Source organism: Tetrao urogallus (genome assembly GCF_951394365.1).
Source record: "Tetrao urogallus genome assembly, chromosome: 13".
NCBI classification, from domain to species: domain Eukaryota; kingdom Metazoa; phylum Chordata; class Aves; order Galliformes; family Phasianidae; genus Tetrao; species Tetrao urogallus.
The window spans coordinates 10223788-10345683 of NC_136826.1; the positions used below are offsets into that span (position 1 = coordinate 10223788).

At 40.0% G+C, this 121896-nt stretch overlaps 2 protein-coding genes across 3 annotated transcripts; both read right to left on the reverse strand.

Annotated features, from left to right (window-relative positions):
- Positions 1 to 14345: 14345 nt before the first annotated feature.
- On the reverse strand, positions 14346 to 49256 carry RPS6KA6 (ribosomal protein S6 kinase A6; the record flags this gene model as incomplete). Of its 2 annotated transcripts, XM_079541885.1 has the most annotated exons (22): positions 14346 to 14471; positions 15495 to 15635; positions 17810 to 17927; positions 19572 to 19648; positions 20123 to 20280; positions 20701 to 20863; positions 21458 to 21547; positions 22032 to 22157; positions 22459 to 22583; positions 23077 to 23179; positions 25088 to 25152; positions 25665 to 25753; positions 26769 to 26839; positions 27613 to 27755; positions 28806 to 28843; positions 29103 to 29209; positions 31962 to 32041; positions 32983 to 33063; positions 33717 to 33798; positions 37305 to 37421; positions 40744 to 40803; positions 49176 to 49256. In XM_079541885.1, 22 exons carry the CDS (start codon positions 49254 to 49256, stop codon positions 14346 to 14348), a joined length of 2241 nt encoding a protein of 746 aa, XP_079398011.1. The 2 variants fall into 2 exon arrangements, with proteins under 2 accessions (XP_079398011.1, XP_079398012.1); XM_079541886.1 differs by lacking the exon at positions 49176 to 49256 and having other exon boundaries at positions 22462 to 22583; positions 40744 to 40794.
- Positions 49257 to 72544: 23288 nt separating this feature from the next.
- On the reverse strand, positions 72545 to 108769 carry HDX (highly divergent homeobox; the record flags this gene model as incomplete). The annotated part of the gene is made up of 10 exons (XM_079542001.1): positions 108667 to 108769; positions 104026 to 104172; positions 98744 to 99865; positions 94404 to 94457; positions 86969 to 87115; positions 82475 to 82682; positions 79338 to 79417; positions 76512 to 76595; positions 73690 to 73812; positions 72545 to 72670 (listed from the first exon to the last, which is right to left on the reverse strand). Exons 2-10 carry the CDS (start codon positions 104170 to 104172, stop codon positions 72545 to 72547), a joined length of 2091 nt encoding a protein of 696 aa, XP_079398127.1. The 5' UTR covers positions 108667 to 108769.
- Positions 108770 to 121896: the final 13127 nt, after the last annotated feature.

A 121896-nucleotide genomic window follows, 5' to 3' on the forward strand; every position in this document is an offset into this window, starting at 1 on the left:
GAAAAGCCATTTCTCAGACATCCCGTGGGCAACTGTTCAACCCTTTCCCCAGCTGCAACCTCGCATACAAATCAGGGCAGCCTCAGTGTACAGGATGTTGTCAAAGAGGCTTGGCTGCCTGGCAGCAGCAGCATCTCAGCACCAGGCAATCCAACATCCATCTCCCCTTCATTCATTTCTGTCAACAGAACACAAACACAAATTCATTGGGAAAAAAATGTAAAGTCCATCACTAAATTAAGATGAAGCAAAATACCCATTTTCTCACATTGTCCATATCGATATAAGATAAATAAGTGAATATGTATATATAAATCTCCCCATGCTGAATATTTCACCTGTTAACAAAATACTGTATTATGGAAGAACCTATTTAAATGGTGGTTTGTCTTTAAATTGTTTCACATCCCCTAATAGGCAGCATTTAATAACTATGATGCCCAAGCACTCTGTTCTGCACGTATATTCTCTTTATGATGTCACCTGCCATGACAACACTGTGACATCACAGGCAGGCACCTGCATGTTGAGAAACAACACTGAAAGTGTCCACAGAAGGAGAGTAAGTACTCATGAGCACTCAGTGGTGCCCTGCTTTAGGAGAAAAGGAGAAAGAAACAAGCTGGGGCAAAACAGTAATTACTGAATATTGCAAATGCCAACAGGAATCTTGTTGGCCAAAAATGCACTACTTACTAATCTTAGCACATAGTTCAGTCTATAAGTATCATTTTTTTCCCCTTACAAAAAAACCCAGTTACCACAACTTACTTCTCTACCTTACTGCAAAAGGGAAGATAAATCTGTGTGTACCACAGATCTACTGCAGTAAATCTAGCCTTGTCATGGCTCCATACTGAAGGCTTTCTCCTAGGAAAGCATCTCAAGTACAACCATCTCTTTTCAAAGCATTATCAAACATTTCTATGGCTCCTGACTTACAGTGGTAGAAGGTTATGGGCTCTGCTTTCTCTATTCGGGTTTCTTTACCACAGATGAAAGGTCTCATTGAAACCTCCTCAGCAAAGCTTAGGAACAGTGCTCCACGAAAAGAGTCATGGCTTTCCTGGAAAATAAAGTCTGTCTGAATCATTTGAGTAGGATAATGCTTCCCTCCTACATGGAAAAAGTGCATCTTTCATGGCCCGTCTTAACTTTGTTATGAAAAAAAAAAAAAAAACAAAACAAACCAGAAAAAAACATCCTTTCATTTAGGCTGCAGTACAATGATCTCATCCTACCAGTACTAAACATTTTCTCTCCCTGAACCAATGTTTCCTAGCATTGGATCTCCAACATGACCAATTGCTGTGCACAGACCTGGCATGGGCCGAGTGCAGGTTTTCTTGACATCTCTGCATGAAATATAAACTGCTTCTGATGAGCTTAGAATTTTTCACGTTGTAGGTGGCAGAAGCCACATGGGTATTAAGTTAGCAGCAACTTCCTATCGGTAACACACAATCCCGCAGCAAATCTTACTGCCAGGACTTCTCTGTCCTGTGGCAAAGCTCTGACAAGGGACCCAGCAACTGCCCAACATCTCAGCAACCTCCTGTCTATCTGACCTGCAGCCACTTTTAAGTGCTGGAAAAAACTCAGATGCTGACACAGTGAATCCAGTTGTGTTCACCATCTCCATCCAATTCAATCCCTAAATTCTTCTTCTGTATTCAGTTTTATGTCTCTTCTCCAAGAGTGGCTACAAAAGAAAGCTGTCTTTTGGCAGAGATAGAAAAAGGAGAATGAAAACAGTTGCTTCAGTGTAAAAAGAAAATAAATCACAGGTTTAAGTCATTTTTAACAGATTACAGATGCTGATTTGCTTGACATAGTAAAAATAGATCTAGACATTCGTGTTTCTAAAATTGATGGTAACTTACCTCCTGTGCACCCCTTGTTGGTATTTTGACATTTGGAAGAGCTTCCCACCTGTCAAACAGCAGGCTGTGTGCCATCACAGCAAGCTTCAGGACAGCCCTGTTGTTTCAGAATCATTCTGCAGCACAACAAAATCTGCCTGCCTGCCTAAAACCAACCTCCCTGATGAGCATCTGTCTCTGCTCATGTTTTCAGTCTCTGCAACATATTTAGTTATTTGCTTTGTTTTCATGATATTTAGGATTAAGTTATTACATTTCCAGATATTTCCCCACAGACGTTTTCTTAAAAAGCTTCCATTGAAATAGTAATAATCCTTTGGATGGTCCAGCTGATTGTTCACCTTATTTCTTTTCACTAGGGTAGGTCTGTAAATTAGATCTCTCTTCTCCAAAGTTTTCTTGGATGAATAGTTTCATTAATAAGAAAGGAAACAGAAATCGATTCAAGCATTCAAAAGGCTCTGAAGCAAAATAATTTCAAAGTAAAAAGAATTTAGGAAATTTCAAAACACAGAGTGTAAAAGGACTTTTTAAACTAGGATTTACGGAGAACAGATAAGGTAGGGAAGAAAATACAGCAGATTAAAGAAACTCGCCAAGAAACTTGCCAAGTTAGATATATTGAAATATATTCTTGCACTGGATTTTTATAGTGTACCCTCCCTGATGATGCCTTTTTCTTCTCTCTGACAGCTTTATCCGGCAAGCCATTAAGAAACTGTTTGATCTTCTAAATTAAGTTTCCCTTTCTTAGTTTCATTCAAGTACTAAATTGCAACAGCTTTTTATCTTTGCATCCCTAATAATAATCATCTCCCTCCAATGCTCACACCTTTGGACACCTGCTAGCAAGGATACCTTCAATAGACCTCTTGCCTTGTTGAGCATCTGCATTTCTCATTCTCAAAGTTTTTCCTCTTCTATTAAGTAGAAAGTGTACCTGTAGCGTGTAAACCAATCCTTATTAATGAGGTAACACCTTGTACGAGAGATGCTGAGTTTGTACACGCACATCTGTATTTCTGCACACACAAGCAAGGAAAAATTTGGCAGGAATTTGTTTTCTGGGCCCTGACTAGCAGGATGTTCCTATAACAAGATCCGCAAGGAAACACTGTTGTTGAATGCTCTGCAAAACATCACTGGTATCAAACTGTACAACTCCTTAGCTCCACATAATTCGTAAGGACGTCTGAACGAACATAGTAGGGCACAAATCATTTACAGTACACAATTGATTCATGTGAAATTTAAGTTAGTTCGCTCTGAACTCAAAACAATTACCACTGCAGTGATTTTATAAAACGCTTCTTCCCTTGGAAAGAAAGCATCTAAATCAAGCTTGGTTTCAAGCCACAAAAATTAATGATAGGTATTCTCATCTCAAGATGCAGGAAGCTATGCACATAAATCCACATGTCAAGATGAGGTTCATATAATTCTAAGCATTAAATCATTTATCCCTGAAATTGTACTATTCCAGGAAGTGTTCAGTTATATCAGTTTTGAGTTGAGGTGCTACACTAAAAGCTGTCACCCAAGCAGCCAGCTGGGATTCAGCACAAAATTGTATCAGCCTCTGTATTGCTTTCTTCTGCTTTATCTGAAAGATCTGATGAATGAGCTGGTGGCTAAGAGAAGAGACTAGCATCAGAGGAAGCAACGACACCTGCCTGACGTGGGGCAGAGGAGCATCTCAGCTGGCAGCGTGGCCTCACAGAAGCAGGCAGGATGGATGCGGGCACCCAGACCCAGCCGGCCTCAGCCCAGCAAGGAGGCAGGTTTCTTCCCTCTGCCCGTAAACCACCAGTATAAACATCCACTGCAAAGGCTCCTCATCACACCAGGCTGCGCCCTGGGCACTGCTGTTAAATGGTTTGGAGCAGGACAGGGTGATGGCTTAACCAAAAATGCAATTCTAGGCCAATGGAGCATGTTCAAGGGCTGTTAGATTTGTTCACAATATTACGCATGCATAACTGTCATTAGCAGTACATGACTTGCCACTTGTTAGAGCATATTAGAAAAGTTTAGATCAAATATTGTTTGGTTGTTTTTTGGGTTTTTTTTGTCACTGATTTTAAAAGCGACAAGAAACACCACAGCACCCAAACATACCTAGACCTAATCACTACATGGAAGGTAAGGCTTTCTTCCTCTGTAATTGTCCCTGTCTGAATTTCAGATACCAAAAGTTCTAATGCAACACAACAGATATGGAAGAATTTTTCCCTGAAGTTCCTCAAGCCACGCCGGCCAGGGACAAAGCCCCGATCAAAGCCGTCAGAACTACAGGCAAATAAGCCCAAGGCTCAGAGTCCAATGCCTGCAGAGCCACAGGGAAAGCAGCGGCTCCATGTGTCCACAGGAAGACCAGAGATGATTGGTAACACAATGATTTCCATCTCCCACCACCAGAAACAGGCTGAGCCTTGGGCCAGCAGAGCAGACCCTGCTGCACCAGCATTCCCATCCCAAGCACGGGGCCTCATAGGCCCACATAGGCCTCTGGCAGCGAGTCCACAGCTAGACCATCCTGATGCTGGTGAACAGCAGCCGCTGCTCTTTGTCTTCACGAAGAAAATGGCCCCCCTTGCCATGGCTGCTCGGGGTCCCGCAGAGCTGAATCATTCGGCGTCTTTAGAAATGGAAATAGTGCCACAGGGTACCCAGCCAGCACCTATCTCCATGCAGCTGACCCCACAAGGGAATTTTGTCCAGCAGCGTTCACAGCCTCCAGCTCTGCACAACAAGGGCAAGTCGGCTCCAGTCACCTGCCAGCCCCCGAAGGTCCGGCAAGCACCAGTGGGAACCAGTGTCTCCCCTCCCTGCCTGGAGATCATCTCGCTGAAGGAAGGCTTTGCCATCAAGACCTTTCCCAGGTGCAGCCAAAGCTGTCTGCCTGCAGACCCCAACAGAGCCCACAATGAACCCCTGCCGAGGGCTGCCAAGGCACAGGGCGCTCCTGTGAGAAGCCGAGCACCGAGGTCTGTGCCCCTGGTAAGGAATTGGGGTGGAATGACATCTGGGTTTCCCCAAGGACGACCCTCACCTACTGCAGTGGCACCTGGGTGGGAGGGTGACATGTGCCCCCAGATCCTCTACCCAGGGAACCAAATCCCAGAGACCCCCAAATGCCAGCTCCAAGGTTACCCCATATGATATCTTTAAGTGTCATCAAACGTCTTGAGAGCTGATTCCAAGCTTGGTGAGGTTCAGTTCGTTCTCCTCTCCTTAGCTGGAAGCAAGGGGCAAGACAAGTGGTGACACTGGGCCATCTAGCTGCTTAAAAACCTGAACACGCTTGCCATTTCTCTTCCACAAACTCCAGCAAGCACTAACTATGGTTAATCCCACAGCACATAATCAATTCTTGAAATAATGCATACGTACCAATCCAAATATCAAGATAATTAGAAAAAACTGGCACTTCTTTTACAGCCTGGAGCCAAGTGGGTACACAGAATCCTGTAGTGAGAAATCTTCCCTATGCAGCACCTGGTTCCTGTGAGGATGGCACAGCCTGAAGCACACAGCAGCTCTGCCCCTACGAGTTCACATTTTAAGGATGCTTTCCACTCATTTACACCCTCAAACCACATGCAAGAAATTAATAAACACAATGTTCATTCAGTGTAAAGGCTGAAATGTCTTTCTGTCACCTGCTTAAATCCATTTACCCAGACTGCTAAACAGCATCAGTGTTGATAGTGCTCCTTCCAGTAGAAATGGCCCAGGTAAGCCAGGAGGAAAAGGAAGAAGGAAGAGCTCCAGCTGTCAAGATGCGTGGTTTGCCCACTGGGGATGAAGTTCTGAGAAATCTGGAAAGAAGATTTTGTTTGGTTGGGCTTTTGTTGCTGTTTTTATTTTAGAGCACATGCTGCCTTTCCTCTGGATCACATATTGGTTGTTTTCAAGGATATGGTTATTTTGGCTATATGCTCTCCAACAGTCCATCAGAACTCATCAGAATACACTGCACCAAAGTTTGCTACAGGACAGGATTTTAAAATTCATCCTTAACAATACACCTTAAACTGCGCAGCTCTCATTACAGCTAAAAACCATCTCCTCTAACCTGCTTTCAGTGAGTCTCCTTCAAAAACAGAAGTTTCCTTTCTTGAAAATCTACCAGCACCTAACACAGCATGAATTGTAAAAATGAGACTGGTCATTCAGAGAATAAACGCTAGCATCTTCACATGGCTTGTGCATGGTATTTTGAATACCACATGATGAATATGACATTCTTTATTTGCCTCTCTCCTGACAGCACACAGCACCGGGCAGTTTGGCAGAGGCTCCTGCTTGCTTTCTTTGATGGCTGCTGGTGATGACAGTTAATTCAGGGCTTTGTGAAAAAGAATGGACAGTAAAATACTATTGAAAATGATTGTATTTACTAATAGCAAATGCAAAATGACCGACAGAAATGATTATTTTCATCCAGTTCCACAGCTGCTGCCGCTCCCCTTACTGTCCTGGTTCTGCTGTTGCAAGTGACCATGCTGGGACAGATCCAATAGCTGGTAACATTGCTTCCTTAGAGCTCTACAGCTTTGTTTCCTAGTAATAAAGCTTTCAGTACAGTTTGCTGAAGAGAAGCCTCAGTACCCATAACATGCCCAGAGCATCCAGCAGGGCTGTACAAACCCATGGACTGCTTGTAAACTATGGTTACAAAGACTGATGCTATGGAGGCAACACCTCACATCACTCAAATCCAGCTAGGAACAAGGCAAGTGACTTAAACAACAGAGATGTTTTGCTCAGCTAGCTTCATACTATACCTTATGTATTTAGCATCTGGGATGGGTGTACTGAACATGTACATGTAATTAAAATAAAACCTTAACTTTGATACACTCAGAAAATGAGTCCTGTCTCATCCAGTAGATCTCAAGCCCCTTGCTGTTTAGCTTCTGTTATACCAACAACCGCCTGCAAATACTTCTCAAGAACATGGAAAGAGTTTTAAGGGATACTTGCACTCCTTAAAAACAGAAGACGCACGGAACAACAATTCATAACTCCACTGAACCAGAACCACTCCTTTAAAGTCATCCTAAATCAGCCTTCCCACAGGTCTCGCTTTTAGCTCAGCTTAAACAACTTTGGAGCCAAACAGCAGTTCCCAACAGCAGGCATAAAACACGCTTGAGAACTAGTTACGTATCAAGCTTATAAAATTAGGAAGTAATTTAATACTGCAATTTAGGTCGCGTCCAACTAGTGAGCATTTTACAGTCATTCCTAAAGCAACAGTTCTGAAAATTGAGTGTCCTCCTAAAAGCAGCTGCAGCTGTACTCTCGAGGCTAAGAAATCAGCAACAACAGCCCTTAAAACTCCTTTCTGTTAAGCAACAAACACTGCGCAAAGCCCTGGAGGGCAGACTGTGTGTAGGTGCAGGGGCTGAAAGCTCAGCGCTGTGGCAACGCGGGCAGCCCAGCAAGGGCACAGCAAAGCCATGGAGCACAAAGCGATCGATGGGAGTGCTGGCTGCTTCTTTCCAACAATTTAGGGCCATTCTTTTTAATTAAATACAGATGCCTTTCCACATTTCAGAAAATTAATCACTTTTGGCATTTATTAGTTATTCATTTCTGTTTAAAGCATGTTTTATAATTCATTAAACCACCACAAAAATTAAATTCTTAACAGCCCAAGGCCCAAAATACGCTTAAGTAAGAAAATTAAGCACAGTAATAACTTGCGAAGAATCCTGAAATATTCATTCGGCCCGCAGCACTTCCAATGTTTATCTGTGACGATTAACTTGACACCGCACCCCCGCTGCGCTCAGCAGCCCCGCTCGGCGCGCAGCTCAGGTGGAAATGAGGGCAGCAGCCAAGGGGACGAGCGGCCGCCCCGCCACGCGGCACTGCCGCCATCTCGCGGCCGTCACACACGGCGATTCACACACGGCGATGCGGCGCCTCAGCGCTGCGACCGTAAAGCGGAGCGCTGATGTTGCGCAAGCACAGCGCGTGTGAAGGGGGAAATAGCAAGCTACTTTCTTTGCAGTCGCCTGTACTTCGGACACTTAGGAAAGCGTCTTCCTTAAGACAGCCGTGTGCAGGCAGCGCAGACGCCGCAGACGAGGAGCGGTGCACGACGGCAGCTCTCGGTTCAGCGGAGCCGTGCCTTCCCCGCTTACCTCTGCCCGCACGGTCCGGCACTGAGCTCACAGACACGCATTTCGGTTTTCTCAGCATTCTGGTGCCTCAGTGTCCAGCACCGTGCTAGCAATGACGCCAACTTCCGTGGCCATATAAAGAAACTACTCAGCCAAAGCAAGCTCATATCTTAAGTGCTTCTGAGAGCTTCTTCCCCATCATCTTTCTACCCCATAAGGGAAAGTAGTAGGAAGGTACCTTATACGGTCATAAAGCTTCAGATGGGTCACAGGTAGGACTGAGCTCTTTTCTGAGAACCAGTGCTTGTAAGAAAGCAAAACAATACGCAACGTGCCTATGTAATTGCAACCCTAGATCTCATCAGCAGTCCAGGTTTTTGTCCAGGTTTTTCTTCATACAGGCCTTGTCTCTTTCCCCAGCAGCAGCCAGTGCCCAGTAAGCATGCAAGGAACTCACGGCATGGGGGTTTGGGATCTCTCACTATTGTGCTGTGATGGGGATTATTTGCTGCACAGTGAACTGTTCTACCACGTACAGTGAGGGCATCACTGCTGGGCTATGCAGCGATAGCTCATCTATAGCAGAAAAGAATGTTAGCAGGCAGAGCTTTCTACTACAGCTTTTTATGACCTCACGTGGTAAATGCTGATGCACCTATTTGACTGCCTGTGCAGGTCACTGCTTTTAATTTGACTGCTCTCATTTGCACTCTAAATGCCCGTATCTGGAAAGAAAATGATTTCCTCTTTTGCATATAGTCAAAGCTGAATACCTGAAAAACATGGAAGGTAGATCATCCCACCCTAAATTAATACATCAATCCTATCAATAAATGTATGTTTATTGAAAGTGTGGCATAAAACACTTTACTGTGAATATAAATTTATAAACAGCTCTTGATGTGAGGCTTTTGGCAGGGCTTACCAAATAACACAATTCACAGTACATTTGATTTACTACGTGTGCTCATTAATTTTTTATATCACTTCTTAAAAAAGTTGTTGAACTTTCAAATCATAAGTGATCTTTTTTGTCAATTATAAAAATCATGAATCTGCAACTTTTTCACTCCAGTACTCGAGAAACTGCCAGCTATTTAAAACTGTACCTTTATCATTATTCACAAAGTCTAACAAAAATAAATACAATTTTGAGGTTGTCTTTGGCATGTTGGAATTCAAGGCAATTGTATCTTTTAGCAGCACAGTGCAAAGAAAAACAACATACCATACAATGCACTACTAGATTCAGCCTTACAAAGAGAAGAGAACGTAGTACAATGCAAACTTTAATGTCAATATATACAGAGCTTTAAAGAAAACTTTTAAAATTAAATGAAATAAATACAATATGATACAAAATCCACAATATGCTCAGAGAAAGAAATGACAGTTACAATATCTGATAAGGGGGACCTTTTGTATAGTTTCATCTTTTAAGTACCTCAGAGAGCATGTGATTCATTGCACACCATTTTCAATTAATGCCCTTTCGTATATTGAGATTTATAGCCAGTCACGTGCCAGAATAGTTTTTAGCTCTAATCAGAGTATCAGTGCAAGATGCCAAAGTGCTTGGGATATTATGATAACACAATTACTTCGCCAATGCTGCTTATAAGCTTAATGCAAAACACACAAAATAAGAACATTTTGTCCTGCAAAGGAGATCCACCTTGAGCATTTTTAGTTCTCACACACACACACAAAAAACCCAAACCAGGATCCCATGTTTTTCAAACTCATTACTGGTAGTAAGCTATCTCCCAAATCATAACCATTAAAGACCATTTAAAGCTTTCAAAAAAAAGTTGCTTTCTTTACATAGAAAAATCTCAAGAAAGCCAGTCACTGACTAATTGGAGAAGGGACTTCTAGTTACATAAGTTACTACAATATTCAAGTCAACTACAGCTATACCCTAGGATTTTATTTTCTTTAACTTGCTTTCATTCTTTTATTCCCAAAGGAAAATATAGGCATAATAACAAATTAATTCAGGGGAGTACATTTAAGAAAAGACACTGAGGATATGTAACTAACGAGGCACTGATGCAGAAGGGTGGTACACGGCAGCAGTGTACGTACGTTACCTGCAGGTACCAGTACATACTCAAGAAAACTGAGCGAGCTGTCATGGAGCAGTGTTTAAAAAAAAAAAAAAAAAAAAAAAGCTCTGATAGCATTACATAAGGACTCATAATAACTTAAGAAACCATTTGAAAACTTTGTGAGAAACCTGCTCCTCCCTTCCCTCCCACAAATGTTAGCCAAGTTTTGGACTAGATAGGTCTAAAAAACTTAAGTGCTACACAAAAACATGAACTCCCCTTAATTGCATTGATGTTCTATTCTAATTGCATTGATACAAACCAATATGTTTGCTATATTACTGTCTATTTAACTCAATCCTCACAAGATCCCCAGCTTTTTCAATTGCAATAGTTGAGGGCAGAGAGAGATGTGTCACTGCAAATGACCAGTGCATATTGCAAGTAACTTCCAACTGTTGAAGCGGCTAGATGTAATTTTAATTACTGGACATTTCAGTTAATTTCTCCAATGCATACATGAAAGTTAGCTTTGGAAAGTGAATTAAAATATGGAAGACCACTCAAGCTCTACATGAGTGATGTGTGTGAGGTTTTGGACGCCTTCTCTGAATGCTAGAATAACTTTTAAAACCACAGAACATTGGCCTCAGCTAGATAGTATGCTTAGACCATCTACTTAGGCTTTTTACAGGGTCAGAAACAATTTAGTAGTTTCAGGCATAAGAGGGAAAATATACACCATGCTAACAACAGCATTTAGGCAAGCCACAAAACAGTGGCTTAAATCAATCTGCCCATGCTGATTCTCTCTGGTTTGGGCATTCTTCATTATGCACCACTGGTGGACGTTGATGCCACTGCACAGCTTCTGAACACAATATAGGAATACGACAGAGTTCCTCACTTTTCATCAAAAGGAAAACTGAAGATAACTGCAATATTGAAGGGGTGAGGTGAAGAGAAGCAGGTACATCAGGTACGTGCTCCAGCTACAGTTTATTTCTGAGGGTTATCTACTCCCTTCAGCAAGAACTGTATCAGACTCTGTGCTCTTGAGAGCTAGTACTTAACTGTTATTATCAAAGCCAGAGTAGAAGTTATCTTGCTGGCAGAAAGACACCACACCCAAAATATACGATCACTTGATAGGAATTAGTTCTCCAGAAATTCTTTTAAGTAATATCCTTTTTTTTTTTTTTTTTAATAAAAAATAAAAAATGTCACTCTTTTACAAAGTCTGTATTAGATCATGAAGAGCTTGTAATCTTGAACTGTGCAGAGACCATACAAAACGTTACTGACCTTTCACTCCAAGAGCATGTTCAAGTGTTATTCCATTTCACACTGAACTGACAATGCAGTCTGTTTATGAGCATTAGTAATTGAACCAAAGTCTGAAAAGTATGAAAAATTCCAAAAGAAATATCAAAATTAAAGTAAACTCTCTTGTATCCCTGCATACCTGACATTTCAAAACTGATATGCTAAAATATTCACAGCAAGTTCCCTTCTCCCTCCCCCCAAAAATGATTTAAGGATTAAAATCAGCATACTAGAGCACACAGGTCTCATTAAATACAACAAAGATGTTTCTCCACATGATTCCCTTGTGATAAGACAAATTTGTAATGCTGTAGTCACTACTCCTGGGGCAAAAGCAAGGTTTTACTGTTAGCACTACAGGCTAGTAATGATTTAAAAAAAAAAAAAAAAAACACAAAAAAAACACTAGAAAGGAGAACCTTACAGATGTTTAAAAATCTTTGCTAAGAATCGGAATATCAACCTCATTTGCACATTCTTCCTCTTACCACCTTTGTTTTGCACATTGAGAAGAACTTAAATTATCTTCAGCTGCTTACAACTGCTTTTGTGCAAAATGCTTTTAAGGTGCTTATAATGCGGTGCTTCTAAGCAAGCTAAAAGAAAATGCCAATATAAACACTGTTAAATGATTAATGAATAAAGCCATTAAAGACCAGCTGCTACCTTGCAGGAAAGCTGAAGACGATTCAAATTTGACATTTGTGTTCCATTCCTTGTGTTACCCTCTAGACAAACAGTTTTTACTATTGTGTTTCAACCCATAATATACCTGGACCTCAGCCAAAACAACTTATTTCTACCATTATTCTTCCCCTTCATAGTGTGAACTCAAATTTTTTTCTGGTAGTCATATGTAAATTTGCAGACAAAAATTACAGGCTGTAGATGAGAATTTCACATGTATTCTTTTGGACAAAGGTCTCTAATAGAGAAAAGGATGAGCCAATTGCACAAGGGACAGATCTGGTACTAAGTAATAAACTTTCCAGGGAGCAGTCATGTTCTTTGATAGCTTTCAAGCATTTCAAACAGGCACCTCAAAAATCAGGCACAAATGGCCCCAGTAAGCTTCCAACATCAACCAAACGCTCAAGAAATTTGGTATGGGGTATACTCTGCATGATACAAATAGCACACCTATGTCTGCTATATTCATAAAGTCTCAAATCTATGTATACTCATACCTAACAGTTGGGCCAGAAGATTTCCATCTTCCCTTACCACAGCAGAAGAAAGCAGCTTATCTAATAGTACTTCAATCTCAAGTACTTCACAGGTATAAGCAAAGATCAGTCAGCACCCTTTGCATTTTAAAATCTGAGTTACTATTGTCACTTTTGGAAGTTAGGCCAGAATTTTCCTGAAAGCTTTTTTTCCACCCCCTCCCCCTTTCTGCCATCACAAATGTCTTATAACTGGCTACCAAAGGCATCTGGAACAAGTAAGTCAACGATGGACAGAAGTGCAGTTTTTGGTCACTTGCATTCTCAGATAGTGAATAGTCCAACTGTTGATCAATAATATGCTTCCTAATATTTAAAATTCATACCATCGTACCTCTGTACAATTTTATTGACATAATGTCTACAACATGTGAAAATATTTTAAGCTTATTATCTCTGAATGTATTAATTCCTATTTTACCAACAGATGCAAGCCAGCACTGGTTTTGAGTCAGAAAACTCCAAGACAATTCTGGCCCTGAGATTTGTTTCCTTTCTATCACAACATCTTTTAGAAAGAGCTGAAGTTGTAACATGAAGACAGACAGGAAGAGTGAGTGCTGGCAAAAGGATATTGTCAGTAACTTGCCCATAACTGTGAAATTTCTGGTCACTATTTTCTTATCTGGGTACACCGCAAGGCTTACTTATTTTTCCCAAGCTACCCCTACAGTTAGGCAAATTGAATTTTGTTTCTGTAGTATTTGTACATGCAGCTAGAGATTCAGGTAAAAGCAACATTCTATAAGATAAACAAATAAAAAAATCCACATGCCAAGTTCGATATAACAAAGTGTCAGTTTGTCTTATGTGCCAAACAAACTTAAGGTTAGTTATATTCAGTGGAAACAACTGCTAAGGAAACAGAACAGTTGTGGTACAGACAGATATGCAATAATAAAATGTTTTAACAAAACTGGATGACATGATGTTGTAGTACCAATATTATTTCAGTCCTTATTTTTGACAGTTTGTACATGTATTTACCTTCTCCAGCTCAGCGCCAGACAACGACGTTCATGGCAATAACCAGAAGTGTTCTTTTTCTTATAAGAGGCCATTTTTCATAAGTGAACAAATTAAGTTTCCAGGTAAAGTACAAATCCTTACCCATTCCTCTTGTTTATATTTTCACAAACTTACCAATTACTGGCACCATGCAAACACAGGCCTGCCAAATTAGCACTAATGAATTTAATACTGGCACAATACATTAGTCATTTTTTTAATAAAAAGAATGAACAAGTTAATTGATTCAACTTAATTCATTTAAGTGCCCAATTATAAAATTAAAAATTTGTCCTTCAAAACAGGGTTTAAATGCACAAAGAGAAGGAAAAACGTACACTGACACTTTATGTACAACTTGGTCAGTGGCAACGGTCCCCTAAACCTTTTTTTTTTTTTTTTTTTTTTTTTAAAATGAACCCACCAAACCTATACAGAATGCGAAATATTTGCAACAGATCTCTTAAAGGACAGTGTCAAGAAATTCATCATGGTGCACCTGATGTTTAAATTAACCCTAACAGATACAACCTGTAAAATAACACAGTATGAACCTGTGGCATTTTTTTTTTTTCTTTTTTAAAAAAAGGACTTCTACAGAATTCAAGTAGTGTAGCAGGAAACCATAGATGCCTTTTGATCACAGGTCAGGCAAAGTAAAGCCACTTATTGGATTTTCTCCTTGCTTCTGTTTGCTAAGGTGTCCCAGTGGATCTATAAGTCTGTTGATGTTAGCTTTTTCATGCTCCGTCGCTGAGCTAAACTTGAGGCTGCAACAGGCTCTAACACTGGCTGAAACGTCTTGTGATTCAGTGCAGAATATGTAGCAGCCATGGCTCCCTGGAGAACAGTGAAATAGATAACAAGTTGTAGAAGTTATTTTTAATCACTAAGTAGAATAATTCAATATTAAGTTCATAAAGAGAAAAATAGAATTTATGTCAGATCACATACATTTTCTAAAGTTGTGTTGAATGAAGAAATACATTTACTGCTGATTCCTTCAGCAAGGTACATAACGTTGCTGTTCCTTTGCTGTGTATTTATTTATTTAACATTCCTTAAATATAATGGTTACCTTTTAATGTGAGTCAGACTTGGTACCTTCCAAGCAACAAATAGCATCAGGTTATGAAATACAGCCCCTCAAGTGGCTATTCAGGTCCTGACTTATGAACACAACACCACTAAGACTGGCTTTCACAGCTCCTTATTCGATTTTGTTAGATTAAAAAGCAAGCTATATAAGCTGTTTACAGTAGAACATGCTTGTGTGTTGTAAGTCAGAATCACAGATACAAACTGAACACATAAAACAAGTGCAAAAACTGTAGCTTGATAATTTACTTAGGAAACGTGATCTGGTCACAGAAACAAATCCCAGATGTTGTCACAGAATACCTGTAGCAGGAAGGAACCCACAAGGACTATTGAGTCCAACTCCTGGCTCCACACAGAATTCAAACCCTATGCCTGAGAGCACTGTCCAACTGCTTCCTCAAGCTCCAGCAGCTTGATGCTGTGCCCACTGCCCTGGGAAGCCTGTTCCAAGGCCTAAATTTCTCAGATAAGAATGATAGGAGATCTGTGGAAATTTCAGATAACTGAGATATCTGGTTCTTGTAGGGCCAAAAGCTACCTTTATCTATGGAAGCACAAGAAGAATGAACAAATACTTCTTCCCTCACACACAGGTTAAAAAAAAAAATAGTTTGTTTGCTTAAATAACTTAAATGAAGATGTACATACTGGCAAAGAAAAAAACTAAGTTCAAAATCAGTTCTGTCAGTAAACTCTCAAAGTGATACCAAATCATTGCACATCCATTAATTCAAGCAATATACAGTCCTCTGGTTGTTTTACCTTTACTAGATGTGGTGCATCTTGCCTGTTTAGTTGATAATGGGGCAACTGGTCTCTACAGGCTATCCATGAATGCTTTAATACTTGCTCTGCTGTATATCTCTGATGCGGATCTACATGAAGCATATGTGATAACAAGTCCTAAATAAAAATGAAAAAAGATACATACTATTTAATTAAAACAATTTTAATGTATATTTTAATTATGGCAGTAATAAAAAAAATGTGGCGGGGATTAACACAATACAAACAAAAACATCAGTAGATCATTTTGTGCCCTGACACTACAGAAGTCTGAAAACAATGTGTTGTACTGTAATCAGTTTAACAAAGCAAGCTTTTATTGTAAAGAAACTTGTTTCTGTGCTTTACATTTCAGTTTGTTCATTACTAATATGCTCTATGAAAGACTAGAAATACTGTTAGAATTTAGCAGAAAGATTTTATGGAAGAAAACTATTGGCAGATATCAATCCACATTCACACTACACACCTGGGATCTGCTGACTATGCATTACAGTTGAATTCATATACAGCTACATATTAGCAAGATAATTTTCTTTCAACAAGGTATGTAAAGAGTAAAATCAAATAAGAATGGACATTTTTCTTTGTTTAGAGGCACTGGTAATAAGCTATGAATTCAATGTTGGTCAAAAGGTGAGCTAAATAGGAAAGGCAGAGGAATAAAGACAGGAAGAACTTAAAGAAAACTAAACATGAACAAGCTAACAGGATGTTCCTTTTGTTTAGGCACAAAATATTAAACATTTATGACTATATACAAATTAATTACTTGTGGATAAGAGAATTAGCAAACAAGTATTCTGAATCACTCCTATTGAAATGCACAAGTTATGCAGTTCCAAAAGATCAGGAAGAGACGGTATTAATGCCAAGATTTATAAAAGGTAAAAAAAAAAGGTGACTAAGACACCTACAGAGGCAGGCCAACACTAAACCCCTTGAACACATACTGCAATTGTAATTCAGTCTTCAAATAAGAGGACAACATCATAATCAAGCTGATAAAGATTTGCAAGATATTCAAACATATTGAAGTATTAGTTTAATATTTGAAAGTAAAAACAAAAGCAGTAAAGACCTGACAAATTCAATGCTGAACAAGTTAGAAGTGTGAACTGAACCCATACTATAGCAATAAACATATCAATGCAGATTAAGTTGCTACTAGAACAAAGATAAATGGAAGAATTACTTTACCATTAAAATACAATTAAAATAAAAAATTGAAATAAAATACAAGCAATGCCATATACATCTGGTTTTGGTCCAATAAAAACGATGACTAAAAAGATTAGGAAAGTCTAAATTAGATTAAGAAAGATAGATCCCAAGTTAGTGACCTGCAGGAAGTAACAGTGCATAACTCTCAGGCTTTTACTGTATACTTCTAGTTCAGTTCTCACTAAAAGCTGGTAAATTGAAGGGCTGGCAGCTATCCAATGGGATCCAGGCAGGATAGAATTATGAGCCAGCCAGAACCTTACAAAATTCAACAAAAACAAATTCAGAGTCCTCTACCTGGGATGGAAGAAATCCTTGCCAAGGACAAGCTGGGGATTGACTATCTGGGGAACTGCTTTGCTGAAGACGACATGGAGGTCTAAATAGGACAGCAAGCTGAACTACAAGCATGACTCAACATCCAAGAAGTCCGACAGCATCTTGGGTTGAAGCATAAGTAGGTTGAGGGAGGTAACAGAACTCCTTTACTGAGGCCAAAAGAATTAAGGCTGAGAAAAACTAGAGGATGTTCCACAAAAGATGTTACTTGAAACCAAGAGGAGATTTTTCCTCATTTACACAGTAAAAGCTGCCTGGCCAGGTTGTACAAAAACCTTGGAGGTTTTCAAGATCAGATTTAAGCCCCGAGCTACCTAGTCTAAGATGATACTGCTTTTGAACACAGAATCACAGAATTCCTTAGGTTGGAAAAAACCTTCAGAATCATCAAGTCCAACCAGAACCTAACCATACTGCCCTAATTTTAAGAAATCACACCCCTGAGCACCACATCCAAACTGTTTTTAAACACATTCAGGGATGGTGACTCAACCACCTTCCTGAAGAGCCCATTCCAGTGCTTAACACCCTTCTTTACAGAAAGTTTTTCCTGATATCTAAACTTAACCTCCCCTGGCACAACTAGATACCTGCAGACTTTACTGTAATACTGCTGTTAAGAATAGCAAACTACTGCGTTAGCCTAATACATTTTAGTAAGATCAACAGCTATTCTTTTAAATACCACAAAGTTACAAAGGGGAAAAAAAGCATTAAAAAATTTATACCTTTGCTGCATCAGAAACAGTGTCCCAGTTGCCTCCACTTAATGAGAATTTTCCACTGCCTATCCGTACCAGGATCTCCTCAGGAGTATCATTAGGACCATTTGCGAATGGAGTATAGCTATTGAAAGGAAGAAACAAAAAACCTCATAGGTAAGAAACTAAGAAATTGATAAAACCTCATAAACCATCCTGAGTAAATATTCCACTGACAGAGATATTACATTCTATCAATACTTAGTTTCAAAGATGAAATGCTACCACATTTTCTTTTGCTCATAATTATAGTTACATTGAATAAATGAGAAATGCAGATTGAAAAGATGCTTTAACTTCTTAACAATGAATTGTAACTGGTGAAGACTTAGAAATTAAACAGAAAGGATTCATAAAAACAAAAACTATGGTACGCAGTAAGCATTCAAAGCAATTGAAACCCACTAACAGAAAGACTAGTAAGGCTAGAGTAATAGTGTTGGGAATGTATGTACATTTAGACACAGAGCAAAACATGCACGTATCTCCATGGCAAAACTGCAAGAATATTTTTGATTAAAAAAACAAAAAGCACCAACACTAAGAGTTAGTAAGGCTTACACTACAAGATCATTGGGTTTTGATTTTTTTTTTTTTTTTTTTTAATAACTTACTGGATTTCTGTAAATTCAGGTTATTTTCCTAAAATTCCTACTGTGAAGAATTCAAAAAATACCTGAATGACTTAAATACACACCTTATGCAAATATCAGAAGTATTATAATGCTTTGGCATCTTCTATGATCACAGGCTAATATGAAGTTAGTTTTAATAATAACAGTCAAATGTTACTCAGATTAATTATATTTTAATACCTCTTAGATTTCAAATCAGCAAGATGAAGTAATAAAACTTAATGCATCACATCTTAGCACTTTGAAAGCTCTACATAGAAGAAAGGTCAACCAGCATCATCAGCAAATGTTTAGGAAGACTCCCAGCCGGGTTAATTCTGGTACTTCAAATGATATGATTAAGGGGAACAAGAAAGAAAGCTAGGAAATCACGCTGGACTGTTCTTCTCCTGTTCTTGTTACCTGCCATATCTTCCTGTTCAGACAATGTTTCTTAACTTCACAGGCAGCATACTGCCCAAGATCTGCATGGTTGCACATCAGTCATGCAGTGAGCTGAGCTTGATGACAAAAACCATAGTGGTAGCAGTGATTTTACACAGAAAAGCACAATATGATGAAGAACAGTTCCCAGCAGATATTTATCTGTATAACAAAACTTATTTTTATACCTATCAGAAGAGAATTCCTTAGCAAGTTTATAAAAGTTATTCGTGTAAGTGCTTTATAGTGCTTAATGAATGTTTAGAGTTCAAAGTTTACAAGTCAGAGAATTCTGTAAAAAGGTCGTGAGCCAAGCTTGCAGAAGATGACACATGAGTTGACTACAAGGGCACTAGGGGGGGCAAAAGAAGGGACAGAAGGATTAAAAAGCAGAAACTAGACATACTTTTACAGACTAAATTATCTCTCATAAACTAGAGCAAGTCTTTGGCATCCTCTGGCCATGTACTAGGAAAGAAAGAAGTCCTGAAACTAACTATAAGATAAACCTAGTTTCTGTATGCCTTTAACTCACAGCTTCCAGTTCCACTTGAGTGTTTTTCGTTCTGCATTCAAATCAGCGAAGCAATCTCTTAAAATTTCAATAGAAGCAGGGATTTGTGCAGCATGCTGAAGTTGTAGGTAAGAAAAAAACCCTAATATTTCCTCACCCTGCCAACATTGTGTAAAGGAGAACACCCAAGCTCCATATGTCACAAGCAGCATCATATCCCTGCCGCATGAGAACCTTGGGGGAAAAAAAGAAGTGTTGAGACTTTCCATTTATGAAAAATAACAAGAAAAAGCCCCCACATGCAACCCCAAACCACTACCACTACACACACAAGCTATGGATGGATAAGTCAGTCCCAGTATAGGTTGAAGTTTCATCATTAGTTGTTCTACATGCAAGTTACAGTTACTATCTACAATATTTCTTGTTTCCAGAAAATTATCTTAAGATTCAAATCCATCCTTATTTCCTGAAGGTAAATCCTTTTAAAGTTAACCTTTTTAAAGCAGGCTTATTGTAAACATATAAGTACTTAAAGTCTGGTGCATAACTATATGTAAGGAAAACTAGCAGTTTTTTGTGGGTTTTTTTTTTTTTTTGTAACTACTTATAAGTGTTGTTTTTTTTTTTAAATTATTATTATTATTTTTTTTAAAGTAAGTTGATGCATCAAAAACAGCACAGAAGACACATGGCAGTTTAAGATACCTCTGGTGCCACAAAGTTTGCAGTATAGCACGGAGTTAGAAGTAGCCCATTTTCTCCTCGAAGTTGTTTTGCAAATCCAAAATCACAAATCCTGATAGAATCAGCATTATTTGAATCATCCATATATAAAATATTACTAGGTTTAAGGTCTCGATGCACTACCTTTAAACAAGAAATTTTAAAAGCCATCATTTAGATGACAAACAAACACATGGACGTGCAGTTTTGTTATTTATAAAATACTCTACATTAGCACACCTATTAACACTTCTACACTATTATCCAAGTTTCAAGTAACAAAAATTTTGTTTAAATTAAACTGAAAGCCTACTGGCTCATAATGCAAATGGAATTAACAGAACCAACTTGCAAACAAGCATAAGTGAACAACTATTGTCTGTTTCATTATCTGTACAAGTTAAAAAGGCTTGCAGAATAATAATAGGTAGGATGGGTTGCTAATTATTTCTTTTTAAAAAAAATAAAACACAAGTCTTCCTTTCTGCCATAAGAAAAGCACATAAGATATGTTTATTAATTCAAAGCAACGTGAATGAAGCTGTGACAAAAGAGATCACTCACTCCTTGGCAGTGCAGGTAGTCCACAGTCTTAGTGATAGTATATAATACAGCGCTAGCTTCTCGTTCTGAGAAGAACTTTTGTCTAAGAATTCGATCAAGCAGCTCTCCTCCCTTCATCAGCTCAGTGACGAGGTATATGAACCTACCATCATCATACACCTGAAGTTGAACAAGCACATATATACACACACATTCAACTACGTCATCCATAATTACAGATCCTGAAAAATCTGGAAATCATAGACTATACTGCGCAAACAGCAGGGACTGTCAAATTTAAATCCATAATTCAAAAGCTTTAAAGTCTGAAGAATAAAGCAATCCTATATTATGTGAGAAGTTGAGATAATAAATCATTAAATCATGACTTAGAATAATACTTCCTCAGTTTAGGAACTTCTGTTTGTAAGAGCTCTACTATTCCCTACTCCTTTTCCCCCCTCTCATAGATGGTTTTTTAACTGCTGACACTTTGCATACACGACACATGCAATTGTATTTTCAGATTCAATTACCAAGACATATTTGAAATAAGAAAAATATGACTTTTAACAGGTACATCATTTCTCATTTTAAGTTCATTAAACAGAAAATATCAGTATCCAGACAATTTAGAAAGAAACAATTATTATACAGACAGATCAATACATATATTTTGCTATGTAAAAAAAGTTTATAAGCCCCAATAAACTCCCTATATCTATGTTTATTTATTGTATATTTTGTAACAAAGTAAGAGACAAAGGTACCTACATCCTTTAAAGTTATAATGTTTGGATGCTGTCCATAACGCATGAGAATCTCAATTTCTTCTGAGGGATCCCTCTTGCTTTTATCAATTATCTGAAAAAGTAACAAAAAAAAATCTTGGCAAGTTTCAAAAATTGCAAGAGCTTAATGCTTATTTATAGTGATTAATTTCATCTTCCAGCTTCACATCTCTGTTTACTCAGTTCTTGTTCCATCTCTGCTACCAGTTAAGGTTTGTATCATTGTCTATTCTGCTCCAGTGGGCAAAGAAACTGACTTAACTGTCTGAAGCATCACTTCCCTGCAGCCTAGCCCCAACCTCGTGGATCTCACCTAGTTTACTTCAGATGTGTTCCTCACAATACAATATTCTCAAGCTTCGAAGCTTGAATTTCAAAAGCCAATTCCTCAATGCCACAACTTCACCAACAAAAAGAACTATAGAAGCCTATATATGCAATTTCACTTAATGAAGAACACTCATTGTTCACAGTATACTAACAGCTACAGGAACTGGAGAACCGGCATTTAAATTAATGTTGCTACAAAAGAAGGCAATGAAGTCTATTCAAAATACCTTTACAGCAAACTCCATATTGGTAGCTATGTGTACACATCGCTTGCAAACAGAGTAGGAACCAACACCGATATCCTCCTTCAGTTCATACACGTCAGTAAACTGCGCACTGTTCCCATGAAGTTGCTTTAGAAACAAACACATACAAGCCGTCATCTAGAACTCTTTGTAACAGTACTATTTTCAACAGCAAAGGTTTTTTTGTTTTGTCTTTTTTGTTTTATTTATTTTTAAGCTTGCCAGTGCTTTCTTTTGAATACTCAAACCAGAAAGATTCTCCTCCCCACATCCCCAATTCTGGAGTTAAAATAGGCATTATTAAAATGATTCAACAGAATATTTTATAATAGACTCCACAACATAAAATAACAGACTGCAAATGTTAGGTTCTGGAATTTGAAAAAAGTTTACAAAAAAAAATTTTTACCTGTACTATTGGCAGTATGTTGGTGAGTGGTGATATTTTATGATCTTCTACAGTAGTTGTTGCAACAAAACTAAATCCTTTAAAGAGCTGATGTGCATTCGCACTAGGTGGAACTCCTGGAGAATCTAGTTGCATACACATTTGATTAGCAGGACTAAAAATTAAAGCTACTTTTGACTGTTTGCATGTTAGGAGAAAGATTGAGGAAAGGAAAACAAAAGTAGCACTATGCATTGAATAAGATTCCTATCCTGTTATCTGCCTTGGTTTTTGTCTTTTTTCCTTTCTTTCAGCAAACTAAAGGAAAGGGAAGCCTGGACACATTTAAGATGAAATTAACAGCTATTCTCATTATAACAGAGCTGGTCTTGCCTTCCACCTTCCTTGTCATCACATCTAGAGAAACAGTAATTAAAAGAAAGAACAAAAAAAATACTATGTTAATAATAAATGCTACAGTGACTTAAGAAGGTATTGAGTTTATTTTTATTTTACATCATGAAATTCATCTCACCAGCTCCAATCTCCTAATTTAGAACACACCACATTAAAAAATTTTATTTGACCCCTATAAACCCATAACACTCACCAACTTAAAAACAGCATACGCATATTTACCTTTTGGTGTTTTTGCTGTGAATTCTGGATCAAAACAAAAGGTATCTTCTGGTTTTCCAGAAGCAGGTTTAAACGGGGGTTGAATTTCTCTTCTGAACAGTTTCTGTAGTAGGATGACAAAAGTCATAATTAAGAGTAAATGAAACTTTGGTTGCTGTAATTTCACCAAGCTAAGGCAACTCAAGCATCACCTTGTATTAGAACAGTTTTCTGAAAGAGTGAATAATACAGTAATCAGAAAAAGCACATACACATGCAAAAATGAAGTTAGATTTATAAGTCTTCAATTTGAAACATTATGGAAACGTTACTCAGCAAGTCAAACAATACTTCTTTTCTTGCTCTTCTGAATCTGTTTTGTCTACCAAGTCTGCACTTTTCAAACTAGGGCAGCAGGCTGCCGCTTATCCCCTACTACTTCTCTCGCTTATTCAGATGAACGGTCACAGCGCATCTTCCATCTTCATCTCACATCTAGTTCATTGCCATTTCACACAGTTGCTACCATCCCAAAATATCCAAACTGGAAAGATGTGGGATACAGCCTTTGCTTTTGTCTTGGACCCAGAATAGAAGCAGCTCTGACAAGTGACAGATATATTCCTTTTAGCAAGGTACTGCCAATTCCCAAAGCAACTATTACAGGTTTTTCCTGACCTACTCAACTAAGCCTAAATGAGAGAAAGAAAAGGCTCCTCATTTTCTTCTTGTTCACTCGATAGGCTTTAGAAAAAATTGCTTTGCCAAAGGATAACAAACCAGCAATGTAAGTCTAGTTTATAGTTACAGAAAATTTCACATTAAATGATGTCAAAACCCCATGCTAGGCTCAGGAAGTTCTGAGAACGCTTTTTCTTGGCATTTGTCTTGCACTGTCAGACCTCTCTGCAGGTAATATTTCAGTAACGAACGTACTTCCCCCTAGCCAAAACCAGGAATATACAAGAAAGAAAGACCTGTACTTATCCCAAAGAAAATGAAATAACACACAGAAGTGTTCATCAATACCACCATAGCCAAATAAATACAAGAGTTAGAACGGCAGAGTTTTTGAATTTGCTTGCTTGTGTTTATTTCCAGCTCAGCCCTCTCCAAAAAACACTAGCTAACTTAAGACCATATTAAAACAGCCTTCTCTCACTAAGTACATTCATATACAATACTCCCATTACTTAAAACTCTGCTTGCTAATCTGGACTCTCTATGGAGATGCTGCATAAGCACAGCTAGAAAGCCAACTTCTCAGAAGTAAATAAAAGAGAAGGACAATGACAATAGGCTTTAAAACAGTTAAGCACAGTGTTGACTAGCATTGCAGGTAGCCTAGTCAGCACAGCTACTGTTCCATCCAGCCTTTCAAAGGTATTATAGCAAAGGAGTGTTTACAGAGTATCTTCACTTGTTGCGAATGTTTCTGGGCAACACATCTAAAAAAGGCATCACATCAAGGTGATAAAAACATAAGAAAGCAGCCATGAACTCAGACAGTAATCTGATCAACTCAGAGCACCACAATCAATACTTCAACTGCGTGGAATATGACTAGTCAGACTGCAGTGTGCTACAGCTAACTACAGTCAAGCCAAAGAAAACGACAGTCACAGCGAGGTTTCGTGCCTGGCACAGAAGGCATGAGACGTGCTTCAACTGGATGGACGCTTATTCCAGAGAATGATTCTTGCACACAGTGAATGCCAACACCCTCTCTACCAAGTACAGATGTTGTAAGAGACAGCTTAAAATTCAGAATGTTGCAACTTTAATTACTGAACAATTAAATGCCCACTTTATAATTAATTGCTGTATACCATAAACACTACAGCTCCAGATCCAACCAAGATTACAGCAGAAACCTGAATGTTAACAGTCAGCAGTACTACAGTATTTACTGTATCCTATTCAGATACAAATACCTGTAAGCTGTAACACATACACAAATTGAAAGATAATTTTGTGTTATCTTTTATTCAGATATTTATTATGTCTATAATTCAGATCATTTTGTACTTACATTCCAGTCGACAGTAGAAAAAAAAGGATGCCTCTTGATTTCTTCAACTCCATCTGAACCGGCTCCTGAACAAAGAAAATACTCAATTAAAAAACACTTTTTGGGTGAAGTCTTTGAACAAAATTACATGAAAAGATGCTCAGTTGTTATTTTTTTTTTTTTTTTTTATTTTTTTTTTTAGTCTTGCGTAAGGGGTTTTTTTTTTTTCTTTTTTTTTTTTTTCTTCTTCATAGGAAGAACTGCTAAAAATCAGAAATATTTCAAGGATACAAAATACTTCACTAAGCATATTTGCCTCCCTGATGAGGTACATGAGAATAAACAAAGCCCATAAATACAGAATGTCAATACTCGGTCAGTTTTATTCTCAATGTTAAAAGAGTCACTGGTTCAAGAAAATAATCATTCATTAGCCAGATGCAAGAACTCATGACCTAAGCTGCCAAGAAATGGACCAGAAGTCAAATTTTACTGATCATCAACACCAAAGCTTGAAAAACCCCCAGCAGCTGTTTTCCTTAAGTAACAAACTCAGCCCACTGACTTTCATTTCAATGATCCAAACAAGTTGACCCACCTAATCTATTTGATGGGTTCCTTTTAAATAACATCCTCAGAAGACTTTGTGCTTCAGGGCTGAGGAACTGAGGCATACCGAGTTTTGCTCTAGAGGAAAACATGAAAAGTAAGAAAACAAAATTTATCGTAGTGAGAAGAGTGGATACAGGCTTCACTGCATTATATGATGCATTAAGGATTTATTCTAAATTCTTGCACAGTATACACATTTAACTCATTAGCTTTTCACTTTCACCTTATACATCAATGGTTACCAAAAGCAAACAAAAACACACTAAAAATAAATAATACTCTCTCCGAGCCCCCTAAACAAGTTTTATGCTAGAACTAAGTAAAACAATTGTCTTGGAACATGTAAGCAGTTCAAAAATATCTTCAAGTCACCAGTATGTTGTCACCAAACTAGACATAAGGTTTGAAGAAACTCAAATTCCAAATCACTAGACTAGCTAATAGCCCCTGAAGTGACTGTGAACCTTTCACAGTAAGCAACACTACAAATGCAAACTACCATGTTAACAGAGCTGCTCCTTCATCCCTTTCTTAACTATCACCCCCTCAAAAGGCCCAAGGCTCTGCATGTGGTCCAAAGGAAATTCTTTGTTAACTAAGCACAAACAAAGGTGAGAACGTTTGCCTAACAGCTTCCCTTAGAAGTTACCAGCTTACCCAGTTAGTCCTGTTAGACAACTTAAGTGGCAACTGAGGTAATGTAAAATGAAAATGTGAACGCATAAGTGCCCCGTACATATATATATGTACATAAAGACACACCTGATTAACTGCTGCTTACAAAACAAGGAATTCTGTAACAGTAGCAATATATAAGACCAGAAGTGGCAAGTAATGCTGTTCTAATACACTGTACTATTATTATGTTTCATTACATCCTACAGTGAAAATAAAAGTTCATCCCTATGATTTTAATTCCTGCAGATACTCAGCAGCATTTCCATATCTAGGATCTAAACCTTATTTCCGTGTGCATGAGGGTGCAGGGAGCTTGTGTTTCTGTTCCAGTTTTAATACTCTCAAGCAAGAGCTGTTACATGTGTTTAAATTACTCTTTAGAAATTCAGAAAGTGTAATAAAATATACTTACTTCAGTATCATATTCATAGTTTCATTTCGATCTTTACCTTGAAATGGTAGTGTACCAGTAAGCATTTCAAACTGAAAAGAACAAATGTTAATCTAAATCAACACTTTTTCCCCCCAGATGCTTCAAGTGCTAAGCAGTGTACTCTTCCCATTGCTACATTAGGAAAACTGGCATGAACTTTTAAAGATATTTAAAAAAATCTATAAATCTCAAAATTGCTTTTAATCAGCAGTTTACATGATAGTGGCAAACATGTGGTAATGATAATGTTGGAATATCTTACATAAGCTACTTTAAGTAGAGTAACAAAATGCCTTCTGTAACCTTACTTTAGATGTTGCTGTACCATGAAAGCAGCAAGAAGAACAAGTTCTAAAACAGTACTTTTAATGCCAATGCGTATATTTCACACTGATGCTCTAACACATTACAGCAAACATGTAAGTGCTAGCATTACTGGCTCACTGCTCTGCTGCACTACAATTAGCCTGCTAGGCACTTACAAAAACACAATTAATAATCCATTTTTACTCTATGCTTTTAAGTAGCATGGAGAATAAATACACAAACTGAAGTTTCACACTATGACAACTGTTGAGCAACTAAATGGACCGTGTACATGATTTTTGGTTCCTAGCAAGTACTCCTTACAGTGCTGTGCAGCTATAAAGTTTTATTCAAATTAGTTTCTATTTCAGTAGCTCTTCAGTTGTCAACTTCTCTCTCCCTCACTTAAGCTTCCTTGAATCTGGACAAATCTATTCTAGGCATTATTTCATTCATTTCAAACATCGGCAGCATATTTATGACCCTTAAGCCAGGTAAGCAGCAAAGCATACAGTACCATAAGAACACCAAAGGACCACCAGTCAGCACTCTGGTTGTGCCCACGCCTGTTTACTACTTCCGGTGCCATGTATTCTACAGTACCACAGAAAGAATAGGCCTTCTTCTCTTGATCTACTGATTCTTTGCTGAGTCCAAAATCTACAACAACAGCATTACAAGAACACAGCCAGTAAAGAACTTTAAGAGAAAGCAATACTGTAAATAGCTTATCAAAATAAAAGCGTTGACAGATTTTGTTTGCTTGCTTATAAGAACACTGTGTCATTATCCTAATCCTTCATGAAACAAGACACTGCAGATATCCAGAGACATCAGAAATTTACCAATTTTTTACCATATGCCAGAAACATTCTATAAAGTAGTGATTAGCCATCAGTGTTACCACTCAAAATATTAGTAACTCCGTATTTTAAACATTACATACTCGGAGCCTTACAATAAACAAATTTTCACTTCCTACTTACTACCTGCTTAATTCATACACAAAAATATTACAAATAAATGCATTTTGTAGAAGGTAGACTGTATTACTGAATGATGGAAAAAGTCCCTGATGTTAGTTCAATTCTCAAGACAAGGCTCTCAGCGTTCCCTTCTCTGAAGAGGGAAAGAATTCCTAATGAGTCTTTGCTTTCAAAAGGAAGAATTAAGATTGAATTTAAGTATATTGTGTAGAATTTTTAAAATGTTGCCTTTTATAATTTTCCATCATCATTAAGTCTTTGAGAATTTAAAGTTTTTTTCACTCAGAATCTAACAGCAGTATCTACAGACCAAAACATAAAATGAAATTTATTACATTTAAAGTGAAACAGTATATTTAGAAATGCATAGTCATTTATATTTTCCACATATTCAAATCCTTCAGTTCTAGATAATATATTTCCATTGTTCCTTGTAAAGCACATTACTGCAATTTCTAATTTTTTTTTTTTTTTTTTTTTTTTTTTTTTTTTTTTAAAACGGTGATAAGCCCAAAACATAATAACAATAATAATAATAATAATCTAAAAGCCTTTTTACACCAAGAACACAAAAAGGAAAAGTCTCCACCAGCAACTTTTAACCAGACTGGCCTCATTTATTACTTATACATCTCTTAGGTTCTTAATTAAGCTTACACACACACACACACACACACACACACACACACACGCAGAAAGTGCTGTACTAATAAATGTTACCTACCTGTTAGCTTGATATGTCCTGCTTCATCAAGCAAAATGCTGAAAATTAAAATTCACATTCACCAATAGACATAAACAGAAATATTTCATGTAACATTTAAAATGTAGTAGTTCATAATTTTTATCTCCTCCAACATCCATCATTAAATTAACAAGTCAATATTACATTTAAGTTACAGATGTATTTTATTTTAGAAAAATTACCAAAATATTTTCAAATTTTTACATTACTATAGCAGAAAACGCAAAGCAAACAAGCAAAATACACGTAAGAGTGGTAAAATACATTTTACTTTACTTTTCTGGCTTCAGGTCCCTGTATACAATTCCCAAGCTGTGAAGGTGATCCAAAGCAAGGGCCAGTTCTGCGAGGTAGAATTTCACATCTTCCTCTGTAAACATAACCTAATAAGAACTGTATAGATTTACCTTCTGATCTTGTCTTCAATTTTTAAAACTGTAATCTAAAAAAAAAAAAAATTCTCCTATCTGCCTTAACTTCAAAACAAGCTTTAGCAGTAACTTATAAAATGATAATTCAGAAATTTACCTAACAGATATTATATGATAATACACACTAATCATCATGATAACCATCAAGTAAAAGAACTATCTGCAATATTTAAAAATAACTGCAGTTACCACGGAGCATTGGCTAATTTTCAAGGTAATTAACTTAATTGTTGTATTTGGTGTTACTGACCTCTAGGATTCCTTCAGCCACAATCCTACACAGTTGCCTACCACTGCATCCTAAGTTTTTATATAAGCAGCCATTTTTCTGCCTTTATCACCAGGTGTCTCAACTGCCATTAAAAGCATTCAGAAAAAAATTAGACGTAAAGTAAAACATCTTGTGAAAATAATGGATGAGAAAATTAGCAGTAGGATCTGAAGAGCCTATTCCCCTCTTAAAATTTAAAAGGCCCTACCAAGACACTGAACAACCGACTGAACTTGCATAGCCAGCATTTTATAGAGATGCTTTTTTTCTGTCCAAAACACTCAGCTGGTTGTTACTAATTTTCATATACAATAACTGTGTCTGCTTTGGCTTTTGTCGAGTTCTAGATATTATGAGATAAACTAATAATCTTCAAGCTTAAAACCTCAAATTCAATTCCAAAAATTAAGTCAACTATTCTCTATTTCTCAAAAGAGCTAGCAACAAAAATAGCCATCTCAACTGCACAGTAAGTAATAAGACTTAATGTTACAGTCATTGGACTTACTGATTTAGTAGTACACTGATCAGTACTTTGAATTGCACAATAAATAATCTGTTGCACTAGCAATGTTTCCAATTTCCAGTGTCAGTTACTCATATTGTATGAATTATAAAGTTGTTACATGACAAAAACAGCACACAAGAAATTTCACTTTTTTTTTTTTTTTTTTTTTTTTTAAAAGAGCAATGTTGACTCTTTCATTTGTATCCAAAAAGGAAAGATAACATTATTCTTTGGAACACTCAAAATGCAAATCTCAACATATAACAATGCTAAGTGGTAATCCACAGCCTTGGAATAATAATTTCATTCAAAAACTACTTTGTGTTAAATTAAATATAATGCAAGTCAATGTCATTAAATTTTACCAACGAAAACCTCATTAACTACTCATTTAATTTCCACAGTTGAAACTCCCATACCCGCATTAGAACTTAGAACACCAACAAAAGCATTTTAATAACCTCATACTAAACCCAATTAACTTAAAATAATCCTCATATAGAAAGTATGAAATGCTGTGGGGAATTTACATTCATATGTATCTGTCTTTGCATTACAGGCATTTTTGAAAACATCCTTTCCTCATAACAGAAAACAGGCACCATTTCCTCTAACGCATAGATATAGCAAACATTTAGAAGCTATTTTAACAGGTAACTGAAGTCCTCAAAAAAGCATAAAGTTAGTAAGAATAACCTCACAATCATTAATTCTTTATACCTGAGGGGAGTACACAGCTGATTCAGCCATCTAGTTATCTTTATTACAGATAAACTTGCATCCCTTAATTAAAGTATAGTCAGTAATCCTAGCTGTGTTAGTGCAGAAGAACAGTTCTTCATACTCTACTAGAACATCCTCTATAATCAGACAGTCTATGTCAAAGCAGAGACAGACCCCTTTCCTACCTAGAGTTCCAATAATCCTTTCTACAGTATGTCTATTCCCTTAACAGAGTTTTTAATCTTTATTTTTAGAACTTTAAATTAATAGAGCTCATTTCTTAGAGATGATCAATGTTCTACCAAGGACAATTTTCTTAAAAAAAAAAAATTACATTTAGTAAAACTTGATTTATATTTTTTTTCAAATAGGAAGAGGGTAGAGGAGTTCATGGACTTAGGTACTGAGGATACAACCACCTCCACCTCTATGCCATTAAAGAAAACAAATCAGATAGATACTTTCCTAAATGAGGAAAAAGTGGATAACTTCTTCCGTATTTACATTTTTTAAAAACGCTGGAAAAGCTCTTTAAATGGAAAATTTTCCAACAACTTTGCATTAAAGATTTAGAGCTTTATATATGGTTTGTAGAAAGAAATCTTAAATATGGTAATACAAATACATACAATACAAAAAATACTTGATGACAAATCTAAGGAAGAGGCAGGCTGTGTCACATTTCCTCCTCCGTAACTCTCTCCCAAGAAAGCAACATAAATGAAAAGTTATAGCTCCAGTTATGTGCCAAAGTTAGATGGCAGAGGAGTGCCTTCAAAAATGCTCAAACTTTGAGAGATTAAACACTGGGATTTATTTCACAATGCAGAAGAAATCTCTCAGAGATGCAGGTTTCAAGGAACATCTACACTGACTACAAGCACAAGAACTATATAACTGCTTGTTGAATTTTAACTTACTTCAGTTGGGTTTCCAAGCAACAAAACATTTTTAGACGAAAGAACTGGCCCTTGTAGATACCAGAGAAAAGCTCAGGCTGCTAGCTAATAAACATTTAAGGTTACAGCTTGTTATTCTGCAATATGCAAGGAAAATCCAACGAAGTTCTTCAAAACTTGGCCATGACCAGAATAATGAGGGCAACCAGCAAGGGAAAAAAAAAAAAAAAAAAAAAAAGAACCCTAATACCGTCAAAGGCAACTTCTACAACACTGAATTAAGATAAAATTGTAGGTACTTACCTCTTTGGATAATCGTGTGAATACATCTCCTCCCCTGAGAAAATCCAATATTAAATATAGCTTCCCTTCAGTCTGAAAGGCTTTCAAAAAAATAAAAATCAACAGTTGTGTGTGACGAAGGTGAACTACCAAACATACCTGAATGTTTTTACAACAAGGAGACTTCGATGAAACAATGCTTTCGTTTTGGAACTGACAATTCAGTAGCCAACATGAAATTTACATAAGTTGCTAATCAAGGCTTAATTTTAATCAATGACTCCTTGCTTGCTTCTTCACAAGAACACAATCTTAGTCATAAGAGATTGTTAAAACAATATTGTTTAATTTCTCCTTTGCCAAACAGGGAAACTAAGTACGTTAATGGCTGTTTTGGTCTAACTCAAATGTAGAAGTCTCTGCAGAACTCTTAAGAAGAGTTTTCAAAAGTACCTTATTGAAAATTTAATAAGGCTCTTGTTTCACCTGCGATAGAGTTAATTTTCTTCCTAGTGTCGTGTTGTTGATTTAGGATGAAAATAAAGTTGACAATGCATTTCTGTTTAGCTGTTGCCGAGCAGTGCTTGCACAGGAGAAGGGTGTTTCAGCTTCTCATGTGGCCCTACAGGCAAGGATGCTCTGGGGGCAGAAGGAGCTGGGAGGGCATAGAGCTAGAACAGCTAACCGAAACTGGCCAAAGCGATATTCCATGGCACATGGAGTCATGCTGAATAGTAAGACTGGGGGATTGGCCAAGAGGGGGGCTGCCATTGCTTAGGGACTAGTTGGGCACTAGTCACCAGGTGGTGAGCAATTGATGCACAACCTGATTGCTTTGTTTGTTCTTTTTGCTTTTAAAGTTTTAGTGGTTTGTTTTTTTTTTTTTTTTTTAAGCAATTCACTGGGTTAAACCACAATACATATTCACACACACACACACACACACACACACACACACACACACGCATTCTTTTCTCAGCCTTGCTACTGAAGGTTGCTAAAACCACTTCAAGTAATGAAAAAATTGAAGCAAAATACCAACCATAGTGCAGTTTGACGATAAATGGGTGATTTACTTCTACTAATATATCTCTCTCCATTTTCGTACGAACTCTATCCCGAACTGAGGAAAAAAAAGAGCACCAGTAACAAAATTTAATAGGTGTAATACAAACAGAACAGAAATCTGGAACATCTTTACTGTCCAAAATACTTATACCTTTTTAACAGCACAAAGCATTGTTACCTAGCATATCTAACTTTTAAGTCTTCCATGGAACATGTTTTCAGACATCAAAACTGACTTTTCTTTCTTACCTGTCTCAGCTTCCTGTTTTAACTAAGTTTAACTTCTGAACTATTTGTACTAAATACATATGTTCCACCTGTTAAGATTACTTTATCCCCCTTCAAGTACTAACGCATCCCATTTGTTTGGGATTGCCTCCATTAAAGTACCTTCTGAAAGCCACAAATCTCTAAGTTACCTCACTAGGGCACCTGTGAAAATTAATGACTTGAATTTCAGCCAGAATAGAGTTTAACTTGAATGTTTAAGCTCACATACTCAGTTCACTAATACAAAAAAAAAACCCCAAAACTAAGCAGAATTACATAATACAGTTTGAAAATCTGAAAAAAGGACATTTTACTACATAATTAAGCCATCTGGTCAGATTTGAGCCCACATTTTTGTTCTTAAGTATTTTATCAAAGAACTATTTTTTAAGACACATTTAAAACCGACTTTATGAAGTTTAAGTAAAACAGACTAACCTTTTAAAGAAGCTTTTTTCAATACTTTCATTGCATAAAGTTGTCCAGCATCAGGACCAATTATTTTCCTTACAAGGAAGACCTAGTAATATAAACATTGCCTTTAAAATCACAACTTGAAATATTTTACATGTATATTAAAATCAACCTTTTTTCTCTCTCTCTTTTTTTTTTTTTTAAACACTTACTTTTAACTTCATCAGTACTGACAGAGAACAGAGAACATATCCCTAGCCACCATCCCACTCCTCAAGAACACCACAAAATGAAAAGATGAAACATTTGCAACAAGACCTTTTGCGTAAGCAAGATTGATAAGCAACTAGAAAACTACCACAAAGCATTTGCAGGCCTCTTACTACTTTCAGACAACTTTTGGTATTCTTCCCTAAGCATTCACTTCTAAGGAAAAGACAAAATTGCACTACCTTGGTCAAGTTAAAGGCACATACACTACCAAGTTCTCTTAAGCACACAGACCTTTCTTTAACAGTACATTCTTTCCTATAGCCAGTAGGTGTTTATCAAATAGAATACCTGGACAGCATGAGGTTTTCTTACTTCCTTGAAAACAACTATAGCAGGACTATCTGGTCTGCCACTGCTTAGTCTAAGATTTTTGAGGCTTAAGACTTGAGATCCAAGTACACATCATGTTATGTTAATCAGTTTTGTAAGAATGGTGAGAGAAAGGCAAGGAAACCTTACTATTTGTGATCAAAGCAATCCCTCCCTCTGAAAAAGATACAGCAACAGGTTTTCCCACTCTTACCAAAGGGGTTTTTACACTATATGGTATATAACCTAACACTAAGAAACTTATAATGTTAATTAGAAAATGCAGCACGAATACATGCATCTCCACCAATATTCTAATGACTAGGTCTTTCAGTTTTATAAATTGATTAGTAAGTGCTTCTGTTCTTAATAATTGCTACTATAATAACAATTTAGTTCTGAGCAACTTTCCCCCCCCCTCTTAGTTTATATATTCAAATAACAAGAGAATATGAAGAACTACCTCAAATTGTCTCTGGTATTACTTAGACTCAGATTTTCCTTGATATTTGATTTATTTACACATATGCTTCTTTAGAAGTGATTAAATATCTAGAAATTGTTAAGAGACGCGCTTGTAAGCTCATTCTGGTATCAGAATCTCATACATTGTCTACATAACTGACGAAGTCATGTAGGGCTGGAAGAAATGATTTTTTTCTACTGAGAGCCTGAAATAAGAAGTCATATCATATTTCCTGGTTATCAAGCTTTTATTAATGTTTTGCCTAATGATTGACCTACAGCACTGCTCCATGTTGATGCTCAAATAGTCAAGGCAGTAACTCAAACATCAGATAAGATTACTATACTCACAATACATTACAAATTAAAACATCAATAAGCCTGTACAAATATTCTAATGCTTAATATCTAGCAGTTTCTGATCACGTAAGGAATTCATGTTCTAGTTGCAAATACTAGCTAATAAGGACCTAAAATAGATGCCGCTGTGAAAATTCCTTCAGCACCATTTAATTCACAGACAAATTCACCTAATCCCACATCTCACAGAGGTGCAATGGCTGCCTGTCCAACTGTGAAGTGCAAATTAAAACAGACATGTTGCACAAAGCAATGCGCATAAGCTAATCAAAGACCATCTTCAGCAGACTGGACACTGAAGTCTCAGAACATTATCAGAAGTTGAACTGAGAAGCTCAGTAAGAGACATGATGTTTAATCCTTCATTTCAGATGCTGTAGCAGTACACTGGGCCAGAGGAAACAAGCCTTGTGTTTGCTGAATCCGAAAGAAAAGGCCTGGGAGGTATGAACTGCAGAGAGAAACCACGTATCACCAAGGCAGCAGGCACCTATCTTCATTGGTTTCCCTTCTAAACAGAAAGCAACAAACACTAGATAAAACTAGTCCTGTTCTGAAACATGACAGTAACCACCTGGTTCTTAAAACTGGTTCCTGAACCAACTACTGCCAGGCTTTAAAAAGCTTCCAAACAGACATCTCACCAAGCTCACCAGGTTCTAAGCAAGAGCATTCCTAAAGCTATCAGAACTCTGAGAACTGTAAAATGAGAAACTCCCCGAGTCAGGGATAGGATGTCTGGTACCAAATGTGCTGAACCCTGAGATAGCTTGGATGTCTTAAGTTCAGAGGAATAAGAGCATGGAGCCACAATGACTAAAGAGTCAAAGCACAGAAAGGATTTGAATATACCAACTCTCTCAGGTAAAGAAATGTTTGACAGCTTAAGAAATATTAAGAAACTACTTTAAAGGCTATTTTCTAACCTCTTACTTATTCAAAGGACGGCTTCCTAATTATTTGAATTACTTTTCACCTCTCACGCAACTCAGAGGTTTGTTCTTGCCACAAGACAAAAACAAAAAACAAAACCAGCAAAAGAGCAATCATCTTTATGTATTTTTCCAAAGAAGAAAATACAATTTACAAGCGTTGCAGAAATCTAGTTTAAAAGTCTGGTTTTAAAATAAATTAGCTATTCATATAATAGGATTAATAGTGTAACTAGTGTTTCAAATTAACATGTGAGCCACTTTTAATTTCATGTCTGCAATGTAACAGCAAGAAGTACATTATAAAAAATTACAGTAGGAGAATTGCCACATTTCTTCTATAATCTTTTTAAATAACTTCTCACATAGTGCCTGTAACTGAAGGTCTCTTGACAAATACAGCAAAATAAAGAAAATGAAACACCTCCAAGGTTATTTACTTTATTGTTACTTCAGTTCAAGTTCCAAATTCCCACAATCATTCCTCTGTATCTACATCAATACAGCCTTCTCATTTCTGGAAGAACCAAACATTTACACTTGTACAGAGATGATTTATCTTTTAGTGAAGCTATTTGGTACATGTCCATCAATGCTTCTTGCACCACTAGTGCCTCCCAAGCATCAATTAGAACTACAGAGAACATGAGACCATTGAAGAGATTAAATCCAGTCCACACCACACAAGAGCCCCAAAACAGCTGAAGATAGCATAGCATGATTTTATTTCAAACAACCATGGCACTGGGCAAACAGAATGCCTCAGAGCCGTTGCATAAAAAACACCCTTAAGCCTTCAAACCAAGTGCTAAAATCTTTTGCTATGGTGCCATAGCTTCCATGTAGCTGCAGACATCAATTGAGATGAACAGAGGCATGTCTGTGGCTCAGTCAAAGCAAGCCATAACTTTTCAAGGCAGACTTCCTACGGATTTGCTACTTGTCCTTCTGCCTAGAGACTGATGCTGTTGCCTATCTGGATCTGACAAGATAGGATGTCCTGCTATAAATAGTGCTCCCTTTACACCTTCAGACTGGAAAAATATGCGCTTTGTCAGTTTCTTTTCAAATATTATCAGTGACTCAGCTACAGCACTGTCATTCTTCCTCAAGAACTGTACTTGATCTCATTCTTCCCAGGTTCAAAGTCTGGACAGGTCTGGAGAAAGATTCTTTCTTTTCTAGTAACATACACTCCTACCAGCATTACTACTAACAAGACAAAGCTGGTTTCAAAGTGGGCATCAGATGAGAACAAGATTTGTTGTCTTACCTTTCCAAACGATCCCTGACCAAGGACCTTTAGTAGTTCAAACTGTGCTGGATCTGCTTTCTCACATCCTTCTTTCACATGATGGGTAATGGGAATCTCTTTCACACTTCCTTCATCCTATTATTTCAAAGTAAACAAGACACAACAATGGAAAGTCCTAAATTAATCAACTCTTATTAGAACTGCAAGTAAATGCTTGCTTTTCTTTTATTAAAATATTTGAAGTTGTAATAAGGCCTAAAAGAAAGCCATTCAAATGGGAAGGTTTCCATCTATACTTTCTGAAAAAAATGCAAGTTTAAAATTTCTAAACTGAAATCAAATTCTCACCCAGTTGAATAGCAGCTGAATCCTCTAGTCATAGATGTTACAACTAGAGCAACATGAGTTTTCCTACATGAAAAGAATAAATGCACAGATTTTTAAACTGAGCCCGAGATGATCCTTGTGTGCTTTACCTTTGCTTTAGCTGCCTTTCATTTTCCCAGCGATTGCTCTTCCCATCCTTTCCTTTCCTGAAATAGTCTTAATGAAAGCTAAATTGAATTTCGTCATTTTACATAATTATTGCTTTTTGCTGCAGCAAGTAATAAATATGGTCATCCACTACTCTAGCTAAAGGACTCCATGTTGTTTGAAGAGCATAAATAATACATGAATCATGTATTCTCACGTACAGATGAAAGGATTCTCAACAGATGAAGTGCTCTCTAAGGTACAGGGCTCATGGAAAAGCTTGTGTGTGGCATCCTCCCTCAGAAAGCTGAGGGCAATGCTGAGAGGTAGGGACAGATTTAGCGTTCTGTTGACCTTTTCTCTGCTGCCTTAGTCTTTAGCAAAGTAAGGCATAGCAGCTACAAACATGAAGAGACAATCGCCCAGGATGAAAATAGGTATTGCAGCTCTGTAAAACTTATGGTCTAAGAAGTTTCTGGAAGCCAAACAACTGAGATGTCAAAATAAGCACCCTTCAAATTATATGCCAAAGTCTGCAACAGCAACCTGAGCTTGCAAGCAGAAGGGGCACAAGAGTACCTCTTGGTCCTACAAAAATACCAATATATCTCATGTGCAGCAAATAAAACCCAATTGCAAGAGAAAATCCCACAAACTGAGAAACAGTAGTACTTTCATTTCTTGAAGGTATCCAAGAAATTATTAGTTACCTATCTTTTCTTCACCTTAAAATCTTTTAAGTAAAGGCAGACCAGGGGAGAAAAAAGAAATAAACACCCCCCAGTCTACAGCGCATTGCTTTCCTTCAGTGAGGATGCCACCGGACAGAGAACTTCAAATGACTGCTTTAACAAACAACATCTTTCTACGATTGGCTACAGGAAGGCCTGCAGCTTAAGACCATGCATGAAAGCTTACAATCAACATTATCAGACTGAAACATATCAAGATGCAATTCTCTAGGTCATGTGATACATAAGATCCAGGCAGAAATCTGAACATCCAAATGTGGATGCATTTCCTTCAATGAGAAGAAGTATGGGCAATGTCCTTGTAAATTCACAAACCATAGTGCAGTAGTGGTATTGCTAGAGTCCTTTCCCCTCCCCAGCAGTCCTTGTTTCACTCTATCAGGGAAAAGGCCTGCTTCCCAGGCACAGGTAGGTGTCAGCAGAAGGCACTGCTGCATAACAAAGTGAACTCTCAAATTAACACTCTAAGCTACTTTACTTCCTCTTACTTCACAAAAAAAAAAAACAGCTGACATACACTGATGTTACAGTGCATACATCCCAACTTTATTCTATCCATCCGTCCATCTTGCTGACTGTGCAGATATATATTTACATTAAAGATTTTTTTTTAAATAACCCACAACCTTGGACGTACGGCAGGGAAAAATACTAGCAGTTTGTATCACCTGATGACAGAAAGCAGCAGTTCCTCTGTTATACACCAGGCTGAACAAGAATATTAACTGCTAGTTCTTTCTATGAAGCATGTGAACTCTACTCAGAAGTATTTTTACCTCAACATCTCAATTTGTATTGCTTAATACCATGAACTTCCGCATGAGAAAAGATATTTAAGAGTCCCTCTATTCTTTCATTTATCACCCACCTCCAGTCATTAGCCTGTGATGTCACATTTGGTTGCTGTGGGCACAGTATTTCTAAATGTGACTGAGGAGAAAAATGTTTTCAATGCAAATAAAGACTAACTTGAGATGTATAAGATGATTTTTATAGTAGTTTTGCCTTTACGAAGGATGTCTATACTATTTTAACTATTATACTATTTAGCTATTTATCATTAAATCCCTAGAAATTGACATGACTGAGGTTTAAAAAGATCTCTGCATCATCAATAGCAAATGAGCAGATAAAGAGTTGAACAAATATACAAGCCAGTTTCACTTCCACTTCTAGTTTGGTCTCTGTCAACTGCAAATTCAGTTCTGATGTGCTCTGCTGCTCAAGTAGCAAATCTGCAGTTTCAGGTACCTGTCCTCTGTGAGCTGCCTTGCAAAAGAGGTATCTATTCCCAGCAGCTTACACAGAAGACAAAGCGCTGAAAGAAATGCCACAATCAGTTATGGCTTTCTGCCATCTTATTAGTTACAGCTTGACTGGTATGTAGCTCCAAGCACCTAACAAACAAGCTCAGCAACATCCTTTTGGTTCATGTGCAGTGAAAGACTGACACACAGCCCACTGCTCATCTTTCTCTGCTATGTGAAAGATGATGACCAGGCAGAAGGTTTATTTGCTTACTCCATACCAGAAACGTGATGCTTGTTTGTTTCCTATCTCCAAGTTTATTCCCTAAATCGTGTAATTAAAAATATATTGCTGCAATACAAAGCAACGTGCAAGATTTACTTGATACCTTCTTCGATGATCCTGTTTAAAAATATCAAGGTGAGTATGCTCAAAAATGGCAGACAGTTTTCCCATGCAAAGAACAATGATCCTCAGCATCTCCTGAAAATGCAAGTTACTGAGGCACTGGACAGAAGTCCTGCTAAACAAGGATTAGCCAGTATATTTCTACATAAATGTGAAATGAACATATTGTTACAAAAATGAATTGCTATCTTCAAAATAAACGTTAGCAACCACATTGCAAGAAACACACCATTATCTGTTCTTCCATAGCAAGAGCAGCACTAAACACAGTGTATAAAAGGTTCAAGGTTGGACTGAATATTTCCTGAGCTTGTAAATGCTCTGTAAATGCTCTCTTCAGTACAGAGGAACTGCCTTCCATAAAGCACTGCCTCACATTACCAGCTTTCTCAAACAAGCCATTTAGGCCCCCACACAAATGCTGATTTTCAAAATCTTAGAGACAGAATCTCTTCACACCTGGTCAAATAAAATGACAAGTTCCAAACCCACAGAGCAGACAACATATATGTTTCTCTTCAAAAGAAAGTTATGCTAACAAGTGTTTAAGCTGAACATCTATCAAATATACTTACATGGTAGGAATATGGTTCACCTTCTTCCATAGGCTCGTCTGCCATTTTAAGGCCATTTAGCTGGAGAGGGAAAGGAGAGGGATAGAGGAAGAAGAAGAAAAATACAGCAAGATGAAATACTTTTGGGAAAAAAAAAAAAAATAGTTAATGTGACTAGTTTACATTTTAGAACACGTGAAATTTGCTGGTCTCCGTTCTGTAATTTAAAACTTCAGTTTTAAACAAGAACTACTACTACTTTTTATAGATCCCTTTGTAGGTGTCACTTCAGTGGTATTTAATTTGAATTAGTTTAGAATTCCTTCTCTAAGAACTGCAGATACCATTCATACAAGACGATGCTAACACAAAATTCTTCTATTCTGCACAAAATCTACGTTGCAGATGCTTTTCACATGCATTTCTAAACTCCTGCAGTCTGCTGCTGAAAATTAAGTTCCAGTTTAAACAGAAAAAAAACCACCAGAAGCAATTTTAAGGAGCAAGAACATGCACTAGAGAGGGTGGAACGGAATGAGCACCACAGAATTCTTACTTCGCAGAAAAAATATTTCATTACCTATTTCTGTAATTGAAAAAAAATTGATTCCTCTAAAAACGTAGCAGCAAAGATGATTTAAATACCTAGCAAACAAGGTATTCAAACTCCGGTGGAGTACTTCACAGACTGCAGATCTGTATACTAAAATATTGGTTGATTGATTACCAAAATAATACCTTCAAGAGGCAAAAGGTACAATATGCCTCTGGAGAGAAGCAAATAAGTGGCATGGTCTTAAATGGGAATAATCACAATGCCCCCACTTCAATCACCAATAAAAAAAGTTTAATTTATAAATTGAGTTCTTGAGTTTAAGGTCTTCTTAAGTAATAAAGAATTTGATGGTGTTCAACAACTGAAAAAAATATAAAACTCAAAGGACGTGCTTTGTTCTAGCACCTGAAGTATTAATTATAAACTGGAAATACCTGATAAAAATAGGTGAAGCCAGCTATGGATTTTGCTAGTGATAATTGCTCATTTGTTTATGCTAAATGCTCAGCACAACTACCTTCATGTGGCACAGATCCCACATAACAAAATACTAAATAGAAATCAGACACACAAACTCGAAACTACCTTTTTCTTGACAACAGGAGTTGAAGCAAGTAAGTTCTTGACCAGGTGATGACAGATTTGTCTTGTACTTTTGAATTTATGTAAAATACATGCCTAAGATGCCAAAATACAGTATAACTTCTAATATGTGGATGGGTAAGACACAGAATTGCAAAGAATCTCAAAACACTGTACAGACCATACCTGTTTAAGAACAGAACATAAAACCTGACAGACAAGTCAGGCTGAAAGGACAGGTTTATGCTGCTGTGGTTGTGTCATCTAAGCATATCCTCAACTACTTGCACTGCTCCTCCCAGAAGGGCTCTTCATTTCAAACACGGCTTTGAGAGCCTAAATTTGACCTCAACACCTTTGAGAGCCTTTAGTGTCCTAAATTAATGACTTTGATACACTAGATCTCCAACTTCTGTATCAAGATGCTAGCACTTATTTTTAGACTGTATGCTCACTGACAAAAGTAATCCGAGGTCACAGTATGAGGCTTTGGTTACTCCAGCTCTTCTTTGTATTTCCATTTATTTTAACCATAAATAACACACACTATTCACATTAACTACAAATCCAGATGAGTATATAACAGAAGATCCACCTGCTTAAACAAGAGCTGGCATATTTAGCACTTGTTGGTCATGTATATGCATCATGCATTGCCCCTCGATTCTCCCAGGGGATTCACAAACCTACTACACCTGAAGCAGAAACCTTGCACACACTACAGAAGCCAATGCATTTCTTGTGCTGCATAATTTCTTTTTGCATGCCTTCTTTTGGTTAGATACTTGGAAAGAAAGGAACACCCACTATACTTAGTAATGAATTAATTAATTGCAAGATGCAAAAGTTCAGACACAAATGCCAATCTCATTTCAAATGCCTCAGTGCTATCTCATTTATTTTCACAATTTTCATAGAATAGATTCAAGTGTAAACTAACATGAAGCCCATCAAAGTTGTCCAAAAAACAGCAAGGAAAAGGGACTCCACTCTAGCTATTCAGAAACATGACAACTCCTCACTCAGACCTGCACTTCATTTACTATGCGTTTTGACTCTTTAAATAAGATAAAGATTTTCCAAGTTTTGTTACTTAAATTTAAGCTCTGGAATCAATATTATTGGCCACCAGGACTGCAGATACACAATGGAAACAGAGGCTTAACTCCAGATAATCTCACTATCGCTGCTGGAACAAGCTTATGAATCAAAAACCCGTATGCTATTTGATCTGCTTAGTTTCTGAGCTTGCCATGCAAGCATCCTTTCAACATTACAGCAAATCAAATACAGTAAGTTACTGGATTTTTATGGCAGATAATCAAATGTCAATGTTAATTAATAATTTCCTATCGTACACTTTCCCCTTTCATTGTTGCTTCCCCCTCCCCCCCAGCCAGTCTCTCTACAATTACAAATACTGGGATGCCCGCCAACCTTGAGTCCAAAGAATTTTATGTTCAAGCACAATCAATCTACTTTCACTGCCTGACAGACACACAGACAACTATACTTCTGGCTTATTTGTTTGTGAATCCTGGTCATCATTTAAAGGAGAAAAAACTAAACGTGCCTATCATATCACAACCCAAGGGCTAGTAGTTTAAAGAAATCACAAACTTGCTAGTTGTTCAGTTAAAAAGCATTCGATGACAAAAATCAAAATATTACTACTCTGCCTAATTACTTCTATTGGTCAGATTTCAGTAACTAGAAGATTTCACTGCCTCACATTCTACAAAAAGAAAAAAAGTAATTCACACTCAGTTCCCACCTTTACAGAAAAAAGTGCAAAATTCTGCTTCTTGAGCCAAGTAAGATCCCCTTTAGTGATTTAAACTCAAATATTTATAAACAAACATATAAAGGACAGATCTATTTAAACTTTTAAATGTGTAATTGCTTTCTGAACATCTATGAACACAGAAATTGACTTTATTACTGAGAATTAGAAAACACTCTCTATTCATAGAGACCAGACGAAAGGAAACAAGTACCAGTTTTCTGAAAGACACTTTCATCCTTGAATCGTTTTACTGTTCAGTACTTCTGAACTTCTACAATTAGCCAAGCATTTTGAAGATTAACTTGCACTAAGATACAAACTAAACTCAGACACTGAGGCAAACAACATCAACGCTTTCCAAATAGAAACTTTCAAAACTAAATACTCCACATTGTTGATCAGTATAAAGATTAACAGAAGTCACTACATAAAAAGATGAAAACAAAGCTGAGGTCAGACAAGGTGGCAGGTAAGAAGCTTACCAGAGGTGCAGGCTGAGACCCAATGCTGTAGTGCAGATTTCTCTCTGAGTTAGCTCAGTGTAACCTGCCTTCTAATTTAATGCAATGGGTCTCATGACTTGTTGGAACTACACCATATTACCTCAGGAGAATATCTAAACTTCTGAGGACTAGTAATAGGTTTGCATAGTATTGCACATGCTTTCCCTCAGACAATTGTGGCAGAGCAGAGGAATCTCAGAATTACCAAAGATCTGAACTATCTAACTAAATATAATGCTTTCACACTGAGGACATTTTAACTGTTTACATGCTGAATGTATCATGGTTTGAGACGCCTGTAAATTCAGGCCAGATAAATGGTCACCAAAAGCACCTCACTGCAATGAAAAACAGTATGGCACAGGACACACTTCACCTCCCGAGTCACAGAAGTATTTCCTGAAATGCTTGTGCCAAGACGATAAGAGAGCAAGCTTCATTACAAGCCCCTTATTCTGAAGGCTTTGAAAAAAATGACTTAGGAAAAAAAAGTGTTAAGATGACCGCATTTGTTCTTCTCTTATTTTGAATTACATCTGCAAAGAGTTTGCATTGTTAATTTAATTAGCAGCAAACTGTCATTTCATTAGTCTGAACTAAGAAATTTTGGGCTTTTATGTACACTCAAGCAGATAGATAGTTTTAATACTGATTTTAAGCATTGTCTAAAAACTTTAGGAACTGAAGCTTAAAGGACTTACTATAAGACATCCACAACTTCCCAATGCAATAGATATTATTATTATTATAGGTTTTTGTTTACATTTTAATGCTAGGCATCCTTGCCGTACACGTATGGGTTGCATTCAGGGCTCTTTGTTAGCAGGGCTCACACGCCCTGAGGAGGGACAAGGCACACACCCCAGGTTGTGCACAGGGCCAGGCTGCGCTGGAGGCCAGCAAGTTCCCCTACCCTGCCACAGAGGCCAGATAACTCAGACCCACTTTAAATATATCAGTGGCACAGGGAGACAGAGCCATCCACCATTAAAAAAAGCGTTCCTAATTTCGTAATTCCTAGGCAAAGTTACAGAGCTCTTCTCCGGTGGAGAATGAAGGGTACATTCAGACAGGCTAACAAACCTCCAGCAACATGTAATTACTGATTTTAAGGGAACATTTTGATCCTCTCCATTATCTGATGCAGATCTACGCATGTCTTGTACTTGCTACCGCCACAGCAAGCCAAAACCCCAGCCATGAGCACAGGGACTGCCAAGTTCACCAAGGCCTGCAGCCCCTGACACCGCTGCCTGGCAGGGAGCAGGCTGCAGCTGCACAGCCCAGCGCATAAAGCAACAACTCATTTATAGATAGAGCACTGATGAAAACAATGTATTTCAAGTTTTATTCTTGATGTAATGCAGCACTACGTCCACATACATACTGAACTTCTATACATCAGAAGCTAACAAGTTGCAGAAATCTAGAGGGATGGGAAAGATTGCAGGGACTGAGCTGAGCCACCTCAGCTGAGCCCCAGCCCTTCCGGAGACTCAGAACTCCTCCACAGCTATGTTCCAAAGCAATATACCAAACACTATCGCAGCACTTTCCAGTGCAGAAAGACATTAATTGTTTTCCATTTAGGCGTATTACTGTGCTTACTTCTCTCATCTTCATTTAAGGCCCTTCTTTCTTGTAAATCTTTATGAAGACTGGACACTGCTGCAACGGCTGAAGGCCCTCAATTCACACGTTATGCACAACTACATTTTTTTTCTCCTTAGCATAACACTGCCTAATTGTGGAGATTTCAGAGATACACAGAACTAGGTAGCTGAGTCATCCATGTCACTGCCAGTAATTACTCACAAAGGAGTTATGCAACTCCTAGCACTGACAAAATTCTGTGGCCTTTGACAGACAAGGATCTGAACACGCTTGAAAGGATGAACTAAGAACACGGACACGTCGAAGATATGTTGACTTAAATTGCCATAGACAGACTACATACAACAACAGCAACGCTCAACTCGTGAGCTTGCCTTTAGGAAGGCTGCAGTGCCCAACGCAGCCCAGATTTCTAGCTGAATGCTTTTATTTCTGGTCACTTTGCTGTTTCAGACCTTGCCGTTCTTGTCACTTGCAGACAATTAGGCAATTAACTTCAGAAATATTTGTTTCAAAAACAAATAATTGAATACGAGGTTGCTTTCATGCAGTTCACACTGTCTCTATACTTCTTATTTTAAGTGCATGCAAAACCACTTCTATTAAATAAGCAGAAAATTCAAAAATTACTGTATTCTGCTTAATTCTGACTACTTTGGCATTTCATTGGTTTGACCAATAAGATGTTATCAGATACTTTGTCTCTTTGTAAATTGTGGTTATTTTCATAATCCACTATAGATGTTAATAATCAACATCTCTGTTGTATTTTTTCTTATGACAGTGAAAATACTCAGCAATCCTTTATTGCTGGAAACAATAAGGAAACAAGTTCACTCAATATTTCAAGCTTAAATTGCATGACACTAGCTCTTTTACCTATGCTTAAGGAATCTAGCTATAGAATTGCTTCACCAAGGGGCACTGAGAAACATAAGGAACGTTAGACAAGAACTTCCATGGTGTGCAGTCCCAAAGCTCAGCCTCAGCACTTCAAAGAAGCCTAAGATGAAAAGTACAAAATAATTCAATCCTAAACTTCCTCCAAAAGTTCATGCTGCTTCTACACCTTCAAGCATGAAAGTTGTTTCCTACCTTCAAAACCACATTCTTCCCTTGCCAACTGTTTTTAGCTCATCAAGTTGTCACAAGTGCTTCTTCACTGGAAATGCACTTATTTCTAATAAAGTAAACCTAAATTTAGTCAACAAACATTCCTTGGAGAGCGCTGTTTCTCCAATTTTTCCTCCTATGGTAAAACTAATGGAGGAGAGCTCTGGTAAACAAAAGTAATTTAGTCTTTAAAATATAAAGCAATTTCTCAGTAATACTATTTGACCACAGCCCCAGCAAGCCCAAGGTCACCTGGACCTATCAAATTGCGAACATATGGTTATATGAAGCATTGTAAGCAATAGTTCAATTTTGAAACATGAATCCAAACTAAATCACCTTTGTTAAATCCTCAGAACCAACTAACATAGAAGTCCAGCAAATCAGAAGCACTACCCTGAGATCCACTTGAGATTAAGTGTTATGACAATAGTAATTATTTGCAAAAGTAACTTGGGAACATCCCATGCAACCTGAAGAAACTGTTTTTGTATAAATGAAGTCTTAAACACTGCTAGCCAAATGTATCAAGGACATGATGTCTCACTTTAATCACAAGCACAACTGAAACAGTTTTAGGAAGATACTGTTAGGTAAGCAGTTCGTGTATGGGCTTGAGAAAAGCGCAATTTAAACAGCAACTGTTGCAAACACAAAGCCGTTGGACATCCATCACTCGATGCTCCCCCTGCTAGCTGGGCCCGCCAATCCACCTGTCAGGTGTTCCTGCCACCTTGCCAGCTGCCAACACTGCACCCAAGGCAAATCCTGGGCCTAAGCTGCATGAACACAATGCTCTGAAAGCAGTGCCAATGGTGGTGCAGGGGTATTTGTTCAGCCAAAATATACTCCAAGATGGGCAATACCCATGTTTGAGGTTCCAAGTGTAGCACTTGAACTTCAAGTACTTTAAACCTGAATGTATTGCAGTACTCTTAAAGTGCAGCTAACCGTGCCAAGAAAGTTCTCAGATATGCAGTAAGCCTCATGGCTGAACTGCAGCATACTATTTTTACAAAGCCCTAACAGCAACAAATAAGCTTTAATACTTCTGGTGACTTTTTAATCCCTACCTGTAGCTTCACTAGTACAATTAGGATGTCTCTTTTACTGAGCTACATAGATTGCATTAATTATGAGATCATTAGAATATGTAAATTGCAGCAGCCATAGTGTAGAAATGTGCACCCAGTAATTGCAGTGCTTGAACGTGGCATCCCGTAGACACAGCAGCAGAAAACTAACGAAATAAACCCAGAATCTTGAACTTCCTAGCTTTATTCCCATTGTCAATTATTGTGTTTTCCTTTTCATGCATACACTTTGATACTATCAGATAACCAAATTTCAATGTGATCTTTTAAAGGCAATCATGTCAATTGTCCCAAAAGTGGAACACAGGCCTACTTTGATGGACTGCTGCAGACCTCTCACCCATGAAAAGACAAAGACTCCTGCATCACAGAAAGCAAGTCCGACCAGTTCAGAGCAGCTCTGTTTAGATAACATCTTTCATGAGTCTAGTGCAGCAAGGAGCAACCTTCCACTTGTCATACCTGACAGCACAGCGATGCAATCCCACGCTTCTGATTTACAAGTGCCAAAGTTTCAATACGTGAGCGCTGCTTTCTGCTTGAGGTAACACATGACCGGAGCACGAAAGCCGTGCCAGTTTAAAGACTGCATTTGGCTCTCACTTCTGGGCACACACACTCAGTAGCACCGCAAAGACACCTCTGGATCCGTCCCTATTTATGACCCCTTGCTCTTAGTCGAGCACAAAGAGACACCGGCACGACGTTAGCAGAACCAGATTCAGAGAAGTTGGACCAACTTTCCACGGTCGCTACGACCACAAAACCGAACCGAGCGGATAACAACAAAAGCTCCCGAGCCGCGCTGTACCTGGCACCCTTAACTACGAGGACGCGCAGCACGCCGGCTCCCATCGCAACCCCACGCGTGTGCCCCCTCAGCACTCAGCCCCGGGGGAGCGGAGCTTTGTCATCACTTTCCCAGCCCAGCAGCCGGCGCCGGGCACGGCTCGGGCCGCGAGGAAGTGGCGTCGGCCGCGGGCGCCGGCGGAGGAAGCGGCGGGGCCGTGCCGGGTACGCGGGGGTGAGAGGGGGTACTGGCTGCGGAGGTGCGCCGCGCTCCGCCCGCTCTCCTCCTCCTCCTTCTCCTCCTCTTCCACCCCTTCCTCCACCTCTTCCTCCCACCCCCGGCCCGGCGGCTCCCACGCGGCCGGGCAGAGGCAGGCAGGTGCCCGCGGGGAACCTCCGCCCCGCCCCGCACTGACCTCGCCGCCGCTCACGTACAGCTCCATTTTGCGGCGGGGCTCCGGCTCCTCCACGTCCTCCAGCGGAGCGCACGGCACCATGTCCCGGCTCTCCCTTGCCTGCCGCTCTCCTCCTCAACAGGGGAGCCGCCGCCGCCGCCGCCAGCCGCCTCTGCGCATTACCCCGCGGCTGCCGGAGGGACGGCTAAACGGAGGGGAGACGGGCAGGCGCGGCGGGCCCCCTGCCCACGCGGCGCGGCGGAGCTCGGGCTACTGCTGCTGCCGGCCGGCGGGGGCGGCTCCGCTTTGCGCTCCCCCGCGCACACCCCCCAACATGGCGGGCGCCGGGGGCGGGGCCTGCGCGGCACGGGGGTGACGTCAGCGCGGGACGGAGAATCCCTGCATGGCGAAGGGCGGGGGAGCGGTGACGCGCGGAGCCGCGCTGAGGGAGCGGGGTGGGGGGAGCGTCTGTCAGGGCCGTTGGCGGCTCCCGGGGCTGACGGACGAGGAGCGAAGGCCTCCATGTCGCAGGAGGGCATTTAAAGCGAGCAAAGTAGTGCCGATAAAGGTGTGGAAAAAAGCCGTCGTGTTATCCAGTGAATCGCCCCGGCCGAGAGGCTCGTTGTCCCCTCGGGTTTCTGTCTCCGCCCACGGAACTCCGCGGCACCTGCGAAGCTCGAGGCGCCGCGCTCCCCTCGGGCGGTGCCGCGGAGGGAAGGCGGGCTGTGGGGATGCTCTCGGTCGCACCAGCGCGCAGCCTGAGGGGAGAAAAGTTTTCTGTGGGCCGATTCTTTTTTCTTCTTCATTTTTCTTTCTTTTTTCCTCGTAATGCAGAGATGGCAGGGAATGAAGCGGGCACTGCAGGGCGGGAAGCCGCGGCACGGCCGGTGCCCGAGCAGCAGGACCGCTCGCTGCCCTGCTCACACTGCGGGCGGGCGCCTTCGTCTGCAGGCACGCGTGGGGAGGGGGTAAATAAAAGAGCGTGGATGAAAGACAAAATTTTTCCATCTCTGTTTGATGCTAGGAGCTGGGGAAAGTAAGGTAGCGCTACCAAAAATACCTATCTTTAAGGACTGCAAGCTGCCTCAGTGACACTGAGTGCTTATTGAGGCACTGCGTGGTTTCTCGGTGAGCCCTGCCCTTCTGATACGGCCAGGAAAGAAAGTCACAATTATTTGGCAGTTAAGAGCAGCATGACCGACAAAATGACGGTGCACGTCATAGTCCTGCGTGCTTTCCTTCACTGATCTTCTACTCAGAGGTCAGGCATGGAGCAAACAAGAACAGATGCTGCCCTGCTCCTTGGTAAAACGAGAGCAACCTGCCTCAGCTCACCGCTTCAGCCCCCGCCGCAGCCTGCTGAAGAGTTGCCTATTGTGAGTGTGTCACTGCAGCACCAGCCAGCTGGCACGTCAGCATTTCCATTGCAAACCTATTTTTAAAGGTCTGTAACTCAACCATGGAAGACAAATGTTTTAGACTGAAATAGGGAATGTGTAGTAGGAATGTTCTTCAGAAAATAAAAAGCGTATGGGAAAATGGGGGATCAAAGTTAGCACTACTTTATATTGAGACGATGTTTACGCTCTATAGAACTGCATAGGCTTGGTCACTTGTAAGCATTATATTTGTTTTAGTAGGATAATATATATGTGAAGCTTTCAGGGCAAGTTGCAACTAAGTGATTGCAGAGAAAGGGACAGGCCCAGATTTGGTTCACCTGATGCTCCATACCCCAGTGCCTCTGCGTGTTGGTGTTACTGGTATGCATCCTCAAGAATCCAAATGACCAAATAATTTTTTCTGTGAGATTAGATATGCTTGTACTTGAGCTGTGACTGAGACAAATCTTAATTTAAACATAAATGAATGGAAGAGAGAAGTGACTTTTTTAAAATGCTTGAGTGCTCAGCAAGAACTGTTACCTGAAAGTTGTACTATAGATGTTATTTCTCCGCATCTGACTTTTTTTAATGCCACCAAGGATTTCTTTAGCATCTTGTAGAATGAGAGGCTGCAAACAACTGCTATGCGCCCAAGAAGTCCTTAGTTTGAGAAGTTCAGAAGAAAGCAATGATCAAAGCAATTGAGATTATTATTCACTTACTGTCAAAGACTATACAAAGGGAATTATGATATGTGTAGATATAGTAATGACTGATTCACAAAAAGTAAAGTCAAAATTTCTTTTAGTAGTTCTTCACAACTAAAGAAACAAAAGATACTAATTAAAAAGACAACAATGTATCACTGAAATTCAAAAATTGGTAAGATCCAAAAAGGTTTCAAATGACTATTTAAGTTGTATATGTATTTCTTCTGTTCCTGCGTTGTTGTTGTTGTTTTTCTTTAGATCATTTCATCTCACTCGTGTCCATGACTGCACAAATATCAGATTTCCTTTGGTGTGCAACTTTTGGGTGAGGATATTGGATCTCATTTGGTGTGCAGTTTTCAGCTGAATATTTTTTACATTTCAGAACCTTAATCTGTTCAGCAAGTTCTTTCTGTTGTGTTCCTCAGCATGATGTCATATGATCATCTGGACATTATAACCTTTTTTCCTGTCATTTAGTAGATGAAGGTTTGAAAGTAATTGGTTTCTAAAAATTTATTTACTTTAAAATTAGACAAATTAAAAAGACGAAGTTGCTGAGAACACTCTTCTACATAGAAATTCTAATAATAACAAACAGGATCTGTAGCAAAAATTCAGCTTGTTCAGTGTTAATAATATGAACTCCAGTCGCTCAGTTGTCCTTTTTGTAGACTTCATAACTGTGGCCAACTCACAGCATCATCCGTGTTTAGTTTGCTTATTCAATTTTCCTGAAAGTATCTGTCACACTTTTGAACATAAGAAGAGATTATTTATGAGACGAAAAATCCCTGCATATCAAATTCTCTGTATATCACTCCTAGCAGCGCATCTCTCAGAGAGGTGTATCTCCTGCACTGTGCTGCACTATCTCCCAACTTTAAAGTCAGTCTTTGTCAACCTCGTCCCTAGAGCAGATTTTTTCAGAAGGATCCTACAAACATTGTGTTCCTTCATCCAGCAAGTTTTATAACAAAGAAAAAGTAAGAATATTATGATCAGGCCAGTTTCGTCTGTTCCCCTCCTCCTTCCAGTTAATGATACTGGAATCTGAACCATGCTAACCATGGCAAGTGCAGCACAGCTCCACCCTAGAAAGCAAAGCAGAAAAAGTAGTGTGACTACAGGAATATGTGAAGAGTATCTAGCTCAGCAAGATCTCAGGAAGGAAACTGTATAAAAAGCAAAGTTTAAGGAAACTGCCGAAGCCACGGCTGAAGTTTTTGTTCTGTTCTCACTGCAATGGTAAAGTTTCTGAAAGGGAGCAGATATACATATATATATGTATATATATATATATTTTTTTTTTTGTAGGTTCTGTTTAAGGCAGGATGTGCACTCTATTTTGATTGCAAAGGTGGTTTTGGGGTGGGTACAGTTAATTTTATAGGGCAAGTTTATTCAAATTCATAATTATTTCACCTTTAATCTTTTGTGCAATACAATTCAACAATACTTGCACTGTTTGAGCAGTACAACTCTTTCCTATTGTGTGGATGAATTTACGTGGGTACAAAGCATGCTTCTGTTAACATGACTTGTTCTCTTACAAGTAGGAAAAAGAATTGTCCTGAGACACACAGAATGTTTAGCTGTGTGCTTGCGTCCATTCCAGACCTGTGCTGGAGTAGGAACTGATTTACACAGAGCTCGGTTTCTCTGAGTGTGCTTTACACACTGGTGTAAAGGAGTGCAGTATTTCATTCTCAGTCCATTGTCACAGTTGTAGCTGACTGACCTGTGGAGATCCTTTACACACAGCATAAATTGATCTGGTTCTGATAAGGTAAATGTTACAGCAAGGTTTTCATATTTCTATAAGCTAATATAACAATGCCAAACTTTCTATATATTTTGATAAAGTTATGGAAGAGTATAATCAGAAAATATTAAATCAATACTGAGTTTGTCTGAATATGCAGTATAAATGTGAGTCTATAACCCATTCTATTTATACTGATATTTAAAAAATGCAAATAAAGCCAAGCTCACATATGTACTTACAAAGAAGTGATATAAAATATATTATAAACATCTTGATGTTATTAAACAGTTCATTATGTAGTGTGCCCACCCTTCTGAGGAGAGAGAAGTCAATTACGGGAAAAACAGCAAGAGCCACTTTTCTACTCAGTTATGGTGATGCTTAATGTAAGAAGAACAAGTGAAGAGGCACTTGCTGAATTCCTGCTTCCTCTTTATGATTATATTTTTACAATTACATCTTTCGTACTTTTGTAGCAAGTTTTTAAAAAGCCTGTTTATGCATAAGAATGCAAACCAATTTAAGTGATGACATTCATAGTTCAGCACCCTGAGGCCTTGCTACTTGCTATTTCACTCTCATTTCTCAGGCTATTACATAGGAGTAGCCAGCTAGTCTCACAAGACAAATCTGGTAGCAAATTTTGCCACTTTTATCCAAAATGAGCTAAAGAAAGTTCTCAGAAAACAGTGTATTTCTGCTGGTCACACTGCATCAACAGAAGGGAAAAAGCTATATAGGCACAGCGAGTGAAACTTCCGCTAGACGTTTTATGTCTACGTAAATTTCTTTTTTTCACTTAATACTTTGGAGTTGTTCTTCATTTCAAAATGCATTTTGAATTCAAATATCCTACAGTGTATATATATATATATTTTTTTGCAAACCTGGGTGAGTGCTTCAACCCAGCCAAATGACACATCTCAGAAATTGTATATAGTCGAAGCAAAAGCTGCAGACAGCCACATTAAAGATCCAGCATCCTGCTTCTAACAATGGCCAAGAAAGCAGATGCCAGACAGAAAATATAAACGTAAAATAAAGGGTGAGTAATACCTAACAGTAATTCTCCAGAGTTTCATTTCAACCTCCACCATTTCAGTTTCTTGAGCCCTCGATGTATATTATGCATAATTATTCTTGATTGAGATTTCTTCCATGAATTTACCCAAGCTGCCTTGTATCTCTAAATTTTTAGCAACAATAACTTCTCATCAGTTCCACATCTGTATCTTATCTAAAAAATTCTCAGTTTAAGCCTACTGACGTTTCCCAGCCGTACATTGCAAAGGAGAGGGATTAGCCACTCTCTTCAGTGTTCATGACTGTATGTGTGGTGTATCTCCCACCTTTACCATCCTGCTGTGTTCCTCTCTGTTGCCCAGGCTAAGATTTCTGAGCTGTTCAGTCAGTCATGAATGAAGGTAGGAAGGTAGGAAGAATCCAGTTTCTTAGTGCACATTTTCACTAGTGATCTGGAAGTAAATATAAAATAGCTGTGCACAAATTACAAAGGGAAAGGAAAGTAATGAGCAGTCATTAGCTATCAAAGTCCTCTGGGGAATGACAAACAACTCAAAGCAAATTACAGACTTACCACAAGGATTGGATAGACAAGCAACAATCTGGTGAAGAGGGAGTTTACTTTACTTCCATGAGCACCACTGCAGAGACTGGGACTCAGATTTTGTGTATGGTTTTGGAGTCTGTGCTTGGAAAAGCACAGCAGCAAACCACAGAAATACTCTAACCTCTACTTAAAGACTTACTGTGGAAAAACCAAAAGGACCAGCTTTATCAAACCCATACTCATCAACAAGAATTTATTGGATTGCTCAGTTCCCTTTCCAAGGACTACAGAAGAAAACTAGAGCAACTATACTGTATGAGCACCTAAGCTTAGCTGAGGCAAATGCAGGCCAGAAAAAGTATTTAAATATTAAAATGAATTACGACAACAGTCTGAACACACCAAGAGATGACAGATGCTCTACAAGCAGGTGATGCTGTTTTTTAAAACTTACTCTGACATACTTCAGTCTTTTCCAAAACTTGCTTAATTATTTTTCTTCTAACCAGAAATTATTTTCTTCAGCTTCTTCTTGAAGCTGAAGCCAAACCTGAGAAATCCAGCTTGAATTCACAGCCAATTTTACCTCAGAGCACAGAACAAAACATTACATGACATACCATTAATTACATACCATGAATACATGAGGAATTGATTGTATCTAAAATCATCATGATCTCAATATCCACGCCGGGTTTTGTGATGGCAGAATGTGTTACTTTTAAAATGATCTGGAGCCAAAGCTGTTGCCGGTCCCTAACTTTAGATAGGAACCTACATATCAAACTACAGGCTTCAAACTAGTATCATAATCATCTCAGGTGAGAAAAATGTTCCCATTTTGGAAGGTTATAATTAAAGAACCATGCTTAGAAAAATGTCTCGACCTGAAAAATTAAACAGGGACTGAGTACCTGTCAGCAGTCATTCCGTGGTAGCAGTCTGTGTCTTGAGGCATAAATATACCCATTTAAAATATTAAATTTAGCAATTGTTTTCCCCTTGCTGTGGAACAAAAGGACTTGTCTGCATGAGTAATTGTTGTGTTCCTGGTAATACAGAGTAGGTCGCTGAATACCACTTCAGTCATACCAGTTTAGGTCTTCAGATAGTTGCTGCAACAGTCGTATTTTCAGAATATTCACTCCTGGAGAAAATCACCACACCTCCCAGCCCACTGCCGCTCTCCTGGCTTCTGTTGGTCAGTATAACTTGGATTGATTGCTATTCTTTCTCCACTGTTATCAAGGTTATTTTCAAGCAATCTTGACTTTGCTTCTGTCCCAGTTGGGACACGACTTGACTCATCAGTTCTTTATTTGGAAAACACATCACATTTCTTCACTTCATCACTTCTCCCAGTGAGGTCATTTGTTTGTGGCCATTCAATACTTCATTCAAGCGCCGATTTCTCAATTTGATTCATTTTCATATTATCCTGCACAAAGAGTCTTTCTTAAAGGCACAGTTAAGCCAAGTATCCATTTTGCAGAGGGATGACAGGATATAAACATATGGTGAAAGCCAAGGGCATTCTGAAATGTATTTCAGAACAAGCATCTGAAGCCCAAATTCTTTTTCCAGAAAGAATGGTGAATGTATTCATAATAACATGATCATTCTCTAAGTAATTGCTATCAGGAATTTAATTTAAACCTCATTTGACTGACATTCTTGTTTGCAAGGTATCTATTTTAGGAATAATGTCTTGCTAGTATATCTCTCTTCATCTTAGTCATGACTGATAACAGAATAATCATCTCAACTACTTTCCTTTTCTTTCCCTGCATAATGGCTTTACTGCATTTTTACATACTAAACAGACAAGAATAGAAACAATTTGACAAATAACAGTATTATATGCAGATGAGCAGGTAAGTGAATAGAACTTACCTGAAACTCCATCCTAGCCTCAGGCTGAGACCCCTTTTTAGTCAGATACGGTTTGTTTAACAGAGTAAGGCATATTTTTCTCCTTAGCATGTCTGTAACTCACATTACTCTAAATTGGCATTGTACACTTGTGTTAAATCCAGAACTTCTACGTGCCATAACTCCTAACTGCTCTTTACTTGTCCTTGTGCTTTAGCTCTGCACGAGCTAACTTCAGTCCTGTCAATGCTATCTGCTAACACAACACTACTGGCAAAGTCAGAGCTATTTACCCCACTCACACTGAGCTTTCCCAAGACAAATCTGAAGCAGAAATTACAGCTGTAATTTATTTTTGAGCAGCATCTTTCATACAGGGAAATGCCACAGAATGCTTCACTGTTCATTTTGTTATCTTGTTTCTTCTACCACTTTAATGAAGAACAGTGGTCATAGGGCAGCTGAATGCTCAGTTAAAAAAGGACATTACTTGATACTATTTCCAGTTCTTAGTAATTTTTTCTCATGTGCCATAAATCTGTGAGGACAAGAAATTTTGAGTTTTCAACAAGTTGACTTTGACACTGGAAGAGCTGCTTCTACTTCTAATGACAAGCTGTCACAGGCATTGATCAGTAGCCATGGCAGAACAGATGAAAGCAGTAAAAAATGACAGATGAACAGACTTCTTAATGATAAGGAAAAAATACAGTCCAAACCATCTGAGAGGCAGATTCTCATTGGCTTTAATGGGAGAGGATTTTTTTTAGTAAATGTTGTGTATTGGCTTCAGTGAGAAATGAGAGCACTTAACAAAGGAAGCATCTAATAGAATGAGGTCAGACTTTTAAAGAATGGCTATTACCCAGCAAAGCAGAACATCAGCAGGTCACTACGGAGTAAACAATAAATAACTTTCTGTTAGCAGGAGGAATAATGTTAATAGGAGGCACCCTAAGGCGGCTACAAAAGGCCAGTTCTGGCCTGCTTTAGGTTTACAGCATTCAAGCAGTCAGTGGTTCTTCAATAAGAATAAGCAAATTAGAATTGAGCCCAATAGCTGATATGACAAGACTCAAAAGGAGCTAGATATGGAGTCTTGCTACTAAAACATTGCTATTACACAGACCATATTAAAGGGGTAGGAAGGAGGCAAAGGCTGCATCAGAATTAAATTCTATACAAGGATCTGGCAGTACTATTCAGTGAAACTTCAGTAACTTCACAAACAGGATTGCTCCTACTCTAGCAGTGCAGGCAAGATGTGATTTCATCACTTTCTTGTAAGAGTAGAACCTTTAGTCTGCGTCCCCATGCTGCAGCCAGGGAAGGGCTGGCTTTGCAGCTTTTCCCCTTCCGAGCCAGATGGGTGTACGTGGATGGATGCTTAGTGCTCTACAGAAACATCAGTGTATCTTAGGGCTGGGTAAACAAAATCCTACTTTCATTAAATGCCAGGTTTTTAAACTTGTAATTCTGAGCATCAACATTTATGTAATAGAAGAACAGCTGCTGATATTTTTCTTGCAACCAACACTATTTAGTGCCAATTTTGGAAGGATGACAAAAAGCACCAGAGCTGGACTTTTTAAAAGAGAAGGATCTGATCTCTCAATATAAAAAAAGTAATACTTACTTTTAAAATATGTTAACTGTAATATAAGGAAAAAATAAAGGAAAGAATGCTGGGTTTGTGTGGGAAGGGAGTATATTTAAATCTAGAATGAACGATGTACCTTGTAATTACAGGAACATTTGAAAGAGATAGTCAGAATTAAAATGCTCCAAATATTCGGTTTGAAATATTAATTAAAAAATGTTAAGTAAGTGTAAGTGCACACAAATGTGCACGTCTGCAGTGAGGCAGATGACAAAAGGCTGAAGTTCAAATCACCTCAAAGAAAGAAATCCGCCCCATTAAGTGAAAGCTGAAGTTGCTGAGCTCAGCAGGAAGGGCTGTAGGCAGGATGCGGCCGGGACAGTGGTTCTGGAACTTGAGATTTAATGCTAAATTGGTATCTGTGGAGCACCAGAAGTGCCTCCCAATGATTCCTTTTTAAAGCAATGAACTCTGAGCTCTCTTAAAAATTTAGATCAAAGCACCCTTGTAAAATCTGAATTATCAAACAATGGGTGATTAAGAGTAACTATTAAACTTGCAGCAATGCAAGTAACATATTTCCTCTGTTATGACAAAACCCTCATTGCTTAGTGCATTTTTATAAGACAGTTATAAAGTATTTTATGGTTTTACACACATTTTACATCCATCTATTAATATTGCCTACTTTGCCTGGAAGGTAGATATTTTCCCTAAGAGATTATTCTATGTGTTTTAACTGCTACAGATACACCCGTGTCTCCATTTAACAAAGAGAGATGGCATTTTTCAAGCAAGGAGTATGCTTATCTAAACATAGAACTGGCACAAGACACCTACAGATCCATTACAAAATTAGATAGGATTTCGATGGGGCAAACATTGTATTCTTTTTCTGTAGAGAAGAATATTTTACCATAAAGTTTTTTACGTGAAAGATTTTCCTTCATGAGCCATCACACCGAGTGCTCAGCATCTCCTCCCAGCTCCCTGACAGCCCTGCGTAACCCAGTGACAGACATGAGAACTGTCTCTCCTTGTTTGTTCGCTTGTTCGTTGCACACTAAGCCAGCACTTCTGGCTTTCTGCAAGTTGCTCTGAGACTCCAGGAATGCTTTTTTTATGCTACTGTAAAGGGATATCTATGTTACATTCTACCCTATGTAGCTGGAAAAAGGAGAGGTCACTTATAATGCACTCTGTCTGCTGAACCAGCACTTTACCAAATCCTGCTGCAGAAGAGGGCGATTAACTTGCAGGGATTGGTGGTTCAGTTTGAGAAGCACCTGCTGAAACAGCTGCTAATGCATTTCACTTCAAAGTCCTTTAAACATTTGTGAGAAACAAGAGCTTCTCCATGGCATCAGCTTCTCTGCGCCTTGGAAACCTCCACCTAACAGCAACACAGGAGTGCTGGGCCTGGCCCTGCCTGAACGGGCCGCCAAGTTCACCACCAAAGTAGATGAGTTTGAGAGCTCATTTCATCATCAAACTTTCTCACACTGGGAAGGGTTAATTTGGAGAACATTTCAGCTTCTTGTTCTGTGTGTGGGTGAGTGTGGGTGCTTCTGTTTTGTTTTTGAGCAGGAAGTCATATTTTGAGCTTTTACTGACTGCCTTAACCCCCCAAATAACAAGCACACTGATTGGCCCTAATGCAGTCCCAAGCTCTGCTATGCTTTTATCTTCATCCCACTCCGTATGTAAAGACATCTCCTGCTTTTCTTCTTCACTCCATAGGAGTGCAATGCTTCTCAATTTTTGTTTTAATTTCTTTTCTAGCCTGCTGAAAATTAAGTACAGTGTGTGCTACCGAGTCAGCTGTTTTGCCTCCAGACCGTCCATCTTTCAGCTGGCATTGATTTCACAGAGCTGCTGAAACCTTATTGTGTGATCCTCAAGATTTCCTGAGTGATTCAACTCTTTGGTGACTTCTAGACTCCAGTCTGACACGTGGGTTATTGGAACCCTTGGGCACTGTATCCAGAAAGCTCTCTGACACAGCATCTGGGGACGGCCTTCCCCAGTGAGGGTGTTGGTCAGCTTTGCTTCTGGTGCAGTGCTTTGCACAGCTCCTGGCTGCCTCCGGCAAGACCTCCCCACCCCCCCCCCCCCCCCCAAGCTGTATTTCTTCCTTTTACTACAAATTAAAAATACGTATTTACAAGCTCTAATTATATTTCAATGACTAATCTGTTGAAGAAGCCACAAAAAAAAAAAAAAAAAAAAAAAGTAAATTGAAGTTATCAGAACAGATCTTGGATAGAGGAATTATAACTCGATTTACTTCTAAGCATGAGGTAGATTGGTTCAAGAACTCGTAATTTAGAAATGGACAGTGCTCTGATTTTACTGTCAACAAGCTGCCTTCTCTTCTCTTGCTCTTTCTTTCACATCTGTTTGTGTACTCAAACCCTTCCTGATGCTGCCTTTGCATATCTTACATAATTATCCTCTTTCTCATTTTTGTACAATGACATTTTGTCCATCAGTTAAATCTGGGTTTGTTACTTGCAGTTCCCATCTGTGTTGGTTCTGATTGTTTGAAGTTTCTTGCCCTACTTACACCCCAGCTACAATGAGAATTTGGGTGATCTTGGAACCAGGCTTTAAATTCAAACCTAAATCGTGATGGCCATCACCCTTTGTTTTATCTCCATTCTCCATACATCGTACACCTCATCTTTGCCTCAGAATAAGGCAGTTCTGCATTGCCTGAGATTTGCTCATGCCAGACCTCCAGATTTCAAAAAGGGCAGCTCCTGTATGAGAATCTCCAAGTGGGGAGCACCAAAGATCTCCCTTCCTCAGAACTTTGTCCTAGCTCCTCCAGCGGCAGAGCCAGCCTGAGGAGTGACTGCACCCCCACAACCACATCTAAATCACTTTGGCACACCAGTTGAGGGGGGAGGCCATCCCAGCACCACTGAAAGGCAGTAACCAGCACCAGGAGAGCTGTGGTGGCCAGACAGTGACCCCCAGCTCTGAAGAGGTGCCAGGCGAGGAAGTGATGATGAGAACAGCAATGCTTCCCACAGAAATGGCAAATAACTTTGCCAAGGGGGAGTTGGTCACTGCCCCTTTATTTTTATGAAATATCTGAAATTGCTCTTGAATAACTGCATGTGGTCAGGATGTTAACTTGAGCTATGCACAACAAAGTCAGCCCAGGAGATAAAGCAGCAACTCGAAGGCCGTGCTGCAATGCTGACAGCACAGTGACTCAGAGAGGTGCCACCCACTGAACCTCTTTGGATGCTGGGCTCCACCCAGCAGCCTCCTTGGGTGAGATGCAACAGATGCACATGCTTCCCTTCCCATGTACACATTTCCAATTCACACAGAGACCTATGAGTGTGCATATATATACACACACACATTATACATCGACATTTAAATATAATATACTGCCAGAGTTAACATTTTTTAAATATCTGAAGGATGTGGTATCTTGGAAACCAATTGCTTCAAGTTGCCCAAATCAATTACAAAGTGAATCAACACACTGCTTCAGCGTGGGAGTAGCGAGCAGCTGGTGGTGCTGCTGTCCCCATCCTCGGGGGATGCGGGGCTCTGCCAACCCCCAGCTGCCCACTCTCAGCCATGGCCAGGGCTGCAGCCACAGGGCAATGGGCACGGAGTGAGCAGCTGCAGCGAGTGCTCAGTGTGACGCCATGGCTGGCTTCTTCAGTTGGAAGGAGTAAGAGGTACAAAGAGGAAGAAATTCTTTATTATTTCATTACCTGATTGTTCAGCAATCAAACCAAAGCAAATCACTAAGCATTATTTACTCACATTTTCTCTACTGACGTCATTCAGACAAACAAGAAACACATACTCTGAAAATCAAGTCACGTGTGTTTGTCCTATTTCCCAATGAGGAAACAGCTCATAGCGGGCAGTGAGTGAGCTCATAGCCCACTGACGTCAGCAAGAGATGACATTTTCAGGGCAGCACTGGGAGTTTTATAATATAGATAAATTAACATCTTAACAAAACTGCAATCAGAAAGCCGTAGTTGTGAAGTGTGACTGTGGGGCACAAAACAGCATTTCCGCTCATTTCTTACAGCCCTGAGCTCAGCTGGGAGGCAGAAGGTATACCAGAAGGGAGTCTGCCTCTGATACAGAGATGGTCACCAGCTCCTTACTCTGATTCCCCAACTTCACACAGAGCTGAGTGGAAAAGAGCACACTGAGTTTCTCTACAAATAAAGAAGGGTAAGCAGCGGGTCTGTGCAGCTGGTTGGGGACAGCCGGGACCGGGCTCACTGGGCTGTGAGGAAGGTTAACGGTGTGCACAGGTTTCCTTAGTGCAGGCCCAAACCCTGTGATCTGCTAGTCCAAATTTGGTGTGAGCCGTGAGCAACTTGATGCACAGATAAGAGCTGACCGAGTCTGTTTGTTTTATTCCTCTCAGATCAGTTTTGTTTCTTTGTCCAGCTCTGTGAAAATGCTGATATTTTAAATAACGGTCCAAAAATGGGATTATGTAGCTAGGAGAGTGTGGGTTGTGAGAGAAGAGATTGCTGAGCTAAATATTGGGCAGAATTAAGAAAACCAGGAAAGACATGTGGGCATAAAGAAATAATTCAATATTAAATTTCTGGCAGAATTCATGAAGCGTGTTCATAGTTGAGATCACAGCGAGCCATTTACTCGCTATTATGGGAAATAAGGCCCACCATCTCAGGGAGTTTGTTACGATGGCTTTGCAAATCTGACAGAGCAAGAAGTGGTCGCCTGCTGGGCCTTGCTGCTCTCGTGCCTCTGCGTGCTGTGTGTCCGAGAGCTCCCTGGGTAACTGCTAAGTGGTGAAGGAGCAGCAAGGAGCCAGCAGGCCGGGCAGCAGGATTTACCTCCTGTTTGATTTGCACAGACATGAGAGATGAAATGCAGGGAGCGATGCTGTTTTCTGGGTTAGGGCTTTACGCACAGCTCCTCTCACCCTGAAATAGTGCTTCCCTTCAGGAGGAGGCAGATGATGCGGCTGGCCTCGTGCCCAAATACTAACAGTGCATTTTTGTTTCCAAGGCCTTCCAGGCCAAAAGACAGCACTGCTTCTATCAAGTGCCAGCACAGGATCCCTCCCACTCTCCTGTCCCTGTTCTGAGGCCAGCTGTACCCAAAACACTTGTGAAGGAAGAGATAACAGACCTTCCACTGAATTTCACATTGAACAGAAAGGAGCACAGACTTGCAGGAAGGCAGGGAGCAGGAAAAGCCTTCCTTTTAAAAAAAAATTTCTAATGCGATTTTTTTTTTTTAAGTGAAAAATAGTTGCATATTCCATCCAAGATTGTTCAGATTTCTAGTGAAAAACAGCCAAAAAATTCAGATAAAATGATAAGGTCCAAAATGCTCAGTTCTCTTTGGGAGAAACAACACTGCCTCCCCTTCCCTCATCCTTTCTTCCCTACTAAAATGAAACAAGGAACTGTAAGTAAACACCAGGAAACGGTTTCTTTCTAATGTTTCTTGCCCGCTGCCTGGTGGATGAAGCTCCTACAGGAGGACAAACCAGTATTTAAAAGCCTTCGTGTGTTCTGTTCAGCCACATGAAAAGGAGCAAAGACAGCACAGCCCACGTCCACAGGAGATTCTGCTTAGCAGCAGCACAAAGCAAGAGGCCCATTTGCCAGAGGGTGGCACAAGAGGCCGTGGGGAGGTTTTACCTTCCTGAGCAGCACCTGGCATCACGGCCACAGCTTCAAAGCACCACCTTCTGGAGCAGCTCCCCGGGCACCTACACCTTTCCCTTTCCCTGTGGAAAAGCATCCCTCTGCTGAAGGCCAGCATTTACACAAGTTTTCCAGACCTCTTCCTTGGTTACAGCCAGCTTGTTGTACCCACACAACACACAGAGATTCCTCAGATGGCTGCAGACAATATTGTGCCTTCTTTCTGATCACATTTCCTTTGCAGGTATTTCATGTAGAAACACAATGTTCAGACAGGAAAGAATACAGAATAGCTGGAGGGCTCAGCATCATATTGCAAGTCCCTGGATGCTTCATTTTAATTTCTGAGAACTGTTTCCTTCAGGTTTGAACAGATCCAGGAAATATGGCTCACCCGATACACACAAAAGCTTGTTTCTTGGCTCTGTATAAATATCAGTATCAAGACTCTTTAGACAGTACCCTGAAAATCCTATTTATTGCTATTTCTGCACAGCACTGGATTTCAAAATGTGAAGTAGGGCTGTTCTGGTTACTTTCACACACTGCTGAACAGCTACTGGTGCTTATGAGAAATTAGAAGTAGCAAAACTTGAAGATACAGCGCTGCCCACCAAATCCTTTTCTCTATAATGACACACAGACTTGTATTGCAGAGCAGAACTGCCAGGTGGGAATAGGACAGAGGTAAGGCTGCACGTTGTCTGACCTGTCTCTTGGTTTCTGAAAGCACTATTAACTGTGGAATCAAGCATTTATTTACTGTTTAAACGAAAACATTGCGAAACAAACAGCTGAAGGCATTTTTCCCCAATTACTGGGAGTTTTCTGCCACCAGGTGGCAATACAACCACAGTCAGCATCCCCGGGTCCACTTTTATTTCCCACCTCCTCAAAAAAAAAAAAAGAAAATCCAATGTCAGTGTCGCCCACCCACCGACCCTTCATTGTCAGACATATTTTCCTCCTTTTCATTTGCCTGCTTTTCCGACTTTCAAAATCCGCTCCGCATCCTCCCCACACGACCCATCCCTGCACCCCGCTGACACCGGCGCACACCGGGCCGCGGCTCACAGCGTCCAGAAACGTGTGGCACAGCCCCTCTGCCCCTGCGGCTTTGTTTGCCCTTTCCTATGCGGAGCTGTATCCTTCCAAAGGCTTCTGAGGTCGGACTGGGTCTTAACGCCGCGTTCTGGATGAAGTCAGTCGACTTTAGAAGGTTCCGAATTTTCAGTTTTCATTTACACAGATGTTGCTGGTAATCGCGTTTATACAGAGCTTATACTGAGCTTTAAAGACAGAAAAATGAGGTGAGCACGTGCGCGCCCACACAGCGCAGCGGCCGGAGCTCTGCTGCCACCTGGCAGCACCGCGAGACAAGCCGAGCAGGCTGCTGAGCGCGGCTCCCACCTGCGGGCTGCAGCTGAATGGGTTCTCTCGCTGTCCTGCTTTCTAATCTCTTCTTATAAGACTGTGAAAGCAGCGGAAAACTACTTTAAAATAAACTGTATATAACCTTTTGCCACCTAGCACAGTACGCAGCTACTGATTGCACAGCGCCTGCTGAACTTGCATCTGTCCCAAGTAAGGCTCAGGTCTAAGCAGGAACTGCCAGCGGCTTCAGTCTGCCGAGTTCCTGTCGCCTAAGACGCAGTGAGCTGAGCTACAGAAGTGCACGCGCCTGCTCTGATGCTGTTTGAAAAAAGCAATACAAGCCTCACTAGAGCAACTTTCACTCACTAACAAGTTACTTACGTTCTTACAGCTGACACCTGCAAACAGAATCTTACCACAAAAGTGCGAAATCATTCATTGGTGCCTTTTTGGGTTCTCGCTATCACGACACGGAGCTGCACACACAGGATGTTGGTGAGGGAGGAGGTGCCAGGAATAACAGCGTCCAGGTTTACACACGTGGGTGTTCAGGTGACAAACACACAGAGAACGTCGTGTAGGAAAAGGAGTTAGTTCACCTTTATTTCATTTTGCCATAGTCCCAAACTTGACAGACGTAGAAAAATATCCTTGAGTCTAGTAGACAAAGTTACCAACGCTAAATAGCCCTTTGCTCTGACCGTCTGGGCACTATAGATACATTTGTACAAGCGTTACTTCATTTCTTTCTTTTTCAGTGGAAGGATTTCTAACTAGAAACAATAAGCTACAGAGGAGAAGCTGGCTCTAACCGAAGCATGCACACGGGGTATCTTCCAAATAGAACAAAATCAAAATTAAGAAGAAAAAAAATCTCATTGTACACTTGGAGGAGAAAGCAATTTGGGACAGTTTCAGGAAAAAAAAATAATTAACCAAAGACATTTGAAAGCAAATTCCATAAACTATCTGAGGATAAGTTAAAATATCTATGGCACAACTTTCACAAAAAAATTAAGGCAAAGACCACATTTTATATAAAAATAGCTGAGCAGGCTTCTGAAGAAGGAAATGAGCATCTCTGTTAATACAGAACTATAAATACCCTTATATATACAGAACAACAACATGGAAAAATCAACATAAATGCATGGAATATTTCACTAGGCATCCATCTCTCAAATAAGCCAAGATCAAACGTCCTGGACTGCAGCGGAGGTACATCAGGTCAAGATTTATAGTATTTTCTTTGCTACACATACTGATACAAATAATAGAAATGCAATATAAATACTGACATGTCACAGAGATTCACTGAGCCACTCGGGTTATAAGCCTTGGCAGATCTGCCCAGAAGGAAACCATCCTTGTTTTAAGATTGCTTTCTGTTGGCTAACGAAAACACTGAAGGTATAGATAAACGTTTAAACTTTCCAAAGAAACATTAAATCAAACTAACAGCTCCTGTGAAATTAAAACAGAAATTATCGCGGCAGAAGATTCACTACCTCTTCATAAATACAGCAGTTCATTTATATGCCACGATTACTTACAAGTATCACTACTGAGGACTTTTTAGCTAACTTCCAATCCTAACCGCTACCAGTTTTGCAGCTGGACTGCAATCTGTACTTACACAGATGTACAGAACTATGTAATCAATGCAGTAAGACCGACGCGAATGAGCTCAAGTGAAGTATTTCTACGCGCACTGTAGGCGCTCACGTTGCCGTGCTTGTTCCACCTGCGCACACCGTAACCCTGCACACACACACTCAGCAGTTCTAGAACTCACACACACTGTGCCATGCCCACCAGTGAGCAATGTTTTTCCCACACACAACTCAGCCGATTCTGCCACTTCATACGCTGCACTTCACAAAGTCTGAGACGGGGCAGAAGCTCGGGCTGCCCCAGGTGTGGAACATCTCCCTTTGTTTCAGTCCCTAGGAGCCCCCACGGCCGCCTTGGCGCCCTGCACCTCCCTGCCCACCCACGGCTCCAAGGCGCGTTGGTTCATAGGCACAGGCAGACGTGGGGGAAATGACTGGGACTTGCTGTTTTTTGCTACCCAGAAATGGCCTGCGTTTACATGGGAGCTGTACTTGCCCCCGACTCATTTTAATGTCACACTTGCTTACAAGCAAATCAAAATTGTTCCTATAGGTTTTTATACATATGGTCATTGCAAAAAAATCAACAGAAAATGAAGAGATACCAGAAACTAACACATGAGAGCATTCTTTCAAGATGTCGTACCTCAGAAAAAATAAAATCCTGTCCCTGTTCACCACATTGCTGAGACTCACTATCCGACCGACCCCGCTGATCGATTCACCTATGGTGCATTAAGAAACACCGCATCAGCCATTTGGTACCAGGCTATTTCTAAGTATAATATTCATTTCTTATAATAGCTGTACCAAAAACTGCAAAAATTTACCGTACCATCCTTGAGCATCAATAGAAATATTCACTACCATTAACATACGCTAATCTTTTTTTCCCAAACATCACATCTTCATTATTTCCCTGTCCACAGATTGAGACAAATACATGAAATATTACCAGAACAAAAAACAAACTGAATGTTTCACACAACTAAAAAACAGGCACAGAATTGGAGGATGTGTGTTGGAAATAATTTATTGCCTATAAAACCTTTTTTATTTTATTTTTTAATTCACATTTTCTGTGTGGTTTTAAAGGTGGTGTTACGTTTCAGAGGTAGCGTGTGTAAAATGAAATACAGAACTGGAAAATATTTACTTCATTCAGTAATACAGTAAAATGTTCACCGTAACCAAAGCTCTGACCTGAAACCATTTTCCTCACGGAGACATTCTTAAGCATCTTTTATTGAGAATGAATGCTGCTTTGTCTACAAACAACACCCACCACCACCACTAGCCCGAGCTTCTGATTCTGCCCCTTTTACACCTGCTGTCTTCTGACCACCGTGTCAGCCACCATCTTACAGAGACAAACACTCCTTAGCCAAGAGTAGAACCCTACTCTACCACTGAAAGAGCTCTGTGGTACCACTTGGCCAACGTGCTAATGGGGCAGAAAAGGCGGAGTCCTGAAATGAAGGCTGAATGTCAGGCAGCTGCCAGTCCTCCCATGCATAAAGCAGCCTCGTAGTTCCCAGCTGATCTGAAGGATCTGGGCAGCAGGACTGGAGGTAGTAAATTAAGCTTTTGGTTGCAACATTACAAATTGCTCATTCTTCGTGGTTCAGATATTCTGTGTGCTATTCCATTTATGCATATTATCTTTGTCTTCTGTCACTATCCTGAGACCAACAGTCAGCTACGACTACAGTACCTCTGGAAAAGTTAGTGCTGTGCATTATCATCTTCAACATCACTAACAGGGCAGTGCTACAGAGACCCCAAAGCAGATAGCTGATGAATTCTGAGCAGTAATTTCTACAGTAAAGACGCTATGATACGGTTGATTTGTCCTATCATTTCAACTCTGTATCGACAACAGTAGATATTGCTGCCTCTGTTTGGTGAGCAGACCTGATGACTGCTTCCCGAGTTATAGAAGATGAAGTTGTAAGTTATACATTCCTTTTCTCTTCCTCAGAGACTGCAAAGTCCATGATCTGCTTGCCGTTTTCAGACTTTTTATTGCCTTAGCAAAAAAGAAATACTTGGAAAGATTAAAGTGCAGTGTTGCTTCAAGAACTAAGTACTGAAGAAAATTGACACTTGTATAGTACATCTGTTCACGTAGTTTTAAATCTGCCAAAATTTACCTATTAGAATATTTACTATTACTCACTCCTGCCAGATCTAAAGACTTGACAGAAGCATCATCTGCAGGGAAATGAAAAGAGGCATAGCTTCAGGAAACAGCTTTCTGAAGTATAAGCAAGCTTGCTAGCATCAAAGAATTTCAGTGCTCCCTAAGGAAGGGAGAGCGTCCTGTTTCTAAGTGCCTAAGAACTACCTTCTTCCACTTCGCTTTCTTCAGAAAGACATACTTAATCATTCATATTCCTACAGATGCATTAGGAATAAAGAACACCTGCAAAGTCATCTTCCATGGACAAAGCAAACGAGAGCCTTAGCAGAAAGATGATGAGAACATCAATACCTGGCACGTCTGCTGCTGTCACTATCAGTGAGATAGTAAAGGAAGGCTTATTTCTTTCATCATGACACAACACAATATTAGCTTTCTCTGTCATTACAGTCTATACAGATGTGTTCTGTGGTCATCCACTGATCAGAGGCAGTAAACACAAACCAAAACTCTAAGCAAAGTCCTGGGCACAGACAGCTATCACCTATAATTTTCCATCTTCTAAAGCACCTTCAGAGCAGAAATGAGTATCCTGGTGACCCTGGTGTATTAGAATCTGATGCTTGTCAGCACAACTGCTAAGACAAAGTTGGCCAGGAAAATGGATGGCAAAAATGCCAAACTCCCTCACACTGTTCTAAGGCCCAGTTAGATGCAGGATATCTGGATTTGGACATAATTTGAGCAGAACATTTGTGTAGAAACTTGTCTGTCAGGGACACAGGCAAAGGAAAAAAAACCCTGAATCACAAAGCCATAAAGCATGCGTGCTGCTGGTCTGATCTGCACGACTTAGATACGTACTGCGTGTAATTCTCAGGGATCGTTATGTTTTATGTTGCAGAACCTCCAAGCAAGTGTGCAGCTTTCCAACCACTGCACTGCAAAACTATTCTTGCTGCAATATTAAAAAAACAACAGCAGTAGTAAAATGTCATTCAGATTTTTGTTTTACCTATGACAGGAAATACACACTGATACTGAAAAACAAAACACCTGAACAAGCAGCTGTACATTATTATCCCCTGTATTCTGTTATACAGGAATATCATTTACACACCTTCTTTCTGAATTGCTGTAATATTGCCAAATGTTTCAGGGTATGAAAACAGGACTACTGTGCTATGTTTTGGCTTGTCACCATACAGAAGAAGGGGACCAAAGAACCACATGCCCAGAGGCACAATGTGTGGGTGCTGACTGCAGCCAGAGTTCTAGCTGCACTTCCATAACAGCAGTTCCAGTCCCTTTAGCAAAGGGACTTGCATAAGTGCTTGAATCTGACAGTAGTTCATTCAAAAGTAACTCCTTCCACTTGTTTGGCACATCAAATAAAAGCAAGACAGAGCAAATATGAGATATTATCAATTAAAATTTTCTTGTAGAAAAGTGGATAATTTAACTGACTGTGAAATCAAGTCTATCCTGCCGTTTGCATTGGGAATTCAAGCAAAAGCAGCAGGAAAATAGGGTCCAAACAATGGTAAATCACTTTTTTTTTTTTTCTTTTTAAATTTTAGCAAAGCTCACAGAGGTTTCATTGTCAGTGGCAGAAATTTCTTATCTAGAGAGAACAGTATCAGAGAGTATTGTTAACTAAGTACAGAAAACCCTTTGTAAAAGATTTTTTTTCAGAGTGAGCAGAATTACAGTTGAACTCCTCCTTACATTTGAAGGCTAGCGCTGTGAACTTTGCTAACAAACCTAAATTACTTTTAAACCGGTGGTCATTTCATCAGGCACATGAAATAATGCTCCTCCTTTGAGATATCAGCATTCACCTCCCAGCCAGGGTGTGATACTTCAGTGGAGGCAGTGAGCGTGTGAGCAGCCCACAGCTCACACACAGCTTACACAGTGCCTCCCCTCTCTCTCGGGATACTATTATTGAGTTAAGACATTAACTTAAGTGCAGGCCTAACAGCTTCCATTTGTGGGGTTACTCTGTAAGAGGTTTTTTGAGGACTACATACTAACCTTATTATGTGGTAATCAGAATTTCAGAACCGTGAAACCTTTTTTTTTTTTAAAACCTTTATGCAACTGGCACTTAGCAATACTGTAAAAAATCCCGCATGCCCAAGTACAACACTGGGAAAAAAAGATGGCAGAACAGAGCTCAGCACAGATCCTAAGAATACAAAATCTGCAGGAGTGATGAGGGAGGACCAGACAGAGAAAACCTGAAATCATTAGTGAGTTAATCCCAGTATTAAAGAAAAAAATGTTCTGGGTCATCTCCTACGTGCCACCACTCCTGAATTTTGTGAGCCTCACCTAGGACCTACACTGAAATCAATGGGATTACTTACTGCACTGCACGAACAGAGACTCGCCAGACTGTATTATTACTCAGTGTAAAATTGAAAGATCGGGCTTTTTAACAAAGTGTGAAAGTAGGTTTTGAAAATGCTTGTTGAGGAATACACAGATTAGAAGATACAGAGCATTAATAACATGGGCACGCACTTACAAACCCCATTAAATTCAACCGAATGTGTCTGCACATCCATTTATTCAGATGAGGAAAGGGATTCAATGCGACCAACAGCTGGGAAAGCAGAAACTCATTCCAGCCACTGCCTGCAATCAAGCTCACGGTTTGAAAATGGCAATTGTGACGTGGTAGTGCCAAAAAAACTTGTCAGACAAGGCTACTTCAAAACCAGGTCACATGTAGAAAGTCTGTAACGCTCAATTCTAAACACTTCAATGCCTTTCAGGGCATAACGGATTTAAGAGAGCGTCTTGATAAAAGGGAGTAAAGTTTGTTAAAAGTATATAGGTGGTACTTAAAACAATGAACAGAACTTCAGCACTACACCTCTACAAATAAAAAAAGATAACTACATTCATAGAATCATAAAACTGCATGTGAACCTGTTTAACCCACTGCTGTTGTGAGAGTCTCAGGAAAAGTCACACAGTGCAGCTAACAGGTTTCCCACATGATCTCATGGGCGAACTGCTTACAGACAGATTCTGTACATCAACAGTTCGGTGATGATTTGAATTATTCAGTTAGCCTTTTAAAGTGTTTTCAATTGTTTTGGTCAGAAAATGTTAAGATTAAACAATCTGAAGTCATGTGACGAAACACACTTTAGTTTAATTTCAGATCTGCAAAGAGTTCAAGCACAACTCAAAAAAGCTCATTATTCTATTTGGATTCTCAATTTTTAGTCCACCTACCTGAGTCAAAATTAGGAAAAAATTAAAACCAGGAATAGTGAGCAAGCAACTCTGAAAAACTGGCTGTTTGTGTAACAGGACATTTGTTTTCCACTCTTGGATCCCTGCTCAAAAAGTCTTTGCTACAGAGCAAGTGTTATTCTGGAAAGTCAGAAGTTACCCTAATCAAGGCCAAACTGCTAAAAGTGAAACATTTCCTCGCACAGTTCTTTCATTTAGCAGAAACAACACTCAACATTTCTTGACATTGCAAACTGCAGCCACTATGTACTACAGTCATTCTTCAGGGAGGTCTACTTCACCTTGGGCTTTTCCTTTTTGGGTTGAAGAACACTGTACAGCAAAATGCTGTCCTCTTGAAACCTACACATTATGTGAGGTTTCTTCCTGTCAATTAGAAATAATTAAAAAATGAAGTAAAATCACAAACTGTCTGAGGCATTTTTCTCCGATAAAGACGACAAGCTGAATGAGGTATCATCAGGCTCTGGTGATGTGTGATTGAAATCCATTTCTTCTAATTCAGGAGGTAAGTCTGAGAGCAGTGCCTGTAATTAAAAGAAGTATTACAATGCAGTCTTAGGTTTATCTTTCACAGCAGCAATTAATGTAATTTAAACATACAGTTAAAAAACAAAAAGAACACAACAAAACACCACCACTTTGTCGAGCTTTTTGGTCAGTTTTCACATTGGACAGACTGAAAACAAACAAACCTCCACAGATCGGTACTGATAGATATTGAGAAGAAAAACATTGACCAAGATGATGCAACTTAGACCAACAGTTCCACAGGGTCTTTCAGGTATTCTGGAAGCAACTCAAAACATTCTTCCCCAGACTGGATGAGATCAAATGACCTACATCCATTTCTTTTATTGGTCACCATGAACGCACAAAAGCTTCACTATATCTACAGTTGTGCTACACAGAGAATGTGCATTAGAAAGAACCAGATGCTGCACACAGGATCATTACAGTTATTTACCTCTAAAGATTCGAGTTCACTTTTTTTTTTTTTTAAAGCTTAGTTCACACGGTTTTATGAAAAAATTATGAAAAAACTAGAAGCCAAAATTTGTTTCAGAATTAAAAGTGTTCTAAGTTTTTTTCTTGCAAGTTATAGTTCCTATTTTTACACCCAAAAGACTGCAGACTGTAAAGGTGAAAGGAAAAAGGAGAGGCAACCAAAATCTGTCCAAAAAAACCCAGATACAAGACATGATCTGACAAAGTTCTTAAGGAAGTGCTATGCATTAAATGCAGCGTGGTAAAACTGAAGCCTGGCTTTTTTTCCTATATCCACCTTGGGCCTCACAACAGACAAATCCAACTTGCTCAGTGTTGCACTGCTTGCCTTTTGGTGAAAGGAACAATGTTTAATGTCATTGCTCATCTAAATTGTGAGATCTTTTATTTAACTTCCAACTTTGCTTTGCAAGATGTTCTGCACATTGCTGTCCCTAATCACAGTTTGAGCTTCTGGGCTCTACAGAATAAAAATAAGGAGATGACAGAACACAACAGGACATGTACCCCCATTATTAAAATCTGCTTTGACACTCACCTGCTGCTGTTCCTTATCATCTGATTTAATAGCAAGTATCAAACTCCGTGTAAACGTCTGCAGTTCAAAATACTTCTGTTTGTGATTCTCCAACTCATTTTCAATGAATCTGACTTCTTCATTCTGAGGGGGAAAATTGCATACAGTTTTGCAAGTAATAAACTATAATGCATCACTTTAGTACATACTAGTACTTCAAACTTTTTTGTGTGTAAAGAAGTAAATCAGCATGCTGTGATTCCTGCCAAAACCAGTACTAGAATTCTTGAATGTAGCATGTAGACATTCGATACAAACAGAGGTTCCTGATGGACCACCAGGAGCATCGCCCTAAACATACACACACGTGCCATCTGCTTTCTCATTCTCCTCCAAAAGAGGACTGGAATGGCCAAACAGGTTCCACACAGACAGTCATTAAAGAATGAATGACTTAAGCCTAAGTACATAAACTTAAAGGAAGCACTTCCATTTTAAAATAAAGAAAAATGGAGCCTAGGTCTCTTCCCAGAAGAGATGATCTTGAAAAGGCAGGCTGACCCATGACATGGAGCAACAACTCAGTTCCATCACTACAGCAGGAGGTCTGACACTAAGGCCACGGAAACTAACTTGAGGATTCGTCATTAAAACACAGCATCCCTACAACAGCCAAATTTGCTGTGTGTTGCAGAGCAGAAGCTTATCAACCTCCCCAGGATCTCTGAGGTTAATGGATAAATAAGAATGTATTTATAAGAATAGAGAAATATTAGTAATCTATACAGTGGATAAAGAGACATTTCATAGAGTCATAAAATTGGAGTTGGAAGGCTTTTCCAAGCTTTGTATGTAAACTGATGTCACTGTACCTGCAAATCACTTTCGTAATACAGAAATAACAAACACCTGGATTAAAAAGTTAGACTGATACACACTTCAGCATATTTCAAGTAGCTCTTCTCCCTTAAACTCACCAACTGGTTGGTATGTAAGATCCAAACACTAAACTTATCTATTGAGCAACCAAAATTAATCTTCTCTAGTTATTAAGCCTTGGGAAGATCACATAACCTAAACATGCAGTTCACCTTTAAGGAACAAAATCATTGTGCATTATTGCAAAAAGATATCTGCATAGTGGCACCAAACGCACACCCTCTGTAAGATAATAATGATAAAAATACCCATTAAAATTCTGACTGTATAGAATTAAGATTATACATGATACACACAAAGTGAGCATGGAGGTTCATAGAGATTTCATGGCAAACGCTGCGTTTACCAGGGGATATCTGAGAGAAGAAAATGGAAGATAACAATTTAATACAGGCAACCCTGAGTAAATTCTAAGCTGAAGTTTTATGAAGATTGTTCCATGGCAGAACTGTGTTCTCACATACTGCACATCCTGTTGCACAAGACCTTGCCTGTAATCCACAGTCTAGCTTTCCTGCAAGCTTAAATCCCTGCTATAGAGTACATAGCTGGAAGAAAGAAGGGGAAAAGGGAAAAACTTCCAGTGAATGCCTTAAGAAGTACAATCAAATGTCTTATGGTAATCTAGATATGAGATTCTACTATGAAGCCATTTTATATAGGTCTCATTTTCCAATAAAATAATGAAGAGTTTTTGGACAGAAGGTCAAATAATGTAGCAGAATATTCCCTTTTGAAAATACATGAAAGAGAGAATTAAAAAAAAAAAAAAAAAAAAAAAAGGCACCACCCTTATTAGGCAGCCACATGACCAATTAGGTTGGCAGTGGTGCACATAAAACGTTCCTTGCTGGCTGGTTTTGATGGCAGCAAATAGTTACATAAGCAAACTTCAATTTGGGGGCTTACGTAAGAAAATCAGCTTAATGTATTTCTTCTAGATGGAAACTTACAAGATGCTTCTGTAGCAGTGGATTTTGGCCAGTCAAAGATGGAATTCAGATTTATGCACAAAAGCCAGAAAGACTAATCACTAATGTCAAACAACAAAGCAACAAACAAGACTCTGTAGGGCATGCTGTCACAACAAGCCTTTCAGTTTGGTGACAGGTGACATTATGAAAAGGTCATTCCCTATCCATATTCATTCTGTACTGCCCTTACCAGGAAAATACTGCTTGAGGGAGTAATTTTTGTTCCGAACAGATGATCTATTCATTATTTTGGTAACTGATTATCATTAGAAGAGCATACCTGTTTCTAACTAAAAAAAAATTAGCTACTTACATAAAAATGTGCTCAGTACACAATAAAGAGCCATGGCAACTTGTAAGAGAGTTGTAACAAATATTACCTTTGCCATTTGGGAGAAGACAGCAGCTGTCAGATATCCAACTGATTTTCCTCCAACCCACAGCTACCACTTACAGACAAGTTCTGTGCTGCATTGTTAGAATGATTTATTTCTCAGTTCCTCCATTTTATTAGAAGAGTTCAGCTGTTACATCCCTTTCCAGAGCTGGCAGCATCATGCTGCTTTTTAAATCACGCTGTAGCACTCCAAAGAACAATTTTGGCACAGAACGATGAAGTTTTGTTTTAGATACTACATAAATTTGTCTTGGGACACGTGGTGGGATCTGCAGATGGCTACAGCTAGAGTAACACAGCTCCTCTGTAGAAGTGGAACTTTTCCTGCTTCCCTCTGCACTGAAATATGGGTAAACTGACTTTAAGAGGGATGAGGAGATGTGACTGAAGGGATGACACGTGGCACCCTGACTTTCTGGTAAGAGCAGAGGAGTTCCAGGCTCTCACCTTTGCTGAATTCCTCACAGACAGACCTGTCAGAACGTTCTGTGAAGGACTATCCTGCTAAACATCTCATAGTCTGAATTACTCACCTTGTAATCCAAAAGAGAGCTCATTTGATCCACTTCAGAATTACTTATCATATCACTTTCTTCATCATCTATAATTTCTATTTTCTGAAACAGAAGTAAATGGCTCATTCCAAACATGCAAATGTGTAATCAGACAAACAATCCTATCTCAGACTGACATGATAGGGTGAGGGTAAGAGGACCTGGTGCTTGCTTGTGAACAATTTAGAAGTGTGGAGCACCCATTAGATGGCAATCATGCACCTCAGCCACAGGATCCAGGAGGAAACTGAATGAAACTATGCTCAAGAGCTGCTGCCGTGGTGACTCAGGCTGTTTACATGTCACCATGCTTTTGGCATTAAGTCACACACTGCATCTCATTACAGCTCGCAAAAGCCTGCATTTTATTCCATAAGCTGCTCATTGAAGACTTCCTAGAAAGCAAAGATTATCACAGTTTATTCCTCCGGAACAAAAAAGACATTACAGCAAGTGACAAGCAAGTCCAAACTGACCTACTTCTTGCCTAAGGAACTGAGGAGGTCCTTTGGCCTATTTTGGTCATGGTGCAAGTCAAATGCTCTAAAATGCATATGAAGACAGCTCTAATTTCATACACATTGACTTTTCCCCTTAAATCTTAATAATTCTCGGATTTCTTTTTTTTTTTATATTGAGTTTCATAAGAGATCTAATGTTAAATGTTTAAGGTCAACATTAATGCTGTTCAAGACTTAGAAATACCATATAATCACAAATTTTAACTATATTAACTTCCACGCAGTGTTTTTCTTCCTCACAAAAGCCTTCTTACATGAGAAAATCAACTCAAAACATAGATTCTGTATTTTCTCCTACAGAAATTACATGTCTTTAGTAAACTTACGGCATTTTTTTTTAACTCACATCTAAATCAGATCTCAATCAGCTGGAATGATTTTGAATTAGACAATGATAAGAGATTGGCACTTCTACCCAAGAATTCAGAAGAATAACTCGATAACTTTTGAGAGAGAAGCAGTGGTCAGGTAAGAAAAGGATGTTTTGGCTGTTTTGTTTGGTTGGTTTTACTATTTTTCACTATTTTGGCAGTTGAAAGCGTACAGAGACTGCATATAATAGGTCAAAGTGGTTTCATTCCACTGTTCAGTACGCTATGTGATACAGCGTAGGCAACAACTCACACTGACACAATAGATTCTAATGGTTAGTTCTCAAGCTGTTATATTAGAGGAGGTTTCTTCACTACAGCCTGTGTGTGTGCCTTCTTCCTCCCTCCTACAGAGCAGCCATTGGAAGCTTCCTTCTCATCCCCCGTGAGCTACCCATAAGGACTGGCTATCACTCTCACTACCCCACGGGCATGTGTCGCAGGGAGGGAGGGGAAACCACATTTTCTGTTGTTCAGTGTCTGACAACCCAGCTGAAATGACAGCACTTCAAAAGCTTAATGTCACAAAGATCTGCTGCTGCATCATACACTGAGCAACACTGTGATCTACATATTTTGGGGGTTAGAGGAAATTATTTTTGAGGAAAAAACTTCTAAATAAATGTCAGTTGTTCACTGACTTTCTTATAACTATACATTTTAAGATAGCGGGGGAAGGAATAGACCTGAATTTCAAATAAGAGAAAGTGTTATGCAAAGTCTAAGTGCAACTGCAACAGCACACATTTCAAGAACTGTTACAGTTCTAATAGAACAGAGCGTGAAAAAAAAAAGTCATCTTTGCCTCCCCCCTTCCCTCTTATCAAATTATATAATGCTGGAGTTTAGGTGGAGAACTGAGCCCTTGGACATCCCCTTTGCAAACCTTTTACCTTTGTCATTTTATATTCTGCATCTCCATGGCAAACACGTCAGCCTGAGTGATTATATCTAAGGTCACAGCAGGCTGCTACAGTAAACAGAAAGGAAAAAGGAGCTGCTTCTATTCAGACAAGCCACAGAACATACAGCCTGGGATTTTTTTTATCCAAAAGCTGACCATATACTATCGAAAGACATAAAAAAGGAATAAAATGTTATCTTCTCCACATATATACACCTGTAGAGGAAAAAGAATCTCCTGTTCATCAGCCCATTTCAGCTTTTGTGTGATTAACAAAAAAAACAAATGTAAAATCAGAGCTGTAGCCTCTGGCTGCAACGGCTGTAACTGGGACCTGTTCATTCTCCAAGTAACTTTTTAAGATAAAAATCACCCTACCACTTGGGGTCTTCTCTCTTCTTCCTCCTCTCCTTTCTTCTAATCTGAGAGAAGGCAGGCTAAACAAAGGGACATATCGCATTATTTGCCATGACTCCTCCCTCTGTCTTTCCTTCCTTGTCTCAATGCAGTCAATTAAGAAAAGCAAGAACAACTGTGTTTGACTTAACGTGAATGCAAGTGAGAAAACAACGATCATCTAAATAATGTCCTATTGAGATTAAGGGAACGGACTGATCTCACAGACTGAGGGCTAGGTACAAAGAGCAAGCACTAACAATACCTGACTTCCTTAAAGGTATCAAAATTTTTCACTTTTTTTCTAATTCTTACTGTTTTAATATAGCAGGTACTAACAGAGCACTACCCAAACACTGCACCTTGCACTATAGGAAAAGACACTGGACTGTCACAGTATGGAAAAATGTCCAGTATTCAGTTTCTACTGAATGTGCATAATTGTCTGCTCTAGTACTTTTAGTACAGTTTCTTCCAGCACTCAAACAATATGAAAATACACTCTCAGAACTCAACTGAAGTTTTTATCTAGTGAAAAACATGGTGTTGGACAGCAACTTCAACATTAGACATAAAGGAAGTCACATCAGTGGAAAAGGACAGGTGTACATACCACATTATCAGCAGCTACTGGATTCCGCTCATCATCTTTGTGATGAATTTCTTCATTTTGAAGAGCTTCATTTGTTTCTTCTGCAAAAATAAACGAGTTTTTCAGATTTCATTCAAATTTTATGCTTAAGGAATATTAGTTGCCCCTGTGACCAAATACACCACATCTACTAGATACAAAAAATGAAAATCATTATCAGAAGTTAAGCAAAAAATAATACTCCATGTCTCATTAAAGAAGACATTGTACCACAAGCTTCTCAGGCCAAAGTCATGCCAATTGCTAGTTGAAAAGACAGAAAAAATATCTCTTGCCATGTACCAAAACGTTCCTAGTTCTAGGTTCAGGTTGGAATATTCAAAGATGATGAAGTGTTTCACACGTCAGAGGTGCCCAGAACATTTTTTTAAGGAATTAATGCATGAAAAATCCAGCATGCACTGTAATTATAGGATAGATATCAGAATCCTCCTACTTGCAGGCACTGGCTACTTTTGAACAGAACAGTGATCAAGTAGATTATTTCCTTCTTGTATGGCAAACTATTTATTTCTAATAGACCTAGGCTTGGCCTGCTCTGTGTACAAGCGAAGCACATGCCTGAAAACAGAGCAAGTCTTATCCTTAGATCTCAGCACAAGATGATTCCATTAGCCCTGACTTCTGCTAGAAAAAGATAAGATATTCTCATTGCTGTGATTAAGTGCGTTTCTCAGATTTACTTTAATTCTCCACATTTAACTCAAAGACCTGAAGGAAGCAGTTTAGAGAAACAGCAAATAAATAAGAAACAGAGACGAGAGTGCTCTGGTAAGAAACCTAAGTGAGGGCATGAACAGTGAGGCCAACGCTGATGGGAACACATGGCATCAGGTGCTGTGCAGCGCCCACAGCACGAGAGGGGCAGAGGGGCAGCAGTGGGACAAGGCGTACCTCCTCCAAGCACGCAGAGCTAACAGGACTTAACAACAGGATTTAAATGGAGACCAATGACGCTCACAGAGAATGGATAGCATCCAGGCCAGGCCATGGTGAGACAGTTATTGTTTTCTGCCAGTAAATTTCTCTATACTGAAGAAACGTTAAATTGATTTGAAACAACACAAAATAATCTGCCACCAGCTGCACTGCAGAGGAAAATTTCTGCTAAAACAAAAGCGAGTGGTTCCAAATGGGAAAAGCGTGAGGCAGGGAGCAACCACCACCCACCCTGTGCTGCTCACAGGGACCCCAGCAGCCCACAGCTCCCCTCGCTCTGCAGCCTGCAGCCACCACCTCCTCATTCCACCAGTGAATCCAACTCCCTGCAGCACTTTAAAATCTTTAAGCGTTCATGCTCAGCTAACATAAACTGGCATAGTTCAGTGGCCTCCACGTTGAGTTCATTTACACTAACTTTAAAAAAGGCAAGGCACTGTCTGAATCTTAGTGCTCGATTTTGGAGAGTATAGCCTTCTTTTTTCTTTTATTTTTTAACATTTATGTGGTACTTTTTAAAACCTAATGCCAACACTTTCACTCTAATTTGGCAATTTAAAATATCCTAAGAGTTATGGTTTTTTTTTTTTTTTTTTTTTTTTTTTTTTTTTTGTTGTTGTTGTTGTTGTTAATTAAGACTGAGAGTTATACTGAAACAATCACATCTGTGGTTGAGCAGTGTACATGATGGTCGGTGTGACTACTTTCAGGAAGTTCCCAGTAATCTGAGCAGTGAAATCTACTGGTTTCAACTGTAGAATTCAGCAGAAACAATTCTTGTGGTAGGATGGAAGAGAGACTCCTGGGTGCTATGCAAACCCCACAGATTTCTGGTACTTCCTTACACTTTGACTATACTCATCTGCTCAAAGTCCTGCACTCTGCTTTAGGAAAGCCTCATTCAATACATGCAGTGTTATTTTTCACTTTAAGCTGCAGAAAACTCAAGTTCTTCCCCCATCACCGCTTTCTTTCAAACAGATCTGACTAAATCAGGGCCTTCCACACCTCAGGCAAATCAAGGACTCTGATTCTGCATCTCACTTGGCTTTCAGTCATTTGACCCATTTCTTAATCATCTTATTCTCTTTATAGTAGGTTATGACAAAGCTATCTCAAATTCATTCCCAGCAGTTCTCCATTTCTCTAGTTCTTTCTTTAAACCGTTCAGACAAAATGACAAGATCAAGTCTGGCATATGAAACTGAAATACTGCACGCTTGTTCAGACTTTCTTTCAGCTTAGACAACAAAAGTTTTATTGACCTCTTCTAATCAGAAGCACTGGGAGCAATTAGTCGAGGCTGCAAAGCTGGTGAAAGGAGCAGAGTGGCAATTCGTGCCCTCGGCCCAGAGCATGAGTGTACAGGAGGGGAAGGCAGAGGTTTGTCCCATGTGGTCAGATGGTTCTTTAAGGTGCAGTAAAAGGGAATTAAGTTCAAGACACTTATCACTCCAGAGCATGGAATTCACTGTGAACAAACATGCACCCTGTAGATGCAGTTCTAAGGCTTCCTGAACTGTCTCCAGCTACTGACTTTGATTCTTACTGCAGATCTGTATCTGCCTGTCAAAGCACATACACACACCTGAGGCAGCTTAATGGCACAAGTTCTGCTGTGCTCTGACACAGTCTGAAGCTCTTTTAGTTTAAGACAGAGTTTGAGCTAATTCATTTTCTGAACTTATCATTTTGAGTTTATTGTGGAAATGCTGCATAGCTCTGGTCACCTCAAAGCTAGCAGCTTCACATGCATCGGTGCTTCTTTAGCCACGAATTGCTGATGTGACCCTAACAGAACTGATGTTCAAGTTCGCGGGGTAGAACTGGTGAGTTACCAGAGAGCACCTGTAAAACTCAGCTTCCTGGGGAAAGGAGGCTGATCCACCAGTACTGTTTGCTCACCTCTCAGTTGCACGAGCAAACTGAACTTGTTAATTAACTTCTGAGGAATCTGGCAGAAAAAGAATCTTATGACAGAAAGTTTCGTGATAAAAACATAGGCAGCATTCACAGAGAGAAGTAAGAGACCAAACAGTACTGTCTATAGAAAACGACACTGTTTCAGACATTTCTGAATGTGTACAACAGAAAACCCAAAGCATGCAACAGTACAACATTAAAAACACATGCACAGTGGTAACTGCATTTTCAAATACCTTGTGAGCTTCCTTCAGATAAGCAGATTGATACTTCATCATTCCTATCATTATCATCCCCCACTTCAGTAGCAGTTTCCTCTCCTGGATTAAGTGCTGATTTAGAAACAAATTCAGATTGATCAGAGAAATCAGCAGGACCTCCTCTAGGGGGTGGGACCTCAATCCCCATTAAACGGTACTTCCGTCTTCGATTCCCAATCCATGTCTTGCAAGAGAAATAAACATGAATTATAGCAGAAACTGTAACAAAAGCAATAGACCCACAATCAAGTGAAATTAGCACATCTGTATTCTAAGAACAGGAGTATAGCCAGCAACCCAAAGGAGGTGACTATTCCTCTATATTTGGCCTTCATGAGGCTGCTTCCTGGAGTACTGTGCTCAGTTTTAGACCCCAATGCAAGTGAAAAGGGAAGAAAAGTGCAGAGCAAAAGGAATAAAAGCAACAGCTGCAAGTTACAGCAAGAAAAATTCTGACTAGAACTGAGAAAAAAAGAAAGCAGATGTTTTACAGTGACGGCAGTTAAGCACTGGAATGGTTTGTCCACAGGAGTTTTGGAATCTCCAGCCATGTAGGTAGTCAACATTTCACTGGACAAGGCCCTGACCTAACTGTGAAGCCAGCTCTGCTATGAATAAAGACAAGGACTAAGTGATCTTGTATGCCCATCCCTCCCTAAATTATTATATCAATATATGATCTTGGATTCAAGTTCTCTTGGTTCACAACTTCTAATGTGATCAAACCACCCTGTGACCCAAATGGTCCACCTATTCCAAGATTTCCTACAGCACAGGAAAAAATATTCAAGATGGTAGCTTTACAGTGCTTCACTTTGATATGGAAGCATACTTTGTAAAGTAAGTGAAGTAATTTCAAAACAATATTATCTTTGTGTCATCTTTAGTTGTAGGACGAGCCTTTAGGAAAAGAAATTACAGAGCTTCCTAACTGTTAACTGACTTGCTTTCTCTGATGAGTTCTAAAGAACAAATTATGCTAAAATTTTTAAAGACTCAAAGAAGAGTTCAATGTGATGTAGTAAGACTTGTCGGCAACTCTTTATCTCAACTCTCTTCTTTTCCTTGCATTACCCAAGCTTTTCAGTCTCACCCATTTCAATTCCACTTGTCAGCTCTTGTTCACAGACACTCGGTTCCATCAAAATCAGTTTCTCACTGGTATCCAAAAACCCTGGAATCAGCTTCTTTGCCTGATCATAACTTCTAGTCTTCTTGCCTTGGCCCTCCCCCCTTCCATGCCCTCCATAAGATGACAGGAGCGGTGCTGCCAGCACTGGAAGCACATCCACCACCACCCCAGGACCTGACCACATGCCGGTCCAGGACTGCTGACAAGGGAATTGTGCCACACAAGCTATAATCATACAGAGCATAGTGGATTACTGCAATTATTAGGTATGTACAATACAGTCAGTAGTGGGCTTTGAAGCATGGTCAGTGCTGGAATTTCTGGATTCCAAGAAACAAATATACCTCTAGAAAGCATGTGCATTGCTATTATTGAAAGCATGTTAATGGGGCATGGAAAATGTACATTGCTTCCATAAGGTCGGAGCCCCAACAGATTTTGCCAAACATATTAGAATGTTACAGGATTTTTTTCTTTAAAGATGAAAAAACATTATTATGGCCTTATTTTGGAAATAATTGCAACGTTTCTTCCCAATCCACTCAATTTAACTACTGTTCCAACACGTAGCACAACAAAGATTATTAAAAAACTTATTGCTTATAATACCTTAGTTATCAGAGAGAAAAATTAAGAAACACAAACTACAGTCCCAACTATTATAGTTCCATGCTGTGCCAGCCTTAGGAAAAAGTAAAGTAAGGTACAATAAGCTGCATCTCTAACTAGGTAGAAGATGGCATGGCTAACACCGGTCCTGGCAAATCATTTTTCCTAGGTGCTACTTGCTTTCCCAGCTCTAATTTTCCTCAGTGACAAATGCAAAACAAGTACAAAAAAAGCTAACTAGAGATTGTTGTACAATACATAGCATTTGGGGTAGCAATAAACAGTGTTAACAACTATGCAGTTTAAGAATCAATATGCTTTTTTTTTTTAACTAAAAAATTCTGGAGAAAAAAAAAAAAAAAAAAAAAAGAAAAAGAAAAAAGAAGAGGCTCCTGGACAAGATAGATATGACCAGTCTTTTTATGTGCTTCTCAAAGCAGAAATTCTTTCATTCAACCTACTGAACATATCATGGAAAACAAATGTATTTTTACAGTATATCAAAATGGGAAAGAGAAGTTGTAAGCTTCCACATAGAGTACATGCTATGCTTAAATGTGAATACTGTGGAGCCATACAATGATGAGAGTATGAGCAGAATAGTATTTCCTTGTAGGCAGTGTATTAATGTCAATTATATCCCTAAAATGACACGTCCTTAAAAACTTCAAAACTACCTGTAAAGTACATATGATCAGACTCACTAAGCCCACTTACAACAGCCAATAATAAATTCAGCATCAGCTTCACCCGATGGCAAGGAGGAGGAGGTAAGGAAGAGAGGACAAAGGCTAGGCAGAAGCAGCCGGTGTACGTTTGCTGTGAGTGAGCCTGCAGGTAAGCAGGCTGACAGGGAGCCACCTAAGAAGCGTGATTATAGCTCTGCAGTGATTGAGGTTAGGGTGTCAGCACGCCAGAAAGATTCTAGGTTGGAACCTTCAGAAATCCCACATAATGGAAAAAACACAGACTGAAGATTCCAAGTTGTTTTTTCACATTGTTTCTTGATCATAAACTGGATCTACACTATGCCTAGGCCCCCCAAAAGAAGCTGTTAATCAGATAGGATTAAGCAGCCTTTCTGCTGCATATCTCTGCAGAATTACTAGTAATTCAAGCTGTCAATAGCATAGCATGAAGCAGGACCAACCTAAATCTCACTACAACTGTCAAGTCTGTCAGTATAGAGGAACCTGGGGCAGAGGTTAGTCTGATACTGGTAACAATAACAGTTACCATGAAGAAAAAGAAATTTTTGTTTGCTCATCCATTTGCATATGCACACACACTGAAGAGTTTTAAGAAGCTCATCTGAACCTGGTACAGTGGTCCTGAAGACAAAAGTATTTCAAGAAGACACTATTGAAAGATGTGCACAAAACTTCATACTGCCAATCTCTGTATGCCAAGAAAGGAACAAAGGGAGACTAAGCAAGGGTGTCAGACTGCCTGTTATCCAGGAGACCATTTTTGCTGCTTTCAGTGGAAACAGCTTCAGTTTTCGAAAGTGAACTGAAGATCTTGGAAAACATTCTCTCTCTACAGAGAAAAGAAAAATTCCTTTAAGCCTCCAAAAACGTGCAACTTCATTTTTTCTTAATTCAGATTCAGTCAGGAAAATAAGCAAGTAAATAGCCAAGTTCACTATTTGAAACTAATTTGATACCATACAGATATACCAATCCAACAGAGATCTTCATACGAGTTTCAAATAAAGGCTCTCATCTCTTCTGTTTTGGTAGCATTTCATCTTTTAAGTACAATCATTTTATGTTCCATTAAATAAAAAAATTGTCATGCCTTTTCCTTGTATTTTTCATACACTTTTCAAGAGTTTGATTGCTGTCACCCTCTTTTCCTTTGGTGTCAGGTTTTAAGGGAGAGATGGAAAACGAGCAGTCTGAAGGCTGAAAGGAGCAGTCACAATTGTCATGCCCATTAAGATGGGAAAGGACAGCTCTAATCATATTTTTGTGCTGACTGCAAAGACAGTCAGACTGTTTTCTGAAGAATGGAAGCACTGAGTGAAGAAGAGACCTCTGGTTTTTTAGAGTGATGATACATCTGGTAATTGTGTTTACAGTGGCAACTATATTCAGATGTTTTACCAAACTTCCCCACCTCAGGAACAGACAATACAGAATGACTCTCAGCAAACAGGATATCTACACTAAGCATGTACTTTCTAAAGCAATCCTTCCTCAAAGGCACAGACTATCAAACTGAAAGGACCCAGAATTCTTTACAGTACCCCTTGCCCTCTGTCACAACTCAATCCAGCTTCAAAGCAGCCTTGGAAAATAAATTTTACTTTTGAACGTTTTCTTTTGTATGTTTAAAATTACTTTTTCCTGTAAGTATTGAAAAATATTTTCCCTGTATCTCTAGAAGGTCTTTTTTGTATCTTAATCACAATATAAATGACAACACTTCTCATTCATCTAGGATATCCCTAAAAACATGCAGGGCTTATTCAAAACCTCACTCAAATCTAAAGAGAATGTCCAACTGTTTGGAGTGCTACTTCACTCCTGATCAATAAGACTCTTACCTGAGGGCTTTTTTCTATATATAGACTACAGAAAGAGCAAGAGAACACTTCCTAAAACGGTCATTCATTATGTAATACGTGAAATCTATTTCAAGCTTCCTCATGAAATTTTTAAAAGCTTTCATCTGTCCTATTTTTGCTTCTGCTACAAGATAGGGGAAGGCTCTGGATTTCTTACCCGCACTATTTCACAGTCAACATTTAATTCTGCAGCAACAGCTTCTATTTTCTCTCTGCAGACTGAGCCCAGGCTGGTCATGCCATTGTCCCAGTATTTCTTTAGGGTCGCCAAGTCTCGGTCACTAAACTGGGTGCGATCCTGTAACTGTAAGATAAAAGAAAATAGAATACTGTTAGATTAAAAATCCTTATCCTGTTCATTTAATTTCCAGAGGTCTTGCACACAGTAGGATGTATGTTGCACTGTCTTTGTGGCTTTTCTTCTAACTCACCCTTCAGAATTTTTTTTTAAGTTCAGTTACTTATCCAGGCCAGTACAGCGTTCCCTGGGAGTTGCTTGAAAGGCAGTGGCAGTGCTGAAATGAGTTTAAAGCACTTTAGCTTTGTTCCAAACTCCACCTGATTTTTAAATTTGTTTTATCTTACTCCAAAAGACCTTACTGAAAATAACTTTTTCCACTTGTGCTGTTTACTCTCTCCACCCAATTTATGGAAATTACTCCTTAAGGCTTTTCAAGTTTCTCACCCTCCCCCACCTAAAGTTCTTTTATCTTACTGCAAACTACAATACATGCATAATTCAAAGGATTCTGAGTTCCTAAAGGGAATACTTTAATGTTTATTTGGTGAGCTTCAGAGTTTAAATTGGTTCTACAGTTTATTTGCAAGTTCCCTAACTCTGTGTATATTTATCAAAATAGGTGATAGTAGATTACTGATAATAAGCAGTGAAACTGAGAAACAAATCCTACACTTCCTGCTAATTCTTCCTACCATTTTTATGGGCTTCAGTCTGCCAACAGAACCTTAAAGTTTTATCAATAGCTTTTAGCCCAGAATTTTAACTAACATTTCAGGTTTCTTTATATCAGCCCACGTTTGTCATCTCTCCAGCGATTAGGAGCATACAAACATAACTATAAAGTGCATTAGTCATCACACGTGCCAAATTTGTCATCATTTCAACAGCTGAATTTTGACAGAAATAATCATGGTCTCACACCTGAAATCCAGGTTAGCCCATTTGAAAACTGTTTGAAGTTAGAATGAAATAACTCTGAAGTGCATTAAAACACAAAATGTTGGAAACACCTAAGCCTCCTTAATGCACTGGTAAAAAGGATGTCAAAACATGGCTGTAGCTTCACCCAGCCAAGCACAGAACACCAGAAGCTGCTCCCACCTTGCCACCCAGCCGCTCACACGCCGGGAGGAGCCCAGCAGCAGCCAGGCAGCCGGAGCTGCAGCCGCCCTGTGCCCAGGGCCTGAGCCCAGCAGTGCCTCAGGTGCACTCCCAGATGGCTGCTGCAGCCTGCCTTCAGCTGGGAGACCACCTGGAGCGTCTCAGCACTGCTCAGGGCAGTAAGTGGACTTCACCCAGAGAGCACACTGCTGAACTAAATCCCTCATGTACACTCCTAAGCAGATGCTGGTTAGCCTGACCTGACCTACACTCTGAGTACCTGCAAGCCACCTTCCAAGGATGACGTGGTCATTTCCCAAATCACCGTGACAATATCTCTTCTTATAGTGGTTGGCAAAGCAGAATGCCACTTCTAAAAAGGGCTGCATGAATTCTCTTGTTCTGCATGGAATGGTCAGGGAGAGGCAGCCTAGCACTGAGAAAAGGGAAGGTAGAGAGGAATGTGATAGCGGTGCTCACTACAGAAGGAGAAACAAGTCAGTCTGGCCTCCCCCGCTCTTTGTGATGGGCTGGAAGCTTAGGGCAACTTTATCTTCTGAAGCATACTGAGTGTTTATTAAAAAAAGTAAAAAGAATTTCTTCCTAACATCTAACCTACATCTCCCCTCTTTTAGAAGTTGCTCAGCTTTTGCACACTAAATACATGGATTTAGTTTTTCCTCATACTTGGGAATAAGATGACAACACATATTTTTGCTTTTTGGTTGCTCTTGCAGCTGCTGTCACATCAGGTACTTTACCCTTCCTCTTTCTGCTGAAGGACTCGTGCAGCAGCGCATGAATCACGCTGATACCGATCACAGGTCAGACAAGGGAAAGGAGAACAAGCTTTTCCAGTCAACTGATATGAAAGAAAAAAAACAAAACTCTACAACACACACTGCATGAGAGAGTCCAGAAAACAGAAAAAAATGGAGAGGAAAGTTGTTCAAGTAAATAGACGATGGTATTCTTTAGAAACACATGAAGTTGGAAACAGAAGCTACAATTATAGAATCATAGAATTGTTTGAGTGGGAATGGACGGACCCTTAAAGGTCATGTAATCTAACTCCCCTGCAATGAGCAGGAACACCAATATCTCCATCAGGGAGCTGAGAGCCAGGTCCAGCCTGACAGGCCTGAGTATCTCCAAGGGAGGATTGAGACTTGAAATCATACCAGTGCCCCCTAAAGAAAGGTATTTGGCACCTGGGGGCTCAGAATGACCAACAGGTCACTGTGGGTAGCAGGCACGTACAGTAGCACGTTAACAAACTGCAGAAGCTGCCTGCCCACGTGCTTCGCAGACATGAGCTGCACTACACTGCATCAGGGAGCACAAAGGAAGATTCTCTCCTTCACTTACACTGCTCTCACTGCTGGGATCCAGCTCAGCCCATAGGCTTACTAAATGTACATAACACCTAAGCTTATTAAAACTCAGATTAGGACTGGCTGCTTTCTGTAAGTGACCATGCAGTGTCTTTGCATGGATTTCTTACACAAACCACATTCAATTACATTATCATCCCCTTCACAAATACTGTAAGTTTGACTCCTGCATTATACGCTACTCAAAAATTACTTAACACTCACAAAAGTTGGTGTCTTTTGTAAGGAAATAAAGGGCAGAACTCCTGCATTGAACGTGCATCTACACTTCCATCTGTTTAGTTAATAACCTCCTCTTATTTAGTATCACCAGAGGAATTGAGGAAACAAAGAAGAAAATGTACGGTTCTAGAAATACCACAGCACTGATGGTGATCAGCAGTTACCACAGGGAGGGGAAAAAATTAACAAAAAAGATAACACTGAAAAGCTTCATCTTTAAAATAACACTTCTTGTAACTGAAGACAAGTCAATAATTCAGTTCCTATTTTTTACTTCATCATTACAAACACTGTGAATACAATTCTCATGTCCTTCCTTCAAACTCCCTACTTGCTGATTTGAGACCCAACTTTATCCTTGAGAGCATTAACTGTCTGTGGAATACTTTACATTTATCAGTTCAGTTGTCCATACTTTGAAAAGCAGAGAGAAGCTTCTTCCAGCAGAAAATAGCCCATCAACTCACAATGAAAAGCAATCCTTGTGAGCAAATTGAATCAGCAGTTCTGCCAAGCTCAGGGTTAAACCCTGCTTATCCCCTGACCTCTCAAGTGTAATAACAACACTCTTATAAGAGATGACCCAGTTTATTATAGGCATCCCTGGCACTTGGCCAAGCCCCTCATTATACCCACTGTCTGCAATATTTGCGGTGCAAACCTAGGCTCTGTAATTGGTACGAGTAATTACACTTCAGTGCAGTGTCCTTAGCCTGTTGTTTATTAGCACCTGCCTTTTTTAGATCAGTTCTTATGTGTCAATTGAAAATGTTCAGATTAGGCATATCCTGAAGGCATATTCTGAAGTTAAAGAACTAGGTCAGCAGCCCAGTTCTGATGCTCCGTGATTAAGTGTTCTACGACCACAGTTACTTCTAGCAAATGAACCTCTTGCAACACATACTAGTCACTACTACAGAGTGTCTTGCTCCCTAGCAAATGTTGCAATTTCTTCTCCAATGGCCAACACTGCATCTCTTTATAGAAAGAACAGGCTAGTCTTCAGCCACACACAACTCACAGAATTTGCTTCACTGTCACTAAAAAAACCCTTTAAAATCTTGGACTGACTTTTCCCTTAGCACTATCAGCAGAAATATCAGTCAGAGTATCCCTGAAGAGCCTGCTGTCTGTGGGCTGGTGTCCTGTGTGCATTTCCACCCAACCCACTAGGACTCCCAGGATACACACTTCTCCCTGGGGAATTTAAAATAAATAAATAAGGATGCAGCTGGAGGCCATAATTACCAAAATGATTTGGAGGGTTGGTTTCTGAACTCTAATTATCCTCATCTCAAGATTTCCTCTGTCAGCACACGAGCAGATCAGTACCTATCACATGGCACTTCCAATCTTAAGACAAAGAAACATACCAGAAGGCCCCCAGCAAAATGGCTAGGAGTGAGCTGTTAAAAATGTTACCACCAAGTCTCATTCACAGAGCAGAAGATACAGAGAAGAACGCAATCTGCAAAGCCTTCAGACAGACACGTGCTTGGATGTGGACTGCAAACCATTACAGCTCCTGTACCACAAGTATGCAATCGCAGATTTCTGGAAGAGACTTTTTGCACTTTGTTCCACTGTTTTAGTAAGCCAGATGCTTGCTCTGAGGGAGGCAGGACTAATAAATATTTCAATATTGGCATACAGTTTTAAAATAAAAAGGCTTAACTGAAGTGCACTTGGTTTTAACCCCTGTGGGTTCCCACTTTACTTAAAAAGCCACCCAGAGATATAGTTTTCATCAGTACACATAGGCTCACTGTGGCTGTAGTTTTCATGAGGTTTTTAGATCACAACCCAACAAGGAACTTTATTCAGCAGTTGTACTGATGTACCCACACCACCAATGTCTGCCACACACCAGCTGCCACTGCCGTTCCCTCAGACGAGCAAGTTCAGCTGGTGGCAGGACTCACAGCAACACGGAGCTGGATCTGGTCCTTTACCTGATCCAAAGTGCATGACTGTACTCCTGTGACAGACTCTGAGCAGAACACTTTAATGCCAGTGTCTCTAGAATTTCATGGAAATTGGCTGTAATGGCCCAGTGATCTAAATGCAAATGTTCATGACATAAGCCCTCCACTTACTCCACAGTACAGAACTCCATGTTTTTTGAAAGACATTCACATGAATAACAGAGTGATAGTTCTACACTAATATTCACTAACAGTCAGGATTACATCATTCTAGAGCACAGCTGAGCAGACCAGCAAGAGTTTCTGTAGAACTCTACAGTTATTTGACTCGATGCAGCTGAAGGACAAGGAGAGGAAAACAAATTACAAGGCAGAAGATTAAAACAAATTCAGAGCATCTAAAACACAATCTTCTCTATTTTAAACAAAATACTGATCAGCCTTTTTGCTTCTTGAATGGTAGTAATTGCCATAATCACAGTTCTACAACTTCACGCATTCTATTTCTGTTTCTTCATGTTCTTTCTTCAAAAGAATTTCACATTTGAAACTGAAGTTTCTTAAGAAATAGGAGACTTTCCCATCTTTCATTTCCTTACACCTGTGTACATGTATCAGTTCTGGAGTGCCAAACCCACAACTGCATGGCCATTACCCTGGTCACCTCTAAAAAAATAGAACTTCGGAATACCAACGCACAAGCCATCCAGTTCCTCGATTGCTTATCCAGCTCACTCTACATAGATTCATCTACGGAGAAGTCCTACATCCCAATTTAAATCAGATAAGGGTGAATATTGCCATCAGAAGTAATTCATCTGGAATGACTAACAGAAAGGTGAATGCTTCCTGCCCTGCACAGCAAAGGAGAAGCTCCGCTTATGGTTCACTCTGTGCTGTGAAGATTACTGCCTTGGAAGTGTACCTATTGCCTCTCAGTCATAACATAACCTCCCTGAAGCATCTACTGCAATTGCTTACATCTGCATTTTCCCATTAGGTTCATCCCCAGATGGCAGTGCAGCCTTCATAGAGCAAAAAGAGGGGGACATAAGTAAATCAATCAGTCTTGTGTTGCATTCTGGTTGAAAAGGGATGGGAGAAGTAAAGATAAACAAATTCTTTTACATAGAGAATTCAGAGCAAAAATGGATTGGAAAAAAATACTTCACATTGTTAAACAGGTGATTAAAATTACAGTTTATGGAGAGAGGCAATGCTTAAGCAGCAGCAGCTGATGTTAATGGAAAAGCCTTCCCTTAAGTGGGTATTCCCAAATACCTAAGGCTGGAGAAATGAGAAGCTACAGTGCTTACCTCCAAAATAAGAGTGGGAGTATGGTGTGCTGTGGGGAAAGACAGCTATACTTGAAATGCCAGAAGGAAGTGGATCCACCAACCCCTCCCCAGGAGACTCTACCCCTGGAGAGATCTCACTTGCAAACAGTGAGCAGACTGGCACAGTAACTTCCCCTGCTACAGAAGGAATCAGTCAGCAAATCTGTAGCTCATTAGGAGATAAAATGTCCCAAATATCTGCAAGAAAAGATGTCAGCTGCTCACTGAGCTGCTCATGTGCCTGCTCAAGCTTCAAGAAATTCCACACCCACGTTTTCTCTCACCCATCCCTATCATACGCACACTATATACAGTGAAGCCTAGGTGGCAAGCTAATTACCGGAAGTCCATGCAAATGTTTTGCGTCTCATTAGTTTGTACATACAGAAAAGAAGAAATTGATAGGAAAAAAATGTAACATGCTCAATTGTTATTCCCTACTGAAAAACATTAAGTCTGTCTGATACATAAAGTATCACAAAGTCTGAATGATAGCAAAGAACAGATAAGTATTTTCAGAAACAAATTCCATGTTTAGAATCTTTCTTAAGTTATAATTTTTTCCTGACTCAAAAGTTGAAGATGTCCTGCCTAAACATTATCCACTGATATTAAACTGAGAACACAAGAGGAGATTTGGTGTTACTCCCAATAACCTTGCAGTTGAGGGCTCTGCACTGGACCAGGACAGAATCTGCCGCACGTGGCTGCAATCAACATCAGTAACTGCCTTCGTGCACCACTGCTACTCATACCACAGAGATGGAAAGCGTACAGGAAGGAGCATTTTGGCACTATGGTGTCATAATGAAATAAGAGTGCCAGTGTAAAAATTCACAGCTAGTTCTTGCTGCCCCACCCTCCTCATCACTGCTGCCTACTCAGAGCTATGCTCATCTGATCCCAAGTACATTCAGCTCACTAAAACCTGGAAAAATACAAACTCAGCAGAAAGAAACTCAGTGGAAGAGATGTATCTGACAGGTCAGATGCTTAATTTGGATTACCTTGCAATTAGATACCAGCACCAGTGTTATGGCTGGGGTGGCAGTGCACCCATAGGGAGCGTGGGTGGAATAAAATTCCTCCTTTTCAACTGTGAAGCGCTGTGAAACCACCTCAGCCAGCTCCTGAGACTGTACTCGAGGGCACTGACTGCCTGCTTGATGTTTGAAAAGGTCATTAAATGATAGCGGGACGGTGCCTTCCAGAAAAAGGCTACAGTCTCAAGAGAACTTGTACATGGAAGGGAAAAAAAAAAAAAAAGATGGAATGTACAACAACAGGACTTGATATTTCCAAGAATACATTTAGATAAAATGTCTCATTCCTGTACCTGATGTATTAGATACTTGAATGGAAATATACTTACTGCTCTTTTCCTGGAACAACCTGTAATCCAAGGCACAGTAAGGTTTCCTGAAATCTGTAAAGAAGGGGAAAACAGAACAGAAAACAACAGCAGCTTAGGTTGCTATGATAACAAACAGCAAGCAACTTCCAGAAGACTTCTATACTGTGCATTTGGTCCTGATAACAACATTTAAGATAAACTGAGATTTGGAAGCAAAGCGAAGCCACACTTAGCATCACTGTTACAGGACTAAAAACAGAACTGCTTCCTCACATGAGAGCGACAACACAACGGCAATTCAGATACTTATGAACTTTTGCTTTCTCAAAACTTACAGTTCAGAATACAAGTTTACATCTCATAACTGCACAAAGCTTGAAAGATTAAGCAGACCAGAGTTAGTCCCGGGCCTCATGTTTAACAGCACTGTTCTATTTTTCAATTATGGCAGTTAAACCTTCAGAATAGAAAAACAAACAAAATCCACCAAGGCATCAGTAACTGAATTCTTCAATGTCAAATACCAAGAATATGCAGAGTAGGAGAAAAACTAGGGACATGAGGCTAATGAAGGAAGAGGAGTGGGTATGAAGGTGAAGGCTAGCTTCCTTGATTCTCATCACTCCTCCATCATTCCTAGATGTCAGACTTGTTACAGAATAAAATAAAATCCTGTACTATTTCCCCTGGACATGTGCAATGTTTTATAGCCTGGAATATTTTAGGCTTATTTAGGATTCCATGTCAGCTTCTGCTACAGATGAGCAATGCTTCAGAGAATAAACACAGCTCGAGAGATTAATCAATCTCATGTCATTACACATGCTGTACATGAGGAAGACAAATCTCCTCCTGATGACTCTATCAAGTACACTAAAGTTTTTGTATTAGGGAAATGAATCTTTCAGCATGGGTCTGACTGAACACAGAATACCTGGTACAGTTTGTCTGTTGTACAATATCTTCATTCTCCAAGCTTTTAGCTGAGTGCTGAGGGTTACCTAATGGCAGGCTGTCATTACAGCACAAGGAAGGTTGAGGAAGAAAGCTAGAATTAAACACCTTTCCCTCCTAAAAGGAAGTCTGCACCAGCTTTCATATCTAAATTATTCATTTCTTAGTAGCATACACTTTAGAACCAAGTTACGACCATTAAGATTTGCTGTCCCACACAACAGCAGTGCATTCCATAGTCATACAGTTGGCTTTTCTGAGACTTCCCTGTTCAGTCATTTTGTGTTTTTTTCCCTTGCTAAATTAACTCCGATGCGAAGCTGATTTGGATCATATTTAACACTAGTATGTATTCTTATACCTGAGAAGAGCAACAAATTTCAAGTGGAGCTTCAGAAAACAGTGCTTTTCTGTGCGAGTCAAAGCAACGGCAGAGCATTAACAGTTAAGTGGAAGGCAAACACACACTAGTTCTGACAGATCTGACATCAAATACAGTACTTCAGTGTAACTATCTGAAAGACAACATACATGGAAACATACACTGAAATCTGAAATGGCACTAAAAGTGGTTATGCAGTACAAGGTCCCTGCACAGCCTTTTCCCAGTTCACCTGTGGATTCCCTGTCCTGAACTCTCAGCACTGGGACCATTCAGCAGCCCCCACCACCCTCAGCTGCTGCATGTCCTGTGGAAGCAGAGGTGGCAGGCAGTGCTCCTGCAGCCTGCTCCCTGCTGCTCTCCCCAGCATTCCCCCGTGCTCTCTCTGATCACACCTCTGCAAGCATCCTTAAAGTGAACCTTAGTAATAAAGAAATAAGTACTATCTATATATCTATATATACTACTCTGCCATACTTGCTGCAAGACTTGGAATTTTCCCTAGAAGAGTATGGGGCTAAATTAGATTAACAGTGCTTCAGTGTGTATAACAAAGTAATTAAAACAAACAAACAAACAACACACATACTTTCAACAATGTTTTTGTAGGGCTGGGGAAGGAAACTAAGGATAAATCCCTACTCAGCCCCGAGGACCAGTAAGTACAGCCTCTCCTGCTCAATAAGCTCAGCACCAAACTAACGAAAGTTAGTAGGTTGAATAATTTAGCAAAACTGCTCAGGCATTAAAATCAATCATTTCATTAAATTTATTTCCAGTTTACACTAAGATGAATTTGATTAACTGAACCAGTAAGAAAGCTACAACTAACTGCTAATTAGATGCCCCACCAATGTACAACAATAATCACTTCATCAAAACAACATCACACGTTCCTACCTTTGAAGAAGCATCTGCTTGGATGTTTAACTACTCTCACAACCACATAACTCAAGTTTAATCTGTTTTTAAATTGAGGAAGATATCCCTGCGTTTAAGGGTTTTCACTGTTGGCGCTGCTCTGAAACGTGCTCTAACTCTCAGCAAGGAATACAGTGATCAGAAGTCAGAGCCACCATTCCTTCAAGGCAGTACAAGATCCGTCCAGCTTGTAGGACACTTTTCCTCTGCAGTTTCTACAGAACCACGACATGCCTTAAGACCACAGCTTTTATCTTCCCCTATAAATTCTGATACTGAAAAGTGCCATCTTCATATTTCACAGAGTGGATTGCTACAGCAACAAATGCATTAACAGCAACCTTCCCAGTTCTTTCAAGGTTTAAGAGTGCGTAAGGGCAAAGGATGCCACAGGAGATAGGATTTCCTCAATCCAAGGTATATTCCTAAATCCAAAGGGCAAAGGGTTTGTGAAAGACTCACATGGAAGTCAAATGGTGTAAAGAATTCCTCACTTACCAAACAACAGGTACATCACTGTAACAGAGGACAAAAGCAACAAAGAGACAACAATAAAGTAAGTTACAGAGACATCCCTGATCTGATTTATACCATACTACATGGCCAGACAGAATGGTTCATGATAGGTGGCATTTAATCTATAAAGAGATTCAGGCCCTACCCCAAAGTATTCCAAATCCAAGTTGTTTTGTTGTTGTTGTTGTTTAATTTCTAATGAAATTTGAAAAGAAAGAAAGAAAGAAGGAGGGAAGATTTAGGTTGGATGTTAGGGGGAAAGTTCTTTACAAGGAGAGTGGTTAGGCCCTGGAACGGGCTGCCCAGGGAGGTTGTGGATGCCCCGTCCTTGGACGTGTTCAAGGCCAGGTTGGACGGGGTCCTGGGCAACCAGGTCTAAATGTGTATGTTTGGTGGCCCTGCTAGGCAGGGGGGTTGGAACTACTTGATCCTTGAGGTCCCTTCCAACCCGGGTGATTCTGTGAAAGAGAAAAACATACTGACAGTTTTTCAAAAGTGAAATAAAGCGCTGAGAGCACACAGCTGGATGTATCCATACTGTATTCCATTAAGTGAAACTTTTCTCAACAGTTTCCTTAACTTCGTGCACTTCTGCAGTTTTACAGTCCCTTTACAAAAGGGATGTGCATATTTATAGCTTTTCTTCTCTTATTAAGCAGTATTTAATGAGTTTTTAAAATTCAAGAACAGCAATATCAAACACTGAGACTGTATGAGAGGAAAAGGGAGAAAGGGGAAAAAAAAAAACAAAACAGCTCCTTTGAAGTATTCAGCTTACAAAAGGCCACAAGTAAGGACAAGTAAGCCAGTGTCCTATCTACTGCACAGAATCCAGCCCAGAATAGTTGTGAGAAGAGGCACTTATAGACTCAAAAAACCCTTTCTTTCAAACTCTGACAGGATATAGGGACAAGTCGGAAAGAAGAGGGGGGGGGAAAAAAAGAGACAGAAAAACCACCACATATCCTATTGTTCCTTATACTAGTGAACAACACACATTAAAAGATGGTATTTTTTTATGGTTCATCTTCAGGATAAATTAAAACAGAAATAGCATGCAAAAGCAATGAGTAATACCACAGCCTGTCAGTCATAAGACATTGATGGAAGAGCTAATCCAACCTGACATTAATAAGGGCAAGCAACTGTACAGCACATGGACGAGGGTGTGATCCCATGTTCTGCCCTGCGCCACATGCAAAGTATGTCTGCAGAGAACCAAAGGGTACAGCTGTGACATGCACTGGTAAGCCAAGTCAGGACACAGGGCTTTAGCATGTATCAGCAATTGCAGGTATGATCCCCATGTAAACAAAGTTTATCTACTGAATACACAAAGCCCACGCTGCCCTTCAGTATGTGACAAGCCACTGCAGCCACAGGCTCAGCTACCCAGATAAAAGTGCTACCATACCACAGTCCTACCTTCACTTTTAATAAGGAATTACCTCAGTTGAAAGACATAAATGGAGCACAGCTTACAGAAATACAAACCTACCACTTATTAGCTAACAAATTCCAAAGATAACAGTACTTATCAACGACCTTGTCTTCAAGATTTGCAGACAGATAATTGACAGATTACCTGGTAATTATTTTGGTTTTGTGACAGCCTCAGTTGATTTGAAGATGTAAAATGAGGAGAAAAAGTACTTCTTGATGTATTAGCAGTGTTATATAATGTACTGGATGTATGTAATGAGGTCCGTGCAGGCAAGTGGTAGTCTCTGCTGTGATACAGCATACTGTCAGGCACATCCCTGGCATTCACCATCTGAGAACTACAGCTCACATTTCTTCCTGGCCCAGACAAGGCTGCACTTTGGTTCTCCACTCGAACAGAACTGCTACTTTCACAGTATCTTGAATAGCTTTGTATTTGTGCTCCCATGGATGCTAGTTCTTCTTCTCTAGCATATTCATCATCCACATCTCCAGTTTCCATCGCAATGGACAGAGAGCTGCCTTCCACTGAGCAGTGCTTCTGTGCTGTACTTCCTCCCACAATTCTTTGAGGTTGATCTGTAACCGCCAGAGAAAACACCTCGCGGATTTCCAGGTTTTGTGTGCTACAAGAAGGGTCCCTAGTGTTAGCCCTTTGTCCAGGGGGCACATGCGATGCAAGGGCTGCATGTTCTGGTTTTTGTAACCTCTGACATCCCATGAGTTCAGCTTTGCAGGGTCTGTGGCATATCATTGGTTTCTGAGGTAACACCAACTCTGCAGTTTGGACTGATGAACCACCATAGCTTTTTTTTGTGTGACTATAAATGGAGTTCGCAGAATTCAGTACACTTGTTTGTCTAGATAAAATAATCGTTTTTTCCCCTACTAATAGTGAGGCATTTTTACAGTGTGGTATTTGTCGCCCTATAGGGATGTGCTGCTGCTGAAAGTCTGCGTCACTTTTTCCTGGTAGTCTTGGAATAGAGGTTTTATGTATTTCTGCCATTGAAGCACTTGTTTGCTTGGTGGATCCCTGCCTACTGGATGAACTAGCAGGACTGTATATACCAGTAACTATTACATCGTTATTAGAAGAGGTCCAAGAAGACTGCTGACTTTGGGACCGAGCAATATTTACCACATTTCTAACTGCTGCTTCTGGCGGTACCGAGGGAGCAGCAGGGGCAGTCCCTGGGGGAGCACCTCCAGATTCTACAGCACTCTTGCTGCTCATCTTCCTTCTTTTATTGCCAACCCAGGTCTGCAAACAATAACAAACACATGCAGTAAATAAGCAGAAAACATGAGGCAACTTCAGTTTTAAAGCAGAACTGATAAAGTGTTAAGTGTTGAAATGACCATAAATCATTTAGTGTTATGCAGATTCTGAACAACTCAAGGTAGAAATCCATGTCTCTCAAGCTTGGGACTCATGCAGGAATACACATGAGAAGCCATCTTGACTTCAAATCTCCAGTTTCTCAGAATCCCTGAGACTGTATCATGCCTTCTATCCCACGACTATCCTTAAGATTAATTCCACTGGCACCCCATCACTATTTTCCCTAAATATCAGTTTTTATATTTAGCACTTTGGGATGCCAAACCTTCACTGAGATATACACCTAGATTTACTTCTAAAAGAAGGAAGATTCTGTAACCAAGTAATGGACAGACACAACTCTCAGAACTGCCTTGAACAGAAACCATTACTTCTTGAATTCAGGTTAAGAGGAAGAAGAGAAGAACAGGAACAACTCCTTCTGATAAAACACTTTTGTAAAATATTTAAACCTACAGAGTAATTCCTCTTCTGCCAGCTGCACAAGACAAGATTAGTACTGGGGTTACACTGCAACAGAAGTTTGCTATGATGGGCATTTCTGAAAGTGACAATGACCATACATAGATACATTTTTCAAGTAGGTAATTCTTCCTCTGCTATAAGAGTTGAGCACAAGATCCTGTTGTTCTAAACACAGAATCACAGAATTGTAGGGGTTGGAAGGGACCTCCAGAGATCATCGAGTCCAACCCCCCTGCCAAAGCAGGTTCCCTACAGCAGGTCGCACAGGTCGGCATCCAGGCAGGTCTTGAACACCTCCAGAGAAGGAGACTCCACCACCTCCCTGGGCAGCCTGTTCCAGTGCTCCGTCACCTCACTGTAAAGAAGTTCTTGCACATGAGGAAACATGAGGAACACAGAGGAAAGTTTGTCATGCAAGTAACAAACTAAGGTACAGCTAAAGGAACTTAAGGGGAAATATTAATTCAGTGTTCCAAGATAAAGAGAATCAACCTGGTGGAATCATCAGCTCTAACACTAGAAGCATAAGCACCATTTAACTGCTCCTAGAAACTTACATGATCAGCAAGGCAGGACTTGCTTCATTCTTTCACCACAGTATGTTTGTGCTGAATGTGACAGTATAAGTAAGCAGACATAAGGGCCAAAGAACTTAAAATAAATAATCCTTTAGCATCAGCTTCTGCTGGTTATTATACATAGATACAGTGAAACAGTCATCTGTACCACTCTGGGTATCATGTGCCTTGGTTTGGTTTTACATGTGCAGCACATCTCAGCACTGAGCAGCCCAAACGAGTTGATTTAATCAACAAACCACTTCATCCCACTACAAGGTAACAGCGCTGAGTACCTTTCTCAGATTTCCACTTATCACGTGAAAGAAGGCAAGATTTCTTCATACATTAACACCTGTTCAGAGAATCACAGAACGGCCAGGGTTGGGAGGGACCTCAAGGATCATGAATCTCCAACCCCCTGCCACACGCAGGGCCACCAACCTCCACATTTAATACCAGACCAGGCTGCCCAGGGCCCCATCCAATCTGGCCTTGAACACCTACAGGGACGGGGCATCCACAGCCTCTCTGGGCAGCTGTTCCAGCACTTCACCACTCTCTCTGTAAAGAGCTTCCCCCTAAATCCAACCTAAATCTCCCCTCCCTCAACTTAAAAACATTCCCATTTCTATTGGGGAAGTAAAGAGATGTTCTAGAGCAAAATACACTCCCTTGTTTTAAACAAATATCTTGATATCTTGGGGGGTTGGACTCGATGATCTCTGGAGGTCCCTTCCAACCCCTACAATTCTGTGAAATTCCTGATCCATTCTACTCATGTTCCTTATCCAATTTTATAAAGTGCCTAATTTGAAGCATGATTTATTACATCAATCAAATCTCAGTTACTTGTTTTAGAATTCTGCTTCACAGAACCAAATTTAAATACATGAAATTAGAGCTGCAAGTCTCAAATTATTTCCTTTTATTGCTTAAAACAATTTTAGAAGATCAAATTTATTTTTCATTATTTCTTCTCAGTCAGCAAACTTTTAAATCAGAAATTATTATTAGGGATACTGCAGATTTTGATCCAGGGAAAGAGACATCCCCCTGAACTTCAGACTGTCCCATAACCTATACACACGCCGAGTGGCTGAGTGCTACTGTTTTTAGTTTTAACCAGTTCCACCCTAAATATGACAACAAGATGTTCTCAGGATCTGCTTCAAGAGATACGGAAGAACAACGAAGCTCCGTGTTCTGTTACAGTCACATTTACTGTTGTACTGAGGGGAGAACCACACGCTACCACCCAGATCAGTGCTCCTCAGCACTTGGTGATAACAGCTATGAAGATTGAAAGCTGGAGATCATCTGCACTTTAACAAGTCATACCTGCTCATACTTACTGCAAAGCCAACCAACAGTAAAAATATACTAATATTAATCAACAAAACCACGCCATTCAAACCCTGCATGGTTCAACATTTCCATTAAATTTGAAGAGGGTAGAGGATTGTCCTAGAAGCAATCTTCCAAGTTTCCTAATTTTGAAAAGGAGAGACATTTTGTATGCCTCACAGTGATAAAGCCTGCATATGTTCCCACCAAATCATAACACACCTTGAGATTAGGAAAACCAGATGTAGTTCTCTGGGACAGGGTTACAGAAATCCTCACTTGGGAAATGAATTAGTTTATTTATAGAGTTATGAAATTTGAATTATAATATACATTTAGGAAATCTGTGTTCCTCTTACATCTGCAAGCGTCAGCTGCAACCTACACTTCATTCTGTTCAACAGCATACAAGGAAGTACTAATCCTGGACCAAAAGTCTTACAGAAAAACAAAACAGCACGCTGCTAAGAGCAAAAAGGAGAAGTACGAAGAAGAGAAAGGTAAGATCATAAAAAAATAAGACAAATGCAGGACACATGGTATGTTTCCATTTCAGTTCACAGGTAGGAAGAGTTTACGTTACGTGAAGAAGGGCTCAGCAAAGAAGACAACTAAAGAAAAGTGCTGTGACACATTACTGCAGTAAGGATAATAGAGAAGGGAGTGGTAATAGGAAGATGGAAAGTGAATGAGGAGTGCAAACAGAGGAGAGACTGGCTGCCTCCTCTGGGTCCTTGAATCAGAGTAAAAATAGAAAAATAGGCACAACTATACCATCAGCAAGCAGATTCCTGCTACAAATCTCCACCTGTGAGTTAGAATTTATGGGTGACTTTCAGAGCATCCTGAGCTGAGAAAGTAACCTGAATATTTCCAGAGTATTCTGAGAGAGGGGAATCTAGTTAAGAATTAAGGGGCAGAAGCAGCTGTTGTATACCACAGGCTCGTCCAAGAAGCATTAGACTGGTCTCACTTTCTCCTCCTCAGGGCCCAGTGCTGCAGCACCTACTGCTAGCTTCACTACCACTGTTATTCCTTCAATTTATGCTCCATGATTTCTGTTTCTGCTCCAAGACAACAGCCATTTTACTGTTCAGTGTTTCACAAAAGGATTCTTATTTCCTTTCCCATGTGATTCACAGACTTTGGAAGAGCTCCTGTTAGCACTACTGACATTCTTCTATAAGAAAACAATGCAGTCACTGTAAGTAATAATGTGTGACATGGAACATCAATGTGGCAGCATTTTCTATGAAAAACTGTGATATTTTTCCCCAAAATACATTAGGTCATAGAAACTGCTTTACCTTAAGAATAGTTTTCTACCAACATGACCTTTCTTTGGTACAATACACTGCACGAAGTTTCTATAGGGAAATTCCATTTGCAGTTTAATTTTAAAAATGCAGCCAACAAGAGAAATCAACAAGAGACAAAAACAAAAAGACGAAAACAAACCACAACCAACAACAAAACAAACACTCCTTGTGCCACCAAGCACCTGCTTAACACAGCAATCATGCCATGACATTTCAGTCTATAAACAGGCTCACTGGATACAAATGCACATGTCATACAAGTATGAAGTCTGACTTACAGACACACAGGAAGACACTCCAGTTCTCTGAAGATATTTGGTGTGAAGGAATGAACTTGTATAACTTAAAAATAAATAACTTACAAAGAAATTTGGAAAGCCTCAGTACTTACCCTGACTACACTGAAGTCCAGTTTAGTTTCTTGTGCACACTGCAATATGAGCTGAAAACAATTTTTACTTTGATTTGTCATTCCATTTTCATAATAACGCTGTAATATCCTTTGCTGTTCTACAGTAAATACAGAACGCAGATTCATCTAAAAATAAAAGAAGATACTCTGAAAGTTGGAATACAAACTGTAACGCAGAATGCATAAGCACTTATTTATGCTTGTGATAATGTTAAACACTGACATATTTTCCTTATGCAATCCTTTACCAAAACTTTCACATCCTTTCAAAAACAAATAAACAAAAACCCCTGAAACAGCAACACTGTTACGGTCAGCATTCCTTTGAGACAGACTCAAGTCCAGCACCACACGTTTGGAACGCCACTGACAGAATTCCCTAAGAAAGTATTACATTGTATTGCTAGATCCATGAGCTTCCAATTTAAGTCACAATCTTTCACTTTCACTTAAAATAAAGAAAAAAAAAAAAAGGCATTAGGCAAAACAGAGCATTGCAGCAATATTGCAGATGTGTCCCTTCCTCTACCAAAGTGAGATACATGATCTGAGAGAAGAATGCAGGTTGCAGTCTGGCATGAGGAGTTCCCACTGACTCTGGCTTCAGCAAATCCTACACTACTATGGCTGGTCATTCGTACTCCTGCTGTGTCAGCACTTTGCAGCTGCAAGGTCAAAAAGATCAGGGACCAGAACTGGAGACCGACTCAAAGAACAACCACAGACAAACAGAAAGGTCATAGGCAGCATGGACCAGCTCCCTGCCTGGGAAGCCACAGCTACGTGGGGCTATGGTGGAGGCCCAAGGGCCAAGGCAACCTTTTCAGCAGCAGTTCAGTGGCTGTGTTAGACCAGGTGCAGCTTCACGGCACATTAAAATCATTCCTGAGATTGGAAATTGCAAACAAATTAATACAGAAGAGATTCCATAATGGCAAAGTGAAGTTTCACATTAGTTACATGCTCTAGGCAAGCCAGTAACATACAATCCCCTGGTTATCTATTCTGATTAGAATTACTGAAATCAGCAAGTAAAGCCCCACCACCACAACATTTCCAAAATAGGCCCTTTATTTTGTCTTAAACAAAATGGAGCCAGCTGAGACAATGCAATCCACTGTCCAGAAATAGCCCACATCTGACTTTGTGCTTCAGGAGGAGAGGGGGGGAAAAAAAAAAAAGCCATCACCACAAGTTGGGTTAATACTTTAAATATTCACTTCAAAATAAGGCAGAATGAATGGAAGAATCCATACCAGAATCTTGCAGGACAATAAAGTGGATGGGGGAAGTCTTAGTAGTTACCAAGCTTTTAATTACTATTTTTGGAAAGTTCAGATGGAAAGTAATAGAGTAGAAATAGGCCTAGTCCTTGCAGAACGTCTAATGGAGCAAACAGAAAATCATTAAGGGTTCAAAAGCACAAGCAAAAATTACTGCATTCTTTTCAGCTCAAAAATCAAAGATGATTTTGTAATCACATTTTTACCTCTGTTCCTAATTCTTACTTTATATTCTCAGTCAAGTGCATTACTACCAAAGTCAGGCTTTGCCAGAGTTACGCACCTCCCAGAATCTGTATTTTAGTTATTTTCCAAGCTGGGCAAAGGAGTGACTTGCTTTGAATGTTGTGCTGTTGAAAAGAATTGGTTGAATAACAAACCAATAAAGCTCATAAAAATCTACTTTCTAACATTAAGATCAATCTTCCAACCTCCCCCGAGGATGCACATGATGATTCAGTCACCACCTGATTTATGCTACCTCTAAAAACAGAATCAGGGTACGCAGAGTTGGAAGGGACCCACACAGACCACTGAGTCCAAACCCTGGCTCCACACAGGACCCCCCCCCCCAAAATCCAAATCCTAAGTGTGAAAGCATCGTCCAAAAGCTTCTTGAATTCTGGCAGCTTGGGGCTCTGAGGAGCTGATTTAATTTTGACCTGGGGCCCCAAAGCAATTGGCATGGCCCACATTACACTTCCGTGTCTATTACTTTCCCACTACTTGTGGTTCTGTTTCAGAAAAAACAAACAAACAAACAAAAAACAACCACAAATCTCAACTATATGGATTGCATATTTAGCAAAATCTCATGTGACACGTGAGCTGTTCATAGCAGGGCAGGAAACAGAAATTCTCACAAAGACCTTAGATTACACAGAACAAGAGGAAGAAAACCACCTGATATGAAGGTAATTGCTGATTAAGTCATTAGTTTCCTCCTTTTGACTTCCTAATTTCTTTGAGAAGTATTACCTGTTTAGCATCAGTTTTCTTAGCTATACAGAACAAGATATTAATTCTTACATTTTCTTTGATATCAGAGTTCCCTGACTGTTAGTAGAAATACACACGAATTGGAGATAACTTAAGTGCTGACATTACCTAGCAGTAATTCAGCCACATTAGTATCAAGGGAATCAGCAGCTCTTACGTCTCCATAATTAATTTGGTATTATTCAGGACAATCTGTAACACCAAATGTAATCTCTGTTTCCCAATTTGTGTACCTACAAAGTATACCAGTTTGTTTAGATTTCTCACCTTTATCTTGAACTGCAGACTCCACGTTAGAAATCCACATGGATTCTTATCATAATTTAATTTTAATCTTGACTCGTCAAGCTTAGAAAAGACACGTAGGAGTTTTTTGGAAAACCAGGCGTCCAGCTGGTGGGCAACACATTGAAACTGAAATGAGAGTTTGTTTCAGAAAAGAATGCTGTGAAATTTGTGAAATTAGGGCTGAGCAGTATGCAAAGAGAAAGCCCACGAACCTTCAATAAGAGCTTGGGGTAACAAAGCCGTGTTTGGAACAATTCAACATCTGCCTGCTCTGCTAATAAAATGAGGCAGCTTTGGCATGCATGTTGATGTTCAAGTGACAGTGCTGGGAACAATCTACAACAAATACAAAACTAGGTTTGCTGAATTTCCTTCACAATTGTTATGAGCCCTAAGCCAACAGACATCATTCAGCTTTCCATCCTGGTAATCTCCCACTCCTCAATCTACAATAAGCCCACCGAGATAAAGACGTTGGACTTCGTTCCCTTTCTAAACTGAATACTAATTGAAAAAAAATATATATATTACCAGTAGAAGCCCTTCTCTAAATGCAGTGGTTAGGGAGACATAAATGTACTCTGAGTGCTGAAGCCAGGCCCTGGGGATCTACAGCTCGTAACACTAAGAATGAAGATGGGTACTGCAATGCCCTTCAGTTTCTTCAAGGCTGCTGAATATGAGCCTCAGGAAGAACAACCCTACTGACACATTTCAGCCTGTCACACTTGCTCCTCATCAGAGGAAATCAAGGTTATTTCTATGGCTGAACTTCTTTAGACAACGGTTCAGTGACTTTTCCCAAAACTATTTACCATCTTTGCCTTCTTGCGATAAGAGCAAGCATGAGTGAGAGGGGGGAACACAGAAGAATTAATGCCAGGTCGGCTTATGAAGCAGTACTGCATTCTCTTTATGAACTGTACGCTTCATGAACAGCTGTGCCCCATGGGTGGCCATAACGACTCCATCCAGCACCTGGAATCAGGAAGATCTCCGGGCAGCCCAAGGATACCTGGCGTCAAGGAGTACCACAAGAAAAGAGGGAATGCTCCTGTACTAACAGCTCTGTCTGGAGAAACAAAAACAAGTGTATCCAGCAGCTACTTATCTGTTCTGCCATGACTGCTTCAAAGATTTTGGGAAAAAAATATATAAAATGAGAAGCAGCAACAGAAAGGAAAAAAAAAACAAAAACACCACATTTGTTGTCATTTACAACATTTGCAGACATCAAGAAGACGTGAGGTACTGAGAGTGCTGAGCCACGCAGCCTCACAAGGCAGAGCTCTACCCTGACAATGAATTCCTCTGAGTGCTGGGAAATACAAACTTACGAATGACCCTTTAATCCAAACAGAAATTCATCTTGGACCTGAAATCGTACTTAGGAATGTTTTCACACAGAGTACATGACGCTACAAGGACCTGCGTATAACATATTTACGTTATAAAACCGCCAGGGATTCACACGCAGTGACAGAAGGAAACAGGTGCTTTTGGTTGCTTGCTTGCTTCCAACCTGAGCGTTAGCAAGAGAAGGAACACGAGAAGCAAACGGCACCACGGCAGCAACGCCCACCCCGCCGTGCAGCAGAGGGCGGTGACGTGAGTTCCGCGCATGCGCACACTCCGCCCTGCCGCTCTCCCGCCCGGCTCGGCTCAGCGCAGCGCGCAAGCGCAGTCCCCCTCCCTCAGCCGGCCGCAGCCTGAACCCGCTCGCGCCGCGCTGAAGAGCGCGCACGCGCAGCGAGAACCTTTCCCCGACGCACGCACGGAGCGCGCCGAGCGGCCGTGCGCGTGCGCGCTTCCCCAGCGGCGGGTGCGCAGCGCCTGCCCGTGCGGGGCCGCCCGGGGAGGCGCAGTGCGCGTGCGCGGCCGAGGCGGGTCTGCGCGCGAGAGCGAGCCCGCGCGGCCGCCCTCCCCCACCGCCGGGCCGCCGGCCCCGGGGCGCCTCCCGCCCGCCCGGCCCCGCCGCGGCGCCTCACGGGCCCGGCCCCCGGCCGAATCCCTCGGCTCCGGGACCCGGCCGCCGCCCGGCCCCGCTTACCGTGCTGCGCGGGGCCGGTCTGGGGGGCTCGGGGCTCCGGATTCAGCCGGTTTCGGCTGGGTCGGTCCCGGCGTCACACAATGAAATCAGCGCCTCCGATCATTAATTCTCATCATGATCGTGACGTCAGCGCAGACAGCGGCCAATGGGAGCGTGAGATCAGCGCCGGCCGGGACGGTGCTCGCCCCCGCCCCCCGGTCCGGGGGGGCGCCGCCGCCCTCAGACCCTCCGCGCCCCGCGCCTGCCGGCATCCCGCCCCGAGCGGCAGCGGTGGGCGCCGCGAGCGGCCGGTGGAGGGGCGGCGTGTGCCGAATGGTGGCCGAACAGCATTGGCCGCACTTTGCAGCCTTTTACTGTTGGGCGGGAGGGGAGGTGTGTCCCGTAAAATCGAGAAGATAGAAAAGGAGCAGGATTTCGATTACGCGAGCATCGCGACGGTGAAGAAATAAACTTTTCGTAGCTTGAGATCAGTACGCGTACAGCTGAGAGCCCACGCGTGCGGCACGTGGCCGGGCGCCGCACAATGCCCGCGCGCCCACCGGCGCCGCGTCGACATCACGCCGTGCCTTTGTGCCCAGCCGCGGCGCGAGGCAGCGCTGCCGGCATCGTGCGGCCCGGCCGCGTCTGCAGGGACGCCGCGGCCCCGAGGGCGGGAAGCTCGACGGCACGCAGCCTGCCGAGGGCTGCGTGGTGTGGCGGACGCTTGAAATCACGTCAGTCTGCTTGTATTGGCTCTGATGTAGCAGTTAGAAGCCGCGGATTCGAGGCCCTGTTGCGTTAATAAATAACCTTCAGGCTTCCCCCGTTGCTGCCCTGAATAGTTCACAAGTTCTGGTGTGAAAATGATGTGGTTAATTTTGTGCCATGATGTTAATGTGGTCTCGTCAAATGCGTTGGGCGGAAACACGAGGGCTGGCACTGGCAGCAGGAAAGCAGTCAATACGTGTGTACAGCTATTTCAATATTACAATCTGTTACTCATATTTTTAAAACCAATTTTTAATATATTTAACTCTGCTTCTGGCCACCAATATTCTGTCTGGGTTTCCATCTAGGAACAAGCAGCTGTGTGTTCACTCACAAATAAGGGTTGTCCTTCTAGAGTACCTTTCAATAGTTGAATAGTCGCTCATGTTCTGTCCACGTTGTAATTACATTTCCTTTACCACATTGGAAAGTCAGTCCATCAATTAATAAAGCTTAATTTAGCTAAAGATTTTGTTACTGATAGTGTTTTCAGCAAAGGATCAGTCTTTACTTTGCCTTGTGTCATAGCAGTAGTTGTGTGGTGCAGTTGTGTAGCCCAGATGAGATGATTGTGCTTTTCTGGGCCAGAGCATCTCTGTGGGCATGAGCCCCCAGTCACACCGAATTCGATGTAGCACTGAACACCTCAGTTTAATAACAGGGATAGTTCGTGTATTTTAAATCCTAAGTCTTGTATTATGCTGGTGTTTCCTCTAGATACCCCTTCTGGTGTCGTCAACACTCTGCTTGTGAAAAGTAAATAGTGCAATCATGAAAACACTACACCACTTCTACAGAAAACAGTGATTTGGGATTTGCTATGGGATGATTCCAGAGAAAACTCCAACGTTTTCACGTTATCTGGAATCTAGGAAACAAAAATGGTGAGACATTCTCAAAAATCATTTGAAAAAGATACAGTGATATTTGATAAAATACAGCTTATTAAACTTGTTAAATGATAAATAGTAGAAAGTACTATTTCAGAGGCTCTTTTCTGGCTAACGTGGGCTCACAGGTGCTCCTTTCTACACCAGATATCAAAAAGCCCTGGAATCATTCTTAAAGAAGTCTTCAGATGTGTATTTACGTTATCAAAAGATAATATGCAGACTTGTGACCACGCAAAAGATGTACAGATCCCAGTAACAGACATTTGTCTCAGTAAGAAAGGTAAGACCGATAGCTGAAGCAGAAAAATCTATATTCAGCAAGAAGAATAGCAAAAGAAAAGGAAAGGAAATTTGAAAAGAAACAAAAAAGCCCCGTAATGCTAGTGTTAAGAGTGAGGTAGAAGAAGGGCACTCAGTAGTAGATAGGAGTCACTTTAGAAAAGTAAACTGAACATTTCAGTTAAAAAAAGGCAGGAGAGAGACAAACAAGCTAAAGGGCTCCTGCTATGAAGACACAGGGACAGGCTGGAAGCATCTTGGTGACTTTTGTTCAGAAGACCTGAAGTCAATGCTTTTACCAGAAAGCATTAAAACTCTGCAGAGCCTAAAGGGACTGTGTACAGCAGCTGAGCTCCAGAAAAAACTTTGTACTATTTATGTCCTTCTCTGGTAGTGAGACTTCCCTCTCCGCGAGACAAACCTAGAGGGAAAAGCTATGACAGGATGAAATAAAGCAAATATCCTTCTCTTGCAACCAGATCCATGCACTTTCTCATTCATTAATAACAGACTTAAATTAACAGAGGCTGGCAAATTGGTCCAGTGGTTTGAACAGCAGCCTGGGACATAAAAGGACTCTGTACATGAGGGAATTAGCATCAAAGTGAGACTCTGATGTAGCTACTTCATATTAGCTCATTAGACTAATTAGCTCAGCTTACTGTTATTTACTTGGCTCAGTCTGGGTTGTTACTTCTGCGTGGCAGAAAGAATTTCTCAGCAGGACGTACACTGGGCTGAATTTGTGAGCTCTGGGGCTGTGTGTGCCCTGCATTAATGGCAGCCACTGGGTGTGTCTGTCACACTGCTCCCATAGTGGATATGGAGTAGATCAAGAGCCCAGTTTTGCATTCCCAGTCAGGAACCAAACTGTAAAATCACCCCAATCTTCTCATCCTCCATCCCAAGCTCATTCTTTTGGCTTTCTGCTGAGTCTGGGAAAGAACAGGAAAGCCAATGACAAAGACAAACAAACAAAAAACACCAGAAACAAACAAACAAATAAACAAGGCCAACCAACCCAACCAAAAAATCAACCCAGTAAGAAGAGTCTTCTCCTAGGACAGCTTTGCTCTTATTCATTGGTTTCTATGCCAGATCTGGCTGTGACCTGACAGTCAGTGGCTTTCAGTGGAAGGTGCAAACAGGATGGAAAGGAGCAGTCAAATGTTTCACCACTAAAACATGCGGTTGTACAGCATCGGCCAAGTGGGACCTCATCACTGAATTCGCCCTCTTTTCCCTAAAAGAAATGTTGAACTTGTGCTTGGGAAACTGTAACAACAAGTCGCCACTGATCACTGCAGTTTCTCCAGTGCTCAACTGTCCTCGTTAGAAAATTTTTGCTAACGTTTTTTACTGAATCGTCAGCTAAGTTAAATTCACAGAGCAGATCTACTGAACTTCAGGCCCAAGACTGATCACAGTAAAAAGCCTGCCCTCACCTTTCATTTGGTCAGAACCATTTTCTGACCATTCTCTGAGCAGTTCCTCAGGTCAGAGGCTTCGTTTCCCCAGCTTCACTGCAAGAGCGCTGACACTGCCAACAGCACTGCCTTCGCCAAGAAGTGTGACATTCACTGCTTCATGTCTACACAAGGCTCATTATTTGTCACGGAGGAAACTTAGATTGCTTTGACATGATTTAATTTTGAATCCAAGTTGCCTGCTATTCATTTGCTTGTTTCCATGAATGAGTGTGCCATTCTTTTTGTGTCCATGTCGTTGGCTTTGCCCAGGTGCCAGCTGCTCATAAAACAGACCTGTGCGGTCAGGTGCCTGCCCTGTCACAGGCTCTTCTTGATGAGCTGTCACTTGAAATGACAGCAGTGGTATTTCTCTGATTCACAGAAATGCTATGAAGACACACTAAAGACTGGAATTACACAAGAGTGTAAACAAAGACCTGCTAAATCAGGAGGTTTCTTGTGAAATAGGGAAGGAGAAATGATTACAGCGTGTAGAACTCAGTAAAAATGTTGATGTGGAAAATTCCATGCAGACCTTTTCTGCATCCACAGGCACAGCCAACAGTAGTGGTCTTAGGAGATTTACAGTTTTCTCATCTTCTTTGAATTTGGTGTTGCCATATTAATTAAAATTAACTGTTAACCCCCACCCAGTGCATAAACAAAACTCCCATAAACTGCATCTGCAAATGTGTCCCTTATGCTGGTATGCAAAAAACAGCTGGTGCTTCTGGAAAAAAAAAAAAGCTACAGAAGAGCCTGGCTGTGTGTGTATTGCAGGGATTTGTTCTGCTCTTTTACTCCTTGGGATATTTTTTATGAAAATCAAGAATGCCTTTGCTTTTTATTTTTATTACCTTTGAGTGTTTTTCAAATGATGAGCCATGTGAAAGATGAACTTGTGGAACACATAAAACTCTTCTGTACCAAAACTGGAAAGAGAAAAGAGAAAGAAGAATTTAATATTGGTCTTCCATCCACTGGTTTGTTTATCAAAGGCATTTTTAATAGCACAAATTTGAAAAAGAAAAAAAAAACTTTAAATGGAAATGAAAACAAAAACAGTACGGATAGGAAGAAAAAAAAGAACTGGGAAGAAAACCCCATACTTTTTTCCTTCTTATCACTCCTGTACAGTTGACCTGTTCTTAAAAACCTTTGCAAATCAATTCATTATTCTTCCAGTCTGCGATGTGTACTGCACAGAATCCACCAGTCTGCTGCTTCAGACCATGACTACAGAATTCCTGGAAAGAAGGGCATTTATTTTATATTTTATTTTATATTAACAGCAGGACAAGGGGAAATCGTTTTAAGTTGAGGGAGGGAAGATTTAGGTTGGATTTAGGGGGAAGTTCTTTACAGAGAGAGTGGTGAGGTGCTGGAACAGCTGTCCAGAGAGGTTTTGGATGCCCCATCCCTGCAGGTGTTCAAGGCCAGATTGAATGGGGCCCTGGGCAGCCTGGTCTGGTATTAAATGGGGAGGTTGGTGGCCCTGCGTGTGGCAGGGGGTTGGAGATTCATGATCCTTGAGGTCCTTTCCAACCCTGGCCATCAGTCTGTGATTCTGTGATTTTCCAAAGCAATAATGCCCCGCAACCAGAAAATCTTTCTGAAGCCATTCCATCCCCTTCAGATGCCTGCATTTCTTGGCTTTGCAGGCCAGGGTGCAGCTGTATGTTTTCAGTTTGAGGGAACTCTTCAGTTGTACTGCTTTTCAGAACATTCTGCTCCTTTCTAGTTTTCTCACATTACAGTCTTCACAGTTTTTATTTCCACTACTTGAAGTATTGTAAACCCAATCTGCAGATGCGGAGTTGCAGTCTGCTCTGCCTAATCCTGCAATTCTCACTGCACTCAGAGCACAGCTGTTCTACGCAGCATGTATTGTGCCCCAAGAAGGAGTGCCACTGTCTTAAAGCTTTTAGTCTGCAAACTGAGTGTTTCACTTCTTCCTCATGTTACGTTCAGTATCTTTATTAACTCCACCATATGCCACCTTCAGGATGCTGATTGTACGTCACACTGATATGCTGCTTGACATTTTCGGAGGTGGAAAATCAGCTGTGTTCCTGAACTGGCAGTTCCTCAGTTGATTATTTTTTAAAGATGTTTGCTTTGCTTTGCTTTTTTCTTTTTTTTTTTTCCTTTTTTTTTTTTCCTTCCCATTTTCTTGGTCTACAATACAACACATCCTCAACTGCTTTATCAAAAATACTTTCTTGTGAATTTCTCTAAAAGCACAGCCTGGTTCCTAGACATCCTCTTTAGGAGAGAACTCTTGTCTTTTGTAAAGAAAATTCTTGCTTTGTTCAATACCACAGCACTGCATATATTTTGCAAAAAATCTGTAAGATTAAATCTTATCACAAACTGCCATCACTCATTAGAAACCTGTCCTCATAAGAAACATGTTTACAAAACAGTCTATTTCTGTCTTTGAGATAATAAAATTGAAGTACTGATGATTTGATGGCAAATAATTTTCTCTTTCTACTAAGCCTGTCATATTGCTTTACTTGCACACAGAGGGAATTGGTTAGAGGCAAATTACTTGTTTCAAGGAAGAAACCAATCATTTCAAAGCTCTGCAGGCACTTTTGCAACAATCACTCTTTGTTTAAACAATTTCTTTAAAACCTGCTTGTGGTAGAACCATTATCGATTCCAATCTCTTTTACTTCATATGTAGAATCTTCTTTAATCTCAGTCCAGATGAAATGGAATGATGTAACATTCAAGGGAGGATTTTTTAAGAGTAGGAGATGGTTACATTTCCCAATCACTGCAACTATCCACTGGTAATATAATTTGTACTGTTGAGTTCCTAAAAGATGCTTCTTCTTGAACAACCGTATCTAGAAAATGCCCTTTTATCTCTCTTTAGTCAGGACAGGATGCCAAATCTCCTTTAGATCCAGGCACTTGAAAGCAGCATTCGGTGCAGAAATAGAGTCGTCTCTTTTCAAAAGCAAGATAAGAATACTGGAAGCAGAGGACAAATATTTTGGATAATATTAAAAGCCTTTTGAGCCTTATATCCTTTCTCTTACAATGGCTGACTGTAGTTGATTTGGGTTAAAGAACACGCATAGAGCGCTCTCCTCATTTGTAATTCAAACAATCAGTGGTTTAGATAACAGAAATACAGTTTCTATCATATTTTAACGTGCCGAAGATGAGCTGTGAGGAATGGAGTTTCCTGACAGTATCATCGTAATGGTATTTGCCACATGACTGCTATGGAACGTGGGACATTTACTGAAACAGGCTTTTGCTGCTTTAGTCTTGTAAAATGTTTCACTTTCCTGCTGTTGGGTCATTTACGATTTTCTTAATTAATATTAATCTCAATCATATGCCCTTTCGATTATCAGGTATATTTTTGGAGAATATTTTATATTATTTGTAATGAATATAGCAAAAACAAGCAGCATTCCTTTAGTGGCTGTATCAGTTTCAGCAGTGATAGAAGTTATGCTCTTTTATTCTGTAGGGAGTAAAATCAGGGCAACCCTACATAACATGAGAGAGTCTTATTTATCATTGTTCTGAAAACTGTTTTTTTCCTAAATAGATGAAAAACTGCAAAACCAAACAAAACACAAAACCAACCAGCCAACAACAACAGCAACTAAAGATGCCATGAGTAGATAGAGTCAATAATGTGTGGTGAAAGGTGTGCAAACTGCTTGCTCCTTCGTGGCATTCACAGTGACAGGGATAGTCATGCCACTCTGTTACAAACTGCTACTGAGAACTGCGGTTTGGAATCCACTGTCATTACACCATCTGTTCAAATGCTGCAATTTTGGGTCAGAGTAAGGTCTGCACCACTAACACTTAATGATTCACTCTTTAGTCAGCTTGTCACTTGGTTTCCTCTAAAAATACTAATAGAAAACTTCAATGTATATAGTATTTGTAACTAGCCACACAACAACTCCAGGTTTTGTTGAACCAGGTGCAGTGGCAGTATGTGTACAAGTAGATGGATAGCAGTGAGTCCTAGGAATGTTTTAGCACACCAGGATGACTCCAAAAATGATTTAAATTAAAAATCTGAATTAGAAAAGGTGAACTCAGTGGCATCTGGAAAGACAGATGGTCATAGTCGTGGCTTCCTAACGTGAGGGTTAAAATGACACTGGCCCTGAGCAGCCCCTCAGGGGCCGCCCCATAGCCCACAACAGCCCCTGGGTGCCTTGGTCCTGGAGCAGGCCCCCACCCCATGCAGATCCCCAGCTCCTGCTCTGCCCTGCCATTAGATGAAGAGTAAAACAATCTCTTTTTTTAGGAATAACATGTAAACAAAGCAAAACAAAGACCCCACGACAATGGCTGTTAGCAGTCTATTTCAGTAAATATCCAAAGGCAAAACCAGCAGCAACCTGTCATGCTATTCAGTTGATAGATCTGCTCGGTGGACCCAAATTGCAGTGATCATCTTGGATTCACAGCTAAGAGGAATAGTACAGCATGCTGCAACCCATCAAGATTAAACTTTCATTAAGTCATCAGTTTCTAACTCTGGGAATTAAAAAAAATGGAGAGTGAAGCCAGCAGTCAACACATTATAGTTGTAGAGCTTCAAGGAAGCATTGCTTCAAAGTGGTTTTCAAGCAGTTGTTTGCTTCAAAGCAGTGTGGAAACTGGACTACAGAGGAGATGCCAAGCGTCACTTTGCTTGCTAAGGGAAAGCAGAGCAATGAAACAGGACCATGAATGTCTTGAACTAGTGTGCTTTTGTAAATATAAAGCATGGAAGTAAATAAATTCATAATGTTTGCCATCAATCAAATATTGTAGGCACAGTGCAGCAAACTGCATGGCTCTGATGCCTTGCAGCAGGAGAGCTGTCCTTTGTGTGTCATAGGAAGGGGACAGAAAGGTGGCTTTGTGACACTGCAAACATATTTTTTCCCTGAGCTACTTGATACATCTGCAGACACGGCTCAGTGTTGTGCAGGTATGTCATTGTAGTTAAAAGCAGTAGAGTAGCACTGTTCTCAGGTTAATTAGCTCTGCCCTTCAGCAAGGATTAGAAAAGATTTGAAAGCATATAAAGCCAGGGAGGATTCAAGAAAAGCAAATAGCCCAACTTCTGTGTAGATTCTGTTGCCTAGGATTGTACATAAGCAGGATCTGTGTCAGCTGTGCTGATAGTCCACATAAGTCATTTTATTTTGGGAAAACATTTGCAAATTAACTTTTTGTATTTGTAGTGTCATTTGGGGGGGAAATAAAAAAAAAAAAAGAAAAAAAAAAAGAGTATCTTACCAGCAAGGTTGCTATCTGAACTGTACAGAAACATTTAGACCTTTCAAACTAAATGTCAAGTTGTTTCTATTGAGTCAAATTCTTGCAAATTTAAGATAATTAGCATAACCACTTTCCAAGTAAAACCAGGCACTTATGCTTTCCTTAAGTGGTATTAAGGCAGGAATATATTCTAATTGACACAGACCATCATTTTCATTCCTGTAGAAAGGAAAGGGGAAGTTAAAAGCCCAAAGGCTTTTTTACTTCAGGCAACAAAATTCTTCATGGACATGAATAGGTCAGAGAAATTCTGATGAATGCTTCTTTCATAGGAAGTTGCTAATAATGATAATTCAATACAGAAGAAATTCTGAGGAAAGCCAGCAAACTATCAGAAGAAAATCTGTGACATTCAGTCTTCCAAGCCTGCTTGACCTCCAGGCCAGTCACCATCAGCCTGCACGCTCGGTCACCCCGGCCTCCCTCTGGAAAGTGACTATTACTCAGTGGTAATAAGCATGACAATAGAAAAAGAAAACATTTCAGTACAAAGCCATGTGCAGAGAAGGTAGGGTCCAAGTGCATAGGAGAGGGTATCTGCAGCCCTTTTACACTCAATTTCAAGCAGAACTGAGATTGGGAACACAAAAACAAATTTGTCTTCTGCCATCTGCACCTCATACAAACTGTACAAAGAAATATATTTTATTATATGTTTCTAGAAATTTCTTATTATTCAGATTTCATACACTTGGATGTGATATTTTATACAGATTTTCACCTGATTTTATGCGTTTAAGTATTTTCCATGTCTAACAGTGCATTGACTGGCTAATTACCAGCTAACGACTTCCTAAAATAAAGAAATAAACCTGCCTAACCCAAAATTAAATACACTGATTAACCTTTGAAATGCTTGTCAGAAAGTTAAGAGGTTCTCTAATGCATTGGTAAATTTTGTTTTCCTCCAGTGTTGCATCTTTTATGAGGCAAGAAATGGATAAGCAGGTCAGCAGAGCTGCTATTTTTGGATCTAGATAGACTCGCCTTTGTCTCTCTCTCTTTTTTTTAGTAAACCTAAAATAGAACATCAATTAAACATTTAAATAACAGGAGAATGCAGTTAGTGATCTGCTTTGGCATCCTAAGAGTGTGGATGCGCAAGTCTTTGGAAAGTAACTCTGCTGGTTTGATACTTGCAGAAAAATGTCATTTAATCAGTATACAGCGCTCTTGTCTTTGAAATCTCTTCTGTGACAAATCCTGGCAAAATACTAGTTTCTAATCAGATTTTGTGCCTGGAAAACCAGGCACCAGCTGTGGACAGCCAGTGGCCTTTCACATCCTTCAAGGCAGACAGCGCATCCTAAGCGCTGCGCCAGGGGTCAGTGGCCTCAGCCAAAACATCCACGTAGCTCTGCCTAGCTGTCAGTGCTGCAGATGTCCTCAGTGGCCACTTACACTGGTATCCAGGCCTCACAAAAAAAAAGGTTTAAGAAATGTGGACGGCACGCCATGCTTCCAGCTTCCAAATTATCTGTTCAGAATACTTGGACAGCATTTAGATAAAATGCATAGACAGTACAGTCTGTCATTATCTATAAAATTCCTTTACAAAAGTGATTGCCGTACGAAATTGTATTGTTCATTTGGCAACACAAAGTAGTGGCTCTCAAACTCTTTTTAATTTAACTTTATTTTTTTGGCAGGATGACTTCAGTATTTATGCAAAAGTGGCTGTTTCTTTGGAGAGGCTCCTTAGAAATACTTCAGCCTGTAACCTCAATAATTGATCTGAAATGGAGTTATTCATGTAAAGAGTTATTTTTGAAAATCTCAAATGTATTTTATTTGGAAATGGTAAGTTTAAAAAAAAGTCTCAGATGTCTGAAAAATTATTTAAGTGTTTAATGAATGTAAACCAAACTCAGACTAAACACCTTCTGGTTGAATGAAGCACTTGAATAAAACAAAACATGCAAGGAAACTCTGAGCTTGGAGTCAAAATGGCATCAAAAGCATAGCAAGTTTTAAAATCACCCCTTTTCTTGAGATCAAAACTGGAAAAATAGCAAAGAAAACATCACAATTCCTAGAAAGTTTTGATTCCAATGATATTTTAATAGCAAAAAGAATTAACTTTTATCTTCTGAGTATATTACAGTTATGAACAGGTCAATGTCCTACCTGAAAACTTCATCAAAGATGTATTAGCAATTTGTTTACATTGCTATTTACCATAAATGAATTTCAAAATTCACCTTTCATTCTGTTGCCTTTTCATGTTTCAGACTGGTGTGTATTTTTGGTTGTGTAAAATAATGCAATTAAGAATTTTAGGAGGAAAGCTTTCAACAAAATGTTTGGCCTAAACTATTTTTTATCTTCATGTTTTTCATGAATAAGTAGAAATATGAAAGTAAACTGTGCTTAAACAAACAAACAAACAAAAAACCACAACAAAACAGCTTTTCTCCCTAGGAGATTATAAATATCGATATGCATAAGGATAACATTCAAATATACTGAATTATTCAATGTGTATAACAAGAAAAATATTCTGTTAAATTTCATGGTGATGTAGTGTGAGAAAGCAGCAATAAAACAAAATTAGTGATCTAAAAAAAAAGTGTAAGGGCTTTCTTAGATACATAGTTGTAGAATCGTAGATGTTTATTAAAAAGATACGATGCAGAAATGCAGAGAACGTGGCTCTTCATGAGTAAAGCTTGCAGCCAGCATTAAACAAAAGCAATGGCGTTTCAGTTTAGAATGAAAAAAATAATTTGTGAATAATAGATGGAACTAATATTCATAGGTCCATAGATAGATGAAAGAAATCAACATTTTTTCTAACTGCTTTAAATGAATTTAGGTTGGCTGCACAGTTACACGCCTCCATCAAAGCAGTGAGAAGATGTTAAATGGGCAGCTTGTACGATGGAAGGTTATCCTGAGATTAGCCTTGGAGCAACTATAATGAAAAGTCAACTCATACTGGAATATAAGGCTTAGGTCTGTGTTTAAACTTGATCTGCGTGCTGCAGGTGTGAGTGACCGTGCCTTAAGTCACTCCTGCTGCTCCCCTGTGCTCCTATGTCTGCTTGTGAGCTGCACAGCTGTCCTCATCCCAAATAATGGGGGACCTTGGACCAATGTCACAGTGAGAGAGATGAGCTGAGGAGTCAGGCAGCAGCAGTCCTCATGTCAGCTAAACCCAGGGAGAAATTTTCAGCTATATTTACAATCAAGAATCATCAAATCATAGAATGGTCTCCTTTATCCTCCCTAGTAATTAAAAGCAGATCGAAGAAGCCATGAGGATTGGAGTCTGAATCCATTCTGAAAGTTGGGGAAACAGGCACTAAAATCACTGTGCTCTACCTGAGGGAAGGCACAGGGCCTTCTCTACAGGGACCATTAAATGAGAGTTGGTTCTTAGCAGAATTCCTGTTCCTCTTACCTTTTCACAGCGCTGACTTGCAGCACTAACCACATGCAGAGAGGTTTTATAGGCAGAAGTGTCTGCTGCTGCTACAGCCCTGACCTAAAAAGGACAAAACCACACACACACACACACACACACAGAATAATAAAATAAATAAAAACGAATGGCAGGAGACGTTTTCCTACTGAAAAAAAAAAAAACAAAAAACCGAAAAACCAAAAGCCTTTGTATTGCAGCTGTTGGACTGAATTCTTCTGGGAAATGAAACAGAAATCTGAGGTACAAAAATAGTAAAACTTAGTGACATGGGAAATTGCAGATGGACACGTAGCAGCACTCCAAGGGCAGGGCTGGGTCTCAGACATATCTGTGCTACTCGCAGCCATTAGGGTGCATTTCTGATTGTTCTCCTAGGCCAGGGACAATCTCCACTAAGAGCTTAAAATGCAGGCTTCTGTCATTCTGAAGTGCCTGTGAAAGAGAAGATAGACTCCTCAACAGACCCGGAAGGAAAATAGTTCTTACAAGGACGTGGAGGACAGGTCCTAAGGAAACACTCCATAGTTTGCCATCAGAAACGAGAGCATTTAAAGGGTTGCTGTAACTATTGGAAACCCCTGAAACAAAGAAAGATTAAAAGACTGTTCCCAGATTTTAACACTCGAACTGTGGTTGCTCTTTGTTGGCAGGATATGTGAGCACAACCCTGCGCTTCAAGGGAACAAATGGACTGTGGCTGGAGGGCTGCCGAGACACCTGAAGGAAGGGCCATGGGTCGGGAGGAGGAAGAGTGAGGAGGAGGAGGAGATGCAGATGGCCAGAGTTCAGATACAGCTTTTAGTATCTGCTTTTAGTATTTTAGACTTCAGAAGAGCAGATCTTTTATTTGGAGCTGATCTCACACAACTTGTAGCTGCAGGAGAAAGAGAAGTGAAAGCTGGCAGCACCACAGATTCAGAGCTTTTCAGTTCTCCATAATTAGTTTAAATCTACTTCCACCTGATCAGAGCACGTATTGTCACCATCTAAGGGTTTAAGGTTGCTCAAGTGCATTTTTACAAGAAAAGGAAAACATGTTGTTTGTTTCCAAGTTCTTTAAATATAAAGCTACCTTTGCATGTAAGAGAGAGCA